Raw genomic sequence first — 144,179 nt, 5'->3', positions numbered from 1 at the left:
AGGTATTTGTAGAAATTTGAACCTTCTATCTACTGTCATGGACCACTTGGAACGAAAAGTCTACAGTGACTAAGCAGCTTTATGCTACCTCAAGTTGTTGCTGTAACCTGTAGCAGTTATACTTATGTTGGTTCATATTGCAAAGAGGAAAAGACAAATGAACACCAGTGTGTCTGTCTGTATGTATGTGAAGAGCACAGAAAAATAACTTATGCAATCCCAGAAGACATTTGACTAGTTAATATTCAGCTCCCATAAAAATAATACTGCACTTGCAGAGATTACTCTTAATTCATTAATCTCATTGTACACCTTTCTCCTTGCCTAATGATTTGTGAGATAATGGCTCTATGTGAACATTAGAAATTAACAAAGTATTGCTTTAGGATTTCTTTCTTAGGTGTTATTAATATGAACATCTTAAAGTGATACTGAACACATTTCATACCAAAGGAGCCCAAAGTGCTTTACAAACTATGTTATCCATGGCTGAACTGCATATACATCAAGGGTGAAATGCAGCATGTTGTTTTACATTTAGCAACACTACACACAGTTAAGGACAGGAAGAGAAGGATCTCTGTCGCAATTCACTGTTTCCCTGCACTTTGTGTATCACATCCAGCAACACAAAGGGAATGAGAAATGAGTGTAAGATGCTAGCTTCCATTTCCTTCCCTTTTCTCTTTGAAAAATATAATTTTCAAATTAAAAAAAATATATGTTTGTTGGCTGGTTCTAATTCAACTGAAATTGGAGGAAGTAAGGTGAATGTTAGGAATCCTTGGCTGTGGTGCATGGAGGATACTGGGAGCATAAGGCACCAGCATTACAACTCCCATGAGCCACACAGAGTGTCATTTAGAATAGAAGTTATTTGGTTTGGGGCTGAAATATTCCAATTTTTATTTGTTTAATGGACTATCAAAACTTTCCCCAGAAAGCAGACCCTTTTTGTGAAAAAAATCATTTAATTCGAAGCTGAATTTTCTGTCAAAAAATAGTTTCATTGAAAAAAAATTGACCAGTCATAGCATCAGTATTATTTTCTTTTGTCTTTAAAATTAACGCCCCCATGCTCCTGTATCTCAAGAGAAAAATGCGGTCTTTCTGAGACTCTTGCTTGTGACAGTTTTGTGTGAATACTGATCCAATACTACGTTTTCCTTTTTTTTATGAACGCAGCATATTTTAGTCTATTTGAAGACCCCCACCTTAACCACAACTTAGATGCTTGGTGACAGTGTTAACTATAGCCAGAGCCAGGGAGTTCTGTCCTGAGATGATTTCAATAGTCAACAGTTAAAGCTTTATTTTGCAGCTCAATCCTGATTTCCATGGGCGTCCTTCCCGAGCATAGGGAAACAATATAAAAATCTGGCTCTGCACATGGACTTACAAGAAGGTCTTAGCAGCTGCAGCATCTAATTTATGTCACAAAACCTTCCCAACATATTCCTCCCCATTGAAATCTAAAACCTAGTTAGATTCCCTCATTTCTACTGCCAGGTCTCTGTACATTTATGTAGGTTATTTGATTTGGGATATTATTAATTATTATTGTTATATTTGTATTTCCACTTTCTCCAGTTTATATAACTGTAAGTTGTTTAGTACCAAAAATCAATCACAAATAAAATCTAAAACTCTATCTTCTTTGTGCTTTAGTCCTTCCCACCCATTACAGAGTATGGTGTAACAAGGACATCAATGTTTTAAAAATGCATAGTATTTACTCAGTAGTAAATTACAAGTTTCCTTTTTCAGAGCAGCTACAGTCTATTGGGTCATGGTGGGTTATGTACATGCATAAAAAATTCACATCCTAAAATGTCTGACCTTCTTGATCCTATATGTATTCATCTATCCCCCCCCCCCCACCCCAAGCCACTCACTCACCTCAGTCTTGGACTCCTCATTGCCAGTTCCCACACTTCTTGACATGTAGGTAGGGTGACCAGATAGCAAGTATGAAAAATCAGGACAGAGTGTGGGGGGTAATAGGTGCTTATATAAGAAAAAGCCCCAAATATCAGGACTGTCCCTATAAAATCGGGACATCTGGTCACCCTACATGTAGGGGTGTCTTTCATTTGTCAGTCTCATCTGTCTCTGTCCTTCCAAGCTATGAATAACTTATTCTCTCCTCGAATCTCACCTCAGTTTGCTTTAGCTACAAATGACATTAATTCTCACTTGTCTTTCTTCCTACATTTACTGTGTCTTTCTATTCCAGACTCACTGGAACTAATTTACAATGTATTTGCAGCTCTGCTCCCTCATAATTTTCAGCTCTTTACTTTTACTCTTCTCAGTCTCCACGGTTATTAGTTTGTTTATTTCTTTATTTCACTTGCAGCATATGACACATTGAAGGAGGCTGATCCCAGGCTGGAAGCGCTCTTGACCAGTCTTGAGAAACAAAACCCAATGAAAATGCAAAGATCTGTAGCAAAACAACTACCTTTTCTCTGCATATCAAACACCTGTGCTCAAAGCTGAGAGATATTCTCAACCCAGCTCCCGTTAATTGAATTATTTGTGTTGAGATCAATCTGTAAAACTCCAGCTGGAGATTGGGGCCCCTGGGTGCTAGGCACTGTACTAGGGTTGCCAACTTTCTACTTGCCCCGCCCCCTACCCTGCCCCTCCTCCGAACACCCTTGCCTCACCCCCTACCCTTCCCCTCCTCCGAACACCCTTGCCACGCCCCCTACCCTGCCCCTCCTCCGAGGCCCCCCCATGCCCTGCCCCCTTTTCCGAGGCCCTGCCCCCCGCTAACTCCATCCCCCCTCCCTCTGTCGCTCACTCTCCCCACCCTCACTCAGTTGCTCATTTTCACCAGGCTGGCTCAGGGGGCTGGGGTGCGGGATGGGGTGAAGGTTCTGGCTGGGGGTGTGGCCAGATATGAGATGTTCAGAGTGCAGGAGGGGGCTCCAGGTTGAGGCAGTGGGTTGGGATGCGAGAGGTGGTGAGGGCTGTCTGGGGCTGAGGACTCTGGGTGGGGCTGGAGATGAGGCATTTGGGGTGCAGGAGGGTCCTCCGGGCTGGGGCTGAGGGGTTCGGAGGGTGGGAGGGGGATCAGGGCTGTGGCAGGGGGTTGGGGTGTGGGGGGGAGTGAGGGCTCTGTCTGGGGGTGCGGACTCTGGCATGGGTCTGGGAATGAGGGGCTTAGGTGCGGGAGGGTGCTCTGGGCTGGAATCGAGGGGTTTTGAAGGTGGGAGGGGGTCAATCCTGGGGCTGGGGCGGGGGGTTGGCATGTCTCCCCTCCGGCTCCTACGTGGAGGTGTGTCCAGGCAGCTCTGCTCGCTGCCCCATCTGCAAGTGCCGCCCACGCAGCTCCCATTGGCTGTGGTTCCCGGACATTGGGAGCTTCAGGGGCGGTGCTTGGGATGGGGGCAGTGTGCGGAGCCCCCTGGCTGCCCCTACGCGTAGGAGCTAGAGCGGGGACATGCCGACTGCTTCCCAGGAGCCACGCAGCAGGGAGCCTTCCAGCCCCACAGCCTGGCACCGCCAACCGGACAGTCAACTGCCCAGGCAGCAGTGCTGACCAGAGCCACCAGGATCCCTTTTCGACTGGGTGTTCTGGTCGAAAACTGGACACCTGGTCACCCTACACTGAACAGACATAAAAGAAAAAGACAGGCCTTGTCCCAAATCGCTCACACATCAAAACCCTAATCCCCTAAATAAAATTCCATATCCTCACCCAAAGCTTCCTCCCTCACAAACCAAAATGCTTTGCAGACCAAATAACTGGGCTTTGCAGTTTCAGTACATTCAGGTTATTGGGAACAAAAAGTGGGGAGTAAATTCCTAAGCTGAGGAGCCCTCACAGTCCTGCTGAACCTTTCCCATAGGTCAGGGCAGAGGTAGGCTCAGTGAAGACAAAAATGCCAACAGGTCTGTTTGTTCTACTGTTTTCATCTGTATCTTTCAAATAAAGATTGAGAAGTTCAATATTGTGACAAGTGAAGTCATTTACACAGTGGTTATGCTGCAAATGTTAGGAGCTTGTTGTTTTAGACAGAGGGTTTTCATGTTTTTTATTATTATACTTTTGTTTAAAAAAATTACCCCAAGCTAAGGTTTTGTATGCCATGCTTCAGCCCAGACTGAGTTATTATGGCCAAGCTATACATAACTCCTCAGGAACATAAGGGTTTCTAATGGAAGTTCAGACACAACATTACTTACATGACATACAAGAACAATGAAAAAATGGAGGGAGTAAATTGCATCATTTGGTAGTTTCAAGCTGTTCAACAAATACGTAGCATCAAAGGCCATAATAGCAGTGATAGGTTTAATAAAAACTAATGTTTAGCATCATCCAGGGCAATTTTAGCTGTCTGCTGAGAAATGAAACTGTGCCTGTATCCCAGAAGATATGAGCCCACAAGTATGAGAGGTTTGATTTTGTAAGCAATAACAGCTTTCCTGGATTTCAAAGATAAACTAATTTTTTATATTAGTGAACACTGAAATGGAATAATTTGATTTGCTTCCATTGGTTTCAAAGCAACTGAAGAGGAGAATGAAAGAGTAATTGGGCTTTGGAAATTAGTCTATGATGAACAGTCTAATGATGCCACTATTTCTGGTGTTACAGATCAGTTAACACTGTCTTTTCTCTTAAGAATATCTTAAAGGGACCCTGTCAACATGAAAATTATTCAAGTTTAAAGTACTTTCAAGATGCTATACTTGAGGCCTTTGACCAGTTTTTGTGGTTTTACCGACACATTTCCCTATTTGTAATTTTTTCTTCCCTTTCACTGAGTAAAGTAGTCATCAAAATTACAGGTAAATCTAATGTATTGACTGATTATATTAGAGAAACTGTGAATCTGACTATCCCCAAAGTGCTATCAAAAGCACGAAAGCAACAATCTGAAAAAATAGGGGGAATTTTTTCTCTCTTTCTCAGTTCTAGTAATCTTAACTTTTTCTTATATCAATAATAGGTAAAACATTTTCAGACAGAAGTGTGGGATTGCACTTTTCCATCACACATTGCAGTTTTGGGCACCTCCTATAAGAGTAGCAATAAAGGGCCTTATTCTGATCCTGTTTTTATGGTTGTTACACCAATGTAAGTCCAGTCACTTCAAGTGCAAGAATTCTCTAGTACTAGCCAGTGAAAACTCCTGAAGTGGTAGTGCAATTCCCCATTGCCCCTAACAGAAGTTTGAGGCATAGTGCCACAATCTAGCCCCAAATGTGGCATGGACAGTATTTAGGGCCTGATCTTGCAAATTGCTGAGCTTTCCTGAAAATTCTGATCAACTCAACTCCTACTGACTTCAATGGCGGTTAAGGTTACTCAGCACCTTGTAGGAGCACTAAGCTCCTGGCAGCATGGATCCCAAAATTCTCTATTCACAATCTGCCAAATTTTAAAATTAATTGGCTAAAAATTGCATGCACATAATTTCCTTGTCAATTTAAGTGCTTACCAAGTGTGGCTATCTAGACACATGCATGTATGATTAAGAATGTATCTAGATATCCCCACAAGACTCAGGAACTTAGTTGTCCTACAAAGCCCCCTTGAATTCTTCTCTTATTTTATGTATGGTGTCAATACAGTGATAGGCAAACTTCAAATAGCTCAGAGTACAGATTAATTTGAGAACCCTAACATTCAGACGCTTACTTCAAACTCTGAAATCTGGTAAACTGGAATAGAAATCCTGCAAGGACTGTGACACTTTTGACATAGGGATGGGCCAGGCCCTGGATATCACAAGAACAATCTTTCTTAGTGTATTTTAGCATTCATGGTTCCAGCCTAAGGTAGAATTTGAAAATACAAAGGTCTGTGCAAATTATAATCCAATAAATGAACAAAGAACCACTTTCCTAATATTTTTCTAAAAAAGATTCCCTACAAATTCATTTCTAGAAGTAAGAGAAAGTTCTGAAAGGAAGGATTTTGTTTTTTGGTTTTTAATATACTGAATTAATTCACTTATCCCTAATCAGAGGAGCCCAATAGGTCTGGTGACCATTCTGCTGGGCTGTGGCGTGGTTACTGTCATGTACTTCTGCATGAGATATAGACTGGTCACAGAGCTTGCTTGCTTATACACACCAGATGTGTTCATCGTAAGATCCTTTCATGTTCTTTCACAAACCACATTTCTCTGTGGTATAAAGAATGCATCAAGCATAGCCAGAATCCTTTCATAGTCATCTTTGTGACTATCTTCAATAAAGTCAAAGGATTTAAAGATATGCTGTGATTACTTCCCCATAACATAAAGAAGATACTTGTACATCTCCAGTTTCTTTGTGGAGTTTGTTTGCAATAAGAAATCTTGCAAAATATGGCTTCCAGTCTGTCCATTGTGAAGGTTAGTCCAAGCTGAAGTTCTTTAGGACATTGAAGAGTGGCATGTTGATTAGATCCTTCAATCTTTGTTGATGTTCTTTCTGTCTGGAAACTTTCTTGCTTTATTCTGTCTGTAACCATTGCTGCTGTTTTCTTTCTGTTCCTGTTCTGAGTTTATTGCTGACACCATGCCATGGTCCTGTACCTGGTATGGACTGGTCACAGAACTTGCTTATACAAACCAGAGGTGTTTATCATAAGATCCTTTAGTGCTCTTTCATATACCACATTTCTCAGAGGTATAAAATATGCATCAAACATAGCCATCTTTGCAATTGTCTTCAGTAAAGTCAAAGGATTGAAAGATATGCTCTGCTTGCTTCTGTCTTGTTATGTTTCAAATTTCATGGATTCTGGATCTGAGATTCTTATATCAACCCTATATTTATTATGCGATTGAAATGGACCATCTGCTGGTAATTTTTGCTAGATCCTAATGCTCCCAAATTCAAATCCAATATGGTTGGGTCTACTCTGGTCTGCACACCCCAAACATGTATAATGGGGGAGGGAGCTGTAAAATATTCAAAAGCACCTAAATGACTTTCAAGACTTACACTCTGCAGTGCCAAAACCATTTTTGAAAATGGGACGTAGGCATTTTAGAAAATGTAAATGATCATTACATTTAGTGATTTAGGTCATTAAACCACGTCAGATTTATTGTTTTAAAATATTTATTAATTTACAAATAAAGAAAACAAAGCCAAGAATATGGATTAATAGCAAATCCCATTTTTGACATGATGATTGAGATTTCACAGAGGAAAAAAGTTTGGAATTTCAATGTTATGGTTCTCACTGCAACTGTAATTCCATCATATGGATCAGATCCTCTGCAGGTGTTGATCCCGGGTGCTCCACTGACTTCAATGGAGTTACACTGATTTACACAAACTGAAGATCTGGCATGTATATAATGGGATTAAAGTTAACACCACATATAATAACAAAAATATTACATGCAACATGTTTACAGAGGCAGATTTATGGTCTACTTTGGAACTAAGTATCACAATTTTGAATTTCTTGACTTTAACACGTAAATTTTAATTCATAATGATTCATTAATGTAGGGTGGTTTTGTATTCAATGAAGGCAATGATATACGTTACTTACTGACATGCAATATATTGTACTTATCCATTCAATATTTGAAGCCTGTTTTTTATGCTGTGAGGTGGAGGAAGCATAATAGCATACAGAAATGAGATGTTCACATGTCTGATGAAGATGCAGTTAATTAATGTGGACAAAAGCAATGTTACTAACTTAATTAAGTGATCAAACTAGAAGGAAAGGGAAAAGTCAGATTAATTCTTATGGAGCCCTATGACATACAGCCTTTATTTTATGAAATTAATTTACTTGCTTATTTAATTGTAATAGGTTTTTCTAAAAATCAAAAGAAGACCAGACACTTAGATTAGTTTAGATTAGAATTAGATAAGTTCATGGTGGATAGGTCCATCAATGGCTTTTAGCCAGGATGGGCAGGAATGGTGTCCCTGGCCTCTTTGCCAGAAGCTGGGAAGGGCGACAGGAGATGGATCACTTGATGATTACCTGTTCTGTTCATTCCCTCTGGGGCACCTAGCACTGGACACTGTTGGAAGACAGGATACTGGGCTAGATGGACCTTTGGACTGACCCATTATGGCCGTTCTTATGATAGAAGAATGCAAATCATGCTGTTTTGTTACCATTCAGGTGCAGTTGTTTCTGCAGGATTTAGGACTGGATCCCAAGACTATTGAAGTCAATGGGATTCTTACTGACTTCAGAGGGCTTTGGATCCGGCCTTCAGGTGAACTTCATTTTTTTCATTTCATGACTGAATCAAAAAAATAGATGAAGAATCAAAATGTGAGATTTTTCAATGTATCCTATTTAACTTCCTTGTAGGAAAAGGAATAGGAATAAGAAAACCGGTTTGGATACAACAGGAATAGTGCCAAAACTTTACATAAAACTTACCTTGATTTTTTCGGGTGTGAAACAGTTATCTTTACTTTGGTTTCAGTTTTTAGTTGTCCATGCTTCTCATGACAGCCTGTTTCTGCTACATTTCCAGCTCAGTCAGTTCAGATGAATGGTCATAGTCACCTCAACCTTCCATTGCTTATGGACTTTCTGGAAAAATCTACCCATGCCAACACACACAGTCCATAGTGTTTAGATTCTTATACCACACTCATCCTCATGGCTGAAAGAACAAGAACAAAAAAAAAAAAAAAAAAAAAAAAAGGTAGGAAATGGAAGTCAGGCTCCTGCATTGAGGAACAGGACCTGATTTACCCTGAAGTTGCACCGGTATACAATTAGTGCAATAGGAAAGGAGAACTAGGCCAGTAGAGTACTACCACCATTTTCCTTTCATTCTATAGTTTTTGTTTGCTATGCAAACATGACAAATAGGTCTACGTGGGAATAAAATAGACTTTGTGCATTGAGATTTTTCTATCAATTTCTACAAGTTTACGAATAGTGAAAAATATTTTGGAACCCAGGAAGCATCCTGAGTGATCAGGCTCTATGCTGGGGATCTCCAGACGAATAGCAGGAGAAAAAAATTGACTCTGCAGGCTGTGTAGTATTAGTAGAACCACTATGTTTCCACTAGTTGAGTGACAGGAGGAGAGTAGCCTCCTTACAGCCAATTCTCCTAAAAGGGGAATGGGCAGTAGATTTGCATATTTGAATTATGGATACATCTGCCAAACCCACCACTGTCCATACCCACAAAGCAACTTGGCCCAAATTTCCATATGCAAAAATGAATGAATTGCATTTAAAAAAAAACATAATATGTGTGAATAAGTGAGGGTTGCACGCATACACATAAGCTATGTGCATTCTCAAGCCCCTGATGTACACTCATACACATGCGTGTGTTTCATGAGTGTGTCAAACTGTAACTATAAACATTTTACAAGTATTGAGGAGAGGAAGTCCCCTAAAGAAGAGTTGCACAAGTTGTACAGAGACCCAAAATCTTGCCCTCCAAAAACCAATAGGTCTCTAACCTTGCTCCTCTTTCTGTAGCCGAACCAGATCTGTTCCAGTGGGTAAACCCATCAGTGAAGGGGCAGAATTTGGCCCTTTGTGAATAAAATTAGTACAGACTGGCTTAATGTTTCACTGAATTTTTATTTTTAATTTGGCTTGATACAATTGATCCACTGCTACTAATTCATAGATTCCTAAAACAGAAGAGACCATTGTGATAATCTAGCATGATCTCCTGTATAACACAGGCCATGGAACTTCCCCAGAATAATTCCTAGAGCAGATCTTTTAGAATAGGTGCTCACCTACTTCTCTGATGGAGGCATATTCTTGGAGTCAGGTGGGGCTACTTGTGGAGTAAAGTGCTATTTTCAAGGATGTCAGAATCTGGCCCATGGAGATGAAGGAGCCAATATGTAGGGATATTAAAGAAGGTACTAACAGTGATTCCCCCAAGTGACAGTGACCCCCTCATAATTTGTCCCCCACACTTTAAAATCCAACAGTTTCACCAAGTACAAAAATCTCTTGGGTCTTCTGTTAAAACTTGTAAGCTACTGTCTGTAGAAACCATTGATTATATCTATCCTGTGAAAGATACTTTACTACTATGTAAAACTTACAAACAAGTTAACTGACTTTGTTCTTGAAGTAATTGATACAATGCAAACAAACACTATAAACCGTTAAGTGACTTTCACTTCATTCAACGGCTCCTAGGACAGACCCCCACCCTCTGTGATTAAAGGGCCGGGAGTCTCAAATGAATTAGCACACACCCTGAAAGTGGTGGAGACAGTAAATTAAAATATGGTTAAGATATGGAATGTATGCTGATGAATGCTTGATATACATGAATGGTTAGGGAGGTGCCAGCCTAGAAAGGGAGTATCCATCGGCCGAAGAATGTGTCAAGTGGATGACCAGAAAACCCCCGGAGGGTAAACTGGGATCCACCCCATCACCTGGAAGGATGAGAAACACAAACTTTGGACAGTGTGGAGCCACCAGGAATGTGCCACTTTGGACAGGAATGTGCCATCTGCTGATTGAGTCAGCAACAGCAGGATGAAACAGTTCCCATAGACTAACATAGGAATTAATTCCTATAAGAACGGACTCTAAAGACTGATGACTTTGAGTCTCTGGTTCTGCTGCCAGCCTCCAGGAGCATCAGGTGCATCTGACACAGACTCGGCTCCATCCTCATGACCAAGATACTTGGCCAGTAACTTGGCATGAGCAACTTCTAGGCTGGTAACTATAACACCTATACAGAACTTGAATGAATGATTGTGTGAATGAATCTCTCTCTCTCTCTATATATATGTGTGTGTGTGTATAAGGAATAAGTAGTGATAGGAATAAGTAGTCAAACAACGTTGTTTACTTTTATCTTTTGCTTTATCATTATATTTACAATAAATGTGGCATCTTTGCCTTATCCCTCTTAATAAGATCCTGCTGTTTTTTATTCTATTAGTATAACATTTTGGTGGAGAATTGTGAAAGGGGGAATGTTGGTAAAATGCCTCAGTTATTGTAAGCATTGGTGTGCACACCACCAAGTAAACTTAGCATAATACAATCTGGTTAACCAAACCTGCTGGCCTCCGGATAGGTAGCAGGAAAATAACAAATATAAGCTACGATTTCACAATCTAGGCTGTGTCGCTCGCTGACTGGTGTCAGGTGTGACGAGGGAATTTAATAAGCTACGATTTCAGAATCTAGGCTGTGTCACTCGCTGAACGATGTCAGGAGCGACAGGAAAGTTTGAACAAGCTTTTAAAAATGTTCAAGAAAAGGTGCATACACCCTCAGTCGTAGCATGAGTGAGCATAAGAGGAGAACTTAGGGTTTCTCGCTCTACCCCTGGAAAGGGTTTTCATATTTGGTGTATGAACCCTCGGTGGTAGAAGCCTGAGCAATACAGAGGGAAGCTTAGCATCTCTCCCTCTGGCCCAGAGTGGGTTAAAATCGTAAGATACAAATCTTGTTCTGTTAAACCAAACTCTGAAGAATATAGGAGTTTGGGCAGTGTAGTGTGGTTTTTGTTCATTTCTTTGTTTTGTTTTGTTTTGTGAGTGATATTGTGGTCATTTCACAATTTTGAAAGAAATGTTTAAGGAAAGGGACCGGGAAGGGTGGGGGCTGATTGAGAAGCCCACCCTCCTTGCTAAATTGGTAGTGGAACAAAGCTTGTGCCCATGAAAAGGAAAGGTTCATTGGAAAAAAACAGGATCAGGCCCAGACAAGCAGGCAAGCAACAGATAAAAAAAATAATTGAAAAACAGGTTGGAAGTCCTAAGGGCATAGTGGCAGAAAAGAGTAAGTAAGTACAGGCATGGGGAATTCAGATGCTGGTACAATACTTAAAATGGTAAAATCTAATTGATAAAGGTGTCATTTTGGGAGATAAACAGTAATTTAAGGAAAGACCCTGAAAAGTTAACTCTACAGAGGCTGAACAGAATTAAGCAGTTAAAACTTTGTGAAAATGTTAAAAAGTACCATGTTAAAGAAAAAAGGAATTCTTGTTTTCTTTGCAGCCATTCTGAAGGGAAAATGGGCCCTTTTCCAAAGGAATGTCTGTAAATAATCTAGGTATTTGAAATCATTTGACTATGAACAATTTAGTCAAATTTGTTAAAAACATGAGGGGATTCTGTTGCAATTTAACTAACCCAAAATGTATGAAGGGAATATAATCTATGTACAGCTATGTAAAAACAGCAATGTAGAAAAGATGTTAAGGGAAAGAAAATGTGTATGTATCTATTTGTCTGTGTAAATATGTAAAGTTCTAAGAACCTAAACCAACACATCTGGTTTGTAAAACTCCCGTTTTTCAGGTTAAAAATAAATTAGTTTTGTTTTGTTTTAAATAATGCCACTAAAAATCCATTTAACTATTTGATTCAAAGTTGCAAAACTGACAAACCTTTTTGCCAGACACAGGTAATCAGTGTTGGTTGGCTTTTGGGATTTGGCATTTAACCCTTAAGGGGTAACTTGGTGCTTTACAAATTTTAAAAAACCAAAGTTGTAACTGCAGCAGGGCAATCAAAATCAGGAGAATAGGGAGAGATTCTGGATTCTTTTTGTTTGGTTGGTTGGGTTTTTTGTGTGTGTGTGTAACAAAATAGCAAATGAGAGCTGTAGTAAAAGAATAAGAAATTAACAGTGCCCCTCTGAAGCAACAGCAGGGGTGAGGTGCACAAAACAAAAAGAAGCACTGTTAAAAACACTAAGCCTTAAAATGGCTCTGTGTAATCAGACTGTCACTTTAACAAGGGTACATGAAAACTCTGTAAAAACAAAAGGAAGCAGCTGCAGTTTGGCTTCTATGGAAAACCTGTAACAAGGTATTCCTTCAATTGGCTAAATGTAAAAATGAAAAACTGCACCAAGATTTACAAGCCTCTGCTGCAAAAGCAGAGAAATAAAATGTATGTCCATTAGTACCCAAATCCAGTTAAATGTCCTTAAGGTTGGGTACAGAGAGTTAACACAGCACTCTCAAATCTTACAGCAACAGTAACATCAGAAGAAGGAACATTTAAGACCCCAGAAGGGGCAGATTTTTTGGGACCCCTCTGGAGATTGGGAAGGGGAATATTGGGAATATTTGGGTAGATTCCTCCTCCCAGGGCCAGAATGCCATTGCAACAGTAACAATAGTGCCTGCTTCTGCCTCAGACCTCCAGGCCATGGCAAAGTGGCTGGGGATTTTAAAATGAAAAAAAAAAAAGTAAACTCACAAAGAAATGCACAACTTAATTAGCATTTGTACAGCCCCAAGTACCGAACACACTGTGGCAGAGACTAATCAGGTTCTGCCATGGTGGGAGCACTGTGCTAATTTGTTTCCAAGCTTCTATCTTTCAGGATCTGAACCAGAACATCAGGAGAGCTGGTGCCAGCTGCAGAGTTATAAAATACCATGGTTATAGTGTCGCGACAAAGTCTGTGTTCAGTGTTCTGTGTTGCATGTTCTGTGTCTGTCTCTAGTGGTGTCCTGTGCTAGCATTGGGTCCAGAGAAAGAGGGGATACTACACTAGACAAGGCAAATGTCTTTTCCTCTCTCTACTTCCCCCATGTCCATCCAACTTATCAATCACCACTTGTGTCCAAAAGACTTTGGTCCCCAATGCATCAGGTTTATTTTTTGTTAGGTTCTCTAATAAGCATTTTGTTATTAAGTTTTGTTATTGATACTGGTACTCCTACAAATCTTATTTCTTGTGTGTATTTAAGGGTTAGGGTTGACATTTATTGTTTAATGGCTATTGCAGTATCAAACTTGGGCCTCATTTTGTTAGTCAATGTACCCAATTATTGTAATGGTAATGGTTTTATTTAATATTCCCAATTATTATGATTGTGATTGTTTGCATTTCTGTTTATATTATATCTGGTGTTTAGTCAATTGTAATGATTTTAATTATACTCACCTGGTTATAATTGTTTGGTTTGTTTACAACAGATCACCTGTGCCCTACAAGGACAACAACTACTGTACTGTAATTATCATAGATCAAGGGGCGGAGTGTTGTAGGAGCAGCAGTGATCTGTATGCAAACGGCTATAGATATGGGATGTACTGAAATGCAGATACTTGCCCTATCTACTTTGGAACACGAAATGTTTTGGGTAATTTTGGGTAATATTAAGGTTTTAATGCATTTGTTAAAACAAAGGAAATGATCTCTGTTTAATACTTACCAATATGACTGGATGCAGTATGTTTCCAGCACTGTGAAACCAGACTTGTTAATTGGGGAAATAATTGTAAAAATAGCACATCAACAGTCTCTGGAGGCAAAGGTATGGAAGGTTAGCCCACTCCCCATATTACACATGGGATCATTCTGGCTGCCTCGGACCTCGAGCCAGTGGGCTGGGGAGGGAGGAAAACTATTGGACACTAGAGGTTGTGCCGAATGGACTCCTCAAAAGTGGGTATGCCTCACCTTACCTGTTGCCCCAGAGCCTTGTAGCAAAGATGTTTCATTGGGATCATGTATGTGGGATGAATTGGATAATGACACCAAAGTATTGTACAATGGACAATGTGTATGTATCCACTCGTGGGAGGAAGTATTTTGGGAGGATGGGAGTGTTAGCAACCCCCCAGTAGATGAATGTAAATGCAATGTCAGTACTGTTTTTACTAGAAATCACACTTACTATTTACCGCGGCCAAAAAGGTCCCAGCTAACACTAACAGCTGAGCTGGCCGACTTCTCAATTGACCTTGGAATTAGATGGCAAGATCTTACTGATAGCCTAATTAAAAGCAAAGAAGTGACCAAATTTTTAGAACAGACAAATGAACAAGTAGGAAATCGGACTATTCATATTATACATGCCAATGGGGACATGTTATGAATTGCCACTGCAGAGAAACAAATTATAACCTACCACTGGTATGATATATTCTCTGGATGGTCCCCGACTACCACCGGCATCCTATCAGTAATGCTACACCCCTTGATAGTAGTCTTGATATTAAATTGTATTTGTATAATTGGTATGTGTGGCGTGTGTTTTCAGATAAAAAGAATGTACGCTAAATTGGAATCACAAACACATGTTGCCTCACAGTACCTTCTCTTAAACAGGTTAAAAAAGTGACACTAACGATTATATAAATATCGTAGTGTCAAAAGGGGGATTAAGTAGGGATATTAAAGGTACTAACAGTGATTCCCCCAAGTGACAGTGACCCCCTCATAATTTGTCCCCCACACTTTAAAATCCAACAGTTTCACCAAATACAAAAATCTCTTGGGTCTTCTGTTAAAACTTGTAAGCTACTGTCTGTAGAAACCATTGATTATATCTATCCTGTGAAAGATACTTTACTACTATGTAAAACTTACAAACAAGTTAACTGACTTTGTTCTTGAAGTAATTGATACAATGCAAACAAACACTATAAGCCGTTAAGTGACTTTCACTTCATTCAACGGCTCCTAGGACAGACCCCCACCCTCTGTGATTAAAGGGCCGGGAGTCTCAAATGAATTAGCACACACCCTGAAAGTGGTGGAGACAGTAAATTAAAATATGGTTAAGATATGGAATGTATGCTGATGAATGCTTGATATACATGAATGGTTAGGGAGGTGCCAGCCTAGAAAGGGAGTATCCATCGGCCGAAGAATGCGTCAAGTGGATGACCAGAAAACCCCCGGAGGGTAAACTGGGATCCACCCCATCACCTGGAAGGATGAGAAACACAAACTTTGGACAGTGTGGAGCCACCAGGAATGTGCCACTTTGGACAGGAATGTGCCATCTGCTGATTGAGTCAGCAACAGCAGGATGAAACAGTTCCCATAGACTAACATAGGAATTAATTCCTATAAGAACGGACTCTAAAGACTGATGACTTTGAGTCTCTGGTTCTGCTGCCAGCCTCCAGGAGCATCAGGTGCATCTGACACAGACTCGGCTCCATCCTCATGACCAAGATACTTGGACAGTAACTTGGCATGAGCAACTTCTAGGCTGGTAACTATAACACCTATACAGAACTTGAATGAATGATTGTGTGAATGAATCTCTCTCTCTCTATATATATATATATGTGTGTGTGTGTGTGTGTGTGTGTATAAGGAATAAGTAGTGATAGGAATAAGTAGTCAAACAATGTTGTTTACTTTTATCTTTTGCTTTATCATTATATTTACAATAAATGTGGCATCTTTGCTTTATCCCTTTTAATAAGATCCTGCTGGTTTTTATTCTATTGGTATAACAAATAAGTATGTAGGGGTCGGGAACCTTCGGCACATGGCCCATCAGGGTAATCCACTGGTGGGCCGTGAGACATTTTGTTTACATTGACCTTCTGCAGGCACGGCCCCCCGCAGCTCCCAATGGCCGCGGTTCGCTGTTCCCAGCCAATGGGAGCTGTGGGAAGCAGCAGCCAGCACGTCCCTGTGGCCCGCTGCTTCCCGTAGCTCTCATTAGCCGGGAACAGAGAACCACAGCCACTGAGAGCTGCGCGGGGCCATGCCTATGGATGGTCAACGTAAACAAAATGTCTCGCAGCCCACCAGCGGATTACCCTGATGGGCCGTGTGCCAAAGGTTGCTGACCCCTGATGTAGGTAATTTAGGGAGAGAGAGTGGATAGGGCAGTGGACTGGGATGTGGGAGATCTGGCTCAGTCACAAACTTTCTGTGCGACATTGGGAAAAATATGTAATCTGCCCTGTGCCTCATTCCCCATGTAGAAAAAGGGGATAATACCTCCCTACCTCACAGGGGTGGGGTGAGGAAAAAAAACTTTTAATCATTGTGAGGTGTTCAGATACTATAGTTATGAGGGCTATCCAATCCAAGCGTCTAAATAGTATAGAATAGATAGAGGAAGAGATGGGGAAACATTAGAAACTCTAACTCTGTATATGTGCTCAATGCAATACTCATCATTTTTACATATGGTAGATACTGATACAACTCAATGCCTTTCTAGTCCCACCTCATACAGTAGTGCCTTGTTAATCTTTCCTATTTTAAGTGATAAATGCTGAGTGTTTTTGCTTTTAGGAAAATAATATGTATGTATACCAGATGCCTAAGCAGTAGAAATGAATATATTATGGACAGAATTGCTATTACATTTCTCACAGTCTGTTTTCCACCCTGCTAATGTGCTGTACACCTGTGATATTTGGCAGTGTTATTTATTTGAAATTTTCTGAGTCAGGAGCTTGTATTATAAAACTTACCAGTAGTCTGTGTGCTCCCTGACACAAACTGGTTTTAGACACTCCTTGTTAAATGTTAACTGATTTTAGTTTTACCCCCTTTAGCAGCATCCATCTTAAGATTTTCACCACCTTCCTCCTTGTTTCGTTTCCTGCCATCCTTTCCATGTCTTTGTCTGTCTCCCGTCCAAGGATACTAGCAGCTTCCACAGCTGATATTTAGATAAAGAATATTAAGAAAGACAATGTTCTTTCTCCTTCTCCCCTGCTGCTGGGACCCAGGTGCTGCAGCGAAAGGCTCTCCAGTTATTTTGGCAGTTCACTACTGAGGACTAATGGCTGGTGTTAGGAAACTAAGTAAGCTAGGTCTGAACTTATGAAAGTGGTTCAAGAAGTCACCTTCAGTAACTCTCATAAGGGGAGGTCAGGTAAATAAAAGTAGGGTCCTCTCACTTCTGATATTGCTAAGGTTGTGTTCTACCTTCTGTGATACAACATACATCTACATTTCATCAACATACATCTACAAAAATGAGTGCTGAATAAAGCAGCTTTCAAGCATAGACAAACTGGTTTTCTGCTAGCATTAAAAAGAAAGTTTGACACATTCTTGCGTTAGATCACACAGGTTTGAGGCATGCAAATGGTTCAGAGACCTGATGCGGGGAGGAATAGGGTTATACAAAATGCTAAAATGAAAAAGTAAAAGTTATTCTCCCATCATCAAAGAAGAGAATATCACAAAAGACTTAGACAAAGTGATGTTCCTATTTAATAATATATGTTTGTGAGTCCTTATAGTAGAAAAATCTACGCAGAAGTTAACTGTAGCATTGCTCAGCATAGGTGGTGTGCATAACCAAAAAGCATGTATGTAATATACATGACAGGCTATAGTCCCTGAGCTTAATTTGGTGATGAACTCCCACATGAGTTAGATCCAGCATAGGAGCTACATGATCTTTAACCTTTCTGATATGTGACACTTTTGCAAAATGCCCTCCAGAATAATCCATCAAGGAATCTTTAGGCTCATGTGATGTGATCATGACTTCTAGCATATACTTACTAATCACAGTTAGGGTGATATTCTGTACATACTCAGTTAATAGTCTTTTCTTTGTCTGGCAGCTTGAAGAAGGCACTTTCTATGAGCAAATATTGCTTAAATTTAGTCCCTAAAATGATGTTAACTACTGATTAATCACTAGCTTTGTTTTTCAACCCTTCCCACAGTCAGATACACAGGAAGGAAAGGACTTGGATTGATTTCCAGTCTCTGGCTTGTGTGGGTCTTGTGGTCAAAGGAGAGTACAAAGAGGCAGCAGATCTGCTATTCCACATTCTCCCTTAGACTTCTTGCATGACTTTAGGCTTACCTCACTTAACCTCTTCATGCCACATTTCCCCATCTGTATAAAGAGGATAACAATACTTGCCTATTTCACAGTGGTAGTATTGGAGGTTTAATTCATTAATATTAAGAACATGCTTTAAAATCCTTGGCTGGAAGGCACGCCACTGGGGCAATCCACTGATCTTCTTTACAATAAAATTGAATTATATTGAAGGCAGAAATAATCATAATGGCCAGACAGTCATTTTCTCAAGTAGAAAGTGCCACTATTATTTTCTGGACTCTTTATCAAGGAGACTAGAGTGATGCTGAGGATTGTGACACAGTGCTGAGAATCAGCAGGTGAACCAGCATTCTGGTCCCTGTATTTCCAATTAGTTCCCCTGGAGACATTCTGATTGAGAGGGAACCAGAGACCCTGGGCAACCAGGAGTGTGAGGGGCAATGCCACAGATGCTGCCACAACAAAAAGGGGAGAGTGAGCCCCCAGGTTGCCCCTGATGTGAGGACATGGGCTGAGACAGGATTATGGGGTGAACCCCTCCCACCAAGTGTGATTTTTGCTGGTGGAGATTTGGCAGACCCTATGGGGGGGGGCACCCTAGAGGACCAACCTGGAGGCAAATAAAGACACACAGAAAGAAGCACCTTGGTAAAGGAGGGAAGGAAAATCTTTTTTTCATCAAGGAAGGGGGGATGTGTGTGACAGAGTGCTGAGAACCAGCAGCTGAACTACCACTCTGGTTCCTGTAACTCCAATTATTTCTCTTGGAGAGGGTCTGACTGAGGAAAGGAGAGTTACCAGATCAGCCTGGCTGAGGAGAGCTGAAGAGTTAATTAGTCCATTAACTGGGAAAGTAGAAATGTACACAGGAAAGAAGTGATGAGGAAGAGAGTGGCTGGCTGGCTAGCTAGCTAGCAGTGCCAGAGCAAGGGAAATCTCCAGGTGGAGAGATTGATTCCTTCCTTCTCTCCCCCCCCCCCCCAGCACCCCATTCCTCCTGTGAGAGAAGAGGTGGTTGAAACCAAATAACACTGAAAATAGCATTGGTACATTATGGCACTCTGTCATAATTGGTAAAGGTGGAGTGCTATAAAAACTGTATAGCAATACCTGGAGGTGTCAGAGTAATCTGTAGAAGAAAACAGAAGCAGTGGAGCATGTCCTGTGACACTGATGTCTTTGGAAATGAATACTGTAAGAGGAATAATCTCTTATCCTGACCCTCAAGCAGATTTTCATGCAGTTTCTCTTAGCTGCCATCCATCTTGAACTACATGATAGACTAACAATGTGTTCTTAATCTACAAAGTGATTTCACAGTATTTATATTCTGACCATTCTGGGTGAGGGCATTTTGGATTAGTTGTAAACTAAGACACATTTCAAGCTACAAATTCTGTGCTAATCATCTCAAAGACATGATTACTGTGCCTCTCAGCGAGTTCCTAGAACTGTTCTTGTACATTCATTTTCCGTTATGCCAAATGTTAATAGATCATTCAGACCAAAGGAGTGGGAGTGAAGGAAAGGATCATCTTCTACCACATCCTTTAGCATGTGATTCCTCTGGCAGGTTAGCAGGAAGTGGAGAAAGAAAACCTTTACTCATGCCTTAATGTTTTGTCAAGTCCTCCCAAACCTGCACTACTTGGATTCTCACTCACTCTTTTTATTGGAATTGAAGAGAAAATGAGCAAATGTTTCCTGTTTCTCTTTTTGTGTTAGAAGGAGAACTACAAATAGACATGGGGCTTTGGGACTGTCATTCTGAGAGCAACAAAATGGAAAGGGACAAAGGTAGGAAAATAGGGGCTGGGAGCAAAGTCATCCCTTCAAATGAATGGTGTGTAAGGAAAATAAAAAGACTGGCATATTTGCAACTAATACTCTTTAGTAATGTTTTAGAAGCAAGCAGAGAAGGGCTTCTGGTACTACGCAGTCTATAGGTGACCAAATTCCTGCCAGTGTAAAACTTAATGAGTGATGAGAAGAGGGGAATTGAAAGACCTTGGCGAATTCATACATCTATTTAAAGGATTGAATGTGTGCTATGACATGATCTGAGAGAGAGAGAGAATTGTGTTTGTGCTAGTTCTGCAAGTATGGAGAAAACCTATGGTATCTGGCAGCTCCTCAGTGGATATGTGCAGGGTATTAATTAACCATAGATGATATAAAGAACAGTATAAGATATGCAAATAGATAATATAATATGCCTTCCAGCAGGCAACTGGAAATCAGAATCAGCATTTACATGCACAAAATACTTCTAATACAGTTGCCTTGTTGCCGATCAACTTAGATTCCTTCTGCAGAAGCAACATTCATACTTAGCAACTCCTGCAGAGCTGAGTAAATATTTTTTGCACAGGTGGTCAAAGAGAAAGAAGGAATCCTTCCACTTCCTTTGCTAACTACTAGTTACTGCGCAGCAACCCAACTGCTCTGATGCCACTACTACAGGCCATAGGCTACAGTATTACCTTAGGCATCTTCATGCTCTCTCTGCATGGGATTTAGGGCTGTCAGAACCATTGGTCCCCCTTCTGATGGTACCCTCAAACCTCCTTCTCTATTGTAATGAAGACAAACACAGCAGAGTGATGTTCTGCAGCTTGTAGAGGGTGCAAAGATGCCTGTGACCCTTGTTTATGACTTGCCTCCGTGAAACAGAAGTTCCACACCAGCTCTGTTCCATTCAAGGTTTCCCTTAGCTTTTACCCCACCATAATAGAGATAGTGTGTGCCAAGTTTAACCCTGGTGAAAATCAATGGAGTTACGCTCACTCACACCAGAGCTGAACTTGGCCTTTCTAGGTATGCCTACTTAAGGCCAAGACAAAATTTAAGTCCATATTTTGCTTAGTGGGTGCACAGTGCATGGGGAGAGAGTGAGGAGCCTCCTTTCCCCCTTGTGCAACCCACGTAAGGCCCAGCAGAATTCCAGTCCCTGGAAATACAAGGCCTGCTTGCTCCAATTCAATGCAGGTGGATAGCAATAAGAGGCAAAGGCAGCGCCATGGCTGGCTGCATATGGAAAAGTACATTCTTGCTCATGAAGGGATGTAGCAGTGTTCTTGCTCCCCCTGTGCATCTAGTAGCTCCCGGCCACATGCAGTTAAACTAGCCCCATCTGAATAACAGAGAGGTTGAGTTTGTTTTCACAATTTGAATAGTATTACACTTATACCATTATGTGTCTGCTATGAATGGATTGAGAGGTCATTTCTGATGTGCAGGAGACTTTTCCTTCAAATGATGATTTGTGCTGATTCTGTCCCATTGTCCAAATATGCAGAAAAATGTAAACATTTCTGGTGAATAGAAAATAAATAGGAATTCCATGTATTCATCAAGATTCCACCACTAAATATAGCTGTCTGTCCATCACCCCCTCACTAACATCTACTTTCTTATTATCATACTCATCAGAATGTGGTTGATTATGACTCCTAAACCTAAGGAGCGTTCCTATTAGCACATATTGTTCTGTTACCTAATAAATATTTCTCAGTACCTTACAGTATATGGAACTGACACTCATGGGGAGAAGTCAATTAGGCTGACACGAAATGTTCAGTGGCAGGTTAATAGATTAGAAATGGGAAAGTTAGTTCTAACCCAATAACTTCATCTCTCCCTGCAGTCCAATCGTCTATGTATCTTAGTTCTTACATTGACATTCATCTTCATAGTATCTCAGTGCCCCAAACCCAAAAGAAACCTGACCAAAACCTCTTTTGAGATTTGAAAAAGTTCTGATAGCTATTTAAAAAATAAATTATTTTTCACTTAAGTAATATTCTGCACTTTCTGATTTTAGCTGAGCTACCAAAACAGCACAAGGAAGGTCATTCATAAAGTATTTCTAGTCCACCTGGAAGAAAAATATACCATGAGGTCCTCATGAGATTCCCAGAACAATGTAGCTGAATCAAAGGATTCAAATAATCTATGTAAGATTCTGACTATTTAGGTGGTTCCCTAAAGTAAGCTTCCAAAGTTCTTGAAATTCCAGTACCACTAAGAAAACTACGTGTTAACCATGTATTGTGTAAGGGATTTCAGTTGTCAAAGTCATTGTTATTCACTGTTAAACGAGTAAAATGTGATTTAATTTAAATCAAGCATTTATGCAGGGGCATTAATGATACCATAGAATTCAATAGCCAAACTAACACATTTTCAGGTAAACCTTTCTTTGGATATTCACATCTTTTGTCTATATTAATAAAATTTGTTTTAAATATATGCAGAACCCTGAGATGGAGACATAAACAACACTTTATCCTGAAATAACTAAGGCAAAGAATTAATTAGATCTGCAGTGAATGATAGGGTTGCCTGAATATTGCATATAAAATGAACATTATTTAGAGTGTAATCCTGTAATCTCCTAGAAAGAGCTAATCCTGATGGCAAAGGATGCTATGGAGAAGGCAATTAATAACAATGGAGAAAGGGGACAGCCCTGCTAGAGACATGTTAACAAATTCCATTTATTCTAGACTGCTACTAATTTCAGTGGGCTTTGAATTAGGCATAAGGTGCTGAGCAGATCATTTAAGTCTGTGTAGTGACCTCCACAATGGATGTGCTCACTAGGAACCAATGGGAAAAAATCTAAATGTTTCAATTTTTGTGGCATAAATGTGAAACATTCTCTGGTTTTGTTGGAAATTTAGAGCAGAATCACAAAACAGGTGTTTCAACTGGAGAACTGTTTTTCGAGAGGTGTGGAAAGCTAAAGGGAACCTAGCCTATATGATACAATGTATGTAGTTCCAGGCCTGAACAGGGAAAAAACAAACAAACAAAAAACTCTGGGAGGAAGGTAGCCGCCAAAGCAGCTGATTATTGATCTTCTTGTTCTTCTACAGGCCCCTTAGTCCATGTCGGCTGGTGGAAAGTTGAATTCCTTACCTTAAAAAAAAAAAATACTAGAAAGGTTCCAATTTTGTAACTACAGCATTTTGGACCCTAGGTGCAGAATACTTTAGTATTTTGTTTTATAAGTGTGGACTGCATGTGATCTGGTCTTCCCAGTGGCACCAAAACCACAATTTAAAACATTTTTGGTGGCTTCATAGCTCCAGATACTGTTCTGCCATTGCCCTCTGTGTGTTTCATGTGTTTCTGGTGGCTACTGAATAATGCCTAGCAATCTAGTTGTGGCGATCTAGAAATGGGTCTTTAGAATTTATGAATGCTGGTTGAAATTATGAAGTGTTACTGTGAAAATTGCTGTGTCATTAAAGTGTCTTTGTATGGGTAACCACTGTTTCTGTAGCATGAAAGCATGTCTTCCTCAGACTGAAGACAATGGGGGAATACTTAACATTAACAATGGTACTTTGAATGGACAATAGAAATGCTAAGCAGATTTGCTCAAGATGCAATAAGATCCCTCCTCCCTCTAGACAGTAGGGTGAAGTAAGTAGGGTATGTCTACACTTACAGAGTTTTTGTGCTGTAAGTTTCACCAGTGATAGGTTACCGGTGAAAGAAAAGTGCTGGTTTGTGAACTCATTTAATTCCTCAGGCGTCAGAGAGTGTTTGCACTAGTAGCACTTCCATCAATGATGAGAGCAGCGCTGTAGGGCAGCTAGCCCACAGTGCAGCTCTCTCGATAGGTCTTGTGGGAAGGGGGTGGGTGAGTAGAAGGCATTCTGGGTCCCTGCTCAGTGCCCCTGTGATGCACTGCTTCATGTCCCAGCAGCCCCATTGCTTCCTTGTTTCTTTTGCGGCATTTTTTTAAACCCCCCCCCCCCCCCCCCCGCTGTCTGGCTGCTTTCCCCACCACATCTACAAGCAAAGGGAGTGAGAGTTTCAAACTTCCCAGGGCTTACAGGTGGAGGGGTGGACATCTGTTTACCTGGCATCAGAGCAGCGGAGATGCTGGCCAGAGTGGTCACTTTTGGTATGGTAGGATATCCTCCGGAGGCCAAAAGGTGTTTACACAGGTAGAACATGTCTTCACTTTCACAACAGCACAAAAAGAACAGCGGAAAGAACTGTATGCCTCTCATGAAGGTGGTTTTCTTTTGGGGGTGAAACTTCTGAGTTTCACCGCAAAAAGTCATTAATAAGTGTAGACGCTCCCACGGTTTTAGCGCAAAAAAGGGACATTTTGCGCTTTAAATGGCAAGTGTAGACATAGCCTTAGAGAGTGGACAGTTATCAACAGACAAACAGAAAACCAGATACAGGAAAGGTGGGAGTATATAAACTCAGGACAGGAGAGCACAAAGTCACAGAAGCTGGGTAATAAGTCTTCATGAGGGAGACACAACCAGTACATAGTAGCCTCATAGGGTAGGGCACTCTGCCTGCTTTCTTGAACATATGGTCCCCCTGTCATGTGAATGATGAAGGGATATTGCATTTAGGATGTCTCTGGTGTTCTATTTGACCTGTACTTTCTTGTGCTTTATATGTTTAAGGAAAAGAGCAACTATGTTAGACTTTTGGCAGTGACTCTCAGTGTTAAATGCTTTACAATTACCGCAAACCTCTGGAGAGAGTTAAACTATAAACCCTGGGTTGGAGTTCTGGGAGATGATGTGTTTAAGTGACAGGGGAGTCCGAAGGCTCAGTACTGCACCTAGGAGAGAGCTGAATAGTGGGCTCCGCTTCTCAGGAAAAGGTGCACCCCAAAAGGGTGCCTAGAACCCCGTTGGGGTAGTGACTGGACTCCATTCAGGCTCTGAAGGCTTAAAACACATGGGGATGCAATGAATGAGTCCCTTCATGGCAGTCTGGTGGGTGGCCAGCTGGGTGTACTCAACTGGACCTGTAACACTAGTAGACTGCCTTGCTACTCTATATCCTTTCAGCTAGCTGTTTGATTTGGATAGAATTAAATTACTTTCCTAGAGTTTTAGAAACAGACAAAGGGGAAAAAAAACTCTGGATCTTAGATATACTATAATACACGATCTGAACGCAGCCTAGATGTGTTGAGCAAGAGTAGGAGTGAATCAAAGATGATATCAAGGTTATTGGCCTATGTGACAGGGAGACTAGTAGTGCTGTCAACTCAGAACTCAGGTCACGTTCACTAATATCTGTGGATCTCTCAAGTGAAAGTGAGCCTTCTTCCTTTGAATGGTTCTGGAGAATGATTTATGATTTTATTCAGAAAGAGGAAAAAATGTTTATTTTGCGTGGATGGCTTCAAGCTGAAAATAGGCAAATCTTGGCAATTGTGGCTAACTTTTTTTATTTGTGTTCTAAGTTTATTTGAGCTCCAAACTCAAAGTGATGGACAAGAGTTAGGCACAGAATGAACAAAAAGAAATTGGAACCCACTGAACATCCAGTCTACTAAACTGAGTTTCACACAACTATTATAGCTAAGATAGGTCTCTCTCTTTCCTGTAGGTCAGCTGCTAGGGAGTAATGGTACATATGTTCAGCCAGCATAATTCTATCTAAAATGTCTGTCTAAATAAAGGTATCAAATTACTACCATAGCAGTGACTATACAAATGAGAAGACATAATGCTTGCATAAAAGAGACTATGCTAATAGCTGAGTTATGCCTCTGAGCATGCCCCATGTGAATGGTTTCAAGAGCTGAGCAGAGTTAGACTGACCAGAATGTTTTGTGCAATTAATAACAAGTGTTACATCTTATCTCCAATCAACCTGACACGGAAATGCTTTTCAAAACACTACAGCTACATATTCTTGCTCATGTTTGTGTGGTCTATATATATCTAAAGGACCTATCACCATAGCATCTAAGTGCCTGGAATCAATTTTGGCTAGTGACATAACACTCTCAGCCAATTAGCAGCTCCCCAGTTGTATGTTAAATTGGATGAATATTTCTATTACCCACTACAAATATTATAACTGACACTTGTATGGTATCCTTCATATCCAATGTCAAAAGTGTTTTAGAAAACTGACCTTCCACAAGTCAACAAAAACCTTCCAAATTATAAAGAGGAGCACAGAAGGGCCCGAATCCTGAATAATATAGACTTGGCAATGACAGACATTCCTTAGCATGATCTTGGAATACTAATCTGGAAGCTTGGGTTCTCATTGAGGTACACTTCCTTTAAGTCAGGAAGGATGTTTTTCCAGCTGTACAATTTTAAAATTGTTCTCTCTTTGTGTGTGTATTAAAGTATGGTTAAAAAATATGACCTGCTTTAGGGTGCTGAAAAGTCTGGATTCAGTTTGTTGCTCACACTGGGAAAAAGAAAAAATATCATGCATGCACCATTGCCAAATATACATACACATGCAAACAAAAGTCCTTCATTGAATCCTGAGTGATTGCATAGCTGAAGGTGTGTAATGCTCAGTTTATTCTGGCTGAATATTATGAAACAGACAAAAAATGTTATCAGCCTTCTTCCTCTTAGACTGCTCTTACGATGCCACTGCCAGTCTATTAATCATCCCACAGACTGCTGCTATGCTCAGCTCAACCACGATTACCAGTATTTCCCTATCCCTAGTGCTACAAGTAGTAGCATTAGGTCTGTGTAAGGCCCTGTTTTTTCAGGGGGCTCACATCACACTTCTGTTAGCTGCTTTCAGGTAAGCCTACAGCTGTTAGGGGAAGTGGTTCAGACCTGGGTCTGGGTTTGCAGCAGGCTAGTGAGTCTGGCTCAAACCAGGCAGGGCACTGAAGTCCTAAGCTGACAGGGCAGAAAAGCAGTGGCAATAGTCTTGGCACATCAGGTGGCAGCTCCCAAGGGGGGTTCTGTGATCCAACCCATCACAGTGACGTAGTCGGCAGGATCTGTGCACAGCTGATTGCTTTGAGATACTGGTAGTGATTTTAAGTGAGTTTTAAGTGTGGTGGCTGGAGAACAGACAAAGTGGTTACTAGTTTGTTATTTTCTGTTTGCTTATCTCAGGTGAGGGAAATAGGGACAGAAAAGGAAGCAAAATAAATAAGATTGAAGATCAGAAGAAGCTAGAACTATACAAGTTGCAAATTGCCCAGAAAGGCTGAACACTGGGAAAATCTCTGTTAACTAAGAAGCCCCTGAGCTGAGTGCATCTCAGTTTCAGTGAACTGCAGACGGGTGTGGCCCAACCTCTGTGTCTGTGCTGAAGCTGACTGGAGTGTCTAACTTAGCAAGACAGGAGTGAAGGGGTGCCTGTTCTGGCAGGAGGGGATTCTCTGTGGTATCCCAGCTCATCGAGTGACGGTCTTAAGGGAAGACAATTGGAAATTGATGTGCAATTTGCCCGGGAAAAGGCTGCCCTGGAAAAAGAAAAGGCTGCCCACCAGCAAACCCTGGACTTAAGAGACAAAGCAATTAAGACCCAGAAGCAGGAACTGGCTGTAATGGAGTGGAAGAGGTACACAGAGACATGTATCCTGGAGCTGGAAGTTGGGGTCCTGGTGACTCCTGCGGTGGAAACAAACCCCAAGGACTCTAGCTGGAAGCAAGCCCATCCTGAGTGAAAGGGGGGGGGGGATTTTTCTGGCCACTGAAAGGTCTGTCATAGCTGGTAGCTGTGAGCCTACGGCTGGATCAGGGTCTCTTTCTCTTTTGGGGGACACAGGAGTCTCTGCCCCAGAGGGGAGCCCAAAACCGAATTTTAGGTATACTGCCTCCGCCATGGTCAGTGTCCAAGTCTCTGGCAGTAAGTTCAGAAGGAGGGTGTGACGTTGCACTCTATATGATTTTATAAATATATGCTAATGAGTGAATATGATGCAACTGGAATATGCTTCATGCAAAAGGTCTCTTGTAAGGTATCATTACAAAGCTTATAATCTACTGAGTGTGGTCGTCCTATTTGTATAAATGTATCACGCTTGTATCTGAAACCAGAAATATGAAATATAACTCTGAGGGCCTATTGTAATTATGCAATGTGTGGGCCATTAATGGTGGTTTGGAATCTTGCTGGCTCCCATCAATCAGGACAATTGACTGTGATGGCTCTGTTTGCAGGCAAGCCTTCCTGTGAGTCAGGTTGGGAGGAATGAAAGCTTGAAGTCTTACAGTGACATGTGATCATGTCACCTGAACTGGAATCCATCTTTAACCTGGTGTCTTTCCATTGAGAAGGAGGGGGTGAGAACTCAGAGAGGGACAAAGGATTCCCGCCTTATGCAAAAGATATATAAATGGGTGGAACAGAACAAAGGGGAGAGCCATCATGAAGAATCCCCTAGCTACCACCTGAACTGGAACAAGAGCTGTACCAGGGAAAAGAATTGTGCCCAGGCCTGGAAGGTGTCCAGTCTGAGGAAAAAACTTACTGAAGCATCTCTAAGGGTGAGATTATCTGTATTCAGTTTGATTAGACATAGATTTGCGTGTTTTATTTTATTTTTCTTGGTGACTTACTTTGTTCTGTCTGTTACTACTTGGAACCACTTAAATCCTACTTTCTGTATTTAATAAAATCACTTTTTACTTATTAATTCACCCAGAGTATGTATTAATACCTCGGGGGGGGGGGGGGCAAACAGCTGTGCACATCTCTCTATCAGTGTTATAGAGGGCGAACAATTTACGAGTTTACTCTGTATAAGCTTTATACAGGGTAAAATGGATTTATTTGGGGTTAATCCCCATTGGGAGTTGGGCATCTGAGTGTTAAAGACAAGAACACTTCTGTTAGCTGCTTTCAGGTAAGCCTACAGCTGTTAGGGGATGTGGTTCAGACCTGGACCTGGGTTTGCAGCAGGCTAGTGAGTCTGGCTCAAACCAGGCAGGGCACTGAAGTCCTAAGCTGACAGGGCAGGAAAGCAGGGGCAGAAGTAATCTTGGCACATCAGGTGGCAGCTCCCAAGGGGGTTCTGTGATCTAACCCGTAACATGCATATACCAGACTCAATGCTATGCCACATTATATTTCCACCTGACCCCAGCACCTCCAAGTTGCAAAAGAGCATAAACGATCAATCTACTCTTTCATTGTGAAAATTTGCAATTTGACTTCATCTCTTGGTTTCCAGATGTATCTACAACATGAAGTGGATTCACCTGCAGCTAAGGAACATCATGTGAGATGACAGTGGGGGTGGTGAAACAGTGGGAGGCCAAAGAATATAGTGGAAATGCAGAGCTGTGTGCATGTGTGTGTGTGGGGGGGGGGGGGGAGGTCCCTGATCAAAGGTGAAAAAAGGGGGAAATGGGTCCCTGCACATGAGTTATTCTGCACAGAAAAATCACAAAATCTGGAAATCCTTGACCAGTGAAGGATTTAATAAACTGGAAAAGCATCATGAAAATACAGAAAATATCTCAGTTCTCATGCATTCACTTCTTGCTTTTGTGATGTTGTTGCCCCTCTCTCTTCCCTTCCTAAAACAGATCATGTTCTATAGAGTATAGAAATGAACAGCTGGAAGGAATCTTGAGGTCATCTAGTTCAGTCCCCTGCACTGAGGCAGCACATAGACCATTCTTGATAGGCGTTTAGCATCCCTGTCCCAATGACAGGGATTCCACCACTTCCCTTGGAAGCCTATTCTAGAAATTAACTATCCTTACAGTTGGAACGTTTTTCCTAATGTAAAACCTAAATCTTTTGTTGCACTGGACATAGAGAACAATTGTAACCATTCTCTATAGCAGCCCTTAAAATATTTGAAGACTGTTATCGGTCCCCTGTCAATCTTTTCGCAAGAGTAAACATGGACAGTTTTTTTAACCTTTCCTTATAGGTCAGGTATTCTAAAGCTTTTAGCATTTTTGTTGCTTTCCTCTGGACTCTCTCCAATCTGTCTTAAAAGTGTGTCACCGAGGACTGGAAACAGAACTCCTGCTGCTGCCTCACCAGTGCCTCGTAAAACAGCAAATTACCTCTCACGTTTTATATACAACACCCCATTAATACATCCCAGAATATTAGCCTTTTTCGCAATTGTATTGTATTGTTGACTCATATTTTCAGTTTGTGATCCAGTGTAATGCCCATATCCTTTCCATCACTACTACTGCCTAGCCAGTTATTCTCCATTTTGTAGTTGTGCATTTGATTTTTTTAGTTCCTAAGTGCAGTACTTTGCACTTTTCTTTATTGAATTTCATCTGATTTGAAATCAACTATCCAATTTGACAAGGTTGTTTTGAATTCTAATACTATTTTGCAATGTTCTAATAACCCCATCTTGGTGTCTTCTGCAAATGTTATAAGCTTACTCTCCACTCCATTATCTAAGTCATTAATGAAAATATTGACTACTACCAGACACAAAACAGAACCCTGAGGGATCCAACTTGATATGTCCTCCAATTTTGACAGCGAGCCATCAATAACTACTCTTAGACTACAGTCTTTCAACCAGTTTTACACCCATTTTATAGACCACAATTTAATCTAGGCCACATTTTCCTAGTTTGCTTATGAAAATGTCACATGGGACAGTGTGAAAAGCCTTACTAAAATCCAGATATATCATGTCAACTGCTTCTCCCCACCCATCCACTAAGCCAGTATCCCTTTCAAAGAAGAAAATTAGCATAATTTGTTCTTGACAAATCCATTTTGATTATTCTTTATAACCTCATTATCTTCCAGGTGCTTACAAACTGATTGTTTAATAATTTGTTCCAGTATCTTTCCAGGTATCAGAGTTAGATGATTGGGCTATAATTCACCAGACACCTTTTGTTCCCTTTTAAAAGAAACATAATATGTTTGCCCTTCTCCAGTCCTCTGGTACATACCTTCCTCCAAGAATTTTCAAAGATAATAAATCTTTTAGATAATTTATTTCCATTATATTTTTTCTGGATTCTTAAATTTGAATATAAATGCCCTCTGAATAGTATAGGGATAAATAAGATGATTCAATAAATCTTTTCCACTTCTAATTTATGTCATCCTGTATTACCACCTACATCACAGTTTTTAGCTCTTATTAGCTTTATAGGCCTAGGATTTTTCATGAATCAGTTCAATGAAAAAAAAGCAGAAAGTGAGATAGGCTATAAAATATTCAGATTGGTGTTCAGTAACCATTCTAAAGATATACGATTCCCCAAGAACACTAGATACAACAGCAACAGTGAGATCTGAAGATACTCTGTCTTGAGTTCACCTGATGTGGAAGTGGGACCCATATTATTTGTGTTGCCAGATATCCCTTTTGGGGTATCACTCTATGATGAGCTTCAGTCAAACCTTTTTTTTTTTCCATACACAATTGGACCTGTGCATGAATTAGATGGAGGGGGGAAGGGAAGTATTGCATAGGCAACTTCTACACTCACATGAGGCCTTCTAAGTACCAAAACTCTCTCCCCTTTCCAAGCTTGTATGTATTGTGCAGCACAGGGCAACTCTTGGTGTTCCGCAAATAAATAATAATGATTTAAAATGTTATATTGGGTTATGTTTAACAAAAAACATAGTATCATAAAAATAATTTCATACACTCTTATAGAATCATAAAATCATAGAAATGTCAGGCTGGAAGGGACCTTGAGAAGGTATCCAGTCCAGCCCCCATGCTCAGGCAGGACCAAGTAAACCTAGGCCATCCCTCACAGGTCTTTGTCCAACCTATTCTTAAAAATCTCCAATGATGGGGATTCTACAACCTCACTTGGAAGCCTATTCCAGAGTTTAACTACCCTCACAGTTAGAACGTTTTTCCTAACATCTTACCTAATATCTCCCTTTCTTCAGATTAAGCTCATTACTTCTTGTCCTACCTTTCAATGGACATGGAGAAAAAATTATCACAATCCTATTTATACTCTCTTCCTATTTGCCTTACCTCTTTCTCTTTCTTTGTCAGTCTTCTGATCAGTTGTTCTTACCTACAGCAGATGTAATTTTAACCTACCCCTTCATGAAAAGTGAAATTTAACCTGCTTCACTACCAGGCAAATTTAATTCACTATATGACCTCTTAAAGGATTCAAACCATCCACCATCCATTAGAGAAGTTTTATTTTCAAGTCTTAATGAATTTAAAATAGTCGTGTGTGATTTCTCCTAGAACAATGACACTTCTTCACCCCAGTTCTTGCTTAAATTAGTCCATCTGAGAGTTGATACTCACTCTGAGCTCTCTGAAGTTCAAATCACTCAGACATACATTATTCAGCTCATTCTTCCATCAACTTCTAATCAGCTGAGAGTCCTCTTTCTTATTGTTCGTACATAGAGTGCTTATTTACACCTATGCATATTCATATTATTCATTTGCATATCAGACAGGCCTGCTTGACAGCTACTTTATCATCCTTTTAAAAAGATTCTACTTGTGTAATTGAAATTAGAAAATGTACTTTTTCTTATATAATTCTTTGCATTTACATATATTACCTGCCCTGCCTATGGTCAGGGCCGGCTCTAGGCACTAACATTCTTTTCAAGGGGTGGCTCTTTTCAAGGGGTGGCATTCCGTTTTTGTTTGTTTGTTTTGTTTCGGCGGCGGCACTCCGTCTTTTTTTTTTTTTTTTTTTTGCTTGGGGCGGCAAAAAACCTGGAGGCGGCCCTGCCGATGGTCCACACAAACCTCCCATTGAAATGCCCCTCTGAAGTTTGGAGCACTTCCCCCAACTTGTGCATCAAAGAGCCTCCCTCCCTCATCCCTGTGTTAAATACACCTCTTCCACAAGGCTTAGTGATAGCCAAGGCTTTGACACTCTCTAGCTGTTGTGGAAAGGCCTCTGGATACTATGGTGATTTTAGCAGCTTCAGCTAAATTACAGATGGGTGTATTAAATATGGAGTTGTATAGTACAGTCAATAGCTACTATGCTATTTATTCTCATATAAAATTTATTTTATTTTGTCCTCTTCTCAAATGCTCATTTTTCTATGTGCAGTAATTTGTTATATAATTAATGCCTAACTGCTCTGTAGATATTCCCTGGGGAGATGCTGGAAGTTTTGGCAGCTGGGAATAAAGCAATTGGGAACACCAGAGAAGGTGTGGAGTCTTTTGGCACTAGAGAAGATATAGGCCTTGGCTACACTCGGGAAGCGCTGCCGCGGCAGCGCTGTGAAGTGCGAGTGTAGTCGCGCCGCCAGCGCTGCGAGAGAGCTCTCGCAGCGCTGTATGTACTCCACCTCTCCGAAGGGAGTAGCTTGCAGCGCCGCGAGCGAGCGTGCAGCGCTGCAGGCTCTGATTACACTGGCGCTTTATAGCACTGCACTCACTGCGCTCGGGGGGGGGGGCGTTTTCACACCCCTGAGCTCAGCAAGTTGCAGCGCTGTACAGCGCCAGTGTAGCCAAGGCCATAGAAGCAGTTTGGGATTGCAGGGCAGTGGACTAGATGACCTCTCACGGCCCCTTCAAGTTCTAGGATAAGAAAAATAGCTGGATGTTTCTGTTAAAATGACCATCAGTCAAATAGTTCTACAACCACCAAGCACTATACAAGTACATTAATAAAATTGGTTACTAATTAGAATCAAATCCTTAACATTTTTTCTGAATATTTCACTTTGTTTCAAACTATATAATCTTTTCACACAGATCTCTCACAAATGGTCTCATTTCTACTTGAAAAGTGCACTTTGGTGTGCCTGCAAATGGTGACCAGACAGACTGATTTCAAGTAATTAGTTGAATCACTGTCCTTTGGCTGCACTTGCTCTGTAGATGCCCTGTATTTTACCTGAAAATAATACTCTCCTAGGTCCAAACAAGTGGGCCCCACTTGGCTGAGCCAGTAAGAAATCCACGTTTTTTTTTTCAGCCGGAAGCTACTTTTTGCTGAGGCCCTGAAAGTGCAGATTAGGAGGTATGTGCAAGGTGGCCTTTGTGCCTCCTGATCTTGATCTGTTTCTGGGCTACTTCCTGGTGTACACTAAAGGCTGCTCTTAGTTCTGCCAGCAGCCTTAAGGTGCCAATATTTATTTATTTATATTTTGATCTAAAGAAACTCGTCACCAAAGGGAATCCATCCAAAGCTCTGGGCACCCTTGACATACATTTGAAAATATGACATTACACTTACCAAAGATAAACTATGATACAGGGAGTAGTGCCATCATGGCAACATATCCCCTGCCTGGCCATGTCCCTCACATGGACATCACAGCCATTCTATCCTTTTGTACCACCACCAGATCTCTTTATCCTAGTGGCATAAAGCCAGTGAACTAAAAACTTTGCACTGCACCAGCAGTGGATTTTTACAGCAGTGGCCATATTACAGAGGAGAATCTGGGCCTTAGTTCCCATTAATGTAGCAGGAGCCTGCAGCAAAATGGCAAGAGCTCTTCCTTCTGCTGAAACACTCTGCTAGCAGGTTTTGGAACCCTTGCATGAAGATGATGACATTTGCTTGCTGGCACATGCTGCTCAATATTTCCACCCTGGACATAATGGAGTTAGAAGTGATTCACTGTGCAGAAGGATCTAAGCTTATGGGAGGAAGCTTAGGGACACCCAAGCATGGCATATGTGTTGTTTTATTATAATTTACCAGGTTGGTAAATCCAAACCAACCCAAGGGAGGGGTAAGTTTGGACTTTATACAGAATGTGTTTGCTCTTTTTTTCAGAACAGGGTGAGAACCCTATCTACCAACAGAGCTATTTAAGTCATGATCTTGAAAAGAGGACAGATCCTCTCCCACAAGTACTGCACATAGAAACTGGCATCATTTTTAGATCCATGTGTGCCATGTTGTATTCTTATGGTCATCATATTCACTAACATCTTTCAATAGACTGTTATAAGCAATACTATGTATTAAGGTATATGATTATGGGAATTCTACATGAGCTATATAATGGTCTCATTTTTCAGTCAGTCAATACTGCATTTTTTTAACTCAATTCAGAAATACTTATATTAAAAGCTGAGATTTCTTTACATCTGCGTGGTTCAGTAACTGTTCAGAGTGAACAGCCAGAGTGTATAATGTTACAATATACATGGTATATTGCTCTAGGTCTTTACTATTGCAGTTTAATGATCCATCACCTTTTATACCATAACAAAAAGATTCATTCTATCACCTAAAGTGGTCTCTGAGTAGCACCTACATATGGGGCCTGCCACATATTAACATTTAATTATGTTTGCATTAGTTGGCCTCAGCAGTGAGATGCCCTAAGCAGTGGGATGTTGATAGGAAGCAGGAACTGAGCACACTCATGTTGTCCAGTGGAGCACTGCTGCTTGCCTGTTGCTTGGCAGTGACAGTGTGAGCACTCTCACTCCAGCTGGGAATCTCAGGGAATCTTGTACACCATGGAAAATAGATCTCATCAACCAAATTTGATATTGTTCTTTGACAAGATTACAAGTCTTGCTGATAAAGATAACTCCGTTGGCGTAATATACTTGGACTTCTGTAAGGCATTTGACCTACTACTTTAAAAAACAACAACATATTAAATGCATTAGAGCCTGGCTATCTGATAGATCTCAGAGCATAGTAATCTGGAATTATCAAGTAGTGAGAATGTTTCTAGTAGCATATGACAGGGAGCAGTTCTCAGTTCAGTGCCATTCAATATTTTTATCAATGATCTGGAAGAAAATATAGTTCATGGCTGTGATAAAGTTTGCAGATGACAAAGATTGATGGAGTGGTAAATTACAATGAAGAATAGGTTTCAGAGTAGCAGCCGTGTTAGTCTGTATCCGCAAAAATAACAGGAGTACTTGTGGCACCTTAGAGACTAACAAATTTATTAGAGCATAAGCTTTCGTGGGCTACAACCCACTTCTTTGGATGCATATATCACATTGGTAGATGTGCAGGTGAACGAGCCACTGATGGTATGGCTGATGTGATTAGGCCCTATGATGGTGTCACTTGAATAGATATGTGGACAGAGTTGGCATCGGGCTTTGTTACAAGGATAGGTTCCTGGGTCAGTGTTTTTGTTCAGTGATGTGTGGTTGCTGGTAAGTATTTGCTTTAGGTTGGGGGGTTGTGATATATGCCATCATGTGCCAGCAATGCCCCTCTGCCATGTACATTGGCCAAACCGGACAGTCTCTACGCAAAAGAATTAATGGACACAAATCTGACATCAGGAATCATAATACTCAAAAACCAGTGGGAGAACACTTTAACCTGTCTGGCCATTCTTTGACAGACCTGCGGGTGGCTATCTTAAAACAGAAAAACTTCAAAAACAGACTCCAAGGAGAGACTGCTGAGCTGGAATTGATATGCAAACTAGACACAATCAACTCAGGGCTAAATAGGGATTGGGAATGGCTGAGCCATTACAAACATTGAATCTATCTCCCCTTGTAAGTATTTTCACACTTGCTTCTTATCAAACTGTCTGTACTGAGCCATCTTGATTATCACTTCAAAAGTTTTTTTTTTCTTCTCTTACTTAATTGGCCTCTCAGAGTTGGTAAGACAACTCCCACCTGTTCATGCTCTCTGTATGTGTGTGTATATATATCTCCTCAATATATGGTTCACTCTATATGCATCCGAAGAAGTGGGTTGTAGCCCACGAAAGCTTATGCTCTAATAAATTTGTTAGTCTCTAAGGTGCCACAAGTACTCCTGTTATTAATGAAGAATAGTTATTAAGAGAGAAAATAAAAGAAATACATAAGAAATCATTTTCTCCAGCATCTTGCCCAAGCAAAGTAGGTCTGGTATGGGCTGAAAGCATCCAGCATAGGATTTAGGAAGCGTGTAATAGCTGAAAAATAAAAGTTTTGCATGTGACTGGGAAAAATCCACTAGAGATAGTAACTGATAATGCAGAGATGGAAAGGGAGGCAGGAAGAACAACTGAAGCAGATCTACTGCAGAGGTGCTTTTCTTCTATAGTCAACATGTGGTAGTTTAGTGATGACTTCAATAAATCAGAATGAAACAAAGAAAAAAGACGGAGATAAAGGTTGTAGGTGGATCAAGGGATAATGAGACACTTGGCCATAAAGCAATGCTAGTAATATCTTTTCTATCTTTAAAACAGAGTATAATAACCTCTTCATAGCATTTGAAGAAGAAAGAGTTCTAGAAAATGTGTCTGAAGTTAGCATAGCATCAGATATTTGATAAAAATTGAAGCTATGAGCAAATGGCAGTTACTGCAGAATCTAATGTGTAAAAATGATGAGGGTCTTCTCCAAGGTTGTCAAAAGGCGATCAACTTCACTGCAGCTCTAATTGACAGTCTACCCAGATTAGCCAGCTGCCTTGAGCACTTTTCCTAGAATTCTTCTCTGTAATGGCATTTTTTTCTTATACAGACTGTCAAGCTGTGTTAAATATTTTCATTTCATTAATATTTAGATTACACTAGTTTGACAAAATCCAAACATCTTGTAGAAAAAAATATGTCTCTGGTATTCATCTGGCATCACAGAAGTAATGCACTTGAAGATTATGTATATTTCAACATTAAATCCAACAGTTACATAAATCTTACATGCTTCCTTTTAAAACATTTCCATTAAAGGAAATGGGCAATGTCTACTATACACAGTTCAGCGCAAGCAGAATTTTGAGAATAATTTCCCACTTCTCAGAACTTATGGCAGATTCACATAATTTTGTTTAAGAAAAAAGAGCACCATTTAAATTGAGATTATCACTATATTTTTAACTATATTGACTATCCAGAGAAGTGTCCTATATAAGACATTCCATTATTCAGTAGCACACTAAAGCACATACTAAAGTCCCATTGAAATCACTGGTTAAGTTAACATGCTTTAAGTGAATACACTTAACTGTAAAATTAAGCATGTTTTTAAGTACTTTGCTGATTGGTGCCCATTTAAAAAAAAATAAGAGTCCATTCTAAGGGTAAGTTAGTATAACTCTCTACTAATTCTTATAACTAATTGTGTTTTTCCTGTAAGAAAATAATTTTATGCTCAAAGCTAGGCTATCACATGTGCAGTATTTCATGTACTAATTTTTTTTTTTTTATAAATTTCATAATTTTAAGGCTTCAGATGGGGGAACGGCTCTGGTGTTTTGAATACAAAGGCTAGGTAGGTGCCTAGCTAGCCATTTGCACACACAGTCACCCAGTTTGCACATGCAGTCATAGTAATTGCCTGTGTCAAAGTAGGTGAAAAATGCATACCCATTTTAGGCCAGCCTCCTTACTAATGTATAAAACATTATTAGAAGTTTTTTTGTAACTAGGTCTTACCCCAGTAGGTTACAGGCAAAAAAGCTAAAACGGGTCTTATGTCCCTGGATGCTTGCTTGGCTATTGCTGGTCTAATGTCCCTTCAAAAAAATTTAATCATCACATATCTGTAGTGCAAATTTCTGCAAGCTATGTAATGAGATGGTTTCTGTGAATCAACCTAATGTGTTTTTCTCAGATCTAGTCTAGCTTCTCTCATACCATTCTGTAACTTGCACTTTCAGGAGCCAACTGGTACTGGACACATAGAGTCAAAGTTTCAAAGCCACCTAAAGGGATTTGTATGCAATTGCCAGGGGACCAGATCCAATAGGAAAAAGGCAAAACATCTCTCATGTGACTTTGAAAATCTCACTCCTGCTGAACTTTGGGAGTGCAGAGAAAAATGTAAATAATGATTAAACGAGGTTAAAAAAACTAAAGTTAAACTTTCACACATTTTTTTTAGGCTTGGGTTAGTTTATATTTTGTGTGATATTTCAGGACAGCTTTTTATTTTATTATAAAACAGTTGGCCCCTCATTAAAGTAAGTACTTAAGAATGGCTGTACTAAGTCAGACCAGTCTACTTCCGACAGGGGCTGGTCCAGATGCTCAGAGGGAAGGAACAGAACAGGGCAATTTATCAAGTGATCCCTCCCCTGCCATCCAGTCCCAGCTTCTGGCAGTCAGAGGTAGTCACTAGCTATTAGCTAATTAAGTAATGTTGTAAATTATATTTATATACTATTTTAAATGGAGGAATTGCATCACAGACCTAATTATGTTTCCCAAATCCAGTTTTGAATCATGGCACAACTAAACCTCTTAGTCCCATTAAGTTTTATTGTCTTTACTTTTTTCAAACTTCTACCTCAATTTCTTTCAAAACATACTCTGGGGCTACTACCTTATATCTGTCAGGTTCTAGTCATTTTTACAACAAAGAAATGCTGAACCCTGAAAAGGTAGCTTTGTGGTAGAAATACCAGTGATGGACAAATCTGAGAAGGATCAGAGGGGTAGGTCATGTATGGATAGTTTTAAATTCCTGTCCAAAGCTACTCCAGACCACATGAAGCTTTAAAATATGAAATCTTGTGAGAATCAGCTCTACTTCCTGCATCTCAAACAACAGAGTAATTATATATGGACCTGTTGTATTTGAAGTTAGTTGAAGTCTTTCTGTTGACTTCAGTGGGATTTAGATTAGGCCCTGTAAAAAGAAGAAATCTCTTGAATGGGAAAAGGGAGAGAAAAATTGATGAGGTTCATAAAAATAAAAAAAACACTAAAGAGTTATTTTCGATTTATAATAGGATCTGGTGCACATAATGAGAAGAATGCCTTCTATAATTATATAGAAAATTAGAGGACAATTTAAATATGAAATACTCCCTAAATAGAAAACTCCTCCATGTATTAAGGATTATCATGGCACTAAAGACAATAACAGAAGAGGTGCCCTAAGATACAATGCGGGCCTCCCTTTAAAAGAGCTATCAGATCAGCCACAGAAATCCATCGTCCTGATAGTGAAGATATGTAGATATGATCCCATTAATCTAAATTTCATTGCAACAAGTTTGTGTGCTCACATTCTAACAAGAAATGTCAGCTCTTTAGGAAAAGCAGATGCAGGGTGTTCATTTTGTTTTCTAGCACCGAAAGCTAAATCTCCCTACTTCCCAATGTCTAAATGTCACTCTCTTTCCTATACAATTAGGCCCAGGTATTTCTCGCAAATGTTTTCTTTCTTTCTGGCTCACCTAGAAAATAACCTTACTGCAAGTTACAGAGGAATTCCTACAGTACCACTGTTCCAGAATATGAGGTGTGATTTTTTATTTATAAGAGTTTTTCTTGATATAAACGTTCAAGAATTTCCTGCTTTATTGCTACCTCAAATAATGGGCTGAAAAAAGAGCATTCTGACTAGCAAAGGAAAGGTTCTGGTTTGTGCCAATATGTGGTTGGAGAGAGGGGGTGCAGAAGTGCAGAAGCACAGGAGTAGTAGCTGTGACAGATGTGGAGCTGGCATGTAATAATGTTATGAATGTTGTAGGAGCTGCTATGTGTTAATAAACTAGATTTTGAGAGAGACTATATCACGTATATGGGTGTTATAAGACTTTCCTGTGTGAATGTGTTTTGTTCTAACTTAATAGGGATGGCAAAAAGAACAGATAGGGAAGCAACACAATGGCTTTCAGATACATACTTCTAGGTGCACACTAAAAAGAACATGGGGCCCAGCTATTAGCTTCAAAGCCCCTGTCACTTGTCTTCAACATGCTGTAAACCTTGTTTTGCAATGCTGGAACCTACCAGATTAAAGGACTACAAACAGTTAGTGTTTTGGTTCCTGCAAAGGGGATGCATTTGTCAGCAGCTGTCTTCTAGGGGGACAGGCTGATGCTCACACAGATAGACAGAAATCTGGAGAGCGCGTCTGAAAGAGTTCAGGTGTAGTTCAGTGGTGAAAATGAGTTTGTTGCAAGGATTTGATGGAGGAGAGTGAGATTGTATGATATGCAAGTGGAGGAAGCACGTTCCAAACAAAAAAAGAAGGGGAAACTTAAATCTACTTGTTTGCTAGTATGTTTGAACTAATTATTGTTCTCAAAATGAAGGCTTTACTTGGCTGAGAGCACCTAGTTCATGTGATTCAAGGATAGGTGAGGCTTTTGAATTAAGGAGAAGTGTGATAGAATTTTTTGACTGGAGTTTCTGGTGTGTAAAAAATATATTACCCTGGCCCACTATTCTAGCCCTAGACTTACCTGACTGGTAACTTTACCTAGAAAGACCTCAATACGTTCCTTCTTCAGGTGGAAAAGCAGAGGATTCACTGACTCTATGAAAAAAATTTACAATTTCTTACCTGTGCCAACCTACCCCTCCAGACATTCTGTTGTGCTTCTCCCATCCAAGTCTCATGTTTGATCCTACCACTGGGGCCTTTCAGTTCATTTGGCAATTGACACTTATCTTCACAGGAAATATCCAGCATCTCACAGGATTATACCTCCAACATGCCCAGTTCTCAAGGTTCCCTAATTCATCTTATTTCCCCCAATCTTTAAATATTTCTGAAGTTCACTTTTGAACTCTCTCCAGTTTGTCAATGCCTTTAAAAAAAGTGGCCAAAAATAACTACATGAACATGTAAAGCAATGCTGAGTAGAGCAGAATACAAAATTGTGGTTTCACATTAAAAATGCCAGAATGAAATTTCACATATTTGAATTTGCTATTTGAATTTTAAAAATTTTATTTCTTTTCCAGATTCAATTCCTTTTATAAAATCCCAGCCAAATGTGACTCTCAAATGTCAATATTTTTTGAATTTCATTGTGAATATCTAATGCAACCATAGTTATTCTTTAATTTTTGCAATGTCTGGTATATGCAGCTTGGAAATGCGAGTCACTGACAGAGAACCAGTACCAGCTGTCTTCCAGCTTTATGCAAAGAACTTTAACACCTTTTTGTAGCTCCACACTTGGGAAAATGACAATTAGTCAATTTGAAAAACAGATTTAAAAAAAGATATTGTTTGATGAAGACAGGAAAGCACAGGTATATTTGCTGCATTGGTATTAGAACTCAATTAGCAAGGCACAGTAAACTGTGACAAGGGTATGGGATTCAAAGTACAGGAGACTCAAGTAACACATTTAAATTTAGATTGATAAAGTAACTGCCAGCAGCTCTTTGGGGGTTTAATTCTTATACTAGTCATAAATTCAATACCAGCAAGTTTCTTAACAGATATTTTTGGAATATCTCATATCTGATGTTGGATTTTCTTCAAACACTATTGGGAAGGCGAGTGGTGTGGGTGAACTAGAAGAGAGAATGTATCTATAAGAGATTACCTCATACTGCTTTAAAAAGAACTACTAAGCAACTGCTTGATATCCTCTTTTTTTCCCCCTCTCTTCCTGACAAACCTGGCAACTTCATATAAATTCACACCCAAAGTGAATAAACTATTCAGGGCCATACAATTGCTTTGCCTGTGGTGAATTTCTGCAGGGTTTTTCTTTTCTTAGCATGTACTGTAGGTGAGCTGTGGCAAACATTCTAAACTCTTGAGTTAAGAAGCAATAAAATATTTTATTGCCTCCTGTTAAAATGAGTATTTTCAAAGATAGCACAGAGTAGGTGCTGCATTAATAAATAATAACAGCTAGAATAAGGATTTTAATTAAAAAAATCAGTTTTTTTACTAAAAGATATGAACCGCAAATACTGACAATATTGCTCCATGCTAAAGATTCTTCTTATAGAAAATATTACTTCATGTTTTGAGTTGGAGTATATGAATATAATTCTTATCACTAAAATGTAGACAGCTATACTTGAATATATAAATTCATAGTGTAATTATGTTATAATGCAAGATAAAGGAGATCTGTTAGTTTATCAGATAGATGTACTGTACTAAGCAAATGCTAAGGTGTTCAATGGGCTTGAAATAGCTCCTAAGAGTGTTAGGTGAAATGAATCCAAGGTTATATCATTTTTTGTGCTTAAAGGCCTTTTGCTGAGTTCCCATCAGAAATACAGCCATTTGCTGTTACTGTCTTCTTTGTCTCAAATAAGAACATAGCACTATCAATAAAAATGTGAAAAGTATGATGTCTTGGACAAGAACAAAATGAAAAAGGGGTAGAGGAAAACACAGGGGAGAAAAAAAGAAGAAACAGTAAATGAACACACATAAAATTGCATAAAAACTTTGGAAAATGAATTCTGCATTTTACGAGAGCTGGTCTTCCAAAACATGTTGTTCAGTAGAGAATACAATGTCTGGCTCCTAATAAGCTTTTAGTACTACCAATGCCAGCTGAAGCCTTTCCTGTTTAATGCTGAAGCTATGGCAAAGCAATTTGCTTTGTGGAATAAAAAGGAATCAGGAGGACCCAGATTCAGAAATCCAATTTCATCTCCAGACTGCCACAGCACTATACGCCTTTTATTTTAATGACTGACAGATTCTATTTCCCCTTCACAGGCATCACAGAAGAGACTAAAGTCCCTGCATACTGAAGAATGATTTAGATGTTAAAGGACCCAGTGCTGCCTCTTTTTTTTGTTTATTTGGTTTGGTTGCACCATGCTGGTAACAGATAAACATATAAATATTTATACTTCCCATTAGTTTAGATAAAATATGATTGCCAGCTTAGTCAATTTGATGCAGGCTTATATTGATATGAATGCTGTTGACTGATCCATCACCCCTTGCTGCTCCAGTGTAATCAATCAGTCAAGTGTGCATTGAGCATGCATTGCGAGAAAGTAAAATGCCTTGAACATTAAGACTAAGGCATATCTAAACCTCCCATGAGATTCTATATCAATATATACAACATTCTACAATGAAATTTTTTTCATTTTTGTCTTAATTTCATAGAGGACTAACATATGTTTCTTGTTATGCTGATGTAAGTTTGTCTTCAGTGGATTTACTTCAGTGTTACACTGGTGTAACTGAAGGGCCAGAATTTGGCCCTACCCCACATGTCCTCTCTCTGGATTATGATGAGGAAAAACTCTTATATGAGTCACACAGACAGAAATGTTATAGGCGGTTATTGAAAGTGCAGTAAAGTTTGATTGTTTCATTGCCAAAACATGAGGAACATTTTATGACTTAAAAAACGTGACATTGGAACATGCCAATAGTTGTGGCTATATTCTCGAATCCTCTAAATTGGTATGTATGTTTAGTATTGTTTGCATGCACATCTGCTTTTTTATTCTACCCCCTGTTTAAGTGCTCAAACAGGCATTGGCAGGTACAGTGATGGACATTGTGTGTGTGTGTGTGTGTGTGTATGAACATTCACAATTTTTGTGGACAAGTTTAAGGAATTTTTGACAATGTAGTCCTAGATATTTCATTCTCAAACTATTGATAGATTCCAAGGCCAGAAAGGACCATTGTCTATATAGTCTGATGGTCTGTATAACACAGGACATAGAACTTCCCAAAATAACTCACAGAACATATCTTTTATAGGAAAAAATCAAATCTTGATTTAAAAATTATCAGTGAAGGAGAATCCACCATGGCCCTAGGTAAATTGTTCCAATGGTCAACTACCCTCACCATTAAAAATGTACGCCTTATTTCCGTCTGAATTTGTCTTGCTTCTTCCAGCCATTGGATTGTGTTATTCCTTTCTCTTTCAGATTGAAGAGCCCATTATAAATATTCGTTCTTCATATAGGCACTTTCAGTCTATAATCAAGTCACACCTTAACCTTCTCTTTGTTAAATTAAATAGATTGATCTCCTTGAGTCTATCACTATAAGGCATGTTTTCTAATTGTTGCATGGCAACTGCATCCTGAGCATCTCCCGATGGCCCTGAGCTGGTTCTGTAATGACCTGCCTTTGTGTCCCTCCTTCAGAGCCCTATATAACCATTCCATCCTCCCCCAGCTTTGCTTGTGGCTACCACCACCCCTACTCTGGGGCTGATTTAATAACTGAAACAGTTCACAAATAATTCTCAAAGTCCGAGAAATAAAGTCCATCACCATAACACAAAGAATCATAGTAATCTCTGGCTCATCTATCAGACACTGCTCTTCACAGAACTGTCACTCCCAGCCTTTCTGTCTCAAGCTCAGCCTTCTGTCTCAGGCATCTTTCTCCTGTCATCATCACCCTTGTTCAAGGGCAGCATATATATTGCCATCATTCAGAGAGCTCCTCCTGATTGGCAGGGAGAGCGTCTGAGCCCTGGCCCACTCTAAACTACAGGGCTTTTGATCCTGGGCCCTTAAAGGGATAGTGTCTGGGATTGTGTCCACCCAATTACTAATTCCCTGGGACTGCTTCCGCTGTTCTGGCTTTGGCCATTCCTGTGCCTTTGTTTGTTCCAATGTTCCTGGAATGGGGTCTTCTGGCCCCCTCAACGTTCAAAGGGCTAGTATACCCAGTTACACTTTACTCGTTTATTCATTCTTGTGGCTCTTCTTCGAACCCTCTCCAATGTATCAACATCCTTCTTGAATTGTGGACACCAGATTTCCAACAGCAGTCACAACTGAGCCAAATAAAAGGGTAAAATAACTTCTCTACTCCTACTCATGATTTCCCTGTTTATGTATCCTAGGATCATGTTAGCCCTTTTGGTCACACGGGGAGCTCATGGTCAGCTGATTATCCACCACAACCCCCGTACCCTTTTCAGAGTCACTGCTTCCCAGGATAGAATTCCCCCATCCTGTAAATATGCCTACATTCTTTGTTCCTGGGTATATACATTTACATTTAGTCATATTAAAATACATATTGTTTGCTTGTGCTAGGGGTTCCCAAACTTGGTTCTCAGCTTGTTCAGGGTAAGCCCCTGGTGGGCTGCGAGATGCTTAGTTTACCTGAGCATCCACAGATATGGCTTCTTGCAGCTCCCAGGGGCTGCGGTTCGCTGTTCCCGGCCAATGGGAGCTGCAGGAAGCGGCGCGGGTCGGGCCACTGCTTCCCGCAGCTCCCATTGGCCAGGAACGGCAAACCGCAGCCACTGGGAGCTGCGAGTGGCCATACCTGCGGATGCTCAGGTAAACAAAGCATCTCGCGAACAAGCCACGAACCAATTTTGGGAATCCCCGCCTTGTGTCAAGCTCACCAAGTGATTCAGATCCCTCTGTATCAATGACCTGTACCTTCATTATTTCCCACTACCCCAATTTTTGTGCCATCTGCAGACTTAATCAGTGACAATTCTATGTTTCTTCCAGGTCTTTGATAAAACAAAATGTTAACTAGTGTAGAGTCAACAACTGATCCCTGCAGGATCTCACTGGAAACGTATGTCCTTAACGATGATTCCCCATTTATAATTACATTTTGAGACCTATCAGTTAGCCAGCTTTTAATTGATTTAATGTGTGTCATGGTAATTTTATATTGTACTAGCTTTTTAATCAAAATGTTGTGAGGTTGTAATCTCATCAAAAAAGATATCAAATTAGTTTGACGGGATCTATTTTCCATAAACCCATGTCAATTACATTACCCTCCTTTAATTCTTTATTAATTGAATCCTGTATCAGGCACTCCATTATCTTGCCCATAACATAGCCTATCCCTTCTCTTTTGAACTGAGAAATTATCTCTTGATTTGCATAGTGATAAATTACTTTTTAGTGAAGACTTATAGAAAATTATATGATACTTGAATATGACAACTGTGCAATTCAGTCCAAAGCCTCTTGTTAATCTGATATCATATCTAACAAATTAATCAACTTGTCTCAGTCAATCAGCAACCAGGAAAAAAATGATGTATATAACTGTTTCATTTGATATGCATTCCTTAGCTTCTTCTCACAGAGAAACCCTTCTGCCTCCCCCCTCTAAAACTTACATATACTCAATTAAATTGCTATATCAGGGGAACATTTCCTGCTCCACTCTGTTCCCTTTTATGACACTGAGGTGAAAGACAGCAGGGTGGTGACTGGCCCCATGCCCCTACCTCAAGATTCTCCAGCGGGGTGGAGTCCCCAGTGAGCACAGAGCTAATGTAGCCAGCTCTTATGCCACCAGCCCCACAGCCTCTGGTGCAGGAAGAATGTCAGGAGCATGCTGTGGGTGAAGACTTGGTTTGGCCTGCTTCAGTTATGGTCACATGGAGATTCTCCCATAAGCAGTTAGCTAGCAGATGTTACAGTAGCCCTCCAGTATGGTCCTATGTCCAAGGTGAAGAAAAGAATGAGTGAGCCATGACCAGATCTCTGACCACAGCCACTCGCCTCTTGCTGAACCGAACAGAAAATCTGGTCTCAGATATTAAATGTTAGTAATGTATACTACATATCATTTCATACCACATACACTGTTCTGGGATCTGAAATTTAGATGAGACATTTGTATTTGAAATATATTATGTATACTAGTACAATGCTATTTGCATTTTTAATTACCCAGTGCATACATTAAAGGTCAAATCTTTTCAGCTGCAAAAGGGAGACTGAGAAATTAAGGGAACTAATTAGTGAAGCCAACTCATCCAAAGAGCTCATGGACCGAAATGTAGCGAAGACTTGACATTTCTTTGTCAAATGTACAAAAACTATCTGGAATTTGCATCCCAAGAAAGGGGTAAAAACTTGTAGGGAAGGGTTCCATACCTAACTGGATGAATAACAACCTCAATAAGGATATTAGGAATAAGCACAGAGCCTTCAAGGAATGAGAAAATGGACTGATCAGCAAAGAAAGCCATGTGTTGGAGGTAAAGTGTAGCGATAAAGTGAGAATTGCTAAAAGTCAAGCTGAGTTACACCTTGCAAAGGAAATTAAAACAAATAGTAAAGGGTCTTTAGGCATATATGTAAATAGAAAACAAGAAAAGTGGGGGGTGCTATGGAGTGGTGAGGATGAGGTAGAGATTAAAAAAAATTCAGGTATGGCCCAAAATCTAAATCAGGGATCGACAACCTTTGGCGCGCGGCCTGTCAGTGAAATCTGCTGGCGGGCCGGGCCGGTTTGTTTACCTGCAGCATCCACAGGTTTGGCCGATCACAGCTCCCACTGGCCACGGTTCACCCTTCCAGGCCAATGGGGGCCGCGGGAAGTGGCTGGGCCGAGAGATGTGCTGGCTGCCATTTCCCGCAGCCCCCATTGGCCTGGAGCGGCAAACTGCGGCCAGTGGGAGCTGTGAGCAGCTGAACCTCTGGACGCTGCAGGTAAACAAACTGTCCCAGACCACCAGCGGATTTCCCTGATGGGCTGTGTGCCAAAGGTTGCCGATCTTTGATCTAAATTAATACTTTGTCTGAGTTTTCAATAAGTATGATAATGTAGAATATAGAGGCAAAGGCAGGATGGCTAGTCAGAATGCACGTATAGAAATGGAAATGACCACATTCTTGGTAGAAGCAAAACTCAGAGGTTAATGCATTGAAGTCAAGAGGAATGGGTAATCTCCACCCCAGAATACCACAAGAACTGGCACATGAAATTACTTGTCTGGTAGCAAGGATTTTTAATAACTCTAACAAACCAGAGATGGGTCGTGTGACTGGAGGACAGCAAACATAGTATGTATATTGTGGCAGAGCTCTGACCTTGTCCCCGTGGGTCCTGCGCTTCTAGGAGGTATATGCTAGCCTCAGTGGCTCTCTGTGACCCTCCACATAGCCCTTCTCTCTCTAGGGCCAGGGTTACAGTCTACTGAGCCCTTTTCATCATAAGCCAGCAAGGAGGTTGGTGAGAGAATTCCCACAGTCTCTGTTGTCCCTAGGGCTTGTTTTAGAACAGTTTAGCCTCCTGTCCTGACAGGGGCCTGACTTCCCCTCCCAGGAGGTGTTCCTGTAGTGGTGGGTTGGGGGGAACCTGGGCCCGCCCTCTACTCCGGGTTCCGGCCCAGGAACCCTAATGGTAGCAGCTGTTGGCAGCCAACCTTTCACTGCCAGAGTTGCTACATTTCCCTGGGCCACTTCCCCACAGCTCTCCTGCTTCTCCCTTCTTCACCCTTACCTTAGGGCTCCCTTATCAATAACTTGAGGGTGTCTTCATTAACCAGTCCTTCAGCCACACTTCCGCTCCTCTGGCTCTCCTCTGCCTGACTGGAGTGAGCCCTTTTTATAGTATCAGCAGGGCCTTAATTAGAGTCAGGTGGTCACATTAGCTTAATGGCCTCACCTGACTCTTTGCAGGTTAATTGGAGTCAGGTGTTCTCATTAGGCTGGAGCAGCCCCTGCTCTGGTCAGTCAGGGAACAGAAAACTGTTAATCCAGTGGCCAGTATATCTGCCTTCTGCTATACCCAACTGGCCTGGGTCTATCACAATATTTAAGAAAGGGAAAAAGTGATCCAGGAAACTATAGACCCATTAGTCTAACCTCAATAGCATGCAATACTTTATAAGAAACATTGAAGGAAAGAATAATGACGTTGAGGGCAGTGACAAATGGGATAAAATGCAGCATGGATTTACCAAAAGGAAGAGAGTGCCAGACTAACCTGAACTTTAGTAAGGCATTTGATATGGTACTACATGGAATTGATTCATGGAGAAGCTGTAGAAGATAGGGATTAGTATAAGAATTGTAAAATGGATAAGAAACTGGCTAAAGAGGAGATAACAACTGGTTGTACTGAAAGGAGAACTGTCAGGCTGGGGGAGGCAGGTTAGTTCCTCAAGGCTTGATCTTTGGACCATTCTTATTTAGTATTTTCATTAATGACCTTGGCACAAAAAATAGAAGAGTGACAATGAAATGGGCTGGCACAAAGTTGGAAGGCATTGTGAATAGAGGAGGATCAGAATATACAAAGGCAAAACTGGATGACCCTGAGGACTGGAGTAATAGATATGTGGTGAAATTTAGTAGTACAATGTGCAAGGTCATGCACATAGGGATTAATAATAAAAATGTCTGCTATACGTGGAGGGCTAATCTATTGGGAACAATAGAGGAGGGAAAAGATAAGGCTGTGTTAAGTGATCACAGGGTGACTATGAGCCACCAATTAGTCCATCTGGAATACTGTGTACCATGTTCAAGAAAGATGAATTCAGCCTGGAACATACAGAGAAGGATTAGTAGGATGATCAGGGTATGGGGGCCCTATTTTATGAAAGGAGACTGGAAGAGCTTGATGTGTTTAGTCTAGGAAAATGAAGGTTGAGTGGGAATATGCACTCTATAAACATACGTGTATGATTTTTTTCAGAGGGGGTGGGTGGGAGGTGAGGAGGAACGGGGGTTAAACACCAGGGAGAAAAACAGACTATTTAAATAAAAGGACAAGAACAAATGGGTATATACTGGCTATGAATATATTTAGGCTGGACATTGGATTAAGGTTTATTGCCATCAGAGGAGTGAAGTTCTAGAACAGTCTTCCAATAAGGGCAGTGGGGGCCAGAAGTCTTACTAGTTTTAAGATGGAGTTGATAAATTTATGAATGGGATTATGTGACACAGTTGTCTGATGTAGCAGGGGACTGGAGTCACTGAACTAGGAGGTCCATAAGAGTCTTATGTTCCTATTTTGATAGCCTTAATCCCACCAAAATCCCAGATTAGGTCCTTAATGTACGGAATCCATTTAGTTTGAAGTTGTATGACTAGATTTCACTTTGCAACCTAGTAATATTTCAGGTTTATACAATGTCAGAATATTGGCTACAGTTTATTGTAGGTTTGAAATATACTGTATTTCAACTGAACAAATGTTTAGATTTTAAGTGACTCTGTAACTCTGTTCTTGTTCATTATTTTCTTTTGGTTTTCTATTCCTCTTCAAAACTGACAATTTCCTACCTCTTCTTTAGCTGTAACAAATCCTCTCTGCAAGTAGTCTCCATTTGAAAGCTCACTGTGGTTTCTCTGTTCCATCTATTGGCTTCACAGTATGTGATTTTGGAGTTTCTACTTTCTTCTTTCTCGGAGTTGATTGCTATTACTGATTACCTTGATAAACTCTTACTAGCTCATCTCTGTTCAGTGCTGGTAATCTGTTAGAAACATTTTCATAGTAATATCTACTGCTTTTTTATATTCTTCCATTCTTACATCTTGTGTTATGCCTATGGAATAGTAGGGGTGTCAAAATAAGCACTAAAGTTAAATGTCTGTCTGCCAGTTGTGCTTGCAACATTTCTATATGGTTGTGAGTTTAGGCCTCACTTGACATAAGTAACTTGCCTCATTTCTTAGTGGGCATGACTGGGAAGGTGAATGGAAGGTTAAGTCGTAAATAGGGGCTTAACCAGCAGTATGCTGGAGTATAGTTTCTGTGCTAGCTCAGATAAGCAGGAACACCTGGATGCTAGGGACAGTGAACAAGATAACCTGGAATGTAAATATCAGGTTCTGCATGAACGGCACATGGAGTGAGCATGCTGCACACAGATTAGTTCCTGTAAAATAACCAAGCCAATCCTAAAACGTGTGATGCAATGTAATGTGTACATGCATATAAAGGAAGAGGTTTTCTGGGTAATTTTGGGTGTGTGGTATGCCCTCATATAGAATCATAGAATATTAGGGTTGGAAGAGACCTCAGAAGGTCATCTAGTCCAATCCTCTGCTCAAAGCAGAACCAACACCAACTAAATAATCCCAGCCAAGGCTTTGTCAAGCTGGGCCTTAAAAACCTCTAAAGATGGAGATTCCACCACCTCCCTAGGTAACCTATTCCAGTGGTTCACCACCCTCCTAGTGAAATAGTGTTTCCTAATATCCAACCTAGACCTCCCCCACTGCAACTTGAGACCATTGCTTCTTGTTCTGTCATCTGCCAGCACTGAGAACAGCCTAGCTCCATCCTCTTTGGAACCCCCCCTTCAGGTAGTTGAAGGCTGCTATCAAATTCCCCCTCACTCTTCTCTTCTGCAGACTAAATAACCCCAGTTCCCTCAGCCTCTCCTCGTAAGTCATGGGCCCCAGCCCCCTAATCATTTTCGTTGACCTACGCTGGACTCTCTCCAATTTATCCACATCCCTTCTGTAGTGGGGAGACCAAAACTGGACGCAATACTCCAGGTGTGGCCTCACCAGAGTTGAATAGAGGGGAATAATCACTTCCCTCAATCTGCTGGCAGTGCTCCTACTAATACTGGCCAATATGACGTTGGCCTTCTTGGCAACAAGGGCACACTGCTGACTCATATACAGCTTCTTGTCCACTGTAATCCCCAGGTCCTTTTATGCAGAACTGCTGCTTAGCCTGTAGCAGTGCCTGGGATTCTTCCATTCTAAGTGCAGGACTTTGCACTTGTCCTCGTTGAATCTCATCAGATTTCTTTTGGCCCAATCCACCAATTTGTCTAGGTCACTCTGGACCCTATCCCTACCCTCCAGTGTATCTACCTCTCCCCCCAGCTTACTGTCATCTGCAAACTTGCTGAGGGTGCAATTAATCCCATCATCCAGATCATTAATAAAGATGTTGAACAGGACTGACCCCTGGGGCACTCTGCTTGATACCGGCTGCCAAATTGACATCGAGCCATTGATCACTACCCGTTGAGCCCGACAATCTAGCCAGCTTTTTATCCACCTTATAGTCCATTCATCCAATCCACACTTTTTTAACTTGCTGGCAAGAATACTGTCGGAGACCATATCAAAAGCTTTGCTAAAGTCAAGATATATCACATCCACCACTTTCCCCATATCCACAGAGCCAGTTATCTCATCATATCTACCCTCTACGCTTGAGTCTGACCAACTCAACGTAGCTTTGCTGTATGCAGAATAAAGGAATGTGAGTGATGAAATCTGGAATCAAACTGAGTTTTTTGGATCTCAGAGAACTGAATGAAGTGTTTTCCCAGAACTGGACATGGTGCTCTGGATAAGCTGAGTGGAAAAGGTCTTAGAGGGAATCCCAGCAATGAGACATTGACAACATATCGTGGCCATATTAGGAAATTTTATCAGTTCCATGTGCTCTGTCTTTGGTCCCTTTGCAGAGTCAAATGGTGGGACAAGATTTCCAAAATCAAAATCCTTAATCATTATCAGATGTCTGGCATTCAAAGCACGCTCATAAAAGCTCAGCTGTGTTGGTCTGAGTATCTCATTCATATGGCCAACTCAAGAATCCTCGAGATGATATTTTATGGTCAGTTAAAGGAACACATCTTTCCCGTGCTTCTCTTGGAGGCAGTACAAATGAAATCAAACTTGAAAGCATGTCAGGCTGACCCCAGCAACTGGGAAGGAACAGAGCAAGGTGGTGGCAGATTTGCCACGTCACTGTTAACTGCTTTGAATCAAGGTACATTAACACCTTATATGGAAAAAGTGAGTAGTGCAAGGCAAGGATACAACAGCCTGCGATGTGGTTGTATGTGTCTGTCCCACATGTAGCCATGTTTGTGGTTCTCTCATGGGTCTGACCTAACAGATGAGTGTTTATCTATATTGTTTGATGATTCCTTATATGTTGACATTGACGTGAGATGCTGTCATCATCAATACACGTTATTTATATTTACCCTGATGGCCATTATCTGAGCTGATGAAATGCTTAACATTAACTACTTTCTGTATTAGCCAGATCCTAGTTCCATTGGAAATAATAGGAGTTTTGCCATGTGGTTTTTAATGATCACTCGGTGCTTTAGGGGTGTGTGACAGATCTGCTTTATTCTGTGTCTGATTCCAACTTGCTATGCATAACAACAAGGGCTTCACAATGGTCTAGGAAGCTCAGCCCTTAATACAGTCTGGGGTACTGGGGACTGCACCTTTGAGACCAAGTCAAAAGATCTTGGCATTAGCACATAGACAAGAGGCCTAATTCTGAAGTCAGTGGGAGTTTTATCAATGTAGCAATTGAGAATCTACTCCTGTACTTTAATCTCATCTATAGCTGTATCAGGCTTGTCAAGCATGCAATTTTGTGACTTTGTGGGAGATACTAACTCAACTCTTTCAAAAACATACATTTATTTTAGGAATTATTTACAGAATGAAACCCATGGATATTTTACTGCTGGGTTCTGTCTTCTTGGTTATCATTTCACCACATTTGATTTCTATTTCCCAGATAACTAAGGCGTGCCAGGTCAGATTTTAATTGGTGTAACTAAGTGTAGCTCCTTTGAAGCCAGTGGAGTTCTGCAGACTTAAATCAGCTGAGGGTCTTCCCCCCTGTATTTTCTTTTCTAAACTTCTGATCCATGTCTCTTGTTGGGTTCAAGACCTTTTAAATTGTACATCACGTTTTGTTCATCTCGGTTTATCCTGCACACCATGTCATCTCTATATGCAGTAAACTACTGACTACATTCTAAGATTTCTCACCCTTTTGTGTACTTAAGAAAACACCTTCTAAAGTGAACGTACAGTACAAAAAACTGATCTCATCTATGAAATGTTACCAAAATACTCTTAAAGTGTCTTGAAGAAGCTAGTTTCTGCCAACTTCCATTGATTTCTTGGATTTTGGGTAGCTTGTGAAAGCCTTTCTTTCTGGCTTAAGATACTGAGTGTCAATAAATAGGTATCACATATTTTATTATCAACATAAAGATGGCAAGTAGAAGAATGAATACATTTTTCTTAATAAAGAGCTCGTCAATAGTGAGTTTTAAAAGCTGTGCATATAAGAAAATAATCAATTGTCCAGGCTGACAGCAAAGATTAAAAATGATGATATATTATCTATGTGCCTTTCCTACCAATGTGATTAAATTGTTCACTCTTACAAGAAGTCTTGGGGGTTCTGGGCATAGCAGTTTTTAATAAAAGACTTCAACCTGCAAAGTGCTGATTACTAGAGTTGGGAAATTTTTTATCAGTGAGTAGTAAATTTGCCACACAAATGCATTTTGGGGAGCACTAAAAATATTCATGGTGAAATGTGGCAAATAGTTTCAGCTGAAAAAAATATTGAAAAGTGGTTTCAAAATGTTTTGTTTCAACCATTTTGAAAAGCTTCAGCTTTTCATTTTGAAAAAGTGTTTCATTTAGGAATTTCGGTTTAAAAAACAACAACATGAAACCAACCAAACCCTCCCCACCCAAATTTTTTTTTTCTGTTGAACTAAATTAATCCCCCCCGCCCCTTGGTTCAGTCCTCAAACTGAAAAATCAGTTATTCATTCAGCTCTACTGATCACTCCTTGACTTCCCAGGTGCTGTCCTGCCTTTTCTAAGAGGTTATCCTTAGATAAGCGGGCAGATTATAGCTTTAAAATCCCACCACAACAATTGCCATCTCCTTTGCAGTTTCTTGGTAGGGTGTAGAGGTCATTTTGGTATGACAGTCTTAAGTATGTGAAGTATGTATTGAAGAGTTCCATCTTGCTTTTGTTTCAGTTGAAGTTCATTTAGTGATTCTGCATGTGTGAAAGTAAAACAGACACAATGTCCCACATCATCCCCCACCTTGTGAGGCATTCCTGTCAGAATTGTAATCCCTGTTCTTGCATGAGCACATGGGGTGCCCCTTGAGTGTGGGCTCCAGGGTGGGGCCAGAAATGAGGAGTTCAGGGTGCAGGAGGGGGCTCCAGGCTGGGGCAGGGAGTTGGGGTGCGAGAGGGGGTGATGGCTCTGGGCTGGGGGTGCTGACTCTGGGGTGGGGGATGAGGGGCTTAGGGTGCACGAGGGGGCTCCAGGCTGGGGGGTGGGGACGAGGGATTTGGAGTGTGGGAGGGGACTCTGGGTTTTGGGGGGATCAGGGCTGGGGCAGGGGATTGGGACGCGGGCTTACCTCGGGCAGCCTCACTGCAGGGCGAAGGCAGGCTGCCTGCCTGTCCTGGCACCATGATGCACATGACCTGGAAGCAGCCAGCAGTTCCGGGTCCTAGGCGTGCAGGCACCACCACCCCAATCTCCCATTGGCTGTTGCTCAGGGCGGGTGAGTGCATGGAGCCCTATGGCCCCCCTGCCTAGGAGCCAGACATGCTGACTGGTTGGTGGTGCTAACTAGAACTGCCAGGGTCCCTTTTTGACTGGGTGTTCCAGTTGAAAACCCTACTTACAGATTCCTCAGACTTTCTTTGCCCACTTTGGTCACCTCTGCACAGCCAGAACCCACTATTGGATCAGAGTGAATTATGGTATAATCTTCTCATATATTGTACACATATTTAGTATATCTAAAAGTTAACATAATTTCTAAGAGCAGAACATGAAGACATACAAAAATATATATTAAAAAACCCTCCCAATAATACAATTTGAAATACTACATGAAACTACATTGAAGCAAGTAATACATATGCAAAGTAAACCTGCTTTCATGTAAACTCTTTTCAATGTTCTTTTTTTGCCTAAAGAGGGAGCCAGAGTTTCTGTTCCCAGCCAGCCACATAACTCGCATACCTATACTGTTGACCCTAAATATTGACTAGCCTCAATAAAAAATGCACACTACAATACACTGTAGTGATCCCTGCACTAATGGTCTTAAATAACACATTCAACTAAATTAAACCATCAATTTGTTTTGTTTCTTTACTGGAATAGGTCTAATTGCTGCAAAATCTTTTTACTGATGTAACTTGCAGCTATTAATGCTCGGGAATAGGTTTTTGCTAAGTAAATAAAGGACAGGAAGTATATCTGATTATCCTGGATGTCAAAAATTTCATGCTATAATTGTCAGTTCTGTTAATTCCAACCCAGCACACCTAAAATTTAAAACTGACTACATCTCTAATAAGAGAGACAATCCACAAGCTACATAGCTCCCCTTTGGGCTAATTATAATTTTTAAGAAGATGCTGTTCATCTTATATATGTTGAAAATCCTGTGGAACTGCAACACAGGTGCCTTGGCCCTTCTAATGTAACTAATTTCAAAGAGAAGAAGGTTAAGCATGATTCTTCTGAGAAATGACAGAAACAAGTACATCATCCACCAATGAAGTCAAGAATATGTCCTTCATCATTTTATTTACTAGTCTCTTTGCTACATAACTGAGAAGGCTAATTGTTGATAGATAACGGAAAGGTGATTTTCTTGTATATTTATGTAATCAGAAATTACACTTAAACATACATATTCAGCAAATGAAAGTAGTTGCTTTTCAGGAATATACAACTTGAGGACTTTGAATCATACATAAAACTAGTTATGGTTTTAAGCAGCTCATTGTGATCATTTCCCCTCAGATCTATGATGTCTACAACCAAACATGGGACACTGTTCTTTAAGGAACTGCAGAAACGATGAAGATAAGAAACCCAGTTAAATCAGTCAAGCAAAAAATTGCAAAGGCTGTGCAAAACATTTCTCAGTCTCAAGTTTCTTGGCTCCATTTTAATTACTTCTAATTTTGAGGTTAATGTAAATGAAAAGGGAAATAATTCTCTTTGTAGAATCTAAAAGATGAGGACTATATATGTTCCGCGTTAGAAGAGATATTATGAACTTGAGCAATTACATTACATTCATTTTGCCAGAGTAGGTAAAATAGCCAAAATCAAAAATGTTTGTCGGATAATTTTACCAGAAAACTTTGTAAGATTTATCTTATCGGCAATACAACACTGCATGGATTCAAAAGGTCTGGTTCTCAGTTACTCCACTCCTGCACTTGGACCAAGGAGGGGAGTAGATAAGGCAAAGGTAGTCTTAAGCTACCTTTAGACTCTCGGGGTAAAAACTTGGTCCCATTCATGTTACTGAGGCCAGGATTTCACCCCTTGTGTTCTGGGGCCAGTCTGTCTTCAATTTGTAAGTTAAAGAAGCATCAGGGATGCTCTAGCTCTCACTTTGCTTTCCCGTGGACCCTGGGAAACAGGATACCCATAGATCAGTGCCCTCCAGACATCCCCCTTCTGCAGTTTGCCTTCTATACTGAAGGCTGGGAGCATGGCTGGTGAAGAGCAATTGTAACAGCTCTACATCAACTGGACAGGGCCCTGTATGAGAGGCTATTTCTCCTCACTTAGCGGCAGTTTACATTTTAAAACTGCCACTTACAACAATTGAAAAAAAAAATCTTTTGTATTTAGTTTTTGCTAGAGTCCAAAATCTGGTGGTTACTAAGGGTATCACTCTTAGGCTCCAAGTCTGCAAATGATTCCACATGGGAAGTCATCCCACCCCTGCACAGACCTTCGAAGGGGAAGCACACAGGACACAGGAGTCATTTTCATGATTGGGACCTTATTTGTTAAATGGTAGAGTAAGAATGGAAAAGAGAGACAAATGGCAGAATGCCCTCCTGCCAAAACCATGTATAGGAAGGTGATAATTGTGAGTTTGAAAGGGAGAATCATGTTATCTTCTCTTTTAATGTTTTTCATCATAAAAAGGATTGATGCACCAGGGAGAAAATGGTCAGTATCTTGGGACAAATGACTTATTTGCTCCTGAAGCATCATGATAATAATTTTGAAGATAATTGTAATATTGCTTAACATACATAGTTATAGAATAAAAAAAAGTGTTGTTGTTCCCATGACAATCTATGTTTTTGTTTAATAAATAAAACAAAGACCGAACAGCAAATTAGCCACTTTCCCAGGAGGGCAGATGTCATTTAGGTATCATGTAGCTGTTGAGCCCAGATGTTTCACAAAGTAAATAGCCAAGAAAAACTGATTGCAGCCAAGAATTCTCTCTTCTACTCTTTAATGCCAAATGATACCGAGGCATACAGCTGCTTCTTTACCAGGAGATTATAGCTCGAAACAATTCCAACAGTCAGGTATTGCCTGTTTGTAAATAATATCTGTGGTAGCAAGTCAAGAAGCTGTGTGTGTGAAGAAAATATACTTACCGCAAGCATAGTATGCTGAGTTAGCAAACTGTGCATGTTTGTACACTTTTTGGAATCCTTACAAACCAACACGTGTGCAGGACACAGAATCTGATGACTCAGAAGATGAACTAGTTTGAAAACTGCATTTAGACTCCACCAACACATTACTGCAAAATAGGTTATAGAGAAAACCAGTGGTGGATTAACAGATAGACCCAACATATATTAGGAATAGGGGGCTATAGAGAGAGAGAGGAAAATGCAATAATCAAACATAAATAAATAAAACTACAGAAGAAAGGGAAGCAAATACACACTATTCCCTATACTTTTGAAAGAGAGAATGTATTTAATCATAGAGAATCACATTCACTTAAAACCCAGCCACAGGCATTCAGTATTTTTTGTGTTTCTGGAAATTTGTGGGGACAATGCACAACTCCAAGATGGTTGCCGTCACAGGTAAATCAAAGAACTGCCTAGCAGTATATGTGATAGCTTCAAAATAACAACAAATGCTGGGCACATAAGAGGGTTTCTATCTTTGCTTTGATATCACTGTCACCCACCGGGTGCTGATAAGACTCGAAATAAGTTAAAAAAAATCGAAGGAGAAGACCAAACAGTTTCAAATTAAATTGGTGAGGAGACAAAATATGTAAAGTATGTTCACCTGTTAAGAAAATTATTATAGTTTAAAATGGGGGGCAGGGAACAGTATGGGGTGAGATTAACTTCTAAAATAGCCTAGATTCATAGATTCCAAGGCCAGAAAGGACCATTGTGGTCATCTAGGGTAGGTCTACACTTACCCGGTAGTTCGGCAGCGAGCGATCGAACTTCTGGGTTCGACTTATCGCGTCTTGTCTGGACGCGATAAGTCGAACCCGGAAGTGCTCGCCGTCGACTGCGGTACTCCTGCTTGGCGAGAGGAGTACCGCGGAGTCGACGGGGGAGCCTGCCTGCCGCGTGTGGACCGAGGTAAGTTCGAACTAAGGTACTTCGTTGCGTACCTTAGTTCGAATTAGGGGGTTAGTGTAGTCTGTCCTCTTGTATAACAGAGGCCATAGAACTTCCCCAAAATAATTCCTTGAGCATATCTTTTAAAAAAAACATCCAATCTTGATTTAAAAATGGTCAGTAATGCAGAATCCACCATGACCCTTGGTAAATTGTTCCAATGGTTAATTACTCTCCTTGTTAAATATTTACACTTTATTTCCAATTTGAATTTGTCTAGTTTAAACTTTCAGCCATTGGATGATGTTATACCTTTCTCTGCTAGACTGAAGAACCCCTTATTAAATATTTGTTCCCCATGTAGGTACTTACAGACTGTAATCAAGTCACCTCTTAACCTTCTCCTTGTTAAGATGAATAGTAGACTCAAGGAGCTCAATCACTGTAAGGCAAGTTTTCTAATCCTTTAATCATTCTTATGGCTCTTCTTTGAACCCTCTCCAATTTATCAACATCATTTTTAAATTGTGGACACTAGAATTGAACCCATTATTCCAGCAGTGGTCACACCAGTGTCAAATACAAAGGTAAAATAATCTCTCAACTCCTACTTTGTTACCTGCACAATCTAGGGTACCCAACCTTTACACTTTCATGGGCTCAAGGCATAACCTGGTTAATTTAGGCACCCCACCCTTTCCCATTCTGGGCTCGGGGCATAAGAAACCTACCCTTACCTGTCCTGGGCTCAGGGCTTAACCTTCTATGGGTTTGCAGGACCTTTTACTAGTGAATGAACCTTACACAGTAATATTTTTAACCTCTATTTATTAATAGTTACCAAAGCAGAAATACACACGCTAAGCATACAATGCTGTCCCAATAAGGCAGACAAACTTTTCCTAGTGGCCAGTCAGGATCAGGTTGTCTGGGACTCCAGCTTCTGCATAGTCTGGTCAGCAGGGTATTGAGGTCTGGCAGCTCTGATCTTGGGCTGTGTCCTGGAGTTAGGTTCCAAAGAACTTCCTTTTTGGACCCCAGTTTATATAGTTAAAACTTGGTTCCTACTTAGCTATACCTTAACCAATCATTTTAAATGAAAGTACTACAAAATAGTATCTTTCATCAATCCTAGCCCATCACAAAACAATTCTTTAACCAATCCTAGAACATTAAGAAACAATTCTTTAACCAATCATACCCCACCACCTTAGTTGATTTAATTTTTTCAAAATTAGTTAGCAGACAGAAACAATTAAAGAATCAGACAGAGACCATACAGATAAATAATAAAGAAGTACCAAAGGTACTATTAATTTTTAGTTCTGAGATCAGTTTCTCTTTATTTGTTAGGAAAAGGTCTAATATAGAATTCCCATGTTGGCTGCAACACTTGTTCAGTTTGAAAATTGTCATCTATAATATTTAGAATTTCCAGAAATGTTTCAGTACTGGCAGCATGAAATCTCCAGCATGTCACTCATATTGAAATCCCCTATGATCACACAGCTTTTCCCCCCTGCACATTATAGCTAGGTGTGTAAGGAACCTGCCATCCTCTTCCCTAGTGTGATTTGGTGGGCTGACACCAACTAATACTCCATCTTGTGCTTCATCTGTTAGGACATTGATCCATAAGCATTCAAGATAATTTTCTTCTGAGTTATCAGTGACGTGGGAACAGGTAATGCCATTTTTGACAGAGTGCCACTCCTCGCCACCCCCTTTGCCCAAGCAATCCTTCCTAAATAGGTTATAACCTTTGGTTTTAACATTTCAATCATGGGAATCATGCTACCAGGTTACAGTAATACCTACTAGATCAAGTTTATGATCATAAATAAGCAATTCCAAATCCTTTTGATTGTCACCCAGGCTCATAGCATTTGTGTATAGACAATTCAAGAGTTTCTTCTCTTCATGTCCTTTGGTTTCTTGATTAATTGTGTTCTCAACATCTTAATTTTGTGCTGAGTGCTTATATCATCCCCTCTTTTTACCTTCCCCTTTTGTTATTACCTTAACACCCTCCTGACTACTCTAGCCAGCCTCGCCTCAAGAAGATTGGTTCTCCTTCTACTGAATTGGAGGCAATCCAAACTATACAACATCCTCTCCCCACGAAAGCTGGATCAGTGTTCCACAATACCAAAACCCTGCAGTGGAACAGGAAAGATCTCAGAAAAGATCACTTGGATATGCTTTTTCAGCATGCTTCCAAGTTCCCTGAAGTCATCTACTATCTGTGATATATCCCACAATGCAGACTCATTAGTGCCTCACATACAGCTGTAAATAAAAGGGTTGCGTGAGCCTCAAACATCAGAGTGGATAGAAGGCCCTTAAAAAGTGGTCTGCAGACAAGTTCCCATTAAATACAGTAGAACCTCAGAGTTATGAACACCTCGGGAATGGGGATTGTTCGTAAGTCTGAAATGTTCGTAACTCTGAACAAAACGTTATGGTTGTTCTTTCAAAAGTTTACAAGCTGAACATTAACTTAATACAGTTTGGAAACTTTCCTATTCAGAAGGAAAATGCTGTTTTTACCATATTAATTTAAATGAAGCAGTTTCCTTACTTCTATTTCCAAATGAGGTGGTTGACTGGTCAGTTCATAAGTCTGGCGTTCTTAACTTTGAGGTTCTACTGTACATGGAAATAATTATGTATTTTAAACAATACCAGGACTAGGAATTGGTGTCTTTAATTAGAAATGACAGTGTGCTTCATCTCCTGAGTCATCAAACTCTGTATCCTTTGTAGTCTACAGAGGCACTAGTAGTAGAGGCTGACTCACAATTGGTCATGGAAGTTAATAGTCCTCAGCTGTAATCAGAACTTAATAAAAAGGACCTGAGTTGTCTGGACTATACCGGGTATACTGCAAGAAGAGTTTGTTGATGCTGACAAGTCATATTTGTGCATCACGGTGGTTAGAGACAGGGATTCAGTATCTGCCACTAACAGCATATGTGATTTCTCCTGTAGTGCCACTAACCACTGCTGCAATATGAGCTACTGACACAGCTACAACTTTGGCTACATATTGCAATGTCTCTTCTGAGCAGTGAAGTGATTTTTTTTTTAAATGAGGAATAGCTGCAAATAGAATGGTGAGGATGATTAGTGAATTCAATACCATCAAATGCCACACCTGGTTTACCTAAATAATTCCTCTCACTTGAGATAAGACAAGACAGACCAGAAACAGATTTAAAAAATCTCATGTTTTCCTACCCATAATTTGGTTTGTAAATTACTAGCAGTAAAGTTCATGTCTGAAAGGTACATTTGTTTCCTGCCTCAAGTCATTCTGCATTTTCTAAATGCCATAAAGGATATACTATATTAAATTATTCATTCAATTTCAAGTGGACAAACATTTGTTAAAAAAGAGATCAGTATTACATTACAGTCGAGAGATACCTTGATAGAAACCTCATAGCAATTCCTGAGGCAGAATGGGAAATATTATAGGAATCATTTACCAAACAATAGGCATAAAAATAAAGGCATTCATTTATTTTTCTATAAGTATCTCTTTAGTGCAATGCTGTATCAGAAAAAGGTGCCGCACATAGCAGATATATACATATCAAACATATATAGAGTACCTATCTTTATACTTGCCACCCATTCTTCAATCACTCTAAATTATAATCTTTTAAATTCAATTTAGAATAATACTTCTTGGGCCTGATTCTCAAATGGTGTAAATTGGCATAGCCCCACAGATTTTCAATGATCTTTGTTGCCCTCAATGATCAGACAGAAGATTCACACTGGCCAACATTTAAAAAAAACCCAACATGCAAGTTAACTTACATTCATGGATTTTGTTGTAATGATTTAGTGTTTTCTTTCTTTCCATGAGCCACCAGGGGTGAAACTTTACAAGAATGAAAGTTACATGCTGAAAGTTAACCGAGCTTTCGTCTCTTTTTGATGCAGTTGGCAGATATTTTCATTCAGCATCATTTAAACCATAGCTGGGTAGGATATGAATGTGTGTGTATCTATTAGTCTTCTGATGTTCAATTGGCTGAGTTATTGGAAGGCTTATAAAAGCACTTCAGCTTCCAGAAATGATGCCAACACATTCCTTCCACTCAAAACTCAATGTAAATCGTTGGTAATGGTTTCTCCATCGAATAACATTTTAAAAAATTGACTAGAGTATTCTTGTGATATTTTACTATTGTGTGGTGTACCGTTGGGCAGTATTTATGAGCTTGGCATTTTCATTTGATCAGCATCCAAAAGTTATTCATAAAAGTTGGTTCTTTTAGTTCTCTCTCTCTCTATTGGGGCCTCCGTCCTTTGCTTGTCCACAACTTACTACAACTATAGTACAGTCAGTACATTTGATTTGATCAATGCAATTAAATCTTTGGTGGTTTACCCCCCTTGTTCATTGGTTGTTTTACTTAAACAGTAACCACACATCAGTGGTTGTATTTAGGAGCCATGACATACAGTAAAGTGACACAGCATGCTCCGTGATAAAGGGAGCAATCAGCATGTGAAGGGGTGTACCAACCCTGTACTGGGCCCACAGGGATCACTGTGGGCCCAAGAGGCCATGCCCTCTTGCCCCTGCTGCACATCCTCCAGGTGGAGGAGATAGTTAAAAGCAGGAAGTCCAGTTCAGTCTGGGCTGGCTGAGAAGAAGGAAGGATTTGTGTTGCAAGTTCCTGCAGAGACGCCTGAGACTCTCCAAGTGGTAGGAACTATGGACCTGGACTACGTTGTGGATGACCAGACAACTGCAAAGATTGATGGGGATGTCGAACTGCTGCCAGGCAGGGAGATGCCTAAAATGCACTTCGCAGTAGGAGATGACCCAGGGAATGTAGTGGAAGTCAGTGCTTAAACCCTTAACAGGGAATCCCCCTGCTTCACAGGGCCCTGGGTTGGAACCTGGTGGAGCAGAGAGGTCCCGGGGTCCCCTACCCCACCCCACTTCCAATTTGGCTAATCTTTGTTTGCCTGCCCCAGCCATAGACCATTTGTTTGCTCTGCCCCACCCGGGGGCTACAAATTGACTGTTTGTTCTGCCCTGCCCAGAGAGTCAGAACCCCCAGTTACTGTTTGTTTTTCTGCCCCAGCCAGGAGGCTTGGGGCCATAAACAGTTTGGTGGCTGTGCCCTTCCCAGGGGCTACACATTGACTTTTTTCTGCTCTGCCCAGAGGGTCAGAACCCCAGTTGCTGTTTGCCTGCCCCAGCCAGGATGCTCAGAGGTTTGAGTCTGCTTGGTTGTTCAGTCCCACCTAGGGGCTATAGAATGACTATTTGCTTTGCCCTGCCTGGAAGGTCAGAAACCCTAATAATTACTGTTTGCCCCGGCCAGGAGGCTTGGAGGCTACGGACTGCTTGTCCTACCCTGCCTGTGGGCAACAGGTTAATATTTGCTCGACCCCACCAGGGATCCTGAGACCACATTTCAGAGTATCCGCAAAAAGAACAGGAGTACTTGTGGCACCTTAGTCTCTAAGGTGCCACAAGTACTCCTGTTCTTTTTGAGATCACATTGTTGCAAGTATTTATCCCACAGGGAGTTCAGATGACTGTGTGATTTGGTGTCCCAACTCCACACTGGGCCAACAGGGGCGGCCTTGCTCAACAAACAGGGCCCCCCCATCACACAACATTAATTCTGGAAATTGTTGTAGAGAGCTCTGTAAAGAACTTCCCTGTTTATAAATCATTAATTTTGACTACTTAGGATTGTGGATTCAGAATGTAAAAGAACTGAAATCGCTGAAAATCTTAAATTTTCTTTGTAAGTAGTATTTCAAAATAAAAATAGAATTGGGAAGATTGTCAAGATGTATGTTCTTTTGTGTCTGTGACCAAATTTTGAAACGTCCTCATACAAACAGTACACAACTGTCAGGGAGTTGTGCACAGTTGCACGTGCACACACAACCCACTGGATGATGTCATATCAACTCTGATCGCAAATACAATCTTAATTGAACCTTACTCCCTGTATTAATTATTGTGTCAAGAAGATTATTAGGCTATTGATCTTGCTAGTGCAGTCTGTTTTTCATAATAGGTAATGATCGACTGTGCATTGTTTTTAAAGGACCCTGATTCTAACTCCTAAAATTGGAGACACACTTTTGTTTGCCTAAGTATTTGCTTGTGAACAGTTTTACATGAAAGTTATTGTGCTTGCAAACACTGATTTCAACATCATATGACTCAACATGACAGAGTAGCAAGATCTGTCTCATGGTCTGCATCCACAAACTTTTGGATGTGAAAGTTGGCCATAAGAAACATTTGGGTGCACACGAGTCCACACATAGCATAAGAGGCCACTTATGAAAAGAAGAGTAGAACGGGTAGGATTTTTTGATTAAAGTTTGTTGTTTTGGTCAGAAAATGCCAGTTTGTAGAAACTGAAATGTTTTGTGGGAACAGATCAGTTTCAATGAAAGTTTCTCAGATCCAGGATGTAGTTACTGGTTAAAAATCAGAGCTGCAAGAACAAAGAGCACCCCCAAGAGCCACAACATAGACCAGTGATTAGAGGACTCCTTTGGGAAGTGGGCAACCTAGGTTCAAGTCCTTGTTCTGCCTGATTCTAAGAAGGAAGTTGAAGCTAGATCTCCTAAATCCTAGGTGAATGCCCTTCTCACTGGACTATTGTACAGCTATGATGGTTTAATTAGGCCATAACTTTATTCTTAAATGCCTGGGGGTACCTGGCAAATAAAAGTGCACAGTTCAGGTAATTCCATACTCATTTCAATATATATATCAGGAGGCTTCCATCACCCCTCCCCCTTATCCATCCTGCTGCTGGGATCTCACCATCCCCAGACCCTTGAATGAGGGCTGAAAGGGGGCTATAAAGGAATGAGGGTTGGCTTCTTGCCATACCTGTCATAGGAGCCCTGAGCCCTATCTGTTCCACTCCTTTAAAGAATAAGTCCTTTAAATCCTTGACCAATTCATTTTATCTTATCACTGTATCCCTTTGCTACCAAGTACCTGCACTGGACATTTGCTACAAGGAGGCACCAGTAATTAGCTTGATTGTCTCCCCCCATACCTAGCCAGGTCCCCAGACATCTCCTAATGTCCCCTTTAATATTGGTCAAAAACATGTCAGCTCCCAAGTCTGACAGTGGACTCCATTCTCCCTGAATAATTCTGGTGCCGTATATGCTATGTCTGGATGCAAAATTACTGACCCCACTATGACATCCATGAATTTGTCCACCTGCCTATTCACATATCTACTCATGTTGTCAACCTGTTGGGGCTTCACAGCTCCCTGTCACACCCTGTGTTGCAGCATGTCCAACCATACATTTTTTTATCCTGGGAAAAGTTTTAGCATCTGCCCCAGGTCCCGCTTAGCTCTGATCATTGTCTACCCCTTTACTCAATCCCAAATAATTTCCCCCCAGGCGAACCACAATTATATCTGGTGCCCACTCACAGGCCCCCATGGTGTATAGAAGAGACATCAACTTGTCCCATCACATGTCCCTCCTCCCATGCGAGCTCAGGACTGCTTCTCCACTGATGCTTCTCCACTGAGGCCCAGCTGAGAACCTTCAGACAATGTGAAAGCCCACCTATGCACCCAGTAAACAATACTGTGCCCGCAGATCCATACCACCATCTGCCTTGCCTGTGTGGCAGCATCTGGATAAAAACCCAAAGGAAAATTAACACTGATTTTCCCACCTGGGGTCTCATGTACACTCTGCATGCTTCAGAATGCTAACGCCCAGTTGCCTGAATTGCCTTGCCACCATACCCAGTTGGGCCACTGCTGTTTTCACCCCAATCCTGAATGAGCTGGAACCAAATTCATGTGCTGGGAGCCCCAACTTTGTCAGATTCTTCTTCCATAAGAATCTCTACAGGACCCATGTACAGGCCTGTTGATCCTAAAGTTTAAAAAAAAAAATGCTACCAGAATGCCATGCTGAACAAGGCCACCTACTATCTACAACAACATATGGGTTCCAGGATCCGCACCAGATCCATAACTGTATTAACAGTCATGGGATGACATGTATCCTCCCAAGGGCTGGTGTTTCAAGACCACCCTGAGGGAAATCTTCGAAATAAAACACTGCTACAACAATCTGGGTAACCGTTCAGCCTACTGACAAATGCAAGGGCCGATAGGCAAGTGGAGATGGTTGAGGACACCAGTCATCAGGTTTCTAATGACACCATGTACTGCAGCACATGTTCCTTTGTAATGGGCGGTATTGGTGACAGGCCTTTCAGAACCTGGTCCAGGTAATAGAGGGCTTTTCCTGCATTAGCATGGATTTATATAGTTCCCCCTCTCTTTCTAGGGGGGTGGATCAGTTTTCCCATGCTAACCTGCTCTGCAGCTGCAGCAGAAAGTCACTCTGTGGCTCTCTAACCCTTACAGGAGCACACGCCTTTTCCAACAAGCCAGACAACAGCCCTCATCGCTTACTGTGCAGTGAGGTCATTCTAGGGTCTCTCATTTTTTGTAAAATATGCCTGTGTTTCATCACAGGGGAAAAAGACAAATCACCTCTACCCCGATATAACACTGTCCTCGGGAGCCAAAAAATCTTACCGCGTTATAGGTGAAACTGTGTTATATCAAACTGGCTTTGATCCGCTGGAGTGCGCAGCCCCGCCCCCCGGAGCGCTGCTTTACTGTGTTATATCTGAATTCGTTATATATGGGGTCATGTTATATTGGGGTAGAGGTGTATTTGTGAAATCTCAAATGTTCTTGAGATGAGAAAACCATTTTCTACCTAGCTCTACATGTGAGTTACTTTAGCAGATATTTTTGTAGTACAGAAAAGAATAACATTGTAAGACTGTCACCATTTTCTTTGAAGAAGAGATGAGACTATACTTAATGTGTTCTATTTGCACAAAGTCACATTCAAAATGTATGAATTCACACAGACACAAGTTCACAAATTTCACCTCTGGCAGATGAAGATTTCTGATGGATTAATATCTCCTCCTCTCCTGTGTTTCTTGGGAGAATGTGTGAGTCATGTTCCCCATTATGCACATGAAAACAATTTTGAGGCATAGGGAATCATTTTGCTCAGACATAATAGCCAATTTAAATAATATTTTCATAAAAGTTTCTGCTCTTTTTTGTCTGACCCATATAAAGGAAAAGCATGCTTTACTTACACCCTATAGGTATTCTTGCTAAGGTTTGATATATTCAAGCAGATAAAGACAAAACTTTACCTACTGAATCCAAAATTCAGTTGTATCTTTGCTTTGCCATTGTTAGTAACTCATTTGTGCAATATAAAAATTCCATCGTCTTTTGTAAGATTAATAATTATATTTGGAAAGTGCAGTTGGGTTGTTTTGATTAATAAGTTGAAAAAAAAGTTATAGGAAACCAAAATTGCTAAGAGATTATGAGCTGCAATATGTATAGCAGCAGGATTTTTTGTGTGATTAACCTTTGAGAAAGCTTGGGTAGTGGAGTGGGAGTGGGATTGGGAGCACTGTGGGAGTTGTATCAAGCATGACAGTAAGAATACAATGGAGAATAAACAGAAGCAAATCTGAATCTAGAAAAATACCTGTTTAATGAAAAGTACTATGACAGCCGGCAGGATGCTTTTACTACCCCACCCCCCTTGCAATGTGTGAGTTATAGATAAATACTTAATGAATGCTGTGAATTTATGTAACCCTAAGGAGGTGAACAAAGTAGAAGAAGAATTAGTTTTGTATGCTTGAGGACAGGAACGGTTCAAATTTTACTTGAAAATGGTTTGTAGTTTTTAGAATTCTCCTACAGAATTAACATTTGCAAATATCTGAGGTCAAATACATTTTGCTTTTAAGATAATGAGCCTATATAGACTAACTGCTAAACTACCAGTTCCCAAAGATATTATGCCAAATTAATTACTGGTTCTTAACCCGTGTATCCCAGTTAAAGTCAATTGAAGTTACATCTACTTATGCCAGGCCTGATTTTCGTCCATTACGTTGAAAAATTGAACTGTAAACCATACTTAAGAAAGTTGATGCAATGTCTTCCTAGTATTTTTATAACAGTTTTACAGTTTATAGCCAAATTTTAATAAAATTACTTGGGGGCTTTTAATTAATGTATAAGCCTTTTAAAAAAGGGTAATACTGCTGCTCCATTTAAATAAGGTGTCGGAGGTTTAAAAACCTCTATCCAATCTATCCAGATGAATGTGGTTTACATGACAGCAAGAATGCATGTTATGCGTCTTCTGCCTTTGAAAGTCTCAGGAGATGCCTACAGGGTGACTTACTGTGAAGTAAGCCAGGGTGTCAATATATAGAGCGCCGACTTGCTGTGCAGTAAGGTCCCATGTGCAATGAAAGTCGCATGGAGTTAGTGTACTATTACTTCAAAGCGCAGCAGGCTAAGATGCACTTCAGGACTTTCACTGCTCAGTAGCAGTGTGCACACAGGACATTACTGTGGAACAAGCTTGCGCACTGTAGATGCACACCCTGGCTTGCCATGCAGTAACAGAAAAATGAGCAATGTTATCTATGCAGTATATGGACTAGGGCTCACTGTATACTATCAATTCATACCCATTTTGAGACTTATCACTGTTTACAGAGAATGCCCCAAGGAATCTCAAACAGGTAGTTGAAGAGGTGTGGCCACTGTACAATAAACATGTACCAAAACCACTTAAGGATAATTTAAGAGTAATGAAATCAATGCTGTAGCAATGTAAAGGAATAGCCAATAAATTTCCTTATAAATTCCTTTCAACCCTAAGGATTATACTAGGCCAGAGATAAAATTTTCAAAAGTGCCTAAGTGCCATTTTCAAAAGTGACGTAAGTCACTTTGCATCAACCTATTTGTCAATATCTATACTCAGGCTGTCAATTAATCGCAGTGAACTCATGCCATTAACTCAAAAAATTTTATCGTGATTTAAAAAATTAATTGCAATTAATTGCACTGTTAAACAATAGAATACCAATTTAAATTTATTAAATATTTTTGGATGTTTTTCTACATTTTCAAATATATCTATTCAATTACAACACAGAATACAAAGCATACACTGCTTACTTTATATTATTTTTATTACAAATATTTGCACTGTAAAAATGATAAACAAAAGGAATGGTATTTTTCAATTCACTTCATACAGGTCCTGTAGTGCAATCTCTTTATCATGAAAGTGCAATTTACAAAGGTCGGGTTTTTTTGTTACATATCTGAACTCAAAAACAAAACAATGTAAAACTTTAGAGCCTACATGTCCACTCAGTGCTACTTCTTGTTCAGCCAATCGCTAAGAGAAACAAGTTTGTTTACATTTACAGGAGATAATGCTGTCCTCTTCTTATTTACAACATCACCTGAAAATGAAAACAGGTGTTTGCATAGCACTGTTATAGCTGGTGTTGCAAGATATTTACCTGCCAGATGCACTAAAGATTCATATGCATCTTCATGCTTAGGCCATTGTTCCAGAGGACATGCTTCCATGCTGATGATGGTTGTTAAAAAAATAATGCATTAATTAAATTTGTGACTGAACTCCTTGGGGGAGAATTGTATGTCTCCTGCTCTGTTTTATCCAAATTCTGCCATATATTTCATGTTATAGGAGTCTCGGATGATGACCCAGCACATGTTGTTCATTTTAAGAAAACTTTCACTGCAAATTTGACAAAATGCAAAGAAAATACCAATGTGAAATTTCTAAAGATAGCTACAGCACTTGACCCAAGGGTTTAAGAATCTGAAGTGCCTTCCAAAATCTGAGAGGGACGAGGTGTGGAGCATGCTTTCAGAAGTCTGAAGAGAGCAACACTCTGATGCGGAAACTACAGAACCCAAACCACCAAAAAAGAAAATCAACCTTCTGCTGGTGGCATCTGACTCAGATAATGAAAATGAACATGCGTCAGTCGGCACTGCTTTGGATTGTTATCGAGCAGAACCTGTCAGTATGGATGAAAGTCCTCTGGAATGGTGGTTGAAGCATGAAGGGACATATGAATCTTTAGCGCATCAGTCATGTAAATATCTTGCGACACCAGCTATAACAGTGCCATGCAAATGCCTGTTCTCACTTTCAGGTGACATTGTAAACAAGAAGCAGGCAGCATTATCTTCTGCAAATGTAAACAAATTTGTTTGTCTGAGTGATTGGCTGAACAAGAAGTAGGACTGAGTGGACTTGTAGACTAAAGTTTTACATTGTTTTATTTTTGAATGCAGTTATTTTTTGTACATAATTCTACATTTGTAAGTTTAGCTTTCATAATAAAGAGATTGCACTACAGTACTTGTATTAGGTGAATTGAAAAATACTATTTCTTTTGTTTTTTACAGTGCAAGTATTTGTAATAAAAAATAAATATAAAGTGAGCACTGTATACTTTGTATTCTGTGTTTTAATTGAAGTAAATATATTTGAAATATAGAAAACATCCAAATATATTTAAATAAATGGTATCCTATTATAGTTTAAAAGCGCAATTAATTGCAATTAATTTTTTAATCGCTTGACAGCCCTAGTCTATACTCAAATTTGTCTCTGGCTGAGGTAAGTCCCCTTACAGCAGCAAAGTAAAACCATCCTCCCTAGTGACATTAAGCTATGGTTGTCCTACTGAGGTCAATGCAGTGCGAGTGTAGACACTGCGTGACCTGTGTCAACCCTAACTCCTGTCCCAGAATTTTCCATTCCTTGGGACAGTGACCACTCTGGACAGAGTTGTAAAATCTGGTGCCCAGGGGTCACAGACTGGAAGTCACTCCCACCCCTTTAAAGCCCCCTGTGCATTTTGAACTGCCTTTTCTTGATTGCCCATCTTGGTAAGCACACCTAGGAGCTCACTCTAGTTGTGTGGAACTGACCAACTGCCCAGGCTGGCTCCACACACTAGATGTGCTTCTGCCTGGAGTTCACAGGAGGTATTAGATCCCCTGGGCCAGTGGGGAGAAGAGGCTGTGGACATATATGAACAGATTGTATGGGGGGTGCAGGCAAAAAGGTACAAGAGAGACCAGCAGCAGTGCTGTGTGAAAGTGAAGGAACTTTGCCAGGCATACCAGAAGGCCAGGGAATCCAACAATAGATCTGCTACTTAGGCCTGGTCTACACTGGGGGGGGGGGGGAATCGATCTAAGATACGCAACTTTAGCTATGAGAATAGTGTAGCTGAAGTTGACGTATCTTAGATCGACTTAGATTGACTTACTTCACGTCCTCGTGGCGCAGGATTGACGGCCGCCACTCCCCCGTCGACTCCACTTCCGCCTCTCACAGCAGTGGAGTTCCGGAGTCGATGGGGAGCGCGTTCAGGGATCGATTTATCGCGTCTAGACGAGACGCGATAAATCGATCCCCGATAGATAGATTGCTACCCGCCGATCCGGCGGGTAGTGTAGACATACCGAGTGGCAGACCTGCCCCTTTTATAATAAGATGTGTGCCTGTCTTGGCAGAGACTCTATCAGCACCTTGAAGACCAACATGGATACCTCCAAGGAACCTGAGACAGATACCCCTGCCATGAAAAACCAGGAGGAAGATGTGGTGGCAGGGCACCAGCCATGCTGTGAACCAGAACCTGTTCAAGATTCCACCCCAGTCTAGCTAGTCCTTCCAAGCATGCATAGATGAGCCTGATGAAGGGGAAAGGATCTCAGATAAGTGTCTGCTTCCATTTTTCCTTACAATACTTAAATTTAAAGATGGTTCCAGCCCCATCCTCAAGTTGATAAGACACCTGTATCAATTTTTCATTGTTTTACTTGTACTAGAATAGGTAGAGGTACAAATAGAGGTAGAGTTGGAATCTGCTTTTCATTCCCCTGTTGGGTTAGGTGAGCAGGGGGAGCAGGAGAAGGACTTTGTTTATGTACATAGGGATGTCTCTTTTAACCGTCTGAGATATCTCAATGAAAACCTTCATGGTTATACTCTCAAATCCTCTTCCAAAAGTTTCTAGGACTGGCTGCCTTATTTCTTGCTCTGCATTAGAACCCTTTCGCACATGACTTGGCAATGAGGCTGGGTCCTCAGAACCACTATTAGCATTTCAATATTGCCAATGGTCATCTGACATTTTGGAAAGAATGTGCCTGCTTGCAGTTTTTTGAACAATCTTGCATTCTTAAAGTTTCACGTGGGATGCACCTTGGCTGACCAGCCCACATCGATGTCAATGAAGCATGTCTGGTGACCCACCAACAGTTGCTTAGCAATAGAAAAATAACCCTTTCTGTTGATGTACTCTAGGGAAAGATGCGATTGTGCCAAAATAGGAATATGCATGTTGTTTATCATCCCACCGCAGTTCAGGAGCCCCATTGCTGCAAATTAATTCACTATGTCCAAGACAGTTCCGAGAGTCACAGTCCTGCATATAGAAGACTATTAATGTCCCCCCACTGAGGATTTTCTAAAGACCCAGTAGCAGCCCGGCATTGCAAGTTTCCAGAATGTGATCTCCACTCACTTCTCCACTATCAGTGCAGCTCTCATTCTGGTGCCCCTGCGCTGGGGCAAGCTTGGCACACAGATCCAGAAATGTGGCCTTTCACATCCGAAAGTTCTGCAACCACTGCTCATTGCCCCAAACCAGCATTATAATGATATTCCACTAGTGAGTGCTTGTTTCTCAAGCCTCGAGGTGGTGCTCTACCTTCTGCAGCAGCTCTGTGAATGCCACCAACAAGCATAAATTGTTTTTCATTGTGTTCCCCATTGTTGCAGTATTGGGTGTACAAATATAGGAAAATCATGCTTCCTTTATTGTCAACATTCATGAGAATACTGCATGCTTCCGTCAGAGGAAGCAGACACCAAAATGTATTATGCAGGTTTGTGGGATTTATTTAAGAAAAGCACAAAAATTATGGGATGAACAAAGTTGCATGCTGGGAATTTGACCGCTAGCTCCCAGAGATCGCTGGGTGAGTCATTTCTATCTCACTACATATTGCAAAAAAATTTCAAAAGGCAATGTGCTGGACAGTGGTGCATCTCACATTGGAATACTTACTCCTGGGTGCACCAAACTTTGCATCAGCACATGCATAGCACCAACACAAGCAGCCAAACATGTACACGTCTGAGCAATATACAAATGTAGGTGGCTATAAATTGACATAACTTCTGCTGACCAAAGTCTGTGCTGCAGGCATAGACTTAGGCATTGAATGGTCAAATGCCCATTGATTTTCAGTGAGACTTAGTTTCCTAAGTGCCTAAGTCACTTTTGAAAATGGGGCTAAGTTACTGAGGCACTTTTGAAAATTTACCCAGTCTCTTATTCCAATGGATATTAAAGGAGTTTTGCCATAGTTTTCACTGGGTGCAGGATAAAATCATGATAATACAACAATATCTCTGTCCAATTGTCCCAAAAGACAACACAGAATTCTTTCACTATCTGGGGCTAATCATCACAAAAGGAGGGCCTGGTTGGAGAAAATGTGACTGAGTTTGAGTAGAGGAAGCAGTCCAAAAACATAGGAAAATTCCTGATTTTGGGGTGGGAGTGGGGAGGAAGAGGAAGGATAAATGGTTTCTACACAGGAAAACCATAAAGAAGAAAGCACAACTGAAAAGCAGACTTCTGCTCTTGAGTAAATATGCATGGCTTTGAGTCAGTTTGTCAAGAACTCTGTATCTGGAGGCAGAATTTGGCATGAAGAGAGGGATGTCTCATGATAGTGTGTTAGGATTTCAAAAGTAGTAGGACCTTCAAGTGAGACATGCAAGGTCAAAGAGATCAAACATCAGAATGAAACTCTAGAGCTTTTCACTGGTTGAAATCTGGCTGATTTCTCTTTTCATGTTGCCAACTCTAAACTAATTATCCAGTGATTATTTTTTCTTGCATTTGAAGTAAAATAAAACAATTTATTTTTAAAACAAATTTTCTCTCACTTAGAACTTTTTTGAAAGGATTCAAAGTAATTTGAGATTTCATACTTTTCAATTTTTCTCCCATTACGTGTGTTTGTGACATGATATGTTAGTTTTCTTTGAGGCCACCATTTCTCTCACTCACAGTGATTGTAGCTGTGAACAGAGAATGAATCCTCCCGGTTAATAAATGGTGTATTTCTGTGCTGATATTTGATTTTTCTAAACATTTCTGTGTTTGTCTCAAACATGTTTATCTGCCATGTGCTTCATTACACATCCTAATACATTAGCATTTATTATCAGCCATATCAAATAAAAAGCAGAAACCATCTGTAACTTCAGTGTTTTTAACCACTTGGAGTAGGCTTGATGCTAAATACAAATAATTCCAAGCAACAATGGCTTTACCTTACTCCAGTGTTTCCCAAACTTGGGACGCCACTTGTGTAGGGAAAGCCCCTGGTGGGCCGGGCCGGTTTGTTTACCTGCCCCGTCCGCAAGTTCGGCCGATCGCAGCTCCCACTGGCTGTGGTTCGCTGCTCCCGGACTATGGGGGCTGTGGGAAGCGGCGTGGGCTGAGGGATGTACTGGCCGCCACTTCCAGCAGCTTCCATTGGCCTGGAGGAGCAAACCGCAGCCAGTGGGAGCCGTGATCGTCCGAACCTGCGGACACGGCAGGTAAACAAACCAGCCCAGCCCACCAAGGGCTTTCCCTACACAAGCGGCATCCCAAGTTTGGGAAACACTGCCTTACTCCCATTAAAATCAAGAGCAAAACCTATATTGATTTCTGTAGGGTAGGTCTGGCCTTAAGAGACAAGCTACAGAGAACAACTCAATTTAAAGTTATAATTGAATCCTCTATATAGTTTCTTTGTAAATATTTAGGGTCAGATGCTGCTCTTTGTTAAAATCTGTGTAAATCTGAAACAACTGAGACCAGAATTTGGCTCTTAAGAAGAAATAGCAGAAACCACAGAGATTAATTTTGTTAGCTTTGCACACACAAAGCAAAAGTCAGTTTAGGCACTAGCACAGCATGAGATCTAATCACAGAAAATGACCATTTCCCACATAAAATATATATCCTGAAATCTCTTAATTTTTCACACATGGTGCTAATATTTTGAAAGACTGGTAGATCCATAACTCATGAGACTGTTCATTGGGGGAACCATGAATCTTGCCACACCAGCTTTTGGCCATGTTTTGGAATTCATTCTGTCAGAAATGTGAGTCCTTGTGGTCACTTAAAGCTTCAGCTGTAATTGAAAATGCATATTTTAAAATAGGTAGTGCATTTCAATATACACAGCTTTTAAGGTGGCAGCCAATGAATAGAACAGGGGTCGGCAACGTTCGGCACGCGGCTCGCCAGGGTAAGCACCCTAGCGGGCCGGGCCAGTTTATTTACCTGCTGACGCGGCAGGTTCGGCCGATCGCGGCCCCCACTGGCCGTGGTTCGCCGTCCCGGGCCAATGGGGGCGGCGGGAAGCCGCGGCCAGCATATACCTCGACCCGCGCCGCTTCCCGCTGCCCCCATTGGACCGGGACGGAGAACCGCAGCGAGAGGGGGCCACGTTCGGCCAAACCTGCTGCGTCAGCAGGTAAATAAACTGGTCCCGCCCGCTAGGGTGCTTACCCTGGCGAGCCGCGTGCCGAACGTTGCCGACCCCTGCACTAATATCTCCCTTCCAGGATCCACCACAAAAGCTACAATCATCTCGTATGCTATGACAGAGGGATTCCAAATATGGAAACTTGAGGAATTTGGAGGAAAGAGCCTTCTCAGTCATACACCAAGGGCCATGGACGTTGAGAATAGTCCTATCACTGCCATCTTCATATCAGAATGCAAAACTCACGTCCTCAATGAAGTGCTCCCCACAGAGCCAATGATTAAACCAAACACCAAAACCAGGTTAGGCCTATCTTTTCTAGACAGACCCCACTGTTCTCTAGAACCCAAGTACAGTGCCTTCATGCCATGGTGATAGACCTTTACAAACACAGATGGGTGGACTGATTAGGGGCAGCAACATTTTATTTTGAATATTTTTAAGCGCTCTTAATTTCCCAGACCCACAAAAGTCTACAGCCAAACACTACCAGCTTAGATGTGATCCCATCAGAACTCATAGGCTAAGTTGGATCAGGCCTAGATACATTTGGATAAGAGTTTTGAAAGGTAAAACTCAGGTGCTGGCACTGGCAATTCAGCAGGACACATTCTACCTCCTGGATTTAAATGGACCTCATTATGCTGATAGGGGGCATGGTGCTGTTGGAGATGCAGCCATTCAGATGAAGCATACAACTATCTGTCTACTTGCAGTCACTAAAATCCAGTGTCGTTTATTGCAAGGATAGGAATTTTAACCCCTCCATCATGGTCAACTTCTAATTTGGGTAACTGCCTTCTGTCATTAAATAGTTCTCCTGCAGTTTCATTTGGCAAAAGTATTTCTTTTTTTCCTAAATTGTTTTGTAATGTAGCTGTAAACCATACAACAGAGGCTACATTTCCATAGTGGGTTAAATATTTTAGATATAGATATATTTAGCTACCAGTGTGTATATAGCTTCATCCAGTAAATTGTAAAGCAATTTGGGATCCTTCCACATTAAAGGGGTTATATGAATGCTAGTCATTTTCATCATTAGTTATTCTCTCTTCAGTCTTTCACATAAAGAGAAAATGTTCATATCAGGTCATGAGATCATCTGAGGATATGACTGGAAAAGTCATTCCCCATCTGCCTTTAGTGTTTCCTATTAAAATGATGGAGCAACATGAGATAACAAGCAGCCTAGCCAGTCCTATCTGTTTAAAGCTAATAGCAGAGTCAAGAATGGAAATTTTCCATTTCTTTCTCTTGGGGCGGGGGTGGGGGAGGAGGGAGAGGAGATGCTGACTATGCCTTAGCTATCTGTTACAGCACAGATACTGTCCACATAAAAAAAATCCTAAAATGTTTTTTTTCTGGAATATCAGATGTACCTGCTAAAGAAATGAGTTGCCTGCAAGAGGAGTTAGATTTCCCAAGGCATTACAAAAAACAGGATGCCCACATCTCTTATTTCATTGAGCAACACAATGAAGCTACAAATAGTGCCATCTGTTTTTTTCTACTTTTGTTTCTAAAGGCCATAACACAACAGAGCATTTTGTGGTGGCTGGTGGGTTAGACGGAGTGCAGATGGGCTGACTATGACTGTACAGAACAGAGTTGTGTTTGCTTCCCATTGCCCAGCCTGAGTAACTCCCCTTGTTATTGTTGGATCGCTCTGGGTACCATGCAGAAATAGTGAAGCCATTCCACAGAGGCCATTAAATCCTAATGACTGAAAAGCCTCCTCAGATGTAGTGTACCCTCTAGAGATGAGGAACGTGGATCCCCCAAAGTTGGCTGGTTCTAGCCTCTCTTCCTACCTGCGGACAGCCAAACATGGATATGGACTCCATGCTATACACAAGGTGCACTCCTTGTATAATCTATTTGTACAGATACGCCAAATCCTGCTTCAAGTTTTCTGCCAGAAAGAGCCAACACAAGATTTGTCCATTGATGTATAAATAAAAATGTCTTTTGAAGCAAACAAGCTTTGTGCATGGGTGCAAACATGTCAGCAACTTATTATAGTAGAAATGTGTTGACAAACATAAGTTTTATTACTACAAAATGTTTTAACCACTCACTGTTGAGAGGACGGTAATTTAGTATACTGGAAGCATTCAGAGAACTGTTTTTAATTACATATAAAACATGAAAATATAAGAATTTTTCCCCAGTGCAACATTTCCTAACATTGAGGTTTTTAGATTATAAAATAGCCTCCTAAAAGAAGTGGTAGAAGTCTTACTATTTAAAACACAGAATAGTGGATGAAGCGATCTTTAGAATATATTGTTTGAAACATGCCTTCATTGACAGAGATGAACAGGCTGACCTTACAAGTTTTTTCTACCTATACTCTATCATGCAATGATCTTTTATGACTGTGGATGAAATTCTGCCTCTACTGAACTCAATGGGAGTTTGCAATTAATTTCACCCTCTATACTGAAGTGATAACCTGAAGATAGCTTCCTGGTAATAACTATATTTCAGGAGGAATAAAACTCAAGGCTCCAAACCCAGGTGAATGAAGCACAAAATCTAGACTTCTGAAATGAATGACTTGTTGAGAATTTATCATAGGATTTACTCACTTATGAACATTTTGCACCTCAGCAGCTAATTGGATTTCAAGATCCCCCCAAAGTACCAAAGTGCTCTTCTTTCCCCGATAATAATTTCCCATGCAGCCTTGAGAAAACTGAGAACACTGATGCCCTTATCCTACAATTAGCCCTGATTAGGCAGACACCTGCACCCATACAGGTCTCCACTGACATCAGTGGGGGTTGGCATGGGCACAGGGATCTGATGACAGAGAACTCCTTGCAAAATTTGGCCTGAGTAGCTGATGAGGAAGTGAGTGGATTCTTTCTGGTAGAAATTTGTATTACAGGAAGAGGAGGGTCTCTTCTTAATTAAAAAAAATTGTTACAATGCTTCAAAAATAAATTACAGCAGGTGATCAGGGACATGCAATATATGTCATGTGGGCAGCAGACAATAAAGCGGCGGAGGTGTGGGGAGGAGGCCTCACATACATTAACAAAGGAATTAACCCACATTTATTTTGTATAATATGCCAGGTGTGTGAGAGACAAGGTGGGTGAGGTAATATATTTTGTTGGACCAACTTCTGCTGGTGAGAGAGACAAGCTTTCGATCACCAAAGATCTGAAGAAAAGTTCTGTGGAGCTAGAAAGCTCTCTCTTTCACCAACAGAATCTGACCCAGTAAAAGATATTACCTCACCCAGCTTGTCTCCCTAATATTCTGGGACCAACATGACTGCAACAATACTGCAAACTTGCCAGGTAGGTGACATTCATGCAGCACTGTCTCCAATGTTCTTCCTTTATTTGGTATGTACCCAGTACCAGCATGCAAATGAACATTGGCAATACTGCTACTGCAGATAGATTGCAGTGGTGATCATTATGAAAGGGTTAATTTCAAAGGGTTGCCTAAAGGTTCAGTATTCGGATTCACTTTGGATAAGCAAAAAACCCCAAAATATTATAAAGTATCCAAAATCTGGATGTCTCCACTTAACTCCCAGAAACTGTGCTCTCCTCCCTGGGGCTGGGAACTGGGGAGGGGTCTCTCCCCCGCCACAGCAGCCACAGAGCTGAGGCTGGGAAGGCCATCTCTCTCCAGTAGCCACAGCCCTGGAGCTGGGGAAAGTCGTCTCTTTCTCTGGCCGCCGCAGACCTGCACGTCCCAAATTCCCTCCACACCCTCTTCTCACCCCACTGCCCCTCCCACCTACCCCTTACTCACCCCAAGGCCACCACCTCACCTTACATGTGCGTTTTCTCTGGGATCCAGACACCTAATTAGTGGAGCCATGCATGCACGCCTCCATTAATTAGGTGGGTGGCCCTTCATTCTCTCATGTGCGGCTGCCCAGGCGCGCACCTTAGCGGGAACTATCCGCGGACCACCTAAATGGAGCTCACAGACCACTGGTGGGCCACAGACCACAGTTTGAGAACCTCTGGTCTAGAGAAAGGGACTTGAGGGAATACAGCACCCCTTCTTCTGTTAAAAGCATAGGGAGATCTCCCCTCCTCTTCCCAGTGTAAGTCAATTGTACTCTCCATGGCTCCCCCATTCCTTGGCTAGCACAGTCAAAGCTCCTGCTCCTATTGTAATCTACTTTAATACCTGGAAAGGGGCCCAGAATCTTGCTGCCTGGGGTCTTTGGGAGGCCACTTCTGCTGCAGCCTTCCACCAGCTGATCCACTTCCCACTGTTAATTCTTTTAAATTGGGGGAGGGAAGGCAAGTGGATGACAAATTCCAGTTACAGTACATTGCAGGAGTCTGGCAACATCTTCCCACATTCTGTAGCAGCAGCAACAGCAGCAGGACCCAAAAATACTCTGCAATGTCCTGCTGTTTTTATGCTTCTGGCCCTTTAAAACTTTAAAGTACTCTGGAGCATTATAAAAACTCCATTCTCATATGAGACTTTAGTTAGTACAACAGGAACATGGAAATAGAAGCAGAACTTAATTACTGATTTCAAAGCTCTTTTGCTCATAGGCAGAATATCCTTTTCTAACAACATGTTTTCATACAGAACTTAACATTTATTAAATGAGCACTTTAAAATGTATTCAGTGCTAGAAAACTGTTCCCCTGATTCATATCATGTTGTTCTAAGCTTCAAGCAAACAAAAGATAGATGCAACATGAAAGATATTATAGGAAAAATATCTAGATTCACTGCATAAATGTTATTTTTAAAATGTTATATAATTCATTCTATTCCAACTCCTGTGAAATTCTTCAATATTATCACTGATTTTCCATTAACAGCAATTGAATCACAAAGGATTCATTCCAATTCCATGGCAATAATGTGATATCTGGTGTTTCTATGGAGTCAGCACAATGGTACTGGGAACCCAGCAAGAGGACTGACACGATACTCCAGATGAGAAATGACTGAAGCATAAACCAAAGATTTAGGGTTAGAAATAAATAAATATAAAGTGCTTTTTTAAAATGACTAAATGAAACTTAAACCACAGTAATGAACAACTGAGTTACTTCAGTAAGTGAGAAAGACTATTGATGAGAAGAGATCCCAGATCCACCAGTGCCAGAATTAATACTGGTTAAGGGCTTCATTCTCCCATGTCCAAACTCCACTGGGGACAGGGGGCAAATTACATCTCCCCCTCGATTCTGTTCCAGCCCAGCCCAGCCCAAGTGCAGGTTCAAGTGGGTCAGCAGTGCCAGGGGGCAAAGTGTGTTTGAGAAATGGGCACTGAGCACTTTCAGTCTAACAATAAAATCTCTGTTTCACCAGATTTCACACAAGAACTTCCTGATACAACTATATAGCCTGATCCTACATGCTACAGCTGGCGTGCCCAACTCTCAGTTTTATTACTTTCAAATTGGAATCAGAAGAGGGTATAAATAATACATTTTCAGAAAAGCAATGTGGTAATATGTTGCTAGAATTGTGAGGTTAAAACTCCTAAGATACTGAATTCAGCCTCAAACAAATCTTCACCAACCATCAGCAAGACTAGAACAATGCATTTTAAAGTCATAGTGGCTGAATGGATAAAGAAAATATCTGGAAAACAGAGGTTCACTCCGCTGATTCATTTCAGTGAGACTTTGGATACTGACTTCAATGGGAGCAGGAAGAAGACTATACCTAAGTTTTGTCCATATGTACAAACATTGTGGGAAACATCTCTCAATATCAGATTACTGCCTGATCCTTCATTGGTTCATCTGTGTAGGCTAGTGCATTGGGAGAGACAAGACCATGGTTCCACCCAGTCCTCACCAGTACAAGTTAGGCTCCTATCCTGCAAACACTAGTGCACATCGTTTAACTTTATTCATGAGTAGTCCCACTGGGTTCAATAATAAATTTAACTAATATGCATGTGAACAAGTGTTTCCAGGACTGGGGTCTTGGTTTACAAAAATCGTTCTTGATAAATATAAAACATGAATGAGTTTTGAAAAAGAAACATTTTCCTAGTAAAGTGTTCATGGTAAATAGAATGTTTGAAAGTAGTTGGTATGTGTTTCAGTTAAATATCTATCTATCTATCTATATATATAAACAAACTTCTATTGGATCTGAAATTTATGACTATGTAACTCATGAGAATCTAAGCTCCTTGCTCATGAAAGGCATATGTTCTGAAACAGGTGGTGTATATCTGGAACCATATAAACCAAGAAAAGGATTTCCATCCACACGCATTTCATAACCCATTTCCATTTGCCAGTATACCTTCTTTTTTTCCCCTCAGTAGTAATTTTACCACTTATATACACAAATGTGAAAGTATTTTATAAGGACGTCTGGCAATAACTGCAAAAAAGTTGTTAATTTACACTAAGGCACCTACAAGTAAGTTGATCTGATGCTGGAAAGGATGTCCAAGAAATTTGGAATTAATTATAAGACTTAATCATCTCATGCTTTCAGAGTCTTTAATTTTACATTTGAATACATTAGTAATATGTCTGGAATAAATGCCTGCTTGACTTGTAAATGCATCAGGCAGCTTTCAGTGAATACAAAATACATAGCTAAAAAGTAGAGCCTCAGGTTTTGCTATGAATCTGCAAAATCAGATTTGGGAAGTAAAAACAGAAAATCAAATCCCTTAAATGATGCATATGGATTTAGTTAAATCCACTAAAATGGTACTATCAGTTTAAAATGATAGCACTGCATTATACTTTCCATGTTAATTTGGCTAGTGTCTGATGTCAATACTGCATTCAATGTTATGTGCTATCACATCACCATTCAAGGAAATAAATAGAATAACTACTCATACACACAGTAGATAAAGAGGGGATAATTGCTGTTTTAAAAGGACATTTAAATTATGTTAAGCACAAACACAGTTAGCTTGTTAAATTAGCAGTTTTCTTTTTCACATAGCGCTGGCATGGATGATGAATTTTCTTTTATTATGCTGTTGCCCATTAACTTGAATAGTGAAGTATCAGTTTGTGTGACTGGCCTGAGGACAACAAATGCAATTGCAAAGCTGATGTATAAGAAAGTTTCAGCTGTGTTCTGCATTTGAAATGCCAGTTGGGCTCTTCTCCCAACTGGCAATAGAAATGAAAAGGATCTGTATGTTTCTGGTAATTGGCAGTTTAAAAAATATCCTGATTCTTTCATGATACCTGATTTGCTAACAACTCTCACAAATTCAGTTAGGAGTTTAGAACCAGAATTAATTATCTACCAACGGCTAACTGAAGATATCAGCAGAGGAGAAAATAATGTGAGAAAGATCTTAAAACTGTAAGACAAGCTGCATAGGTCTTGGGCTTGATGATGGAATATAGAGGCTTTCAGCTCTAGGTCACTTGTTTAAATCCAATCTAGCTTGTCAATGACAAATGTTGTAACCTTCTCTTTGGTGAGCCATCTGAATTAAGATGTTATTCTCATTTTACTTCCTAATTGACAGTGGCCATATCACAAAAAGGAAGCTTGTGCTAAAGGTACTAAATCCATTCTGGACTGTTTCTGTCTGGAAACAGAAGACTGCATTCTCCAAAGCTATAGAGCCCTCACCTTTCATAAGCATTGATACGTTAGAAGAGGAAGTAACAAAATTAGAGAAAACATTCGTTGTATTGTAGATTTTTAACTTTTGAAAGTATTCAATTTCCCAATCCATCCTATGTATTAAGAGATTACCAGAGCATTTTCTAAAAATGTATATATTCAGTGTATCAGTCTGTCTATTCTGACCTTAAAAGTTAAACAGACATATTTTGTAGCATAATTACCCAGTTTGCATTTCAGTTGAACTATTTGTATTCTACCGTACCTGACATAGGTTTTGGATAATCTGTATATGGAACCTAAGAATGCATGTTATAACAACACATTTCTTTTACAAAGTTAATAATTAATAATAATAAAAAGGAAAATATTTCTTATCCATTTTATACAGGGAGGAATTGGGTTATTAGAGCTTTACAGTATTCAGATGCTGCTTTTCAGAACATCATGGGTATAAATACTTGTAAGACTTTTATATATCACTTGGGTCTACATTCTTAACAAATTTTGCCATGATCTTTTCTGTGACACCAATTACTTTGTTTTTGGTCTTATAATAATTTAATATACAGAGAAAATTAGATCTAATGTAAATATAGCCTGTAGTCTCTAAATAGGGGGCCAGGGAAGCTCATTATCAAGGTAGAACTCAGAAAATAAGGATCTATACGGATAAAGGCCAGGTAGACAAAGTAAGTGTGTGGCGGGAGGATCAAGTGGGGTAGAGGTGAGAGGACATGGAAAAATGGTAGGCATAAGCATGTAATTTAGGGGTGAGGATGGTAGGAAATGGAATGCTTGGAGAGACCAGGCTGAAATAGAAGAGAAATTGCAGACCCCTCTCCCCAGGGTCCTGATGGGGTTTGAGAATCCCCTCTTCATCTACTTGAAGCAGTTCAGCTTCTGTTGTAGAAAATTAGGCCATTTTTTTCAAACTTGGGTAACTTGTTTGACTCCTAAATCTATATTCAGGCACCTAAACAAAGTGGCATGATTTTCAGGGTACTGAGCTACCCCAATTCCCACTGCAGTCAGCCGGAGCTGCAGATGCACTACACTTGAATCAGCTCACTTCTATGCAGGTGCCTAAAGATGGATCTGAGAGCCTAACTTTAGACATCTATGTTCAAAAGTTTTGCTCAGAGTTAATATTTTATATATGTGTGTCCAGAAAAAATATGCATTGAGTTTAAAAACCTGTGCTGAGATTGTGTGTTATTACCCACTAATAAATGTAAGTCACCAGGATCCCAGGCTTCATATTTAATCAAAAAACATTATTATCAGAAGCACAGTCCTCCCTACCATCATTCTAGAGAACTGGCTCAATACTGACTCACATGCAAAAGGGTCTCTTATAAAATGATCACAATCTACTGCAGTACCTGGTCTAAATATTGACCAGACCAAAACCTGGCAGGTGAGATCTGACACAATCACAGCACAGCATGATAAAACTACACTTAGCTACCTCATCAAGCAGGTTTTCCAGTTTTTTAAGCTCTATCCATGATGCAGCGTAGCTTTTGAGATAGCACTATTATGTGATTCCACCATTTGAGAAAGCAGAGAGGGGATCGGCTGTCTGGGAAACAAAAAGTAGTAAGTGTGGATTGCTCACTTTGTCTCCTTAGCTCCAGTTAGCTTACTGGAGCTAGTGAAGAAAAACCTGAACAGTTTCAAATATGCAGTGAGGAACTGGCCAACTGGGGGGGGGGGGGGGGGGGGAACACAAGGCAAGGCTTCAGGGCTTTGATAGTCTTTATTAGAGTTCACAAGCAGGACAGACAGTGCATGGCTGCACTCATTTTGGCCTAAGGGACTTTCCATTTTTTAAATGGTACCTAAATATAGGAACATGTTGAACAAGCAAGAACAACAGAGATTTTGAACTAGCCTCCAAAAGTTCTTTTGGACATCTGAACTGAGCGAGGAATCAGGATGTCATGATCTTCCTTTTGATAAGCATTTGCCAATACTGTTATCAAGAACTGTAATCATATACAGGCAAAAAAAAAATATTTTTTTCATTTTGTATCTAACACTTGGAAAGTACTTCCAGAATAAACAGCCATGCCAGAATTTATCAATCTATACTTCCTAAAGAGTCATCATCCAGCGAGCATTCAAACAAAGCCAAAAACATTCATATTTCAAAAAGCTGTTTCTCAGTACTGCATGTGAAGGACAGAAGGTATATCTTATAGTTTGAGGCATTACGAGTTTAGGACTGAATCCTTTGCACTCACATTAAACACACACACAGACATACACACACACAAACAAGGGACCCGAATAAAGAAAAAATCTAACAAGTTAGAATGATTCTTTAAAAATCCTTGAAAATTATATGCAATAAGTTTGCTTCATAGCCTTTTCCTATGGAGAGACATAGGTAACTATTTTTAGCATTGGTTGCCTTCCTTTTCTGGTACAGGACCTAGAATTTGCACGGAAAATAATTATGGCAAGTTATAATAACCTGTATGCTTTTATATTTTCAATCTTAGAATTGTCTACGTTTTCCACAGGGGAAGGGGAAAGTAAATAAAGGGCTAACTTGGGCAATAATAATGATCATAGATACAAGATGTATTTAATGAAACAAATAACTGTACTAACTTCATATCAAATGTAGATTTTTCTTGCATTCTTTCATTTTGGAACTCTGAAATAATATTGAAAACAAAATTCTATATGTGGATTCAATGGATAGCAAAGATAACACAATATATGTGTAATTAAAATGCTTTATACTGGTAGACTAAAATAATGATGAAATTTTTTTTTCATTAATTCAATTTTTCCAAAAAACTGTAAAAAAATTAATATAGAACAAGAATCTGCCACTTTTACTCACTGTTAGTAGTGTCTACTGTTTTTAAATTCATTTGTTTTAATGGGACTAACTAAGGAGTAAAGTATTAATCATGTTGAGTAAGTGTGGCAAAATCTGGTCCTTAGTGTCCAACAAATGAGGCACAAAGTCACATATCTCTTGAAAAGATTTTCTTCCCAGACATTTATTCCACTTTGAAGATGGATCTACATTAATATTTGCAATACAGTACACAGTTAATTCTGAATTGTCTCCAGCAAGCGTGAAATTTTAGCCTGATTCAATTGTGCAGGGTGTTCTGAAAAACCAATATGTGTACTTTGCTCATAATTTCCAGCATTTATGTGTGTGCGTCAAGCCAGCAGCAGCTGGCTTTTTCAATCAAAATAATATAGACCATATGTAGTGACACCTACTTTCACTTTGGTATGCTGGTCTACTGAAAAAAATAATGGTACAGTGACAAATACAATATCCACGTGTTAATTCTTTGTAGAATGGACATTTTGCAGATGGGCAACAGAGCAACTCACTAAAATGTACACTGTACTACACCTAGGAGAAATGTCTTGATACTCATTTTTGCATTCCATTGGCCCAATAAATAACAAGCATAAAAAAGGGCAGCCAGACCTGGGATTTCTTGCATGACATCCTTAAAGGCAGCCTCATGGGGCTTTCCAGAGCCTAGAAAGTGTAAGAAAATTACAGAAGGAAGTGGGAAACTAGCAGCAAGCCTTTGTCTGGGCAAGGCAGTCTAGGAGGGATCAGAACTCTAAAGACTGGTAGGTAAGGGGACGGTGTCAGAAGGTTTTTAAATTTAAAATCCAATGAAAAATGGGATTTTTTAATGAATCCTTTTTATTTTTTTGATTTCTGTGTTGAACTTCATAGTTTATGCCACCTGTTTTCAGTTACCAGCTTTTCTAGATATCTGGACAAATTGTGCCATACTTTTTTTTTTTTTGAATGCATAATAGGTGCAAATATTCATCATCTGTATTTAGTCTCCTTTATACAAATATACTTTAATATGTTTTCTTGATGATATATGTATCATGCGTGTATATGTGTATACATGCAAACATATATTCACATAGAGATCAAACCATACCTTGGAGTTGTCAAACATAATGCAGTTGGGTGTTAGAGTTCCATAAAATTAAACTACTTTATACTCTTGCATGTCATTTCAGTAGTTTCTGACATCAGCTAATGGTGGATGGGTCTTAGGAGAGCCCCTTGGCACAGTGGTCAACTGACTCTTCATATGTTTTTTTCCTCTGACTCTTTTAGGCCTGTGTTTTAGCAATTTATATTTTTTGCACTGCTTTCCATAAAACTGTTCTTCTTTCATCTCTTATTTTTCTTTAAAATACTTTTCTGACTCTACTTCTCCAGCTTTTCATTTTTCCATCTGTCTGCTTTTCCATTCACAATTTTCATTTTTTCCTATCTGTTTTGATAGGAAAAAACATTTATTACTCCTTCACTTAGGGTGAAATGCATCCCTGTGCTGGGACCAGCACAAGACCTATGCACCACTTAAGTCTCACTTAAACTCTATGACTTAACTCCATGTTATTTATGGCTTAAGTGGTGCATGGGCCTTGTACACAATGATGAACTTGTGTATTTTTGTCTGTCTCTTCACTACGCTGATATGTTCTCATTCTTTTCTTCTCACTTCCCCTCCAAAAATGGGATATATGGGGAGCAGAGATTATAAAGCCAACGTCTGCTCAAGGTTTTACAGCTGTGCAATTCTTTTGACTTCAGCTTGAAAACATTTATCCTCATCCATTTTTTTATTATGACACAATCCCGAAGCTCCTCATTTAAGTATTTGAGCCAACAATAGGCTGCCTTTAGTCTATAATATCTCAAGAGTAAGCAGGTCACTGCACTTCATTAAATCTATCGAAGAAATGACACACTTTCCTTTGCCTGACTGCCATGCAGGTTTGGCTGTTGCTCATCTGGACGTAGGAGGGTTTTCCAGATCACAAATCCTTTTGCATGTCATCAACAATCAACCAATAACTGGCCCCATATCTAGGGCTAAATGGATGTGTTGCTAACAGAATGTGTCACGTTTCATGGCAAGCACAGACTTCAATCCTCATTCCTTCCCTGTCAGATTGTTATGCAGACAACCATCCTATCTGATATAAAGAGACTATATGGCATTGTTATGTAGTTAATAAATATCAGTATGAAGCAAGATAGTCCAATAAGTGCTACCACGATGGATCATTTCATTAATTAGAAAGCCAACATACAAGAACCATATCCCTACATGTTAAAATATAATGTTACTATTCTAAAATAAAACTATAGGACTTTTCATCAAATGTGGAAAACTGACACCAATTGTTTAGAGAAAAAAAACTGTTTTCGTACACATAAATGTCTAATTCTTTTTGAATACAACTGAGCTCTTGGCCTCAATGATGCTGTGTGCAATGAGTTCCACAGGTTAATTATCAGCTGTGTTAAAAAATATTTCCTTTCATCGGTTTTAAATTTTCTACTTCTCAGTTTCATTTAATATGTCTTTGTTCTTGTATTATTAGAAAAGGTAAACAGGAGTACTCCATTTACCATCTGTATATAATTCATTATTTAGTATGCTCTATAACAATGGTTCTCAAAGCCGGTCCGCCGCTTGTTCAGGGAAAGCCTCTGATGGGCCGGGCCGGTTTGTTTACCTGCCGCGTCTGTAGGTTCGGCCGATCGCAGCTCCCACTGGCCGCAGTTCGCCGCTCCAGGCCAATGGGGGCTGCGGGAAGCGGTGCGGGCCGAGGGATGTGCTGGCCGCCCTTCCTGCAGCCCCTATTGGCCTTGAGCAGTGAATCGCGGCCAATGGGAGCTGCGATCTGCCGAACCTGCGGACGCGGCAGGTAAATAAACCGGCCCTCCAGGGGCTTTCTCTGAACGAGCGGTGGACCGGCTTTGAGAACCACTGCTCTATAATATCCCCTTGAATTAATCTCTTCTTTAAGAGCCTGATCCAGAACCAGTTGATGTCAAAGGCAGTCTTTCTACTGAAACTAAACCCAATATTTTCAATCTCTCCTTATATGGAAGTCTATGCCTCTAATAATATTCTCTGTCTCTGGGACCAATGCAGAAATGTTGTACTGGCTATGGAAATCCCTATTTGGAGCACGTAAATATGTGGGTAAAGCCACACATTGCTTTTCAACTAAGGTAAGTTGACTCTCTTGCTTATGTTAGATCTAAGCCATGGATCTCATGGGCCTTTAAATCACTTTTCAGAGATAAACATTAGAGGATCCAAGGCCAGATTTTCTCCCTTAGAATTGTATGTTTTACATCATATTCTGCATGGTTGATGAATATTCTGTGGTGCACTAATATAATATTTTAAAACACAAGGTTATAAATGGCTACAATTTTTATAGATAGTATAGTATACTCAACTGTACAATACAAGGTTGTGTTTTGCTATGTGCTGTTGGTAACTATATAAACCATGAAAGCTTCAATACATTACTATAACAAGTATTGTTGCATGCAATATAATATCACTATATTTTTTAGGAAAAGGCACATGTTAAGCATCTACATGAAAAAAAACATTTTTTTTGTAATTAAAATTTTGGGCTTGCTTAAAGAAATTCTACTGATGTTTACAAAGTGTGGGAAATGTTTTCATGACACATTGCAGCAGAAAACTTTAATTAAATTCTCCCCTTATGGCCTGTCAGAGGTCATTTATTATTTGATATGTAATTGCAAGGAAGATAAAGCCAGACCTCATAAGAAACCATCTGCTGAGGAAGTCTTTATCTTGTTAGAAAACTTTCACTCACAGATCATTGTAATTTGCTCTCTTAACTATACAAAATTAGTAATAGGTATTAGCTGAACAACTTTTGTCTTCCTCTCTTTATCGAGGAATCGTCTTAGTCTTACCAAAAGTGATAGCTTGAGTGTCAGTGTGTCAATCTGTTAAAAAAAGGCTTAATGAATAGCTTTCAATTTCATCTGAAAAGGCCTGCTGAGAATATCTTATCTACTATAAATCAACCATAGAGTGCCAACAAGGCATACCTTATTATTACTACTAAGCATGAAATATACTTTGAGTCTGAATAATCAGCTGGGGGTGCTTCCTTTATACATGCATTTTTTCACCATTTATGTAGTGAAGATGTTATATATAGATCTGCTGCAACTATAGTATGCCTCTGCAGCACCCTCAGTTTTCCCAGGAGTTACCAAACTAGAGAATATGGTGGCAGCTGCCTTCTTATCCAAACCAGCAACATCCAAATATGATTCACTTTGGGATGTCAGTTTTTTTTCCCTCTAGGTTTTACTGATAATCTTCTAGTAACAGTTCCTCCTACAACTTGAGGTACACAGTGGGGAAAATGGCATGCCTACTATAGTTTAGGATTAGCTGCCAGAATGTTTGAGAAACCCTTTCCAAAAACCAATGAGCTCTGGAGGCGAGTGTTAGTTCTAGGAGCTATTATTATAAGTTACTATTGTCAAGAAGATTCCAAACCAAGAGTGACTATAACCCTATATTGCTCTTTTGTCTCAAATCACAAAAATAAAACATTGTTCAGTGAGGGTAATCACCCTAGGAACAGATTACCTATAGGGACCAGGGTGTGGGCAGTCAGGCCTAGCGATTAGAGTCAGGCACCCTGGAAACTGAGCCAGGCTCAGAGCTGGAGACAGAGTCAGGGGTAGGGCATAGGGGCATGGCCCTGGAGCAAGGCAGGAAGTGAGAACAGATGGTGGTTTGGGAAAAGGAGGACAGCAACAAGGACCAGGCTGGGAGGCCTGGCTCAGGAGTCAGGCAAGTAGGCAGAGTCTGCAGTAGCAGCCAGCCAAGGGTTGCTCAGACAACTTCCTGTGCCTATTTCTGGTCTAAGTAGAGCTTCCAAACCAATCAGTGGGGCTGGATGTCTCCCCAAATCAGAGACCTTTGCAAGCTAGAGTTTCCCTTTCTCCAGTCATTCAGGTGAGATGCCAGGTGGTAGGCATAGTCTGAGTACTGCCTGGGGACCTGTGGGTGCAGGTTTCAGGCCCGTGATCTCTCACATCACTCCATCTCCTAGGGTGCCCTCCAACCTGTAGAAGACCAGATTTTCCCGGGTGGTTTTTCCAGTTCCCAGGAGCACTTTTCAGGATTGTAACTTTCCCAATCTACAAGATACCAGAGTATACCCTGTCTGATTCTGACATCAAGAATCTCATGGAGAATATAGTCATCATGGTCTTGAACACATATCGGCAGGGTAGTAATGGTTGGGAGCAGTGAAGGAATGGGTCCTGAATATGTGGCTTCAAGCCTAATATATGGAAAACTGGGTGTATTCAGAGAGAATGAGGCAAGTTGAAGTTAAAGGTAACTGGGTTAATTTGCCAGGAAATTCAGTAGGAGCCAAGGAACTGGCAGTCCAAATTAAAAGATGGTCTGTTTCTGTGTAGGTTTTTCATCGAGAGTCATACCCATATCTACCGAAAGAGCGGGCCTCCCTTCGGACTTCGGGTATTGTTGCTCTTTGTTCATGCGAGAAGGACCAGGGAAGTGAGAGTGTGAAAGAATAAGCTCTCTAACAGACTTGCTCCCATAATGCCTGATTCTCAGTGGCCAGCTGCACATTCTGTACCTGTAATGCTATGTTGTCTTCCTGGAGGAGGATCACCTGCTTGTGCAGTGCAGATGCCCACATGATAGGGGGAACTCTATCCTTAGCTGGGCCCACTCAGATAAGTTGATAGTGGTCTGAACAAATTGTAGGGACCAGGATGTGGATGGTCAGACCTAATGGTTAGAATCAGGCGCCTGGAAAAAGAGCCAAGATCAGAGCTGGAGTCAGAGTCAAGTGCCAAGCTGAGTGTCAGGGCTGGAGACAGTCAGGAATCAAGCCAGGGGTCAAAGCTGGAGTCTGCATAAGGGTAGGATGTAGGACCAGAGACCTGGAACGATACAGGAAAGCAAGAACTAGGGACAGATCAGGGTCTGCAATAAGGAGGACAGGAACCAGGAACAGGGTGGAAGGTAGGGTTAAGGAGTCAGGCAAGTAGGCAGAGTCAGTAATAGCAGCCAGCCAAGGATTCCTCTAGTTGCTCAGACAATTTACTGTGCCTCTTTCTGGTTTAAGTAGAGCTTCCCAGCCACTGAGGCTGGATGTCTCCCCCATTCAGGAGCTTCATGGGCTCAGCTGTTTGTGAGCTAGAGCTTCGCTAGCCACCTTCTTCAGTCATTCGGGTGGCAGATGTAATCTGAGAACTTCCTGGAAACCTGCAATCTCTAACATTACCAAGGGATGTAGTAAATTCTCCATTTCTTGGAGTGTTTAAAATCAAGATGATGTCTTTATAAAATATATGCTCTAGTTCAATCATAAGTTATTGGGCTAATGCAGGTTGAAATTCTATAGCCTGCATTTTGCTTCAGAAAGATTAGATGATCAGAATGGCTCTTCTGCACTTAAAATTAATGCATCTTTGAAGAAATGAACAGGATTCTGGCATGAGTACTCATGGTCAGGATGTAGGTCCTGGCCTAATGTTTCAGTTCCTGGATACATGTGATTCAAACTTTCATTTAAAAATGTGTTTCTAATCTCATGGTTATGAAAGAGATTTGAAAACATCACTTGAATGTGAAATGAGGGAATTGTGCTTTCCCGAGACTGCAGAGAACAGGAAACAATAGCTCTAAGAGGCATGAATTGCCTTATTTATTTAATGGTGTCTTAATTCTGAAACCCATTATTCAAAGGGGGACAGGGTGCTGACATCATCTCCACAGAGGACTTGTCAGCGGGAAGCTACTGTGACACATCTCCATGAGGACCCTGCTCAGGTGCTGTTGGTAAGGTCGTCACACACAAAATCCTCTACTGGAGGGGTGTGGAAGCTAAGTGCTCCCTCTATTGGGATGGCTCCCAGCTCTGACGACAGAGTCTGCTCAATTTGCTCAAAGAGGAGTGGTGGTGGTGTACCGCTACGAGCCCAGAAAGCAGCTCTTCTGTGGATAGCCTCTGGCAAGCTGGAGTGAAGCCAAGATGTGGGGATATGGCTACAGCAGGCCTATGTGAGGTTGTACCTAGCAGCTTGGGTTGCTTGAATCTGGTCCTGTTTATATTACCTGCTGCTGAAAAGGTATATTGAAAGATTCAGTGACAGACATCAGTGTTGAATCAGCTGTCACAAATAGGGATACAGGTTTTGAATTAAAACACTGAGGAGAGGAAGCAGCAACAGTAGAGAGGCAGCAAGGAGCTGTCACTCTCGGAGGTCACTAACAACTCTGGATGCTCTGCTTCCTTAGGGAAGGGCCTCTGTAGTTGTGGGACATTGGTAGTTCTGGGGAAAAGACACAGATCATTTTAATTATACTGTATGTTGAAAAGTGTTATAATTAGGCAGTAAAAGTTGTCAGAATCTTTAAATATGTTTGTCTGTGTTTTATTAATACATAACACTTCTTTAGGACAAGGGGAAACCTGATGATGACAGATAAAAGGATTGTTCAAAAAGAACTAAATAGCAGAAGTAGAGGATGTTAATTATGGCTAGAGGAAAGCAGCAGAGTCTGCTCTGACCCTATGCTACATGGATCTCATAGGCTGCTGTAATTTAGTGCAGGGGGACCAGCCTTGTGTACAGCAGCAGGAGCAGGGTTGTACAGAGGTGAGCTTTAAGCTACACTTAGACATCCCATCCCAACCCTTTTGCTTGTCCATGCAAATATAAGCTTCCTCTCTTCTCCCTCTCAGGAGAATATAGCAGCTTGAAATTTTTCTCATTATGTTCTTTTTAATTGGAAATTGACTTTTTTTCCCCCAAAAGCAACACTTATCAAGAAAACTTTCAATGTTTCAACTTTAACAAAAGGTTCCATTTTTTTTTAACTGAAAATTCAACTAAAATGATCACAATAATTTGAGAAATTGTTAGTGACATTTTTCATTTATTGAAAAATCATGATTTCTTGCTGAAAATCTATTTTTTGGTAGACAAAAACTTTCAAAATACAAATATGTTGTTAAAAATGCCAGTAAGAGTTTCAGCTAAACATATTGCAAAAAAAATCACGGAAAATGTGTCCATTTTGCACCCTAAAAAAACAGAAGCTTGACAGCACCTAAGTCAGAAGCTGAAACAAATAAAGTTCCCGCTTACTTCTACTGTTTCCCTAGGGATTTCCTCCTTCCACTGGCATTCCTAATGACATACTATGTTACTTCCCTGGTTTCAGGAAGCTGCATACTAGATTTTATTACACTGTCTTGTTTACCTCCAAGTTTCATGGTAGTTTTATTTGGCATACACTGTTGTATCAATATGTGAATGTACTCAGAAAAAATGGTATCTATAAGTAGAATATAATACGTTCATATGCTTATATGCTTTTATATACTAAAGAGTATATTTTTATATATTCTTAGTTTTATTATTCCCTGTTGGAGATATTAAAAGCATTTGTTATTCGTCAGGCGTCCTAGGTTTCTCGTGGTGTCTGGTTCAAAATCTAAAAGGAGGGGATGGGTAGTCCTATTTATCACAGATTATATTTTATTTAAATTTTTTTTTTACCATGAAATTTATCTCCAGCTACATGATGTCATTTAAAAGACAAGGTGATTAAATATTATGTGACAAATAGTGTGTCTTTATTCCCCTTAACTACAAAGAATTATCTACTTTTGGAATCACAGTTAATCTATTCTTCCAATAGTGTAAAGTACTTTAAAAAATAACTTTAATCCTTGTAGGATACCTTTCCTTTGCCAATTGGTTTCAGGTTCCCTTGTAATATGCTTGACAAGCTATTATTTGTTCTCTATGAGATATAAAGTTATGGTCACCTTGCTTTTATTATGTGTATATTTATATCCCTTAGAAGCAAAAGTGCTCCATTCACTTGACTATAGTTTATTATTATATGTTCAGCACGCAATCCTGCTTTTCTTAATAATCAAAACCACCTGGCATAAGCACAACAATGATAACAATGGGTCATGCATGCCTAAATTAGATACAAAGGGGGCCAAGAAGGGCCAAACTCTTTAATTCCATCTCAACTCTTCCATGATTGATTTATTCCATGAAGGGACTGTACTATTGTATACACTAGAAGTTCTGCGTTTAGTTTTAACAGATGGTGAGGCTCCAGTGTACATTTGGTAGGCAGCTGTGTTTTACACTAGGAGCGATTATAATAGGGAATCAATGTTTCCATGACAGTAAAACTGACAGAATGTATGCAAGTCAAGAATGAAATTTAAAAAAAAATTAGGAAATACGAGGATATTCTCCCAATGCAATCTATCAAGGATGCAATTTGTCTAGTGAAAATCAATGCCCTCCACACAGAATAGATGTTTGTGTGCTACACTATATGGATACAAATAGAAATAGGTAAAGCAATATTTAGATCCTGCTGGATATCCCTCTTGAAAACATATTGAAAGTATAAGAAATATAAGATTTGATTCAAAATATTAAAAAAGAAACTTGTAGAGTATCTAAAATACAATGTAAGTAATACTACTTAGTATTTAGACAACATTTTACATTTTCAAAGCATTTTTAAAATATTCATTTATAAATCCTCACAGACCCATATGATATATATACACTGTAAGAATTAGCCCCATTTTATAGAGTGGAAAATTGAGGCAGTTTAAGTGATTTGCACAAAGTCTCAGATGGAGTCAATATCAGAGCTATGATTAGGACTAAGGAATTGCTAGTATTGTTGTGTGAATAATGAATATTTTGGTCTACTGGCAATTCTGAAAATGACATTTTTCAGAAATTTCAACTAATTGAAAAGTTAAAAAAGATTGTTCAGGCTGAACAAAATCTTTTCATTTTGATTTTTAAGCATATATTATATACTTTTTAATTTTTAAACAATAAAATTGAAGGAAATTTCAAACCTAAAAGTCATTTCAAACCAAAAAATCAAAACATTTCATTTTCAAAATGCAATAATGAAATGCTTTGACTTTTTAATTTATTTTTTGACATGAACATTTTGGTGAAATTGACAGAAATTCACAAAATAATTTGATGTGACAGATTGCACATTTGGGGGAGGGGGGTTCAGCCAAAAGAAAAAAATGTACCCAGCTCTAATTCACATCAGCCTTTGTGTTCAGAGCATTAGACTGCATCTCTTTCTAATTTAGAGATGATTGCGTTATCCCAGGGAGAATCGTTATTTCTCCAGTGAGCTTTATTTATTATTAATATTTCCAAAATTAAGTTTATGTTGTAAAAAGCATAAGATACACCCTTGCTGGTAATAATCTCATAAAAAAAGAAGGCCATCAAGAAGTTAAAGAATTAACCTTTGTTAAATATAATCTTCTGGCTTTCTTAAATTTTTGCTTACCACGTTCACAGAGGTGTATGTCCTTCCAAAGCCAAACTACTGCCTATTAACCTGTGACACCGTGTAATGGAAGGATTTTTTTTGGGGGGGGGAGGTGTTTGAGTTTTTATTGTTCTTGAAATATAAGTTGGATTTGGGTAATGACTACTAAAATGGTAAGGCATGTTTGAAGATACCCAAATCCCCATCAGGAAATCCTAATTTCAAGAACCAACTAATCTGTATTCAAAGCCAAAAACTTGTTCCAACGTACGTATTTGCCAAGGTCTTAAGCAGAGTTAAGGGCCAGACCACAATAACAATTTTACAGGTACAGTGTTGCTGTAGCAAAAAAGGTTGTGTTGTATGGAGTTTTTACTGTCTATACTATTATTATTTATGTTTAGTTGTAAAGGATTGAAAATGAATATACTGTTCAAAGACTATGGGACTAGTATCTCATCATAACAGTCACTTAATCTGTAAAATAATACCTAAGCCCACTTGTGTAATAAAAATGATTAATACATGGCAAGAAGTTTCAAGGAGCAAACTTTAGAAGGGAAGGAAAACTGAATGCTCTAAAGTCTAGATGTCAGATTTATTGGGCCTAATCCTGAAAACTTTAAAGTGTCCTCAGCTCATGCTGATTTAAAAGTGAATGAGGGCACTCAATCCCCACAGTATCAACCCAGTGCAAAAATCTATCTATCTTGATCCACCATGATAAACATATAAGATATCTAAGAAGCTGACTTATCAGAGGTCAAAATGGTCTGATAAATTATATAGAATATCTTGTTGAACTTCATATTATTATTTTTGATGAGTTGGGACAACCATGATCCCCCATCCCACTGGAAAGACTACAGTCCTGACCCTGAGTTGTGCTTTGTTATTACTGTACATAACAGAGACAGTGTCAGTGTCTGCTGTATTTAACATGGCTTTACACTTTGCATTCTGACCACTGTTTTTTACTCACTAAACTTTCTGCAAATTTCTCCATTCATGCCAAAATTTTCCAGATATGGTCTGTGCCCAAGAGTGATTCTCTCTCTCTTTCTCTCTCTCTCTCTCTCTCTCTCTCTCTCTCTCTTTCATTTGAACAAAAGTGGCTCAGCAATTCTGGGGCATGAGGACAGGCTAAGAACAGCTGTGGTTGTATTTGAACTGGAAATAGCCCTTAGTGAGGGGAGGCAACTTTAGTTGTTCAGGAGGAAATCAGATTTGATTTGACGAAAATATTAGGCTTTGAAAATTTTATCTTAAGCACAATAGATCTATTTATTTATTTATTGTCAAGCTCATATGTGTAAGTAGGCAAGCTGTATGTCTTTTGTTCTTTACTCAACAAAAACTGTATGAAGAACCCACACAGACATGGTACGGTTCAAATAGCCATGTGTACTAAATATACATGGAACATACATGACCTAGTTACATAAGGACCCATAGAGTAGCCTAAGTATATCACAATCCCAGTTGTTCCTTATCTCACCAATCACTGTAATAAGTCTTGTTGTGCGTTGTTCACAAATTGTAGTTGGTGCTTTTCTACTCATCTTCCTCTTCCTTCTTACCAATTGGTAATGTCGGTTAAAGTCTTTCATTGTCTCATGTTTACATCCACACTTCTGTTTTCCTTATATTTAGATGCATAACCTGTTTATTATGTCAGCTTTTCCATCTTTTCATTGATGTATTTTTTCCTCCAAGTAAAGGTTAGAGATTCCTTTAACAGAGTGGGAAGTAAGCCTGTATGCATTTTGATGTTTTCAATTGAAATAAAACATTTCAGCATTTCCAAAATTGAAAATAAAATATTTAGGTTTGTTGAAATTACACAAAATGCTTCATTTTGAGGCCATTCAACATTAAACTGCATTCATCCATTGTGGTTCATTGCCTCATGGGACTTGTCATTTGGGTGTCTGATGCCTCCATTATCCCCTGTGGGCCAGGCTTCCTGGGCAGAATATATTTCCCATGAGGCACTTAGAGTCATGTGATTCCATGATGCATCATGCAGCACTTGGTGAAAGGGAAATCTTTATTGCATAGTGTGAGATATAATCCTTTAGGAAGCTAACCCTTAGGAAAGACTGTGGGCCTTAAAGGCAATATGCTGATAGGGAAATGCAGTTTAATGTTTTACTGAAGTGATTTTAAATGAAATGTTTCAGATCAATTCAGCAAAACAAAATATTCTGATTTGGGTTGACCAGATCCAAAACAAAATATTTCATTTTGATATTTCCAATAGAAAATCAAATTTCTTTGGTAAAATTGAGATTTTCCTGTGGGAAATTTTGATTTTGCAGAAACTGCATTTTCCTTCAGAAAAAAACATTCCACTGGAAAATTCCTAATGCAATCTAATAGTCTGTTTTCTTACCTGTTGGAGAGAGAAGGAAATTCTGTGAGCATGCAGAGACTACTAATGTCAGAGGAAACATGCTGTATGGGCATTAGGATATGATAAAGAGCTGTCCCACAACTTGGCATTGCCTTGATTGTAAGGGTTTGCACTGGCGAGGGATGTCACACTTTACCAACCTTAATCCCTTTTCAATGAAGTTTTGTTCATGGGATAGTATTATAGGCAGTTTAGCTACCTTACTATTATAGTATTACCACTGAGCATAGTTCAAAGGCTAAGGTTTGGCAATTACTATTCTTCATGATACTAAGACTACAATTAACTTTACAAACAGAACTTCACATTTGTAAGGGTCATTTTACTTTTGTCTATTTCGTATCTATTAGCATTCTAAATACATAAATGAAACCTGAAACCAAACACTGAGTTACACTTAGCACAAATTATTTCTAAATAGCTGGCGGAATTGTCAGTTGAAACTCAAAAACTTCCTAACCAGTACAAAGTATCCTACAATTACCCATTCCTGTGGTGAATCCTCATAAATAACAATTGTAGCATTAACTCATAATATACACTAAACATTTATGGAGAATTTTTATTAGAAACAGAGGTCATAGCATGAGTGAAGATCATTTTCCCTTCTGTCTGCATTTCAGTGGGAATATAAGACAATTGTCTTTGAAACCGTGCCAATCTCAGTGCTAATCATTGTAATAACTGTCTATGCAAACAATGGCCCTGATTCTTTGAAATGCTGTGCACTTATACAACATAGTTATCTAGTTTTTTTTATATTTTCACCTATCATCATAGTGTCTGGGCACCACTGACTTTGCTGATAGTTGAGAGTGCTCATCTATACAGAAGTAGTTCACGGTCTTGTTGAATCAGGCACATTGTTTTTAGTTATGCTTTTTACACTCTGGAAAAAAATATTTGGGGGCATTGAAGGGGGATTCCTGCTTCCTGGTGTAAGTTACAGCAGCTCTTCCTCAGAGTCGTTCTAAGTTATGCTTTGCTTGTCATGGACCCCTCTGAGACTTGGGAAGCAGAGAATAGCTGTAGTGCATTGTGCTCTGGACATGCCTCAGCAACTTCATCTGGGAGCAGGACCAGCACAGAGACTTTGCATCACGTTAGCCAGTGAGATTCCCTGGCACAGGATTTTCATAGGCCATTTCCACCAGCTGTAAGGCTTCTTCTTACTGCCAGACTGGCAAAAAGGGTCTTAGCATAACTGAGAATCAGGTCCAGTATACCCAAATAACTTAAGATACTTAGCACTTTAGTTACTGAGAGGTGCAAAGGAACCCAAATTTTGACTCTAACTCGACACTGACTCACTATATGGGGTCAAATTTAACCCTTGTGTAACTGGGGGCAATTCCATTAGCTTGAGTGGTGCTGTGCCAGGATCACACTTGGAGTAGATCTGAATAGAATAGCAGCAACACCAAGAGTAATGTTTAAGAAAGATGAAGATACATTAGCCCCTTCCATTGTTGTTTCTGCAGTACAGGAAAATGAAAATGACCCCAGTTTAGATATGAACATTCCTAACATCATTCTGACATCTTAGTTTATTACACGGGTACACACACACACACATATATATATATAAAATATGGAGTTGGTATACATATTGTTTTTCCATTACCTTTATCTAAATCACACTTTGTAAGAAATTTAGCTCTGAGCAGTGTTCTTTTCTCAAACGGTTCTTGAGAATAATATAATTAATCTGTCTGCACTCACAAATCGAAGCCTGTTTTAAAATGTTAGAATATGTTATCCTAACTAACAATATAGTTTTATTATCCCCAAAGCACTCAAGTTTTGAAAAAAAAAGGCTACTTGAATTAGGTATGCTTGAAGACAATGAAAGGTAAAATAAGAACTTTTGCCCCCAGTGCAATCTGAAATGGAAATCCAACCCTGAAGGGTTGAAAAAAGGCTGGTTAGCTTTTTAGAATAAATAAATAATAAATAATAATAATAAAACAACTCACATGCCTCTGTTACACTTCCTCCCCTGGCCTTTCCTTTCTGGTTACATTTCCTCTCCTGGCCACAAGTATATGGACTATAATCAATGAGAAACTATCTGATCCTGTCTTTTTGGAAATCAATGGAAAATATTTGCCATTTACTTCAATGAAAGTAGGATCAAGTCCAAAAACAGGTCCTGAGATCAGGGCCAGCTCCAGGCACCAGCCGAGCAAGCTCGTGCTTGGGGCGGCAGATTCTATGGGGCGGCATTCCGCCCAATCCTAGGGTTGTACAGCAGCTTTTTTTTGTTTTGTTCACCGATCCAGCTGCCCTGTAGGGGGCGGCAGTGCGGAGGAAGGGAGCGCCCTGCTGGGAGCGGGCTGCGCGCTCCGTCTGCCCCAGCCGGTGCCAGGACTGTAGCAAGCCCGGCAGGGCAGCCCGCGTCCTTTCCTCCCCACCGACTGGAGCGGCGCGGAGCCCTCCTGGCAGGCGGCGCAGCGGTTGGGGCCGCGTGGCGAGTGCCCCGCTGAAGCCCTGGCCGCTCCCCTTCTCTCTCTCCCCCTGCTCCATCCCCCTCCCCCTGCTAGCCGGGGCACATCTGCAGTGCAGGGAGTCCCCCTGCACCCTGGCTCCAGCCGCCCCGCAGGTTTTTTTTTTTTCCCTGCTTTGCCACTCCAGCCGTGCTGCAGGGTTTTTTTTTGTTTTTTGTTTTGCTTTGCCGTTCTGGCCGCCCCAATTTTTTTTTTTTTTTTTTTTTGCTTGGGGTGGCAAAAAAGCCAGAGCTGGCCCTGCCTGAGATATTTCTGATCCCAGCCAAACCCAAGAAATAATGAAAATCTCACATGAAACTCTGTTCTTGCAAGATCCTAGTCTGATTTTGAGACCAAAGAAGTTTGCAAATCCTTTGAATGGAATCTCCAAACTGCCATTGATATGAAATAATGTAACTCAAGAGACAAAAATACCTGGAGAATTTAAAATGCCTTTTTTGTGCATCCATTAGCAAGGGTCTATAAAAGAAACATTTTATTGCCAAACAGTCTCAATTGCCCTCAAAAAAGCTGAGACTTACAATGCCTGAGTAGTGTCCTGATACAGCTAAGAAAGCAAAAGAACAATCAAAACCAACTAAGACTGAAAAGTAAATAGGGCCTGAAGGAGACAAAGAAAAGCATTCCAAACGGACACAACATTTGCCTAAAAGTTTTAAAAGATACACAAACAGTTTACTGTACTGAATTTACAATGTGCTGTACAGATTCTATGGATTGATAGAGGGATTCTTGCTATCCTGTGCACAGCAAAGCACTTAAGTAACTGCTTGCAGTTAGGCACATGTTTAAGTCCCATTGACTTTAATGTGACTTAAGTAGGTACTTAAATGCTTTGCTGAACTGGAATGGTTTGCTGAATTGGAGTCCTAGTGCTCTGAAACCTGTGCTTGAAACACATTAAAGTCTGCCAGAAATAAAATGAATTCTTTGGTGAATTGTCTTTAAGCTGTGCTATTTCCCAGAAAAATGGCACAATGCAGACACATTATGTTTACTATTTAGCTGTATTACACTGGTGCCTATTAGTCCCCACCCCCCAAAAAAGCTTACAATCTAACTTCACACGTATCACAACAGAAGGGAAGCAACACCATAGGGCAGGAGCAGGAGAGGAAAGTCAGGGGGTCACATCAATAAGATGACACATTTATGCAGCTAATGTGCACATGCAGGACCAATTTTCACTTGTGAAGCTGAGGCATAATAAACTCCAAACTGCCAATGGCATCTTTATAGAGTCATTTTCCAGACTATAATCACACTTTAATGGGTCTGTGATAGCATTTAATGAAAAGTTTGAGTGATTCACTAAGTCATTCCACCGCATATCACAATTGGCAAAGAAGATAGGATACATTATATGTAGCTCTGAAGATATCACTACCCTTATCCCTCCACTAGCTATCCTTCTTCCACCACATCAGACACAAACTTCTTCTCCTTACTTTCAAAGCCCTTCAGAATTTAGCCCCTGCCTTGCCTAGCCATCCCAATATTTTACTGCACTCCTACCTTCACTGTGTTCCATTTCTCTGACAGGCACTTTTGTTATTTTTTCCATGCTGCCCCTTATGATCAGGAAAAAATCTATATAGCTGCCATCTTACCCTCAAGTCTCTCCTCAAAACTCAGCTCTTCAGTCATGCTTACAATATACTACATCCCTAGGTAGGTGGTGAACTGTGACTATTGCTCCCCCCACCTAGAAATTGTACATATCTTATTAGTTTCATTATTCTGCCTTCTCCATCCTCACTTCATCTGCCTTCTATGTCTCAGCACTTGCTAGGTCTTCTCTTTTAGTTGATAAGCTCTTTGGGGCAGGGAGATTTTCTTTACTTTTGCACCCTGCTTAGCACCAGGGGCCTGGCCTGGTCATGTCCTCTAAATGGTACTGCAATATAAATGTTAATATAATGATAATAATTAATAATATTTAATGTACAACACTTATGGCATGAAAGTAAAGCATTTACAGTGTATGCCAATAAGGTAGCTGTCAAATGCAATGAACATGGTGTTTCTGCAAGAGGAGTTGACAAAAAATACATTATGTCTCTGAGGTTAAGATCAAACAACAATTCCACATGCGTGTTACCACAAAAAATGTTAACTGAAGTCTGAAATTAATGCTGTGCTTTCTCTAGCCTAACTTTCTTTCCAATGTTGGCACACATCTGGGACATTAGTAGCATGTAAAGAAATGATACAGTTGTGGTCAGCAGCACACCCATGGTTGCTGTTATGGGGGATCTGCGTGTATAGGAAATTAACTGGAGGCAAGGAAATCAAACAGGAAAAAAACCATGATTTTCATTTTAAGTTAGACAATATTTCTCACAGTTTCTAATAGCCTTTCTAGTGCCAGTCATGCAAGACTTCATTTCAACAGTTTGTAATTACAGATGTTATTAATTTCCTTCAACAACCATTGGCTACCACATAGCACAAAAATAGCTGATTTATCTGTTTCAGGAAATCATCCAACAAATTTGGGGGCATTTCAGAGAAAATCTAGCAAAAATTGATACCTGTGAAATTTACTTATTATATTTTAGTGTAACAGCTTGGTTTCATATTCAAAAGTCAATTTAATGGTGGCCTAAATATAAAAAGCTTTTATGCACATTTCCATTCAGAGCCAAACAGCATATGCAGTATTGCATTGCTATTGTAAGTTTTATTACCATTCAACCCAATGACACAACACGTGGAGATGCAGGAAGATTAATATACAGTACTGGATTCTTTTTATTGTTACATTATTTACAATCTAGAATGTTTCTGGTGGAGATTTGCTACTAGAAATATCAAAATCAGGGATTTACAGTAGGATGGAAAATGCAATCCTCCTAAAGGGCTATATTTCCCTGTGTAATAAATCATAGATTTTCGTTTCAACATTGGATCTATTTTTCCTGATTCCAAGTAGCCACCATGAAAAACTGCCTGTGGACTGTTTCTCTGTGGTAATAAGGCCTCCAAAGATTATCCATGGACATTTTTCTACCCTTTTCCAGAGCTAGACCATATGTGTTAGCCTATCCTATTGTAATCACTGCTGAAACCTCACTTTTTCTGGGATGCCTACAATGTGAGTAAGAAATACTAACCTTTTTTATCAAGAAAGATTTTTATGATCCATATTTTAGATATATTCAACAGCACCCCAACTCCTCTTCCACAAACAAACCTTAAAAACCGAGTTTAAGACCCGCCAAGCTGTGCAGATGACTTAGTCTCCAAGTTTGTGTTTTTCTCATCAATCTTGATCCCAACTTCCTCCCTCCTGTCTGTCTTCTGAACATGTTGTGTACACTGCAAGGTCTTTGGAGCAGAGACTGCATATTTATCTTCTGTACGTAGTACACTTCTGGGCACAATAAAATAAAATATACATGACAATAATAATGATATTCTGGCCAAGATTGTTTCTTGCCCTATGCACCTGTACAGGTGGATAAAGTTGTATAAAGTTCTTCCTTATTTACCCTGCACAAGTCTACCTACATCACAGGTCGCCACAGCATGGCAGGAGAGCCGTCTCTGTGGGGTCATTATTAGAACTGGTTGGACACAGAAAATTTCCAGTTTTCACTGAAGATCCAAATATCAAACGATTTCAGCCAGAAACTTAAATATTTTGATTCAGAAATGCTGCCTGAGGCCAAATCAGAGTTCTACTTGGGTGACTCATGTTCCCTTTCTCCTCCATAGGACAGGTTCCCTGGTCAGGCTACATGGTCCATGATCTACCGTGGCCTCCCTTCAGTTCCATCATGGGTGTCCCTTGTTATGGTGCATCATGGAAGCTGTATTCTCACTGGGGAGCCTAGCTCATAGAGGAGAACAGAGAGCAAGGAGAAAGCAAGGAGAATGAACTCTCAAGCCCATGAGGTACTGTGGCAGCATACCCAAATTCAAATATTTTAATTTTCAGCATTTGATGTTTCAATAAAAAAATCACAAAGCAGACACTTTCTGTGAATAGAAATGTTGAAATCCATTTTTTCCTTGGAAAATTTGAAGGAAAATTTTTCACCAATGCAAATCTTTATTCTCCTTCCATATAAATAGGCAAGGAGTAAGCACACAAAGGAACAGAATGAATAGAATTTTGTGACTGTAAGCTTAGCTGAGCTAGTAGAGAGAGGGAAATAATCTGCCATTACTATAAACCAGTAGCAGATAACTCCTCCCTCGCTCTGGGAGGGAAGTAGTGCCTCTCAGAGTCAAATTTGTTCCTTGGTTTGAAACCATGCTTTACCACTACTCAGGACAGATGATTATGGCACACTCACATTCTAGCCTTTGGGGTCTCCTGCCACTGTAGATTCATTGTCTGTGTGCTGCTCTGTCATCAAGTGGCTAGTGCTGATGAAATCAGTCCCTCATGTGAGAGCTCCTACCAATTAATATCATGTCAACAAAATGCTTTCAGCTAGATAATGCCACCAAAGACAATTTCTCACTCAGTCCACACTTGGCAGCTCTTCGCATCATGTGCTGTATATTAATGAGTGTGAATAAGCATTATAATTAGTGAATTCTGGGATATTAGAAGTTGTGGTCCCTAAGGGGCTTTGCTTTACATGCAGAGCTGTGGAGAATTTTTAGGACAGAGTCTTGGAGTACGACAAAGAAGATACCCTGGGAAGAGGAATTGAGACAGCCTCTTATTGTGATGGAAGTGTAAAGCGGCTTAGCAGGCTGCCAGCTCAAAGGAAGGCAGCCTGCTAATAGAAACCAAACAAATGTTCAAAGGTCCCAGTGTGTTCAAGCAAATTCATTTGTTAAAACAGAACAAAGGGGGAGGTTATCACATGACATTTACGCCCCGATAATTACATTTGCTCTAAATGCTTGAAAACTAGTGAAATGTCAATGTTAGTGTCTTCACTCATCTAAAACTTGTTGATTTACATTGTACTTAGACCTAAACCAAATGGATGTATTTGTTTTTAGATGTAAGATCACTTAATATGTAAAACTTCATGAAAAATTGTTTCTGGCTATCATATTTGTTTACATTATGTTTACCCATCGGAGATTGGAGCCTTGGAAATGTAAATGAAAAGGTTGTTAACTTCAAAGCAAAGACTATTAAGCAACAATGGATTCTCAGACCTAGTCTGCATTTCCTAATCTTCGTCATCACAGGAAGCTCCCATGTGGGTCAAGACGCTTGTCAGCATGCCTTCTGTGAACAGGATCTATAAATACTCATTCAATGGAATGATCCCATATCTCTGGACTGTTGAATTCTGACAGGGGGAAGTCTGAGCTAATGGACAGAGGTCCCCAAAGCCAACCCTGAGAGACTTATGGGAACTAGCAGATGTTACATTTCTGCTATCTATTGTACTACAAACTTAGACTCACCTGTAATGTATTTTAACTGCTTTATCCTCTCAATAAGGCTCATTTTTTTCTTCGCTAATAAATCTTTCGTTAGCTACAGCATTGTCTTTGGTGAGATAAAGAATATCCACTGACCTGATGTATGTGACTAGCCCTTTGGGGTCCAAAGTGACCTAATGTGTGGTGATTTTTGGTTTTAATAACCTTTCATCACTTAGTCTAGTTTGTCTGGGTGGCAAGATGTGCTGGGAGTCTAAGGCAGACTGTTTGTGACTCCATGGTAAGACTAACATAGTAATCCAGGCGTGCACAGGTTTCTGAGTTGGTAAAGGGTATCAGCTTTGTGAGTGGGGGGGAACAGGGAAGTTTCTGGGGCAGAAAGTAGCTCCATGTGAGAGCAGGGATGCTGTCCATTGCTGCTGGATTTCGATAAATGGAGACCAAAACAGCAGGTTATCATTTTATACCTCTGATGATTCCTGCAATGTGTCTACTACCCAAAGCCATGTGGCGGACAAGACATAGTCTGTGGAGGACAAGCATGGCAGTAGCACAGGCAAACTTCAAGTAACAATTCCACCACAGATGTTCCACTGCCTCGTAGTAGGGTTGCCAACCCTTTAGGATTGTCCTGGAGTCTCCAAGAATTAAAGATTACTCTTTAATTAAAGATTATGTCATGTGGTGAAACCTCCAGGAATATGTCCAGGCAAAATTGGCAACCCTAGTTTGTACTGTTCTGAACAAAGAACTGTATACAGGACTCAGCCAGAGCAGCTGGACTGGGCTTGGCTGGGCATTGGCGAGATCCTCCCATTCAGGCTATAAACAGGCCCCTATTGCAGTCCAGAGGCAGCAATATCACCTCTCCACAACTTTAATGTCCTTTCTTTCATAGGAGGGAAGAATTGCAGGATCCATACACCAATTAATCTTCTGGTCCTGCTGTGTGTGTCTTACCTACTAGCTCCACACTGGTTTATGAGGAGCTGCCTCACAACTGAGTTTTATGCATGAACACCCCTCATTCTAACGCCACCCCCAACAATTTTGACTCCTTTCCATAGGGAAATTGCACAGATTCCACTGTTGTGGATGCCCACAGAACAGGATTTTTTAATTAATGAATGTAATTGTCATCTTTCAGCCTCTTGTTCCATTCAGCAAGTGACAAAGCATACCCATATTCCCTGCCACACCTCCCCTTTCACCTGCCACCATCAGCTGGTGCTAGTAAAACAAAAGGATTAGAGCGCTTGGAGCCTGATTTACAGAGGTGTTGAACAGCTGCAGCTTCCACTAATTTCATCTGTAGCTTTGGGTGCTCAGCACATCTGAAAATCAGACCCAATTTGTCTCATCGTGATTCATGTGTGTATCATTCAGCACGCCAGTGAGGATGGCTACCTCTGCCATTTTGGGGATCGATTTGAATCATCCTAGTATTTCATGACTTACAATGGAGATATCCCACCCGTGGAGAAAAGCAGCTTTTTTCTAAGTGTGTTCCATCACTTTTGAAGCATTTAAGTATGCAAGAGCTACTAAGAGACTTTTTCAGATGTTGTGGCTGTTTGGGGGACTTTTGTTTCAAAATTAGGTTTCTCTCTGCCTGTGCTTAGCATCCAATTCCTTTCTGTCGCTCTCGTTTTTAAAAAAGAGATTTCACTGCAGTTCCTTCATTTCATTCCCAACCCTGACATAATCCCATCCCTCACATCAGTGATTACTTGTCATCACCAGGCAATGCTGGCTTCTGCTGCACTGTTTTCAATTGTATTAGTAGTTTATTAGCATTACTTCTGGTGGACTAATTTGTTCCCCTTTACTTTTAAATTTTTCCTTTTTCTTTACTCCATTTCATTCAAGGCTTGTAAGCTTGGGCCAACTCTGAAAACTTGTATTTTCTTTTTAATTTTATTTTTAAAAGCAAGGTTACTCACCACGTGGGTTATTTCCTAGTTCTCTCAGGTCTACTTAAAAATGCCTTGCTGTTCTCCCCATCCTCTCTTTTACACAAAACGTGTGTGTCCATTTATCTGGCAGTATTATGGGTGATCATTCATTCTGTTTTTCCAGTTTTTATTTAGTTTACATCTGTACACGCTCAAGCAAGGAGTGTAGGAGTGTGTGTGTGTGTGTGTGTGTGTGTGTGTAAGTGTAATGATTCCATTTGTTAAATGCTGCTCTGTACTGTACATGCTCTGCTGTTTTTCACATTTACAGTTTGGAATGCTCCCCTCTGCTTTCAAACACAGGCATTTGACTGAACTCTCATCAACCCCAACACTGCAAGTGCACTGCAACTTCTCGTGCAGACACATTAAAGCTGTTAGTTGTCATGGACACCTTGATGTATGCAACAGTTTCATAAATAACCTAAGCTATTTTGTGGCAGGAAAGACCGGGTGGCTCTTTTAAAGGTTTTTCCCCCATCTAATTTCTATATAAAATTAATTTGTGTGATAGAAGGCAGAGCCACTCCTGCTGTGGTTAAATGAAGGAAAGTGACCCAGGCTTACAGGCATTTTTCAAAAAATACTTTACTACAGCCTGACACAGGGTGTTACTGTAACCACAAATTATATAATTCCCTCATATTAAATTACTCATGCTAAGGGTCACTCAGCTCCTGTCTTGACAATTTCTTATCTCCTAAACTTTGGCTTGAGTAATTAAGGCAGGATTATGCCCCCCATTAAGTCTGCTTTGCGCGCTGCTCCACTCCAGTGGCACAAAATAGATGTAGGGCTATCGTAAAGATCTCACAAAACTAAGTGATTGGGTAACAAAATGGCAACTGAAATTGAATGTGGATAAATGTAAAGTAATGCACACTGGAAAAAATAACCCCAACTATACATACAATATGATGGGGACTAATTTAGCTACAACTAATCAGGAAAGAGATCTTGGAGTCGTCGTGGATAGTTCTCTGAAGATGTCCACGCAGTGTGCAGCGGCAGTCAAAAAAGCAAATAGGATGTTACGAATCAATAAAAAAGGGATAGAGAATAAGACAGAAAATATCTTACTGCCCTTATATAAATCCGTGGTACGCCTACCTCTTGAATACTGCGTACAGATGTGGTCTCCTTAGCTCAAAAAAGATATACTGGCATTAGAAAAGGTTCAGAGAAGGGCAACTAAAATGATTAGGGGTTTGGAACGGGTCCCATATGAGGAGATTAAAGAGGCTAGGACTTTTCAGCTTGGAAAAGAGGAGACTAAGGGGGGATATGATAGAGGTATATACAATCATGAGTGGTGTGGAGAAAGTGAATAAGGAAAAGTTATTTACTTGTTCCCATAATATAAGAACTAGGGGCCACCAAATGAAATTAATGGGCAGCAGGTTTAAAACAAATAAAAGGATGTTCTTCTTCACACAGCACACAGTCAACCTGTGGAACTCCTTGCCTGAGGAGATTGTGAAGGCTAGGACTATAACAGGGTTTAAAAGAGAACTAGATAAATTCATGGAGGTTAAGTCCATTAATGCCTATTAGCCAGGATGGGTAAAGAATGGTGTCCCTAGCCTCTGTTTGTCAGAGGGTGGAGATGGATGGCAGGAGAGAGATCACTTGATCATTATCTGTTAGGTTCACTCCCTCTGGGACACCTGGTATTGGTCACTGTCGGTAGACAGGATACTGGGCTGGATGGACCTTTGGTCTGATCCGGTATCGCCAAATTTTGTGATGGCTAGTCCCATTCACAGCCTCTGGTACAGGTGGCATGTCACAGGCATTGTAAAGAGAAGAAGGTGATCTTTGGCTATTAGAAGGGGCCATTACAGACAGGCAATGCTCCGAGGCTTGATATATTGTGCACAGTATCATGCTAATGGAGTTTCACAATCATTTTAAAGGAACATTGAAATTAAGATATAACACTGGATCTTGCTTATTTTTCCCCATTACACATTAACCCCATTCTGAAGGTGCAATTCTGCAATCCTTATTCAGACAAATCTCTCACTGATGTTAATCATTTCAGGATTTGGACATCTCTGCTTCTTCAGTCTTTCTTCTCCACACCTTTTGCAGTCTGTGCTAGGGTAAGGCTGGTCTCTATCTGTAGTCCTCTCCTCTCTTCCCTCCACTCTCTCTTCTTTGCTTTTTTTCTGCTTTTATGATTTCAACAATCATCTCTTTGTTGATGGCTCCTAAATCTACCTATTCATGGCTGATACCTTTGTTCAGATTCTTCTCTTTGTTCCAGATATCTCTTTCTGGATGTCATCAGGTAGAAAACAGTTTTGGGTGAACAACAAAATGTTGAAGCACCCACATAAACAATGCTTTATCTGCAAGCAACCTATACTTCTCTAGAGGCAAAATAACCCAACACTCCTCCAGTGTGATTTAGAAATACAAATGATTTGATCATTTAAACCATGGTGTAAAGAGTCATGAATTTTTATTTTAATGAGATTTTTTCCAATTTTTTTCTTCTTCAAGAAAATGAAAGATTATAGATCAGCATTTCAGCTCTTTGGCTGCTTGTCGTGTACACGAGATTCAGCAAGTAACAGTTTCTTGGACTTTACGTTCTCTCCCCTATATGCCATTTAATATTTTACAGGTCAGGAAGTGTATATACTCTTGAATATTGCAGAATATTACCTTTTGTTTTTCTTGTTATGCACTGGCAAATATTCTTGAAAATCACTCTAGAGTGATGCTTTTCCTAAAATATTGTGTGTTAGTACAAAGTAGATAACGTGATCTAAGAGGTAAAAGTTATTTCTTCTCTGTCAACTAAAAATGTAGGCATTATCTAAAAACCAAAAAATATACGTAATAAGAAATATTCAGAAAAACAACAAGGATTTTGAAGGATTCTATTTGGGGTTTTTTATGACAGAGATATTAAATAATTTGACCTATAATGATCCAGCTTTCTTAGTTGTGCAAATTTATTTCTACCTACCATTATTTTCAACATTATGAGGAGAGGAGGAAACTAAACATTATGTATTGCATATTTAGGGCAACTTGGCTCAGAGTTTTTTGAAAATTCAAAGAGTAAATTACAGAATCATAGGACTGGAAGTGACCTTGAGAGTCATCTAGTTCAGTACCCTGCACTCATGGCAGGAATAAGTATTATCTACACCATCCCTGGCAGGTGTTTGTCTAACCTGCTCTAAAAATCTCCTATGATGGAGATTCCACAACCTCCCTAGGCAATTTATTTCAGTTCTTAACTACCCCGACAGTTAAGAAGTTTTTCCTAATGTCCAACCTAAACCGCCCTTGCTGCAATTTAAACCCGTTGCTTCTCGTCCTGTCCTCAGAGGTTAATGAGAACAATTTACCTCTCTCCTCCTTGTAACAACCTTTTATGTACTCGAAAACTCTTATGTTCCCCTCAGTCTTCTCTTCTCAGACTAAACAAACCCATTTTTTTCAATCTTCCCTCACAAGTCATGTTTTCTAGATCTTTAATAATTTTTGTTGCTCTTCTCTGGACTTTCTCCAATTTGTCCACATCTTTCCTGAAATGTGGCATCCAGAACTGGACACAATACTCCAGCTGAGCCCTGATCAGTATGGAGTAGAGCAGAAGAATTACATCTCGTGTCTTGTTTACAACACTCCTGCGCATACATTCTAGATTATGTTTGCTTTTTTTTTTTTTTTGCAACAGTTGTCACACTGTTGACTCATATTTAGCTTGTGATACACTATGACATCCAGATCCCTTTCCACAGTACTCCATCCTAGGCAGTCATTTCCCATTTTGTAAGCGTGCAACTGATTGTTCCTTCCTAACTGGAGTACTGTGTATTTTTCGTTATTGAAATTTGTCCTTATCAAAATATGTTTCTTCTAGAAGGTGCAATCTATAGTGCTTGGACAAATAAGCTCACTTAATTATTTGTCCTTGTAAGGCTTAAAAAAATCAAATTGTGTGTGTGTGTGTGAAATGCTATGAAACCAAAACAATTGATATTTTGAAATCACCTTCCAAACCAGGAGAAAGATATGCATGAGTTCTCTGAAAGCTAAGCTTAAAACAAGAAACAGATTCCTGTGAGGCCATGATTCCCATCCACTGTTTTGGGGATTTTTTTTGTTTTGTTTGTTTTGTTTTGTTGGTCTCTGACATGCTCATGGGCTAGAGAGATATTCTACAGCATCCTTGGTGATGATGATCTGTTTGGGAACACAATTATGCAGCAAGATGCACTGTAATTCTCTCTGGCACTTGTGCTGCATCCTATGTATGCTTTATTTAAATACATTTTACCACTTGTAGACCCCTGTCTTACAAATTATTACCTGAGGGAAGACCTCTGTGCCTGCAGACAGTCTCAGTAACTGAAATTGCTGAATTGGGGCTTTAGTTTCTCTATTTCATTGAAGCAGTTCTTATATTCAGTTCACTTATGTAGCTGTGCTTGATCAGGGAGGGGGAATAAAGTAATTATTGTTTTCCTATTTCCCTGTTCACAAAAACAAATCCTTCACATGCATGTGTTTCACTGCATGCTAACATACATAAAGGACCCTTAATGCTGTCTACTTCTGGAATTATAAAACATCATAGTTTCAGCATTTCTAAGAACCAGTGGCCTGAGGGTCATGGTTCATAATGTTTTGTATATAGCATATTAAATCACATTATTCTAAGGAGACATAGACAGAGGATCCTCTAACCATATATATATAAATTATTGCCATTTGGGTATGTGATGGGGTATGCATATCCCACACTAGGCAGGAAAGGGTTAAACCTACAATATGGGTGAAGGAAGTCCTGCCCCTCAGACTGTGCTGGCATGCTCCAAATGTTGTGCTAGTATAAAGGAGAGCAGCCCAGCTCAGTCTGGGTGGACGGCCAAGGAAGAAAGACATTTGGTGGAGACTCCAATCCAGGAAACATTACAGCCCTTGCCTGTGGGAACCAGAGATCCTGAGACCCAGACTGAATACCTGTTGTCATTGGAGTCTCAGGGTGTTACCTACATCGAGGAGCCCAGAGACCTCGATGTCCTATGAACTGCAACTTTAGGAAACCTGGTAGGAAGTGACCCAGGTACGGTGTGTGAGTGGTATCTCCCACCAGTGTAAGGTCAGCGTGTTACGGATGGATTTCCTGTTGACCTAGTGGCGGACTACTCTGCCACTGTTAGGGCCCTGGGTTGGGACCCAGTGGAGTTGGGTGGGTCTGGGTGCCCCCCCCTGGGTGCCACTCCCTCTGCAGATGGCCTCCGGATCTGGCCACTAGGCCACACAGACCTGCACTCAAGGGCTACTATATGGACTCTGGCCACTAGGCCACACTACCCTGTACCTGAGGGCTGCGGTATTGACTCTGGCTGCTAGGCAACACAGCCAAGAACCCAAGGCCCCTCTGTTGTGACATGTGTGAAGTCAGTTATAATACTTATTCACACTCATTAATATACAGCACATGATGCAAAGAGCTGCCAAGTGTGGACTGAGCGAGAAATTGTCTTTGATGGATATTATCTAGCTGAAAGCATTTCCTTGACATTATATTATTTGGTAGGAACTCTCACATGAGGGACTGATTTCATCAGCACAACCACTTGATGACAGAGCAGCACCCTGAACTCAAGGGCCGCTGTATTGACTCTGGCTGCTAGGCAACACAGCCTAGTACCCAAGGCCACCGCTTTGATTCTGACCCTTGGATCTCATCGTGGTGAGGCCCAAGTCAGTCTGGTAGTGTCAGCACACCCACCAGCTACCCCGACAGGAGGCGGGATATGTATACACTGCCACAGGGTACAATAGCAGGTCACACCTATGGTTCCTTGCTGCAAAAGGCTCCTATTTTTGTAAGATGTCTGATGTCTCTGTTTAACTAAGGGTCAGATCACCTCTTCTCATAAAAAAGCCCACCAGAGAAGGCTGGATGAAAGAAAACAGTGAGTTTCCTGAGTTTTCTTCAGATTCTTCCAACATGGAGGAAGGCTTTTCTCTTATGAAAAGGGCAGTGTAGAGAGGGAGCCACGCCTGCCATGCCGGAAGCAGAGGGGTGGGACAGGAAGCTTAAAAGGCAGGCCCTGAAACTCAGTTGGAGGAGAGTTGAAGCAGGGAACAGATGCATCCTGCCCACTGCTGAGCTCCATGCCTGAGGATGAGCCCTACAGCACCAAGGACCCCCAGGACTGCTGGGTTGACCAACTGATAGGAGCACCGAGGAGCTACTGGTACTGCCATGGGCCATGTACCCCAGGGAGATGGAGGACCCCCACGAGAAAGAGACACTGCAACTGGGTCATAGGAAGTTGCCCAGGGACACCAAACAATAGTCCATCTGGGTGGCCAGAATACTGGTCAGCGTGTTCAGTGGGATCCCTGCTGACCCAATGGCAGAGTCCTCCACCACTGTCAGGGCCCTGTGCTGGGTCCCAGTGGAGTAGGTTAGGAATGGGTTTCCCTGCCTCCTGCGTCCACCCCACCCAGGGAGTGGTAGCCTACCCACCTTAGACCAAGAGGCCTGCATTTGTCTGATGTCCATCTGAGCCAAGGCCTATTGCTCTGCCCTGCTGAGGGCCTGAGCTCCTCAGATTGTTCGTCGCTCTGCCTTGCCTGATGGCCCAAGCTCCCTAGACTGCTTACTGCTCTGTCCTACCAGGGTGCCAGAGCCTCATAGATGCCCTGCCTTGTCAGAAGGCCAGAGCCCGTCGGGCTGTTTATTGCTCTGCCCTGCCAGAAGGCCAGATCCTTACTGCTTATTGCTCAACCCCACCCAGAGGGCCTGAGCCCCAAAAACTTCTTGTTGTTTGGCCCCACACAGGGGGGCAGGGCCCAGAAAGCGCTAAATCCCCCTTAAGTTTTGTTGGACAGACATGGGGGAGCGAGGGGGTGTGGTGTCCCTGCCGAGACTGATGGGGAAGGATGACTACAGACCCTTACAGGCAGCAAATTCATCCTCAAGAGCTTCTGAATTTTCTAAGCCCCACATAGATTTCTAGGAACTCTTGGGGTATGTCTATGCACCACACTGAGCCCGGGTCTGAGGGAGCCAGGTTTGTGGACTCAAAGGTTCCAAGCACATGCTTGAGCATCTACACTGCCCTGTAAGCCTGGGCTTACAGTTGGTGTGCCTGGATCTCACAGCCATGCTAACATGTACATATTGTACTATGCAGACCTTCCAACTTGGGTCTTCAACTTGACCTGCATCCACACTGCAAAATGACAGGGCTTGGACCCAAGTCACAGCAGAACATGGGGTCTGACACATACTCATAGCAAGGTCTTGAACCTGGGTCCTAAGTGCTTGCTGACCCAAGTCAGACTTATTTGTGTGATGATGGACAGGGGCTTGGGCTCAAACCTGAGCCTGAGTCCAGGCTTAGTGTGCAATGTAGACATACTGTTGAAGACTAAGACTATACCCATGGAGACATATGCCTCTCTATGCTTTAATGCAGTCTCTTGGCTTTCTCAATGTCTGGGTGAGATCAGGGGTTGGATGAAGAGCTACGTAGATAAGGTGTTACCCAGGATTTTCAGAACCCACAGGAGTGATAACTTAACTATTTCACTCCAGGTAGTGTCAGGAATAAATTAATGGGAACACAGCAATTCCATCTGATAAAAGATTAATGCAAGTAAGCATGAGTTATCTAAAACTGCAGTTTATTAGATTTAAGCACACAGAGCCATAAGCAATGGGTTTAGAACATCACAAATATTTACCTAAAATCTGGAATGGTACCGAGTAATTAACAGCAGGTTTGCAGTGGCCAGTTGCTTACCCACTGGAGAGAAAAGGTGTCAGGAAAAACATGTCTGAAGATGGTTTCAGAGGACTGCTCCAAAGTACACTATATTAGCTAATCTTTTATAACTAACTTCTACAAAACACATAGGTCATAGTGACCCCTACTAAATCATCACTTTTCCTAACTTTCAATAAACTACTTATCCACAAACATTCCTAACAATCTTAATCATAATAATACTTCTATATCAAAGGCTCCCAAATTCAAGGTTTTCCATCCACTTAACTTCTTTCAGTCTGAAATGTTGACTTTTCTTTCCCCTCCTACCCATTCTGATTAGCAGAAACTGCCAGATAGTTTTGACCTTGCCTCTAAAAGCTTGCTTTCAAATTAACCGTATATTATGTATTATTCTATTTTATTAATTTGTAGTGGCTGAAGGCACATAATATGGTTGCAATTAGCTTGATCACACCCCTCAAATCTAGGGCAACAAAGGCTCAACTGGGATAGAAAAGAGGTGATGTTGGTGGCGTGGAGAAAGCAACTGGATATGGCAGAGGTAATAAGGTCCCTTCAAATGTGTGTGTGTCCACATTTTGTTGTTTAGATGTGCATGCATCTTGAGATCTTGCTGGGTTCCATATCTGTAGGAACCAACAGTGCATTTTTTCCATTGTACATAATGGGGAAGCTTTTGGTTCATACTTGTACTTTACAAGTCACTCATGTTTTTTTCATCTATGACAGGATTGCTACAATGATATCTGCTTGAGTGTATGTTTGAAAAGCAAAGGACATATCCAAAATTGAAGAAAGAGTCCTATACTCCATTTCTTTATCAATAGAAGTATTATAACTAAAAAGGTAGTTGACCATTGAAGGAACTAATAAAAAGTAAGCTAGAAACTTACTTTTTGACTCTCCAGCTCTTCCATTTTAGCCTAGTATAAGGATTTGCAAGTAAAGTTTTCTAGCATATATTTTACCTCAATAAATCAGATCCTAATTGTTTAAACAAGATTAAATCACAATCTAATGCTTTGTTGGGAATGCTACTTCAGTTATTAGTCTCCTACAGTAGCTAGCCACATAGGGGTAGAGTTTCAAAGACCCATATGAGTATTGAACTGCACAGTCACGTGGCTAAAACACTATGCATCATGGTGAAAATGTATTCCATCGTGTGTATGAAACGGGCCTTGAATCCTGAAAGCAAGTTTGCTCATTAACATCTGTGTGGTTAAATGAACATGTTATTACATGAATGTTTTATTACCCATAAGAGATAGCAAAAATGTATTACCCAAAGGCTATTTCCAGTTCTTGTGTGGTAATGATAAATTAATCTGCTCTATTTTGTTATTTTAGCTGTACTTGATTAACTGTGTAACTGAGTAAAAGTGCAGTTCTAAAGGAAGTATAAAACTCCAAAGGCAATGTGACAACAGTTGAGCAGCATCTCATTTAACCAGCATGGTTTCTGAATGCAAAAGGATAGATATAACAAATGTGGTGTGCTTTATGTTTTCAACATGAGTCCAAAAATGTATTCATTTAGTACAAATCTACACCTCAAAGTAATTTAGGTTACCAAGTCCAATCCAATATCTACATATAACAGCCAAATGGCTAAAGAATTAAGGCAAATGCAGTTCATTTAGATGAGATACTAGGTAATCATAAATAAAATAAAATAAATAAATAAATAATAATAATTAATGTTGTAGTAAGAATAGTAGTAAGAGCCTGGGGGTCTTTATTTCCTGGCTACAGTTAAATGGTAGGAGTTCTGTATCTACTAACCCTAGTGGCTAATGTTACACAAACAAATGTAATCCTAATTCAAGTGCAAAATAAATTATATATATTTACAAAATGTGCTTTCCTTAGAAATTCTTTGATAGTACTTTGTTCCTCCCTTCCTCCAAGATCAGCAATGAGGATATTTGTAGCCAAACCTAGCGACCACCTCCATCAGCACTGCCTGAGTTTGGGTAGCTTCTTGATACAGATTTTTTATTAGGATGAAAAACTAACAAATTGTGAAGCTTGTTTACCCAGGAATGATGCTACATGGCTGACAATCACATGGCCACCAATGATGGACATAGCCAGAACATACAGCCAGACCATCTTAAAGATCTAGCTAGAGATCAATGTGGGTGGTGCTCGAAGTGCAAGGAAGCTTGGATTTGCTTGATGCTGATGAGTTCCCTCCTCCTTAATTTTATATTAATCTCACTGTATGCATATATCAGACTGAAAATTGTCTTAGAAAGAGGACAATGATGACCAGAAATTATAGGCCAGAGGCATACTACTTTGTATTTGTACCGTGCCTAGCATGACGGGACGCAATCTCAGCTGGTCAATAGGCAAGTCTTTGTGATATTGAAGCACTCATAGACCTGTTCAGTATGTGAAGCATAATACAATTCATTAAGCATCATTATTTACATTTACTGAATATTGTCATTTTAGAGGGAAACTAAAATGAATTGCATATACAATAGAGGAGGATGTTTTCCAGAGGGTAAAACAGAAGTCAGAACTTTATGCTGACTTGAGCATTTATGGAAATGTTCACTTGGAAGATTAATTATCAAAATAATAATTAAAGAAATACATTGACTAATGATAGCTACAGTTCAGCCTTGGATGCCAATGTAATTAGAATCATCATATGTCTATGGGGAAAAAATGACTAAGCTCATATCTTGACATGAAAAATGTCATGGTGAATTGCTCAATATATTCTATAATGACCTAATTTATCTCAAAAACCTTGAAAAAATGTTAAATAAATAGTGAAGAGAGTGCTGTGAGAACAAAAGAAAGTGCTTAACAAAATCACAACCAAATAGTTTTAAAGAACTTATTTTTACCCTTTTCATTATTGTTTTATGGAAAACACTGAAGACAGATAACCACTAGAGAAAATACATTTTGCTATTTGGAAAACATGGATGCCCTAAGATTCCCATTGACTTTAATCGGCTTTAGGTCAAGAATTTAGGAAGAATGTGAGTTTCAAATCACTTCTTTGGTCCTCTTTGTCCAAATCAGCAACAGCACCATTGATGGGCTGCTCAGAGTGCTGCTTCCAGCTCTTCCAAACAAATAGGTTGATCATTTTGATGCAGAGAGAAGTGAGCAAATTAAAACTGCAAATACCATACATTCTAGTTATAAATTCACTAATATGACATTTTTGCTTGAAAAATACAAATGTCTCCCTTTATAAGTGAGATTTTCGATATCATATGTTTAGATTACAGCTAAAATATGTGTTGAAGCAAGTGCCATTTTCATTTTAATCTTCACTTTTTCTTCCTCTGGGACATGCAAATTTTCACCCCACAAAGCAAAAATAACTCCTGCACTAGTCAAAACTATTCTCTCTCTCTCTCTCTCTCTCTCTCTCTCTCTCTCTCTTTTCTTCATGACAGAAACACAAACTGTGCTGAAGAAAATTGTTTCTCCTTTCACAAAGCTGGCAAATGTCCCAAGTGTGTTGGTTTTGTTTTTCATGCAAAAATTGTTGGGCAGCTCAACTGAGAACATCTGCTAAGTAAACCACTTGAAAAACATCCATGGAAATGTTGGAGAAACATCTGCACAGCATGCAGCTGATCACCGGGAAAGGGGGAAGAAGGCAAGGGAAGCGAAGAAAAGGTGTAAACAAGTGAAAACTAGATTACAGCCGAGAGAAGCCATATCATTGAATGGCTGATATAGCCTAATCTCTTAATCCTTTCATAAAACATCTGGAATGAAATCATGGCTCCCCTGAAGTTAATGGCAAAACTCCCATTGACATCAATTGTACCAGGATTTCACCCTTTTTATGTGGAAACCATGCACTAAGCAAGTTGGGAAGTAGAAAGGAGGGTACACAACCTACTATTAAGAAAAATTTTAAATGACAGAAAAGTTTAGTAAAAAAATATCTTGACATCTGCGTATTAAATGGAAATATGATCGGCACATTAGCCATGGATTTTTATCCAAATAGATGGGGTCGGTAAACGTATTCACTGAGATGCAAGAAAGGTGGTAGTAAGGGAGATCCGTAAAAATAAAGCATCATACCTCAAAAAGATGAGAGCTGTTGAAGAAGAGAGTTTGATTAAAACAAATTCTGTTTTGAAAGGTAGAGATAAATCTAAAAAAGTGTATAAGAAAACAATTGAGATAAGAGTGACGATTAACCAGTTACAGACAGGTTAGCTTTGTTAAACAAAAATATTATTAAAAGAGCAATAAAGCTGATAGGCTTTGAGTCAGAAAGTTAAGAAAGAAACAGGACAAATCAGCCATCCCTCTGACTAGAAATAAAAGGGAGATTTATAACTGGCATCAAACAGATCTCTGAACTGATTGCTAACTTTTTCCATACTTTGTGCACATCAGGGCATCCCACTCCTGAATTTATAAATAGGTATTTGAGAGGTGAAACTTCCTCAGACCTCAGGGGATGATATGGCAGCTCTTGATTAGCAAAGTGCTGCAGCAGAAGTTGAAGTTGTGATGGTGAATTTAAAATCCAGTAAAACTCCACATCCTGATGGTATTTATACAGTGCTAAAGCAAGTGTTAGTCCCTATTTTAACTGAATTGTTTAATGGTATATTGCAGGGGAACAAGATTCCAAATTTACAGAGAAGCAAAAATTGTGGTAATTCCTAAAGAAGGAAAAGATCTTACAATTGTGCATCATACCGACCTCCTTCTTTAATTAATCTGGATGCCAAAAAATATGGCAACTGCTATCAGACTGAGTGTCATCTTGTCCACATAAGTTCACCTTAACCAGTCTGGGTTCATTGCTAGCAGGCATTTACCTGATAATATCAGAAGAACTCTGAACTAGATCTATAATGCTATTTCTAGCAGTTCCTCCTGTGTGCTGCTTTTTTGGGGTACTGAGAAAGCTTTCAACTGGCTGGAGTGGGAGTACCTCAGACAGATTTAGTAAGGTTTGGTTTTGGAAATCGGTTTTCTATGGGCATCTTGGCCCCGTACACACATCCTTGAGCATCTCCTTTGGTTAAGGGTCATCAAGCCCTTCTTTTTAATTTGTCTAGCGATAGGGTTGCCTCTTATTTCCCGTTTGCTTTAGCAAGTAAGCCACTTGCAATAAATGTGAGAAACAGCCCCTTGATAAAGGGCATCAAACATCTTCTGGATTAGAACACAAGACAGCTTTGTATGCTGACTATCGCTTGTTATATTTGCAGGATCCAAAAGACTAATTAAAAGATATAGAACACTTAACTTTGGAATTTGGGCAGGTCTCAGGCTTCAAAATAAACTATGGTATATCTGGTTTCAGAGTAGCAGCTGTATTAGTCTGTATCCGCAAAAAGAACAGGAGTACTTGTGGCACCTTAGAGACTAACAAATTTATTTGAGCAGAAGCTTTCATGGGCTACAGCCCACTTCATCGGATGCAGTGGGCTGTAGCCCACGAAAGCTTATGCTCAAATAAATGTGTTAGTCTCTAAGGTGCCACAAGTACTCCTCTTCTTTTTATGGTATATCTGAAATTCTAGGAATGAATATTCCCAAAAGTGTCAAAACAAATTGTTATCAGCTACATACATTTAAATGGAAATCTTTAACATATTTAGGAGTAAATATTGTGGAGAAACATAAAAATGTGTTTAAGGCAAATTACCTTTCACTGTGGAATGAAATAGTAATAGACTTGGAGGAATAGAACAAATATAACATTTCTTAGCTAGTAGGAGTCCTGTGGCACCTTATAGACTAACAGTCATATTGGAGCATAAGCTTTCGTGGGTGAATACCCACTTCGTCAGATGAAGTGGGTATTCACCCATGAAAGCTTATGCTCCAATACGTCTGTTAGTCTATAAGGTGCCACAGGACTCTGTTGCTTTTTACAGATCCAGACTAACATGGCTACCCTTCTGATACTTAGCTAGTAGGGTAGCCTTGGTAAAGAAGAATGTTCTCCCAGGGTTATTATTTTTGTTTCAGTGCATCCTGGTAGGTATCCCTGATATCACATTAAAAACATGATGGAATGCGCTATTAAAATTGGAAACATAAAAGACAAAGAGTGGGTTCTAAAGTTATATGTAAGCATACAAAGTGGAGTGGATTAGCTTTCCCTAATCTGTTTTATTATTATGCATCACAATTAAAATATGTGATCAGTTGGGTTAACAATAGACCACACAAACACTGGGTAAAATTCTAACAAGACTGGAGCCCAAATTTATAGTAATTGATGGATTAAAAAGAAATTTAGGTCACCAAAAATTTTAAAAAATCATCCATTCAGCCAGACACCTTAGAATCTTTGGACTTTTTTTCTTTTTAGTTCCTGTTACCGAGGCCTTCTTCCTTAGCTTCTTCCATTAATAATCAGGAATTTATCCCTAAGAAATATCTACGTGACTATTCATTGTGAGTAAGAGCTGAGATTATTCAATTTGGACAGCTGTTCCTGTGTCCTGATTTGAAATCATACCAAAAGATATGTCATAACATAAATAATATAAAGATCCCACATTTTCAATACAAGTCAAGCATTTAATTGAGAAACCTGGAGACAAGGCAGCTCTATTTAGACCTTTAACCATATTTGAGGAGTTGACGCAGGAGAGAGCAGGAACAAAAGTTTCAATGTCTAAGATGCATATACAGTTTTGATTAGAAAAAAAATGTTGCTAAAAAAACAACCTAGATGAGAGGATGGGAGAAGGACTTGGACAAAAAAATTGAGCTGGATGAGCAGGTCTCTGTGTAGGAAAGGGGAAATGCATCTTCAATTTCTGTAGCTCATAAAGATTTTTTTTTATATAAATTACTGTACAGATGGAATCTGACTCCAGTAAAGATTTATAATAGTTTTGCTACTACAGAGGTTGGAGAGATTGCAGGGTAAAGGGGCTATGCTTGCACTTGTGGTGATTGTGCCCAGGAATTAGACTGTCTGGGGAGGAACTTATTAAAGAAATTCATCTTATGACAAAATGACAAGGGATCTTCCTAGAGGTTGCCTGACCTGCTTACTTAATGCTCCAGTAAAGGACCTTCATTTTAAACAATGACAACATCATTTCTTTTTTATTGTTTAGCAGCAAGACTTTGTATTGCACTTTATTGGAAAAATTTGACTTCTCCTCCTATGGAATTGTGGTATAATAAAATATGGACTGTCCTTTTAATGGAAAAACTTTTGCACCACGTACATACATAAGAAAAGTGCCAAAAAGAGGATGGGCACTTAGAAAGTTGGTCGCCCTTTTTAGCATACTCAGAAGAGGAAGATTCCCTAGCTAGCAAGTCAGAATTTTTAGCCAGGCTTTTTGAATATTAACCTGACAATGAATAACTAATATACAATGTAGGATGTTAAGATTTTATTATAACTGACATATAAAAAGGTTTTTTTTAAAGAAATCAGATAAGTTTTTATTGTGAATTTCCTTTAAATAGGCTTATTTTTGGTTTCAAAAAGTGCTAGAATCAAATACAATATTATTTCTTGTCCCATCAGAGGACTATGGTTTTCAGCATCTTTGTCCTTCAACAATGATATTTCTATCAATGGAAACACCACTAATGACTGTTTTTGGAGTTCCATAAGGGGAGAGAAAATTCTTGATTTAGTCCCAAGTGGTGCATAGGATCTGGTCTAAGAGATGAAGATAGCTGAACTTCTCAGTAATAGAAATCATAAGTTAATTAAATATAACATTCCTGTAGGGGAGAAAATACCAAAGAAACTGACCACAATAGCAAAAAGGGGAACTTCACAAAAATGAGGAAGCTAATTAAACAGAAATTGAAAGGAACAGTAATAGAAGTTAAGTGCCTGTAAGCTGCATGGATACTTTTATAAAAACTCTAATATAGTCTCAAACTAAATGTATACTCCAAATTAAAAATAATACAGAGTACCAAAAAAATGCCATCATGGCTAAATAACATAGTAAAAGGTGGTTAAAGGCAAAAAGACATTCTTTAAAACCTGGAAGTCAAATCCTACTGAGGAAAATAGAAAAGAACAAACTCTGGCAAGTCAAATGTAAAAGTATAATCATCCAGGCCAAAAAAAAAATTGAAAAGCAACTAGGAAAAGACAAAAAGCAAAGTTTTTTGTAAGTACATCAGGAGTGGAAGTCTACCAAAAAATCAGTGGGGCCAGGGAATGACTGAAGTGCTAAAGGAGCAATCAAGTAAGACAAGGCTGTTGCAGATTAACTAAATTATTTTCTTTTCATTAGTCTTCACTGCAGAGGATATGCAGGAGATTCCCACATCTCAGCCATTCTTTTGGAGGTGACAAATCTGAGGAAATGCCCCAAATTGAGGTGTCATTAGAGGAGGCTTAGGATCAGTAACTGGCTAAAAAAAATAGGATACAAAATGTTGGGTAAAATCATGAGTTTTCACAGTTGGGAGAGGTAAATTGCAGGGTCCTCCAAGGATCTGTACTGGGATCTGTGCTGTTCAACATGTTCATAAATCATATGGAAAAAGGGGTAAACAGTGAGGTGCCAAAGTTTGAAGACAATACAAAATTATTCAAGATAGTTAAGTCCAAGGCAGACTGTGAAGAGTTATAAAACTCACAAAATTGGGTGAGTAGGCAACAAAATGTCAGACAAAATCAATGTTTATAAATGCAAAGTAATCATAGAATCATAGGACTGGAAGTGACCTTGAGAGGTCATCTAGTCCAGTCCCCTGCACTCATGGCAGGGGTAAGTATTATCTAGACAATCCCTGACAGGTGTTTGTCTAACCTGCTCTTAAAAATCTCCAGTGATGGAGATTCCAGAACCTTCCTAGGCAATTTATTCCAGTGCTTAATCATCCTGACAGGAAGATTTCCTAATGTCCAACCTAAACCTCCCTTGCTACACATAGGAAATGCACATAGGAAAACATAATCCCAACTATACATACAAAATGATGGATTCTAAATTAGCTGTTTCAAAAAAGATCTTGAACTCATCATGTGTAATTCTCTGAATACATATGCTCAATGTGCAGCATCAGTCAAAAAAAGCAAACAAAATGTTAGGGACCGTCAGGAAAGGGATAGATAATAAGACAGAAAACTATATAAATCCATGGTATGCCCACACCTTGAATACTGTGTGCATTTCTGGTCACCTCATCTCAAAAAAAACCAGGGGTTACTCAATTAAATTAATAGGCAGTAGGTTTAAAACAAACATATGGAAGTATTTCCTCACACAATGCACAGTTAACCTGTGGAACCCATTGCCAAAATATTTTGTGAAGGCCAAAAGTATAACTAGATTCAAAAAAGATTTAGACAAGTCTATGGAGGATAGGTTCATCAATGGCTATTAGCTAAGATGATCAGGGATGCAACCCCATGGTCTGGGTGTTCCTAAACCTCTGACGGTCAGAAACTGGGACTGGAGAACAGGGGATAAATCACTCAATAGTTGCCTTGTACTGTTCTTTCCCTCTGAAGCATCTGGCACCAGTCACTGTCAGAAGATAGGATACTGGGCTATATGGACCGTTGGCCTGACCCAGTATGGCCATTCTCATGTTCTTATAAGTCTCAGGAAGAGACCATTCATTCCCCTTCTATATTTAGTTATGTAATGATCAAATAAAGTTGTATACACACTAGTCATAGGCAATATTCAAGAGATTCCTTTCAGATAAACATAAATTACATCCATCTGAACTTATTACAACCAATTTGGTCTTAAAATCAGTTTGAAATTTTCACAAGATCAGGCTTCCTTTCATGGTTTGCAGTGCTCTCTGGTTTTGACTATGCCAAAGATACAACCAAAATTATATTTTTGTGATATATATCACAAATATATTTAGGTACGTATGCTTCTTGTAGCAACCAGGAATTGTGGAGGTGGACGAATAGTAGAACAATAACAATAATATTAACCATACTTTTCTGAACCTTGAAAGACTTAAGTTTAGACCAAATAGAACTTTGGACTAAAGCCTGGTTTGTATTTTATTAAATCCAAACTAGTTAACTTATCCCTTATTGATATTTGGCTTATCTTCCTGATACCATAGATCACATTCACAAAAAGTGATGTTGATTTCATTGGTGCTGCCCTTTTGCTTCCTTACACAGGGAATGACAATACAAACTCTACAACCTATTGAATTTCCCCAGCCAACATTTTTTCTCCCCAAACAAAATGGGATTGTAAATTATATTTTAACTCCCCGGTTCTGGCAGGGGAGTGGGAGATGGGGTATGGTTTCTTGTCTCAGTACATGTGCTCTCTGTCTGCTGTTCTTTCTTTTCTTCACAGATACATAAAAGATTCACAGCCTCTTCTGCTGGATACTCCGGTCCACTCCTTGCAACCTGATGACTCCGTTCTCGTGCGGACCTGGAAGGACGAGCCTCTCCAAGAGAAGTGGAAAGGGACCCCACATCGTCCTGCTTGTTTCCCACACAGCGGCAAAGGTCGAAGGACACAAGAACTGGATTCATCACTCTCGACTGAAAGCAGTACCCGCTCCTGAACAGTGGATTGTCCAGCCTGCTGAGAAGACTGCTAATGACGATTTGGGACTTAAGCTGTTATTCAAAAGACAGTAAGGGTCATTGGGAATGCTTTTTGATCTCTCTGAACAGCCACAGCATATTCCCCGCGAGAACCCTGAGCATTGGTTTTATCTATTCACAGAAGGCCGACCTGGCCTATGTATTTGGTCTTGTTATTTTTTGACTTGTTTAGTGTCAATAATTCTTGTCTTTTGGGCATTTGGGTTGTTGTAATCACAATATGGGTTCAGGCTTAGGGTCTCTCACAGCATTTCTTTTTATCACCGAGGCCCTAAGGGTTGCCTTTGCCCATGAGTTCAATCTCTCCAACTGTTGGATATGTGCCCAGACTCCCCACCATTCGGCTGGATTGCCCTGGAGAGTAGTTCCTCAAAATTGGTCAGACTATTGTCAAAGGTGGATGGTTACCAGCAGTAGCACCTCTGACAATTTGAGTTTGCGATCTAACTGTACTGCAGAAGCTCCTTAGTGCTTATAAATGGCTCCCTCATGGTTGGCATGGTAGCTGTTACAAAGGCTATCTTGCTCCTCCCCTCCGTGTTCTACCAAGGCTCCCTCAGGTCGCCCTAGGTACTATCGGTCCCTGAGAGCTACCATTGAACCCATTGGAGAAGGAGACAGGTTTGGGATGATATCCCTCCCTTCCTATGGGGTGGGACGGCTAACCCAACTCTACAGGAGACTGTCTAAATTTCTCACTCAGTTTGCCAATGATACCCTGGCCATAGAGAAATGCATAAATTCTAAGCTGTACAAGCTTCGACTGCTGGCTTTGCAAAACCGCCAGGGCCTAGATTATGTGTTAGTTTCACGGGGCGGGGTATGTGCCCTGATTGGAGAAGAATGTTCTACCTATGTCCCAGAGTTTTCACAGGATATTAACAAGCATATCTTGTCAGCCAAACAGGCCTTGAATTAGTGGAAGGCCCAGGAAGGGGAACCCACTATTTTGGATTCCCTTTGGGGTTGGCTACCTGGTTTAGGGGAACTAGGGGGACTAGGGGGAAGTATTGTTCGCATCTTGCTCACAGGTGTTGTGATATGTTTTGTCCTTTTCCTTTTGCTCACTTGTTGTAAAGTGCTCATATGTAAGATTTGTACCTCCCCCTTCCCAGAGGTTCCTTTATATTCTCTTATTGATAATCCTGATTGTATGGAGCTTAATCGCATTTTGTCTTTAGAGTATGAGAAAACTCTGACAAAGGTTTGTTGAGTGTTCTCAAAGGAGGGATTGTTGTTGTCACTAGGCATAGCTACCAGGTAACTCAGGGGAGTAGAAGGCCAAAAGAGCCGATGAAGCTCTTCTGCTCTGGGCCTACCTGAACCACAAAACTCCATCTTGTGAACTCTCACCTACTTCTATGCTAACTGCTTACATGTTGAAGCAGAAATGTAAGGGTCAGCTTTTCTCTAGCATACAGCTGCTGTTTTGCTCAGACTGCTGTAAACAGGCCTTGCAAGGCCAAAAGATAAGCAGACGAATGGGAATTTTTCTAACTGTAACTGCTAGAGAAGGGAGGGGTGGGAGGAGTAAGAGGGAGTAACAGACAAAGGCTTACACAGAAACAGCTTGGAGTATAAAAGGTAAACGTTGTTTGTATGTGTTGCACTGGATTTGAGACATGCTGGTCTTCTAGTGCCATTTCAGAGCTCTGAAATAAACTTGGCTTGCTTTCTCCCCTCTGTGTCTTTATTGGTGCCAAGCACACTGGGCGACGAACCCTGTTTGCCATATCTCGGGGCCCAGTTCTGGGCAGGCAACAACCTCAATGGCTTCCCCCCCATATGGGTAATTCATATGTAAAGGTTTCTTGATACCACCATGAAAAAAGATAATACCTTAATTAAAAAAGTTACGGGGGGGGGGGGAGGAAGAGGGAAATAGTTTTCTTTAGAATCCATGGAAAGTATCTCACTAGACAAAACAATAGCAGACTGGCTTTAAGAGAATAAAGCAATAAGACATGGCAGAAAATGCATTTATAGGGGAAAATATCTTTTATTGAATGGTAAAGTCTGAGTCTGAAGGCCTAGTGAACTTTAGCTATTTTGGCTATTACATTTTTTTTTCTCCCAGAAACATACTGGCCACTGTCTCCTTGCAATTATGAACTGGAAATGTGTAATAGATTAAGGGTGAGGGAACAGTCATTATGTGCATTAAGTAGATATCTAAAAATTTCCTATCCTTTTATCCTATACATTAAATAAGTCTTACAAAGTAGATCAGTGACGAAGAGTGAATTCTGCTGACTCCCTCTACCCATCCAGATTAATAAATAACTCTTTCCACCCCATCACCCTAATGCATTTCACTTAAACCCTCCCTAACCAACCTTTCCTCAGAAACCTGGAAAACTGATGATCAGTCTGCACTGACACTGAAAAAGAGTAGGACGTGAGACAGACCCTTGAGAGAAGTAAGGTTTAGAACCCAGGGTCTTTTATTGAAAAATCCCTCACCAGCCACCTACACCTGGTTAAATTAGAAGACTGCTGCCTCAAATAGTGCAAGGAGAGGAATTGGTCTCTCAGGTAATCAAGACTCAAGCAATGTAGAGCTTTTACATAAACCCCAACATACAAATTACACTGGGAAATGAGCTGATATACACGTGCAATACATTTCCAAAGAGTGCCTTCTCCAATAACCTCCAAATTGTCTTCATAGGCACTGTCAGGTAGAGCAGCACTAGAGTAACCCAATCCTGAGGCGACAAAAGGCATGGATAATTGTAACCATAGGCATGCGCACGGGGTGTGCCGGGTGTGCCCAGGCACACCCTAAAGCAGGGGTGGGCAAATGGCCCCCCTCTCCAGGCGCAGCAAGCCGCGGGGTCTGCGCTCCCGGGCCGGAGCGCCCGACCGAGCGCAGCAAGCTGCACCGGCCCCTCCCCTGCCTTTCTCCCTCCCCATGAGTCCTGCCGCCGCGTGCAGCGCTCTGGGGGCCGGGGCTGCACGCTCCCGTGGGGCAGGGTTTGGCTCTGCGGGGAGGCAGACACCCTCCCCCCTCCCCTGGAGCCATGCTACCCCGTGTGCAGTGCTCTGGGGGCCGGGGCTGCGTGCGCTCCCGCGGGACAGCGTTTAGCTCTGCGGGGAGGGTAGAAGCCTCATCTCATGCCATGGTAAGGAGTCCGGGGCCAGGGGGGGTTGGATAAGGGGTGTGGGGAGTCAGGGGACAGGGAGCAGGGTGGGTTGGATGGGGGTGGGATCCCGGGCGGCGGTGTTAGAGGCGGGGGGGTCTCTGGAGGGGGCAATCAGGGAGCAGGGGGGGTTGGGTGGAACATGGGAGTCCCGGGGTCTGTCAGGGGGCGGGGGGTAGATAGGGGTCAGGGGACAGGGAGCAAGGAGGGAGGGTCCTGGGGGGGGCAGTTATGGTGGGGGGGCTTCTGGAGGGGGTGGTCAGGGGACAAGGAGCTGGGGGGATTGGATGAGGTGGGAGTTCTGGGGGGATGGCTGTCAGGAGGCAGGGGTGTGGAGAGGGGTTCGGGGAGGCAGGGAGCAGAGGGGGTTGGATGGGTCGGGAGTTCTGGGGGTCCTTTCAGGGGGCGGGGAGTGGTTGGATAGGCGTGGGAGTGGATAAGGGTCGGGGCATTCAGGGGACAGGTAGGGGGTAGGGTCCTAGGGGGGCAGTCAGGGACAAGGAGCAGGGAGGCTTAGATAGGTGGTGGGGTCCTGGGGGGCAGTTAGGGGCAGGGGTCCCAGTAGGGGGTAGTCAGGGGACAAGGAGCGGGGGGGGGGTTCTGAGGGTGGCAGTCAGGGGGCAGGAAGTAGGGGGGAGTGGATGGGGCGGGGCAAGGGCGGGGCTCCCTGGGTGCACACCCTAATGAAATGGGCTGCGCACGCCTATGATTGTAACGAGACCTGCATCCAGAAGAGATGACATTGTTGATGCACGTATGTCTAGCGTTCCAAAGACATTTACTGAAATAATTTGCATTAATTTTAATTTCATCAAAATAATTTACTTGTAATATTTGATTTTGATATTGGAAGATTGTTCATCATGGCTGAATAAGAAAAGATCTCTATTGTCTGGCGTGCAAAATCTATTTTAATTATTTATGTCCTATTTTCTTAAGCAATTTTGCTTTGGAACTGAGCTGTTTCATAAAATTTACACATGTACAAGGGATGTTAACCCTGCTATCCAGATGTGATTAGCCATTCAATTTAGAGAGAATTCCAAAAAGCCTGCACAGGGCTTGCAAAGTTCACAAAATTTAACAATGGTTAAATATATAAGAAGCAGAAGAGTAAGTTGGGATGAATTCTTCATGAAAAAGTTCCCACATCTCTCAATCGCATTTTACTACCTCTTTTTGTTATGTATACACCTATGATATGTTGGCAGGTAGATGTTGTGGTAGCGAGAGATTCCTAAGGTCAGAGAAAGCTTTTTATTTTGTACTGTTTAAATCTCTTAATCAATGGAGAAAAAAATGTAACATATTCGCTAAAGAAAGCACAGATGTAACTGGGGATGGGAAACCTGGACGCATTTTTAGTCAGCCAGAATTGCTGCGTCCAGCACTATTAACACTGGGCCACCACATAGATTGCACTGTGAATTTGAGAGCTATTTAATGTTGAGAATTTCCCCCAATGAATATACAATGACAAAACAGTTGTGCTAAATAACTTTGTACTGGTTCAGTGGGAAACATCACAATAATCTATAGCCCTACACATTTCTTGATTGTTACTTGTGGCGGTTTAGTGTTTTGGACATTGAGCTGCAGTCTAAAGTATGAGAGAAGGCTGATTCAGTGCCCTTTACCCAGTCTGCCAGGTACATCTGTCCTTTTTTTATATATGCCTCAGTGCACTGTCCTCCTTTCTTAATCCTGCCGAATAGCAAAACTCCCAATGACTTCAGTGGAAGCAGGACTGGGTTACGTATGTACCAATCTCTGCATTTATATTCAGTGCATTTAAAACTGGGCAACATATATTTTAAAGATGTTGCTGATATTACAATCAGATCACACGGAAACCATGCAGAATATTGGGGAGAAGAACTCAAAACATTTGCATGAGAGAAAAAAGATACAGGGCTTTCTTGGTCATCCAGTCTACTGCGGCCAACTATATTGTTAACATATTACATAGATACAAAATGTACGGAGGGTGAAAATGGAAAAAAGCTGGCTGTAATGCTAGTTCTGTACCCATACATTCATTCAGTCTTGTGTACATTTGTGACATATTTGGAGAATGTGAAACACCAAGGTAAAGTCAAATGACGTGGCATGGTAAATGCTGAGTTTTTAGTGGCAACAGTTGTGAAGGTTATGAAACTGAAGAACTGGGAAGGTGATATGGGGGGCATTGTCAGGGAATACTTACCTATAAGTAAGTGAGCATTTCTGAAGGTATGTTCAACAAAACCTGAATAATCGAAACTTTAATTACCCAAACGTCAGTGCTATCTGAACCAGGATCATGTCACCCACCATTTAACTACATGGAAACGTCTGTTTAAAATCCAAACCCTTGATTGTCTGGATTTAATCAGTATTCCCCATGACATTCAGATAATCAATAATTTACTGTAAATGGAGTTCAATTGGAGTGCATAAAGTTACTATCTTAGGGTTTTATTATAGTATTTGAGCATCTTCACATAAAATCAAGAGCAATAGTGAAGTCCCTATTGCACTTAGCAGAATCTCTGGCTTTCTTCTCTTTCCAGGGTAAAAATTTTGTTTGGATGTACACTTGTAGAATCAGGGCCTAAAAATTAATAAAATCGCTCCATGTTTCTCTCTCCTCTTCATGGCTTGTTTTTGCTTTTAAAGTCTTTTTAAAACATCAAGTTGATGGATAACTTGTAAGAAATATTAGATCATATTAGAATATTTATGGTACCAAGTTGTATCCAAATGTGTATTCATGTTAAGCGGTAGACATTGTTCTAATATCCCTCAACCACTGCAATCATAAAACATTTAAATGGAGTACTCTATTTTACTAACAACACAACTAATGTAGCAATATTTAAAATCCTTAGGTGAAAAGGAAAATATTTTGTCTGAGACAGAAGACCTTTTCAGAGATGTGATTAAGGAGGAGTCCATGAAGCTTAAGCATACAGAAAATTGCATTTTTCACAGCAGGATTATATTTATTAGCACCATTAGGTACTTTAATGATCTTATAATAAAAGTGGATTTTAAACTTATCTTGTAGTTTCAGCATGTGTTCCCCCCACTTTAACTACAGGTGAATTATTTCCTCAGTTGATTGTTTTGTGGAGCTATTGAGAGATGTAAAGGCTTATGCTTGTCATAATTAAGACCAAGGAAGGAAAATTAGACCAAACAGGCAAAAATAAGTTAACTTCATGGGTTCATTGTTTCCTGCTAGAAGTCTAAGTGAGAACGTACAGTACTGACAAAATGTGCACTGAAACTGCACATACTAAGAGACAAAACCTTCCCCAAAGGCACCTGGCTTGGGCTTTATGTTGGGTGATTCCATTATGTTGGGACACGGGAGTTCTTCCCACTCTAGGCCATCACGATTCCCCAGAACCCTGTGTCTGCAATCTCTTGTTCCTACATTCATGTCAAAGAGATGGCATGGCTAGTGGTCTACCAAACTCACACATTGTTCCCTGCTGATCCATTTACTAATCTGACCCTGTATAAAGTACTTTGAGAGTGAAGCTTTCCTACCAGGGCCGGCTCTAGGCACCAGCTAAACAAGCTGGTGCTTGGGGCGGCACATTTTTAGGGGCGGCATGGCCGGCGCCAGAATGCCGCCCCTAAAAATGTGCCCTGGCCGCCCTAGCTCATCTCCGCTGCCGCTCGCAAACCTGGGAGGGAGGGGGAGATCCCGAGCGGCCGCGGCGCGCAAAACAGCCCTTTCGCGCGCCGCTGCTCTCCCTCCCAGGCTTGAGAGCCTGGGGGGAGGAGGCAGGGCTGGGGATTTGGGGAAGGGGCGGAGTTGAGGCGGGGCCGGGGGTGGGGTAATTAAAAAACGGGGTGGGGGGGGGCGGCCAAAATTGCCTTGGGCGGCAAAAATCCTAGAGCCGGCCCTGTTTCCTACAAAATCAGGTGAAAATCTGAAAAAGTGATAGACTCATAACAAGCCTGTATGATTTATCTAGTATTTTTCTGAAGAAATATCTGTTGAAAGAAAAGTCAAGACATGGAGGAAAAATTGACATACACGAAGAAGAAAAATCGAATTGAATGTATGATCCTTTGTTTAATGCCAGTTTTCAGTCCATGTAAAATTCTACTCATCCACTGTGACATGACACAGAGTTTCTCTGTGGCCTTGGGCAAGTCACTTACCCTCTGCTTTCTGCATCTGTTAAACAGATAGCAACAGTTAACTGACCTCTTCAGTGTTATGGGGGCTGAATAGTTAACCTTTTGCGAAACACTTGAAGAAATAAAGCACTATTATATAATTGCTGAAGTGTTACTGTATCAATATTTATTCAAACAATGCAATTTTGCAGCACTACAGTTTTCATTCATATGTACATGTATAACTTACAGACAGAATTGCTTTTAAAAGTTTTGGGTGGGCTGTCATTACAGGGCCTCTCAGCCCATAAAAACTTTCAGCAGCTTCTTCCGATTGGCTTGGGGACCTGTCAGATCTGGCAAAAAATGTCAAACCAAGCAGTCTGTTAGGTATTCAGTTCATGAAGCTTGGTGCCAGAATGGGTATCCTGTGGCTCACATAAGCCCTACATTCAAACAATACCTCCTGAAACAAAACTTATTTTTTTAAAAAGAAAAATACTTTTTCAGCACTTTATGAGTTTTAACAACATAGAACATCATTTATGGTGTGTTACCTTGGCCATAAATGACTCTATCCTGCAAATCATCAATGATTCTCATTCCTCAACAGGAAGCCAGAAATACTGATGAAGGTCATGTTCAGTTCAGGTCGAGCAAACCAGAGAAGTGAAGATTTGATTTTTCATAGTGTTTCACCTAGTACCAAAAGGAAATGGAGAAATTCAAAACAGATAGAGATGCAAACAGTGTCATACACCAATGTGACTTCTTTTTATTTTAATGAGACATTTGTAGATAGGGTTTCCTTTGGGGGAGGGGGGAGAAAGGAGGAGGGGAAGGAAAGAGAAATACTTGGAGAATGGAGTCCTGTAGGTTGCAAACTCAGAGTGTGTCTACACAGCAGTTGAGAGGTGTGATTCACAATGCAGGTAGACATACACATGCTAATTCTGCTCGAGCTAGTGCTCTAAAAAAGCAGTGTGGCCATGCACAAGTTCAATCGACCCAGCCCCCTGGGTATGTATTTGGGCGGCGAGTCCAAACTGTCACCCATGCTGCTGCAGGCACACGGTTATTTTTAGGTGCTAGCTCAAGCAGAGCTAGCTTGTGTACATCTTCCCAAGCCGGGAATTACACCTCCCAGCTGCTGTGTAGACAGACCTATAGCTGCAATGAACATTTGTAAGCTTTCCCCTTTTCATGTGCATTTATTCTTTGCCAAACCTGAACCTGCTAGCCATTTTGTTTCTACAAATTCCTTTACACATTTAAACATACACCTCTACCCCGATATAACGCGACCCGATATAACACAAATTCGGATATAACGCGGTAAAGCAGCACTCCGGGGGGGTCGGGCTGTGCACTCCGGCGAATCAAAGCAAGTTCAATATAACACGGTTTCACCTATAACACGGTAAGATTTTTTGGCTTCCGAGGACAGTGTTATATCGGGGTAGAGGTGTACCTCAAATTTCGATTTTGATAGAAAACAAAGACCACCACTCCCAACAATTTTTTCCCTAAGATTTGAAAAAAAAAGGTCAGCATGTGTCAGCCACACATTCTATTTTATTCTATTTCCTTTGAGCACAGTGGCTGAGATTTTCAAAGCCATCTAGGGGATTTGGACACCCATTCATTTTAATGGGAGTTAGGCATCCAAATTCCGAGGGCAGGTTTGAATACACTTACCCAATAGGTTTACATTTACTCGATGAAGCTCATAGAACTCAGTAAACTATTAATGATCTCCTGTAAAAGTCTTTTTGATCTGCACTAAGGCAACATTGACTTTTTTTGCCTTTGGGAACTAAAAGCCTAATCCCGACACTACCGAAGTCTGTGTGAGTTTTGCATTTACATAAAGAACAGCAGGCTAATGTCTGTCTCCTAGTGAAAGGAATGACAAATTTCCTATTAATTTCCCGTGAAGTGGGGTTGGTTTCTACTGTATCAGAGTTTGGGAAGCAGCTGCGTGGTGCACAGTTATGTATTATCATTAGGCTTTATGGTTACTCTAATCCTTGTCGATGTAATCATCTAAATTCCCTAACAAACTTTGTCCATGCATTACAAGAGCAGTTAGCAATCCTTGCTTAAGAGGAGCAAAATACTGAATGAGAGTGGAAAGTGAATTGTACTTGTCTGAGATTATAGAGAATAATGTTCATAATTAAAGCTCCTGATAACGTCCAAAGGATGAGCCATTTTACTGCCCATCTTGCATTATCCTCCCATATACAACATGCTTATGACCTAATTTCTAGTAGTCCTACATGTTTAAGCTATGTACATCTGCAGATAATTGAGCTGAGTTGATTACACATAGATTAAAAGAGCTGAATATTAACAGGACATTTTTCAGCCTTGAAGGAAAAAGAGGAAGGTTTAAAAATCTAGCATCCTTATAGGCAGGTAGGTATCAGCAAGCTCTTCCAAATCAGATGTACTTTATCCTTATTTGGGCCCAGTTCTCCCCTCAGTAAACAAGGATATGGCTCTCATGGAACCTGATTCACTGTTGCATTGCTCCATTTTTTTATCGATCATGGATTTCAATGGAGTTCTATCTCAATAAAATTGGGAGTATTGCAGTGATAAATCAGCCTCACTAACTCCATTGAGACCTTAGCCCATCTACATTTATAATATATGGGTATAGTACATATCTACTTTGTTACAAAACTGCTCACTGGCAGTTGGATCTTTTCTAGCATTAAAAAGAATTCTCAATGAATGTCTTTTCTTCAAGGTTTTATAAAAGATCTTTTCAGGAACATGCAAGTCATGAAACAAGCAAGCTAAACAAGCAAGTCTAAAAAGTCACAGGCCACAAGTTACTTCCAAAGGTACATCAATACTGCAATCAGAGGTGTGACTTCAGCAAGTGTAAACATATCTGAGGTAACTTTTATATAGCTAGCTCAGGTACTAATAGTAGTGAAGACACAGCAGTGTGGGCTGCAGCACAGGCTGGCTGCCTTAGAAGAGGCCTGCCAGGGAGCCTGCTTTTTATTCAGATGGCTAGCCCATGCTTCAGCCCATGGTGCCACAATTTCACTGCATCAGTCTTATTGGTACCCAAGATAGCCAGATTAAAGCTAGCTTCCATATGTCTACACTAGCTGAAATCACAGTTGCAATGTAGACATACACTAAACTTGCATCTCAACGACTTTACACCAGTACAGAGCTCTTCTTTCTTATACAGTTCTAAAATCCCCTTGGTAGCAATAGTCCGAGAGAGTATTAATCCACTTTCTGCTGGCAATACTTTACCTGATTTTTGTGACTGTCAAATCTCAATATATTTTCAGGGTTCATATGGTGTAGCATGTTAGTAATTTTTAAATTAACACATTTATTCAAAACAAAGCATGAAAAAATAATCTAGACATAAAATATACTGACAAACATTGGACCAAATCCAGAAAAAGCTAGTGCACGTTGGTGAACAGTCTATTTTCCTGTGTCAGTCAAACTAAGTCCTGCTGGGGAGTTGCTTTAACTCCCATTAGACTGCTCCACTATTGGGACCTTTTGAGGACATCACTGCATCACTGAGGCCTGGTCTACACTACGTGTTTAGGTCGACTTTAGCAGCGTTAAGTCGAATTAAGCCTGGACACGTTCACACGACGAAGCCCTTTCTTTCGACTTAAAGGGCCCTTTAAACCGGTTTCTTTACTCCACCTCCGACGAGGGGATTAGCGATAAAATCGGCCTTAGGGGGTCGGAATTGGGGTAGTGTGGACGGAATTCGACGTTATTGGCCTCCGGGAGCTATCCCACAGTGCTTCATTGTGACCGCTCTGGACAGCACTCTCAACTCAGATGCATTGGCCAGGTAGACAGGAAAAGCCCCGCAAACATTTGAATTTCATTTCCTGTTTGCTCAGCGTGGAGAGCACAGGTGACCACGCAGAGCTCATCAGCACAGGTAACCGTGATGGAGTCCCAGGATCGCAAAAGAGCTCCAGCATGGACAGAACGGGAGGTACGGGATCTGCTCGCAATATGGGGAGACGAATCACTGCTAGCTGAACTCCGAAGCAGTAAACGAAATGGCAAAATATTAGAAAAGGTCTCCAAGGCCATGAAGGACAGAGGCCATAACAGGGACGCACAGCAGTGCCGCGTGAAAATTAAGGAGCTAAGGCAAGCCTACCACAAAGCCAGAGAAGCAAACGGAAGGTCCGGGGCAGAGCCGCAAACATGCCGCTTCTACGCGGAGCTGCATGCCATTCTAGGGGGTGCAGCCACCACTACCCCAACTGTGTGCTATGACTCCCTCACTGGAGAAACACACAGGGAAGCGGGTTCGGGGTACGAGGAAGATGAGGATGGAGATAATGTAGATAGCTCACAGCCGCAAGGAAGCGGAGAAACCGGTTTCCCCAACAGCCAGGATATGTTTATCACCCTGGACCTGGAACCAGTAACCCCAGAACTCACCCAAGGCGTGCTCCCAGACCCTGAGGGCACACAGGGGACCTCTGGTGAGTGTACCTTTGTAAATATTACACATGGTTTAAAAGCAAGCGTGTTTAATGATTAATGATTAATTTGCCCTGGCAATCGCGGCCAGTACAGCTACTGGAAAAGTCTGTTAACGTGTATGGGGATGGAGCGGAAGTCCTCCAGGGACATCTCCAGAAAACTCTCCTGGATGTACTCCCAAAGCCTTTGCAAAAGGTTTCTGGGGAGGGCTGCCTTATCCCGTCCGCCATGGTAGGACACTTTACCACGCCAGGCCAGTAGCACGTAGTCTGGAATCATTGCATAACAAAGCATGGCAGCGTATGGTCCCGGTGTTTGCTGGCATGCAGACAACATCCATTCCTTATCGCTCTTTGTTATCCTCAGGAGAGTGATATCATTCACGGTCACCTGGTTGAAATGGGGCAATTTTATTAAGGGGACATTCAGAGGTGCCCGTTCCTGCTCTGCTGAACAGAAATATTCCCCGCTGTTAGCCACGCGGTGGTGGGGAGGGGTGAAGTGATCATCCCAGAGAATTGGGTGTGTGGGGGAGGGGAGTTGGGTTTGTGCTGCATGTTAACCTTGAAACCGCAGCCCCTCCTTTTACATTGCAAACCCATTTTAAATGGCCAACCCAACGGGTGCTTGGTATGGGAAATGAGAGCACTACTGTTTGAAACCATTTCCACATGTTAAGAAGGTTAAAAAAGCCAAAAGACTGTGTCTTACCATGGCTGCCTGCAAGCTGAAATCTGTGGCCTGGCACTGCGTGAGTGATCTCTCACACCAAACCAGCAGGCCCTCAATATAAGAGGAAAAATGCGACCTTGTAACGAAAGCACATGTGCTGTGTAATGTGAACAGCAAAATTTAACATGAAAGAGTGTACCCATTGTTCTTTAAAATGTGTCTTTTTTAACCACCTCTCCCTTCTCCTCCACCAGCTGCAAATGTTTCTCCTTCACAGAGGCTAGTGAAGATTAGAAAGAGAAAACGTAGGACGCGGGATGACATGTTCACAGAGCTCCAGATGTCCTCCCACACTGACAGAGCACAGCAGAATGCGTGGAGGCAGACAATGACTGATTACAGAAAAGCACAATATGAACGAGAGGAGAGGTGGCATGCTGAATCGCGGGATGAACAGAGCAAGTTGCGGGCTGAAGATGATAGGTGGTGTCAGCTTGCAGACAGAAGGCAAGAGTCGATGCTCCGGCTGCTGGAGCATCAAACTGATATGCTCCAGCGTATGGTTGAGCTGCAGGAAAGGCAGCAGGAGCAGAGACCGCCGCTACAGCCCCTGTGTAACCGACAGCCCTCCTCCCCAAGTTCCATAGCCTCCTCACCCAGACGCCCAAGAACACGGTGGGGGGGCCTCCGGCCACCCAGTCACTCCACCCCAGATGATTGCCCTAGCATCAGAAGGTTGGCCTTCAATAAGAGTTAAAGTTTTAAACTGCAGTGTGTCCTTTTCCTTCCCTCCTCCCCCACCCATCCCGGGCTACCTGTGCAATTATCCCCCTAGTTGTGTGATGAATTAATAAAGAATGCATGAATGTGAAGTAACAATGACTTTATTGCCTCTGCAAGCGGTGCTCGAAGGGGGGAGGAGAGGGTGGGGTGGTTGGCTTACAGGGAAGTAGAGTGAACCGGGTGGTGGGGGGGGGGAGGGTTCATCAAGGAGAAACGAACAGAAGTTTCACACCGTAGCCTGGCCAGTCACAAAACTCATTTTCAAAGCTTCTCTGATGCGCACCGCGCCCTGCTGTGCTCCTCTAACCGCCCTTGTGTCTGGCTGCGCGTAATCAGCGGCCAGGCGATTTGCCTCAACCTCCCACCCCGCCATAAATGTCTCCCCCTTACTCTCACAGATATTGTGGAGCGCACAGCAAGCAGCAATAACAATGGGGATATTCTTTTCGCTACGGTCTGAGCGAGTCAGTAAGCTGCGCCAGCACGCTTTTAAACGTCCAAATGCACATTCCACCACCATTCGGCACTTGCTCAGCCTGTAGTTGAACAGATCCTGACTCCTGTCCAGGCTGCCTGTGTACGGCTTCATGAGCCATGGCATTAAGGGGTGGGCTGGGTCCCCAAGGATCACGATAGGCATTTCAACATCCCCAACGGTTATTTTCTGGTCTGGGAAGAAAGTCCCTTCCTCCAGCTTTCGAAACAGAGCAGAGTGCCTGAAGACTCGAGCATCATGTACCTTTCCCGGCCATCCCACGTTGATGTTGGTGAAACATCCCTTGTGATCCACCAGGGCTTGTAGCAGCATTGAAAAGTACCCCTTGTGGTTTATGTACTCGGTGGCTTGGTGCTCCGGTGCCAAGATAGGGATATGGGTTCCGTCTATGGCCCCACCACAGTTTGGGAATCCCATTGCAGCAAAGCCATCCACTATGGCCTGCACGTTTCCCAGAGTCACTACCCTTGATATCACCAGGTCTTTCATTGCCCTGGCAACTTGGATCACAGCAGCCCCCACAGTAGATTTGCCCACTCCAAATTGATTCCCGACTGACCGGTAGCTGTCTGGCGTTGCAAGCTTCCACAGGGCTATCGCCACTCGCTTCTCAACTGTGAGGGCTGCTCTCATCCTGGTATTCTGGCGCTTCAGGGCAGGGGAAAGCAAGTCCCAAATTCCATGAAAGTGCCCTTACGCATGCGAAAGTTTCGCAGCCACTGGGAATCATCCCACACCTGCAGCACGATGCGGTCCCACCAGTCTGTGCTTGTTTCCCGGGCCCAGAATCGGCGTTCCACGGCATGAACCTGCCCCAGTAACACCATGATTTCCACATTGCTGGGGCCTGTGCCTTGTGAGAGGTCTATGTCCATGTCAATTTCCTCATCACTCTCATCGCCGCGCTGCAATCGCCTCCTCGGCTGGTCCTGGTTTAGCTTTGGCATGTTCTGGTTCTGCATATACTCCAGGACAATGCGTGTGGTGTTCATAGTGCTCATAATTGCCGCGGTGATCTGAGCGGGCTCCATGATCCCAGTGCTAGCTATGGCGTCTGGTCTGAAAAAAGGCGCGAAACTAGTATCTGATGGACCAGGGGAAGGAGGGAGGAAGGGAGGGAGGGGCGAGTGACGACATGGCGTACAGGTACAGGGAATTAAAATCAACAAAGGTGGCTGTGCATCAGGGAGAAACACAAACAACTGTCACACAGAATGCCCCCCCCCCAAAGATTGAACTCAAAAGCCTGGGTTTAGCAGGCCATTGATTTGATGGAGGGAGGGGGAAGCAAATGAATACAGAACAAATCTATTTTTTACATCTTAAGACAACGGTGCAGCATGACTGATAGCCCTCGGCATCTTCTGGGTGCTTGGCAGCAAATACTGGGCGCTTGGCAGTTAGTGTACTAAGACTGATAGCCACTGCAGTATGATGATGATGGATACCAGTCATAATATACTATCTACTGCCAAAAGGCAAGGGGCTGCTGCTGTGTAGCAATGCAGCCCCACGTCTGCCAGCCCCACGTCTGCCAGCACCCAGATCGCCCTCGGCCTCTTCTGGGTGCTTAGCAGAAAATACTAGGCGCTTGGCAGAAAATAGCATACTACGACTGATAGCCATCATTGTCAAGACAGTTCGATAGGACTGAGCATGTCTGCCCAGGTGCCCATGATTGACAGCCACTGCAGTACAATGACGACGGTTACCAGTCATAATAAACCATCTACTGCCAAAAGGCAAAAGGCAAGGGCTGGTGCAATGCAGCCCTACAGCTGCCAGCCCCACGGCTGCCAGCACCCAGATCGCCGATGAAGGCTACCAGTCATGCTGCACCGTC

Source organism: Emys orbicularis, chromosome 1, assembly GCF_028017835.1.
Source record: "Emys orbicularis isolate rEmyOrb1 chromosome 1, rEmyOrb1.hap1, whole genome shotgun sequence".
In the NCBI taxonomy this organism is placed as follows: domain Eukaryota; kingdom Metazoa; phylum Chordata; order Testudines; family Emydidae; genus Emys; species Emys orbicularis.
This window is presented reverse-complemented; position numbering follows the sequence as displayed.